Genomic DNA, 144179 nt, shown 5'->3' with positions numbered 1-144179 from the left:
TACTATTCTTTCAATACCTTGAAGTTTCTAGCCATAAAATTCCTCCAGCCTGATTGGAACAGTACCCTAACATCACAGCTTTATCCAGTTTTAACAAAAACTTATATTACCTTGTTCTACAGAAGAAAGATATGCAAGAAAGTAGAATATGGACAGTGCAAACCAAATGAAAATGCCATCAGGAATTCTGGATTTGCTGCCCTTTACAGGAGGTCCTCCTGGTGGGTCAGTGCAGCTGACTTATCAAACCTTTGATAAAAGTACCAAGAATGATCTAATTGCCTAAAAGCCTGAGAATCTGGAGTTCTACCTCATGCAAAAAAAGTTTTTCTTACTTAAATTAGTTTAGCCAGTTCCTTGAAGATGTTCACTTTGCAGCTAGCAAAAAAATTCATTTCAGCTTTCTACCTCTCCTATCAGCATTTCTTTCTGAAATACAATCAGTGTGTTTGACTAAGCTAATAGTTAAACTATACACTTCTGAGGGAGTCATTAACCATTGTACCACCTATCAAACAGAAGTGGTGGGGAAAATAAAAGAATCTTTCGCTAATATGTTTACAAAAATGTGTTCTCAGACAGTGTACAAGTTCCACTTCTACCTTTCTTGTTGCTTCATTTCTTTCCCAGCTGGTAGAACAGCCAAACTTTCTCACTCCTAAGGAAAGACCAAATAAAGTTTGACTGCTGTTTTAATCATCTTCTGAATACCTTAGATCTGTTCTACTGAAAGAAAAAAAAAATCTCACCTAGATTTTCTGCCTGTTTTATTCCAGAACTCCATCCAGCTCCACTTCTCATACCAAAAAACATCTCCACCATAAAAGAACTTACTAACCTGGAGTTTCTTTTTCAACAATATTTCTCTCAGGACCTTGACCAATCTCACCTGGAGCCTCCACCCACACCAGTCATTCCAAGAACTCTACTTAAGCTCATCCTGGGACATTTACTCCCTGCCCAAGTTATGCCAGAAAAGTGGTAGTCTCCAGCTCAGCTATAGCATGGTCATGAGTCCTGTTGATACTGATCCTGACCAATAGACTGATTTCTTAGCCCTACCTTGTCACAATATATCTGTCTGGAAATTGCTGTATCTCATCCTAATCCTGTCCTTCAGGCTAGCTTAATGGCTTAACCTTGGACCTGCCTCATCACCATGAAATTGGCTTTTGATCAGGACTCTTGGTTTGACTCGACCAGGTCTGTCCTGCTGCCTTGCTTGGGTACTTTGGGATGGACTCTCACCAGTAAGTCCTCTGTCCTGTGGGTCACGTGCAATTTCTGTCCCTTAGGGAGCAGCTGGCCCATGGTGCCTCCAACAGCTTCCTCCCTCCAGAAATGTTAGTTGCATCCCATAGCTACTCCAAAAGACTATCAATCTTCGCCTTATCTTCTTTATATAGAAACATACCATATGTTGAGGTATTGCTGTTTTTCTCTCTCTTCTTCCAGGCATTTGGAAACTCTTTTCCTGGCTTTGTTCTTAGCATGTGTTATAATATATCACAGTCCTGCTTCACATACTGGAAGGGAGTAAAAGGACAAGAGTTCTGGTTCTTTGTTTTTATATCAAATAATTTCTTTAGTAAGATCAACATTTGCAGACATGTTGGAACTGTGACTAATTTCAATGCAAACAGACTGAAATTTTAGAAGTGTCTTTTTCCTCCTTCCAAGGGACATCCAGGCTGCATCTCTTTAATAACTGAAATTGTCATTGTAACTGAAGAAATGTTTAATTGTTGCAGCCTCCAGTAGCTATCAATATGCATCCCCCAACAAACATCTGTACAAGATAGAATATTTATTAGTATAATTTCTTATACTGAAGTTCTATAAATCTAAATGTCTTCAAATACAAGGTTCTTCAGATACATTTTCAATTTCTCTGTCCTTACTATAGTGATAGCAAATTACCTTACTGCAATGCACTTGTCCATTGCTTCAGTTAGTAAGCTGATTTTTGTCATATTATTTCCTATCTAGTTTCTTCTAAGTTGCTTGCTTCCTGAGTGCTGCTTCTACTAGATACCAATTGCTCATGGTAATACATTGGCCTAAAATGAAAATGATTGTACATCTCCAGACCAAATGTATTTTTGTAGAGAAGTTTTCTAGTATATGTGTAACAATACACAACATAGCAGTTAAGTATTGCTTAGTATGCCCTGTCCTGTCACTTTGTCTACAGATTTTGGTGTTATTTCCATTTTTGTTGCTTACTGTTTATTTCTCTGTGTACATGTATCTAGGGAATGACTTGAGCTCAGTGGCACTAAATTGCTAGAGTTTAAATTTGATGTATTATGCTACATATATTTATTTACAGCTTGCAAATTATACCTTCCATTTGAAATCATCATTCCCAATGCCCAAATTTCCCCAGTATGCTTTATTTCCAAATTCAGAAGCTGTGCTAGCTTTACAGTTGTTTTATAAGAACAGCCCTGGAATACTTTCATTTCTGTAGCTCAGGAAAAACCTACTTCAGGGCGCAGCATGTCTTGCTATTGTCACTATTGCTGCTGTTGTCATTTCATCTTTTAATGTTTCAGTAGTGATGGTCCTCAGCACTTTATAGACAAAGAAAGCTTGGAGCTCCTTGTCTAAGAAGCATTTATGAGATATACCTCTGAATAATTCAAAAAAGTCAGTTATGATAAATATTGTGCATGGAAGCAGTTGCAGTATTGTAACTTTGATTTCCATTAAATTTTGAAGATACCTTCTCAGTTCAAACCAGGAATATCCAGAAAAGATGCAGAGGCAAACATACTCAAAGTCAAAAAATGTACCATAAAACAGTATTCAACACTTAGAAATTGATTTTATGAGGAATATTGTGATTTTTTTTTTACTATCTTCCCTTGAAATTTGATTTTACTTAAACCATGAAATATAATATTCCATTCCTCAATTTTCCATTTCCATTCATGCTGCATTATCAAATATATATTTCAATTAAGTAGACAGTGTTTTTATGGCATATTCTTGGGTAGTTAGAAAGTGGCTTTGTCGCAAGTTGAGAAAAATAATGGACAAGTTAGGGTAGAATTGAAAATCTTTAAGTATATTTATTTTATTTATAGAATGGAGGAGAAGCAGAATGCAATCCCGTGAGAAGAACCAGGTAAAGGAATACAGTTTCTCCTGTGATTGTGTAGGAGTGAATGAGGTAGCAATGTTATCTTCAATCCAATCAAGGTCCAGGACTCTTATGTAAGTTTTGCAAATCATTTAAGTACCATTTAAGAAGGGATGCTTTTTTCATGTCAATGATGACCAGAGGATGGAAGGTTTTGGTAACTAACATTTGTTTATTGTAGATTCTGTGTGGGTAACTTCTGCATCCTGATTCATTCACTGACCAGGTAGGAGGAATTGGGAATTTGGCTTTAGTTTTTAGTACTGATTTCCCTTCCTGTAGAATAGTAGCACATACACTACTTAGATGTAAAAACATTGTACTCTGTTCAGGGCAGAAGAAAGTATATTTTATTAAGCAGTATTGACTTATGAATGGTGACTGGAAATTAAACAAATGTGCACATGGTTAGACTATTTATTGTATATAAGTGAGGTCTGAAAGGTGGTTTTATGTTTGGAAACAGGCTTTTCTCCTCCCCTTTATCTATCATTAAAAACATAAGTGACATTGCATTTTGTATTCCTTGGTTGCAGGACTTCTGGAATCCCCATTAATGTTTTAAGCACTCTATGCTTTAGTGAAAAGTTTATTCAACAGTATGAAGGGTAGTCATTCACTGCTGACAATGGATGTTTAATGTAAACATTTCAAAGATTATTTCTGGTAATTAATACATGTAGCTTGACTATGCCCAGGAGCTCTGGCCTAGAACAAATATGATTAATTGATCTCTACAGCCTGCACTCAGTTTGGATGTCTTCCATTGCAAAGACCGCGCTTCCTGCTACCTTGTAAGATTTCTCAGATCCAGACTCTGTTCAACAGTCATGCTGAAGCAGGACCAGAATAAATCATTGCAGAGTCTCTAAGCCAACAGATATCATTAGGCTTGAAGTTACAAGCTTAGACAGATGTCCTGAGACTGCAGTACAGATCCATCTATAATCAGTGAAAATGAAGAGTCAAAAATACAGTTGTATCTCTACAGTGAATACCGATTGAGTCCAGAACTCAGGTAGAAATAGCCAAGGCACTTCTTTGGAGGAGCTTTAGCATGACTTTATGCAGTGGATCTAGACCTCAGTTTCCATATTTCCCAGTGATATATAAATATTAATCCAGGATGACTATTTAGAAATCTAGATCTCTCAGAAGGCAGCCATTCAGAAATTAAGAGGAAGGAGAGGGAAAAGATTTTATCCTTTCTTTTCATTGTGACTGTAGAATAGTCAGCTCAAAGACTTCAACAGCTTCAAACAGACTTTTCCTCCTTGAAAACTCCTGCAAGAAATAAAAGTTCAAGTAACTTCAAATTTCCAGTTCTACCAGTAATGGGAGCACTGGAAGACCTGCTATGTCTGTACTTTCATGGCATTTTTATTTGGCTGCAGAACAAAGAAGCTCAGAGCATAGATATGCATATGAGATGAAATGTAGATTTTTGTCCTTCAAATTACAATTTCAATGCCTTTGAATTTCACCCAATCAGCATTCCTGATTTTCAGACCCTTTCCTTGTAACCTTCCTATGACAGTTTCCTGACATCTCTTGCTGTCATCCATATTCAATCAAGTTACAGAGATAGTGCTTGTAATGTATATTTTAATTTGATTCTTTTGAAAGGTAACTCTTATGCTGCCTTTCAGAAGGGACTGGCACATTAGGCAAAGCACAGGAAGTGCTTAAACAAACAATAGCTGGAAGAACTAGTGAATTTGAATTTCTATCATTTTTATTTTGTTCTGTTTGATTTGTTGCCCTCATTTACAGAGTCAGGCAATATATCCATAAAATTTCATTCTCTATTCCTCAGCTAAGTTGTTGCTCCATTCACATGTTAAGAAAGCTTCAGAAGGCAGGCTTTCATATCTTCATAGCAGAATGGATAATTTAACTAGCACATTTCACTGAATGAATTTATGATGTTTTCTCCTTGTCTTATTGCTATGAGTGTAACTGTCCAATAATGATGTTTTGCACTCGCTGGATCAATTAGGAAGATTCTAAATTCAATTACGGTATTATAATATTCATATAGCAATGAAACCATCTAAATCGTAAAGAATTATTTCTGTTTCCTGATTGGATGAGAGATCAAACCCCTTCAGCACAAATATTTAACACTGCTTTCCACAGCATTCATGACAGTAAACTAAGTTTCTCCAATGTTTTTGGAAAGCAAAAATAAAAAATTCTGGAATTTGGTCAAATGGATTAATTTATAATTCCAAAGAATGTTCCTAAAACATTTTGTGTATTCCTTTTAATATGAAGAACTGATATTGATCCTGGAGAGAACTTGATCCTACAGTGGGGAAGGAGACCAAGTTAGAAAGAAGTCATTATCTTGCATCTTGTGGTCACGCCTTTCAGATTGCATTGCACAGAAACAATTTTCAATAAACTTGAAAAGAAGGAAATTGTTCCTACAAATGTCCCTGGTAAATCATTCTGAAGCTGTAGAACAAACAAGCAACAGTTGCATAGATTTTTGGAATAATAGTGTGGTTGTATAGGTATAGCATAACACCCATAGTCTAGTATTGAACACTGAATTTCTTTACAGGTGCATTTTTTTAGGTTTTTTTCCCCTTCTGTTGTAATAAACTTTTTTCAAATAATATGAAATAAATTTTGTTAGGTTGTCGCAACTTCTGTTTGAAATGTCCTAGATAGATTATGTTTTACTTCAACAGTGTTCACTCAGAATTTGGTTCTATGATCTCATGTGAAAGACAGAATATAGAGTACATTGCATGAATCATAGACAGGCTTTATTTTGTATGTTGATTGTATAGCTGATTAATTGAAGGATGGAACATATGACACAGGAAACATTAAATGCAATTTCTGATATAATCTTTTAGAACCGACACTTCACGTTTACAGAAAATATACTATAATTAAAATAGCAAGGAATTGGATGCAGAATGACGTGGCTTCGGTGTTTTTTTAGGCTGACTCATGAGTATGATATCTTACTGTTGTTACAAATCATACTGTTCTGGGGATTTGACCATTAGCTGAAGAATTCAAATCAATGGTTCATAATTTCCCCACAAGGACACTGGATGCATCCCCTTGCGTCTCATGCAGCTTGACAGGGCGCAATTCATCTCTTTCTTCAAATTGCGTTGCTGCCTCTATTTATAATATTAACAAGTCTCAAGCAGACCAGACAGGAATGTAGAAATTAAATGTAGCTCTGAAAGCACTCAGGTGTTTTTTATTTTACTTTGTTTTATCCCTTTAGCTGAGAGAGTAGGCATTCGAAAATATCGTGGTAGTGCAGTAAAAGAGAAACAATTTCTGAAGAGAAGTTGTAAGCAGAACGGATGATCAGCAGAGGCAACTGTCAGTTCTTGGAACAGGGAGCAGACAGAAGTACTGAGCAACTGCTGAGATGAATAGCACACAAAAAATGTTCACATGTAATTAAGAAGGAAGGAAAAATATAATTTAATAATTACAATAGAAGAAAAAAACTTCTTATTTACCCAAATTCATCCATGACAGTCTAACGTCCTAGAAGAATTGTTCCCTGGTTCATATGTTGTTACTTAGGAATGCAGTGGCCTCTCCCTGCTGTCCTGGAGAAAGACATGAAAGCTTGTGCTCTACTGTTCTGAACTGGGAAGGTGATGATGTTGGCAGCCCTGACTCATATACACATTAGTTTCACAATACGTATGTGCATCTATATATATTTAGTCATTTGTACAAGAATTCACATATACTAGTATAATGGATTTCTTGCTAGATATTATGCCAATCCATTCATCTCAGGAGAAAATTCATATTCTAGTACAATTTTTAACCTGATACAGAACTTGAAAATAGATCAGGTATAGAGGTCTGCTCAGAAATCTCAGCAATTGGTCACATTGCCTGCCTAAACAATGCTTTCTGCCATCCAAAATAAACTGGCTCATCTTGTTCTGAATATTTTCCCCTTAATCTTAATCTCCCTTTATCAAGTGTTAAGTACATATGCACATATATGTATGTGTGTATAGGTGTATACATCCCCTATGTACATATATGCATATCTGAGGGCTTCTGACATTTCCAAGGACTTTGGTTTGAAGAAATACTTAGATGACAGTTATGCTATTTTCATCACATCCCTTCTGAAATGTGTCAGGCTTGAATCTGATGACATCATCTATTTTGTCCTGTGTGCTTCAGGCCAAAATTCAAATGAAACCTGAGAAAACTTTATTATCAAATAGGCTAATAATGAGATAAGTAGTATGTAGCAAGACATCCAACATGAAAGTGGAAAATAAAAGATCTCCCTGTCAGCTCCTGTTCTGAATCTTCACAAGTATAATGCTATCTCTGTTTTAATCTAGCCTTTAGTCTTGAAGAAATAAAGTCAATACTTTTTTTTTTTTTTTTTTAATAACTGGTCTGGGGGAATTGAATTAATGGCACTTTTGTAATTTGCTTGCTATTGTGAGTTTGCTCTAAACATTATTAGTAAGCAGTTATGTGCAGTATTTTCTAAACTTATCATACTTATTTCAAGGAAGAACCAGGATATGTGTTACAGAACAATCAGGGTTCTTGATTTATTCATTAATGAGCAAAGAAATGCCTCGGATGTTATATCTCAGAGGCTTGAATTCCATACTTATCACTTCTGGATCATAGGATCACACCTGCTATTTTTGTAAAAACAAATGAAGAGAAGAAAAGAAAAGAAAACCCTTTAAAATAATAGAGTTACATTCCTTCTCTCTCCTGTAAAGAAAAACAAGAACAAAACAGAGAGAGGAAAAAAAGAGAAAATATTTCTAAGAAAAATTCTGCAGTGTAAATTGTGGTAGCTTAGTAAGCTGATGAGTGAAATTTGGCTATTTTTGCTGCAATTTAACCAAAATATGTATTCTGAGTTCTGACAAAAATGCTTTGAGCTATTCTTGCAGCCTGACACATCCCAGCCTCTCCTGTAGCTTTTTTGTCAGTGTAGCTCTTTATTTTGCCTTGCGGTTTGCTGGTGTTTTGGGGAGAATATGGATTTCTCTCTGATGTTATGAAGATACTGTTCTTTAGTCCTAAGTGGCCAAGATCTATAGAATATGATATGGTCTATCTTCCTGAAATGAATGGTAAGTGAATGGTGAAATACCCTCATTTCAAATCTCACATATAATTTAAAGTGTTGATTCCATCAGGGAGGGAAATGTAAATTGATGCATAAGCCTTTATGCACCTGACATATTTTCTCAAGGATCTCTGTTTAGACTAGTGAGAAAAACCAAGGCTTTATTGTTAATGCTGCTAAGTTAATACTTGAATTCCAAACTGAAACTGATTTCCCCCCCCCCCCCCCCAGATTCATGGATCACTAGAACTGCTGAATTCCAGTTTGGGAATATATTAGCATATATAGTGCCTGCCAAAGTTGTTTCTGGAGCTTCAGAGTAAACTAGTCTTTTTAAATAAGGTCTTCATATTTCATATCGAATGGTTTTATAAGAAGAAGAGGAGATACAGGGACAAGTGGGACAATCATTAAGAATTTTTTTTTAACCCTAAGCATTTTTATCATCAGTCTGCCTCACCAACTCTAAAATTAAGCACCAGTATTGGTTACTGGATATCGTACGGAGAAACCTAAGACAAAATACAAAGTACAGAAAATTTCCAGGAGGAATTTGCTTCCTCTCTATATTATTAAATATTCAATTTTCTAGGTGTGGTGTTAAAACTGAAGCAAAATATGTAGCCACTGAAAAGTCAGTCTGTTAATTTGAGTCAAATTTGGTGTTAGATATTAAAATGAGGAAAGGACCACGATACAGAGGTTTTCACCAAAACAAATATTGTTGCTCTCTTCAGAGATATTTCTTAATCTCTTCAAAGTTTAAAAAATAGGATTAAGGAAAAGGCTTAAAAAGGGTTTCTCTAAAAATTTGTAGATAATATAAAAAATTGTCAATATTTTTAAGGTTCCCCATGTTTAGTGGCTGAAATTTTGGTATTTTTGACATCAGTGAGATCAGAATTTCAGAAATGAGTTATGCCATTGCTGCAAAAATATCTCTAACACACAGACATATTTTGGAGTTCTCCACATACCAGTACTGAACTATTGCCATAAGTTCCAAGACTCGATTCAATAAATATTTGAGTTAACATATATAAACATTTATCTGAAATTTTACAGAAATCTTCTACTAGAACTCATTTTGGTTTTAGAACTATAGACTGCAATTTATACAAGAAAATGTTATAATGAGAGACTAGGTTTTGTAATTTTGCAGGTCCTATAGGTTTTAAAGTATTCTTGAGTTTATGCCTATTCAATACTATTGTTAGCACACACAGACAGAATAAGATGTAATAGCCATGCATTATTTAAAAGCCATGCCTTGACAAGTGATGACAGTCGAACATGACAATTTTGGAGATGCTTATTTGTTAATTTCTATTTCACAATAATCACTTTTCAGGACTTCTTGCAAAATTCCTGTTAAATAATAGTTTGAGGCATCTCAGAAACAATACTTTATTAAACTAGAAAATTCCTCCCCAAACCATCTGGGCTGGCAGGTGTTCATCATCAGATCTAGGTTGCTATGAGACAAGAGATTGCTTATGCTAATTAGTCATGTAGCAAGAAACTCTAATTTTGCTCATTTGAAAGAACTTACATTTGCAAGGGCTTATTATTAGTACCTGTAAAGCTCAAGGTGTAAAACTCAAGTTAAGAATGTGAGGAAAAGCTGCTTCAGATTAAGGCCTGTGGGGGGGCTACTCACATGCATAAAAGCTCTCAGGTTCGCATCTACCTCTTTGACGCATGGACAGCTGCTTTATATGAACGATTTGTTAGCAGTTACCTCTGTGAGATAGATTAAGTCTCAAGTCCACATCAGTCATTCAGTTTAACTAACAGAAACTAGGAGTGCCTCTCCAAGTTGGAGCCATTCTAGTGTAAAGTATACCAAAATTCAAAGATAGGTTGGGAGAGGTATATGAGCACTGATTATATCCCCACTTAAGCCAAGACCACTGAAAAGGGGCTGAGGTCATTCTAAAGCACAGTTGTCCAGGATTTCACAGTCATGGTGGTTTCATTCAAGAATGTAAGAGCAGAAGAGATAGCATAACTAACTTCTTGTCCCTGTGTCCAGGGCTGTGTTGGCATATATTTCTTCAGTGCAGTATGTGTAAGGATTTCCAAGAGACCAGAACTCAGGAAGTCCTCAGACCACTGGGATACAGTCAAACTTGGTTTGCTTATTGTTATTTTTGCCCCATAAATCTTGCAGAGCTTGCAGAAGGGCCTTCAGCAGGGGAAAGGCAGCTTGTCAAAGTCTTGCCCATAACTGGAGACTAATACTGTAAGTGGAAATCAAGGGCTTGAATTCTCTCCAACCAATAGAGTCTTCATCACTCTTATCTAATGGCAGTTTCTTTGGTGGTTTTTTTGTGGGTTTTTTTTGTTGTTGTTTTTTGGGTTTTTTTTCCCCCTAGTACTCAGAACCAGGATATTTTTCTCTTTAGGTTTCCTTTGACTATTCTGAAACCCAGCTAAAAGAGTCCTAATGAGCAGCCCTTAATCAACTGTCAAGGCACCAGAAATCACCTTAGACATGTTCTTGTCTACTGTTTCTCATTGGCTGGTTATAGCTGCTCCCTGCCAAGCCTGCGAGAGCACTGAATCATTCTTTGAAGATCCTGCTGTCTGAAGAGGACTCACTCTCACATATCTGAGACCATGCTGTCTCAGTGCAAGATCATGAAGTGAAGTTAGACCCAGAGACAGCATCTAGATCTCCTGAGGTCATGCATTCCAGGTACGTAATTAGTTCAAATAACAAAATATTTATTTTTGCAGTTAGAAGCTTTTTTCCTATTCCATGTCTCTCCTGTTGATTTTTGGTGTACTCAACACAACAAATGTGGACTGAATCCAAGAAGAGACTCCAGGCAGTTATAGCTTCCCCAGTGACTAATACTTGATCGTGTCTGTTCTAGGACAAGCATCCATCTGGCTTAATCAGTATATAGGGGCTCAGATTCTATTTTTCTTTCTCTTGATGGCACACAGCCACTTTGACAATGAAGCACAAAAAAATTATTTTTAAAAATTTACTGTATTTACTGTGCCAGACCAACTTATGATGAGTGCAAAAACGCATTAGACTTTTAATTCACAATGCTAATAAGCAACAGGCAGCCTTCCACAGAAACGGTGATTTGCAGTGTGTAGTTTATGTTGCTGTCCCTGATTCTACACACATACCTCTTTTTTAATCAGAAGAGTCCTTGTTTTCAATTGAAACACTTGCTGAATAGTCAGAATCCAAGAATGAAACTTTACTGCTAAAAAATCTGCTCTCAGATTAATACTGTAGGTTAGTTTTTACTTAAGACCCTCCTTGGAAACCTTAACCATCTCCAGCTCTGTCTACATTAGCAAGTCAAAGGAACAACAAAAGTGGATCTTTAAGAATGAATCACATGATGCTGAAGACTTGATGTCCATATGTATTTTGGAGGTTGAGGTGGGGTTCTTAGAAATGGTATACTTTATTTCACAAAGTTCTAATGCTTGGCTGAGGGTGTAATTTTGGATCTCAGTCCAATCCTACATTTTCATTTTCATTGGCTCAAAATATTAAATGGCTCAAAACTTCTGGTCTAGTAATTTAACTCTGAAGAGTGGAACTATTGGAATTCTTGCAGACCTCTCTATTTCAAGTTGAAAAGAAATGTTCCTCCACACCTCCTAATCCTTCAAGTTCTCATCAGAAATCTTTTTAAAAGAATTAAAGAAAAAAAAATCTCTGTGAAGCTGACCTGGAAGGGATTTATTTCTTTCCCCAAAGAGAAAACTGTTGTGGCTAGCGACGAAGCAATGTAAAGTGTTCCACTCAATTGTTGAATGGAATCATTTGGCTGGAATCATTAAATTCTTATTCACTCATGCAGTAAGCAAACTGGGAAACCTGCTGATTCAAGGAAAATTTAATTATTTTATAGACATCATTCTTCAGCCAATTAAGGAGAAGCAAAGTTTGGTATTGTCTTGATGTGGGGGACAGGAAAACAGGCATTTAATTTTCTGGTAGCACAAACTCTTATAAATTGAGAAGGGGAAAAAAAAGTAAATAAACAAAATTTATCCTAATATTTTTTAATGAAATAAGTACCCAGTGCTTCTCTTTTTAAGGTTTGTAGGGATACTGTGAGATTTACAAAAATTATTGATGAGTACCTTATTATTTTAAATCAGTTGTGTTTGTGAGATTGATAGTTATCCCACTGGCATTTATGCCATGTGTTTTTGTGTTTACTTTGTTTGTTTGCAGGAATAACTAAGGAAGATATTTGATCTGCAATTAGTATATGTCACAGAACAAACACTGATTTGATCACTGTATACTTGCCTCAAGTGGTCAGAAATGCATGTGTTGCAACAAGAGGAAGAAGTTAGTTTTCCAAGCCACTGAACAATCAATTAAAATGAGTAAGAAGGAGGAGAAACATGAGGAGTATCCTGTGCACACAAGGGCCCTTTGCTGGAGAGCGTTTGTTCTTCAGTGTCCATTGTGTAGCTGGATAATAAGACAAGTTGAAAGATTAGAGATCGCACAACGTGCACTCTGTATAACTGCATTGGTGCAGACAAAAGGTATCGGGCTATGGGCTTCCTGACTAGTCTGACTAGTCAAAGAGCTGATGGGAAGGAGAAAGAGCCAACACAGTTCTTTGTTCAGGGAGAAATGCAGAACCAGGAAGAAAGGAGGAAAGAAAGTCCTAGAAACAGATAAAAACTACTTCTTATGATTTGTATAACACCCCTCCAGCAATATAAAGACTGCTGAATCCTTTATTATACCATCCTACTGTGTTTTCATTAGCACCTCATCTTCTGAAGTCCAGGTCACTAAATTCCAAAATAGTAATTTAGAAACAAATGTTTCTAACTTTTTTACAAAATTTTTAGCTTAGAATGACATCCATTAAATTGTATTTTCAGAGAGCTGTGAATACCTATAATTGCAAAGAAATACTGTATTTTCTATTGTCTTTTTAGATGTCTTTAGGCAAATATCTTTTCTATCTGCTAAATCAAAGTTAGATGCAGCCATGGAGTTGAGATGCTATGTATGTCCAAAAATAACCTGTCCAGACAGCTGTCAGAAAAGGAGCTAAAAAGATAAGCTGATTCTGTAATAAAGAGTGTATAAACTGTGGCTTTTATTCAATCTATACTACTAGTAACATAGTCTAAAATAGTGTACGTGCACACACATACAAAACCACGCAAAGGTAGGAAGAAGGAGCTGGTGCTACAGTAGTCACAGCCACAAGAAGGATGAAGTAGATGCTGTGGTGGGTGTTGCAAAGCTTCAGGTGGGTATAGGAAGCTGATTTTGCATAACAAAGAGGCTGATGAAATAAGAAGAGGGAAAGATAAACAAAGTTCTGACCTAAAAACAAAACAAAACAAGAACCTGAGAAATAATGCAGAATCTGGACTCTTCTCTGGCAAGAGATAACATCAGCTCAGTCTCAACCACAGCTTTACTTACTTTCAATATAGAGGCTTAGGAAATTTAGCGTCCTGTAGTCTTTGGTATTGAAGTCACAGATGGCATGTCACCCTGTTTGCAGTTTAGGGTCAGTCACACAGTAAATTGGAATAGTTTTTCACTCTTCTTCCATTGCCCATGTCCATAAAACACCCATTGGTGAGCAGACTAAAAGTCAGACAGCTAGTCTGACTGCTGAGAGGTGATTGTTCCCTCATCCCGTGGTCCTGGCTGGCGTGGGTCACAGCCCCCACTCCTTGGAGGAGAGGAAACAGCGTGTGCCTGCATGGAACTCCCCACTGTGAGGCCCAAAATGTACACTGCACATGGCAAGGCTAAGGAAGCTGCCTCATCACCACCTCTGAAGTGGCAGTAGTGTGGAGTGATGTGTTTATTAAAGGGGGAGCTCCCCAACCCACCTCAAGGCACTAGGGACAGAAGGTGCCCTGGGGGTATAGTTGCAGAGCTGCCATGATACCGAGCTTGTGCTTTGCCTCCTGATTCCTGGGACAGACCTGAGCCCTCTGTGCTCTTCAGAGCATCCTGGTTTCTTCTGTGGCTGAACATAAACAGAGCACTGCCCCTACGTTGTAACTGAGCAGGGTAAGCAATAGCCATGCATTTCCAATAACACTTGAGAATTTCCATGCCAGAGGAAATTTCTTTTGCACCTACCTTGCTGTCCTATGACCCCCCCATGATTCTTCAATGATGCAGAAGGCCTGAGTCACAAATCTGTCCCACATCACACTGCTGCATATAAATAACATTGTTCTGGGTACTTTGTCTCAAAGAATACTGATAGAATTTTAAAATATTCTTCACAGAAAAAAGACAACCTTAACCATATACAAAGTCCTACAAAAGCACTTCCCTTAAATGAATTGTTGTTTGGAAAGTGTTTAATGATCATGGTTCACAACTTAGGATATTTAATTTTTTTTTCAATTTTAAATAAATTAGTGAAATTCTGTTACTAAGCTAATTAGGCAACTGCCTTTCATTACTGTGTTGCTTCGGCTTCTTGCCAGCTTGGATTTTTACAAGTAAAATGAGCATGATGATTCCAGCTTACTTTCTAGCAACCTGATACACTGAACCCTTATATCTGGCATACCTCAGCAATTAGTACAATGTCCAAATGTAATGCGTTTGCTGGTACAGCATCTGAGCTCCACCTCTGGTAACTCATGTAATTAACTAAATAAAATAAACCAAGCATGCTTTGTAGAAGCAGAAGCTTATTGACAGCAAGACGAATGAAAGCTTGAACCCTGCTTTGCTTCAGCTGTACATTCTCTCCCAACAACAATTGTTCTCTTTCCTTGAATAATAAGGTAAACAAGAATGAGTAACAGTTTGAGCAGAGGATTGCTGAGTACATGTAGAAGATGGGGTACACACTGACAAGAAGGACTTCATCATCAGTCTGTGCAATGCAAATGGGCAAATTTGGAAGTGTTCAAGTTCAGGTTGGATGCGACTTTGAGGAACCTAATCTAGTGAAAGATGTCCCTGCCCATGGCAGGATGGTTGGACTAGATGATCTTTAAAGGTCCCTTCCAACCTAAACAGTTCTATGATTCTATGATAAAGGACTTACTCATTAGGATGCCTGCATAAAATTGTTCACTTGACAACTTACTCGCTTGCTCCCACATGACATCCTTCTCTCTAAATTGGAGATACATGGATTTGATGGATGTACTACTCAGTGAGTAAGGAATTGGCTGGATGGTCGCACTCAAAGAGTTGCGGTCAATGGCTCAATGTTCAAGTGGAGAACGGTAACGAGTGGTGTTCCTCAGGGGTCAGTACTGGGACCGGCACTGTTTAACATCTTTGTCAGTGACATGGACAGTGGGATCAAGTGCACCCTCAGCAAGTTTGCTGATGACACCAAGCTGGAGGGAAGGGTTGCCATCCAGAGGGACCTTGACAGGCTGGAGAGGTGGGCCTGTGCGAACCACATGAAGTTCAACAAGGCCAAGTGCATGGACCTGCACATGAGTCAGGGCAATCCCAAGTGCAACAACAGGCTGGGCAGAGAATGGATTGAGAGCAGCCCTGAGGAGAAGGACTTGAGGGTGTTGATTGATGAAAAGCTCAACATGACCTGGTAATATGCGCTTGCAGCCCAGAAAGCCAACCGTATCCTGGGCTGCATCAAAAACAGCGTGACCAGCAGGTTGAGGGAGGTGATTCTCCCCATCTACTCCGCTCATCTGGAGTTCTGCGTCCAGTTCTGGGGCCCCCAACATAAGAAGGACATGGAGGTGTTGGAGAGAGTCCAGAGGAGGGCCACAAAGTTGATCAGAGGGCTGGAGCACCTCTCCTATGAAGACAAGCTGAGAGAGTTGGGGTTGTTCAGCCTGGAGAAGAGAAGGCTCCAAGGACACCTTAAAGCAGCCTTCCAGTACCTGAAGGGGCCTGCAGGAAAGATGGAGAGGGACTGTTTATCAGGGAGTGTAGTGACAGGACAAGGGGTAATGGGTTTAAGCTGAAGGGGGGTCGATTTAGATTAGATGTTAGAAAGAAATTCTTGACTGTGAGAGTGGTGAGGCACTGGAACAGGTTGGCCAGAGAGGCTGTGGATGCCCCATCCCTGGAAGTGTTCAAGGCCAGGTTGGATGGGGCTTTGGGCAACCTGGTCCAGTGGAGGGTGTCCCTGCCCATGGCAGGGGGGCTGGGACTAGATGATCTTTGAGGTCCCTTCAAACCCAAACCATTCTATGATTCTATGGTTCTAAGTTTGTCCCAAAATAGGCTGTTCCTTAGCTGGACAGCTGTGAAATAGAGATAATGGCTTCTCTGTGAGAAAAAATACATTTGGAGAGCAGGTGAGATAGGTAGAGGAGTGCTGACAGCTAAAACAAACTTTTCCATGACACAAAGAAATAACTAAATTCTGTAACAAGTTGGGCATGAGAGAAGATCCCCTAAAAACTCCCTTTTTTTACTTCAAATCAGATTTAATTTTTAATCTTTGAACTCATTGCAATAATAAATCACTTGAGAAAATAAACAAATAAAATATAACTTAACCTCTCTGCCCCTCAACCAAAAAAAAAAACCCCACATTGTTGTTGTTTTCTTCAGATTAAAGAAAGACTGAAAAAAGCAGGAGTATGCTACAAGTTGAGTAATAAGCAAATCCTCCGTAATAAGTACACTTTGCAAGACTTAAAGCAAGATAACAGGATAAGAAGCTCTCTACAAAGTGATAATGGATACATTGTTCATGATAATACCAGCAGTAACAGCAAGTTGCATTTTACAATAATGTATTTTCTTGTACAGATGATAGTGTTAAAACTCCTCTGTGCTCTTTTTTCATGCTATGAAAAATGAATAGTAAACATTAACAAGTGCTTCTGTCTGGTGTCTTGATTCTCCGTTTGAAAGATGCCACTTTTAGGTAAAGAAAACTTCAAAAGCCTGCCATTATCAAATGAAATAAAATCAGTAGGAGTTCAAGCATTTGTACTCAGAACCCTTATTGTATCCGTAGCAGCACTAGTGCACACACACACACAAAACCCCTAAAAAAGCAAAAAACACACCCCAAAAAAAAGAAACAAACAAACAAACAAACCCAACCAAAGAACCACAAAACCCAGACAGAATTTACTATATTATTTCATTCTATTCATTTCTTGCTTTGGATGCAATTTTGTGCTGAAGTGCAGCAGTCAAACCTCCTTACTGTGTAAAAAAATTTACCATGGCTGATTCCCTGTATAAAGGCAAAGAAAAAATATATATCAGATCTTGCTGTCATTACCCACTCTTTTAGAAAAGAGCAGCGAGTAGGCAAGTAGCTGTAGACTGTAGCTGAAGCCATGATCTCCATCTAGGCTCGGTGCCTGAATGAGGACAAGTCCAAGGCAAACTGCAGATGTGTGAGGAGTTCGTGCTAATGCCATAGCTGCGACTCAGCTGGCGTTCCTGCCTTAACATTAGAACTGAACAGCCTTGGCACTGGGACGAAGAAATGGGCCAAAAAGCTGCAGATGGTGTTCTTTTAGTAAGTGAGGTAATTAAATAACCGAAGAGTGGAAAGAAATGGAATATTCCAGAAACCTGTGCAGGTATATTAAGTTGCTCACAGCTGGAAGTTGACTGACTGCAGTGACCTAATGGAAAATTAAATGTAGTATTTCCAAGGTTTTTTAACACTTGTTTTGCTGTTACCCTCTGGCCCACATGGAACTGGTCCCCTGTCTGCAGTGCTCAAAGGAGTCAAAACAGAAAAATCAGAAGTATCAGCCAATAAGCAGCAAATGTCAAGAAGAGTTGGGGAGAGGAAAGTTTAAACTCTGCCCGTCAACAGGCGAGCCCACACAGAATGTGGGAAGCATTCGGCAAAGGCCCTTCCCATGGAGAGGAGCACGAGTCTCAATATCTTTGTGCACCGGTAGTTCCCTCAATTTCTTACTAGTTCACCAGAAGCAATCCTTATGAGTTGCTCAGATGGTGACAACTGTAGTTCTGAATTTTTTATTTTCATCCCTACATGATACAGGGAGCCTCTCTCTCTCTAAAAGAAAACTCTCAGAACCTGCCATGAGCAATTGTTACAGGACCTGGCTCTTAGCCCTGACCCTGATTTATTTCATGAGAGAAAATAGAGTCTTATTCCAATATCCTTTTCATAGATTTTTATCTTTTTTTTTTATGTTAACAAAAAACATACCTAGTAATTTAGGGCAGACTTAATTTTATCAGAAAAAAAGAATTTAATCATGAATTAATAGAGAAAGTCATAGAAATAAATTGGTTTTTATTTATAGCCCTTTTAGTACCTGGATATGGTACAGTAAACTCCCTCATCCACCAGGTTAATGTGGTATTATTTTTATTTAGTATGATTTATTTTGCGTTTATTAAATGTTGATGATGGGAACTTTTCTCATAATTCTGTCTCCAAATATTACTCAGGTTTGGATCTGTAGGCATTCAAAATTGAAGAAAAGAAGTCGGGTTTTTTCAGATGTTTAAATCTGAGATCAGCTCATAAGGTGATTTTTTTCCCCCTTTGGTGCTAAATGGAAAAGATTACCCTAAGTTTTTTCTAGGTCTTTAACCTAAGTTTTGCTGCGGAATGAAACACCAATGAAATTAATAGCTGTGAAATTTCAGGTGCTTTTGAGGAGGGAAGCAAAAAATGAACAGTGAAATGTTAATACATAATGATATTATTTCCATGGTGTTAAAACTGTGAGGGAGTCCACAAACAAAAAACCACCACCACCACCAAGTTGATAAATACAGCAGCGTTTGTGTTTTATTCTTGTAAACACAATTTTCAGGACAGCTCTCTTAGTAAGTGCACTAGCTCTGTCCCTGGGTGAGATTTAAAAACAGAAACCAACTTCAGTACAGATACTGCATGAACAGGACCCATCATTCTTACTTTTGGAAACCATTCTTTGGTGTAGTAGAGGTTCTCTAGATGCAAAGTCTCCAGAGACATTCATTAGCAATTGAATGTGATTAGTGGTGAGTTTAAGCCTTACTCTGCCTCAATTCATGGACAGATATCAGTATTACAACTTCCTATGGAAATGAACAAGGAAACTTTATGACCCCATCTTCTTTTATCTTTCTTTTTCCCTTCTACATTTTCAACTGGAAGTGCTTAGAAAAAGTGACCATAACTATGACACTCAGATATATCATTGGCTAATCTAAACAGAATATTATCTGCATTTTTATGTCCAGATTCAGTGAGCCTCTTACAAAGGTTAGTAGAATCATATTTGGCTTTTATTATTTCATAGTACAGAAACATTTTAAATATAGAAGGAAAAAAATGCATTTATTATGCAAACATGCACATCTTTTTTTAAAAAATATTATCGACACCCAAAGGTAAATCTGAATTTTGCCTTCATAACTAATTTTCAGGAGCAATTTAAATTCATAAATATGGCAGTCAAAGGTTATATCTCTACGGGCCCACAAAACATTTGATCTACAAGCAAGAGAACTCCATAGCAAAATGTACTCATTTCACTCCACTCTAAGGTACAGTGTATTAAATAAATAAACCCACAAAATCCTTGGGAAAGAAAAATGTGTAATCTTCATTCTTATTCTTTCATACTTACCTACTGGTGACACAATCACATATAGATGTGATTTGATCAAAATCAAATAGTTTTCTGTAATTGTGTAAAACAGATTATACGTAAGGAAATTTCCTAATGAAGTTCCCATTAAAACTTCAGAACAGACAGCAGATTTCCATCACAAGCATACAAGTATTTCCAACGTCCCCAGTATAGAGTCAGCCGCCTTCTCTCATTTTAAAAGTCATCAGAAGTGTCATGCCAAAGGCAGGAGAAGATTGAAAAAGTTTCTTGATAGCAAGCATGTAGAATACATTGCCTTGCATTAAAAAATCGCAAATGTTTCCCATTATATCAAATGCAATTTCCTTCTCCAGCTCCTAGGAGGTTTTGGAGATGATTCCATTCCTATAAATTTTACACACATGTCAAGCTACCATTTCTCAATAAAACAACTTTGCTTATTGGACTTCAGTGCCTCAGCTCTCAGGAACTTTATCTGTGGCGTAGACTGTATCTCTTAAAATTCCACAACAAGGCATTAAGCCACATTTAATCACATTTAATCAAGAAATTATTAGGTTTTAATGAAGTAAGGCTGCAGAAAACAAAGTTGTACCGTTTTACTATTTTAATTTATAAAGTCAGTGGATTTAGTACTTCTGGAAATAAAATTTAATTTCAAGAAGTTTGGCAATGCACATTGCCACATAGTGCAAGCACTGCTGAAGGTAAGCACAGGACTCTGCCATGGGAACTGGGGTGTGATTCATCGTTGGGACATGCAGTAAAAGGCCAACAGTCACAAATGTATTCTCAGGGTCTTTTGATGTAGGTGTGAGGAATGATTACGTTGGAAACACTAATCTCTCTCATTTTCATTTGTAAACCAAGACAGAACGTGAACAAAGGCTGTCAGAGATTAAATAAGATGTACTGACTGACAGTGGCATTAGTCCCTAGCATTGCACATGTATGGATTTGGAGAATATATTTCTACTTAGAAAAATGCAGAGTTTTAGAGTACAAATATGTAAATGAATGCAGTTAGAGCACAGTTGCATCATTCAACTGCGGACAAATTGACTCAAGAAAGTTTGACTTTCATAGCTCTGTGTGACAATAGGAAAGTATTTTTGACCTCTACGGGATTTTTCCTGTCACATATTTGTGACAATACTGTCACACACACAACTTTGTACTGAGAATTGTGAGCACCTAATGCTGTCCATCTTTAGCATGAAGTGTTCCCTCTTAGGTAACATGACAAAAGCTGTCACACACACACAAGAGAGTGCAGAGGAACACTACAGTTGGGGGAATCCCAGCACCACACTGCCCAGATCCTCCAACTGCCCCACAGGATCCATCAGCCCGTGAAAGGCTCATTCCCATCACCGTAAAGGAGCACAGAGATGTGATGGCAATGGCACACATCAACGCCCTAGTCAGAGACAGGAGCCCCTGTCCCAGCCCCAGGACTGTCCCAGCCCCATGTGCTGAGGGACACCCAGCAACAACAGTCAGCGAGGAGGCTCTCCGCAGACCGGAGGGACTGCTCAGGGTAGAGGGCTGTGGAGTGCAGGGAAGAGCATTTCAGGACTTCACAGTACTTGCTGTAGGATGTTTAGTGGACATAATGAAGGTGGGAAACAGGAGAGATCACAGTGGTTTGGGGAGGAACAAGTGTGGGAAAACAGAGGGAAAAGGGGAGAAAAGGAGCCAGTCCTGTGCAAACAGGCACTGGGATGGATGGCTGTCTGGCCATGCCTGCACCTAACCAGCACAGTCTGTCCCTGCTTCTCACTAAACTCCATTTCTAGTGATCTTCCTGGGTGTGGGGGTCTCTGGTCTGTGTGCATGTGTCTGGGGGGTTGAGGGCCAGGGGTGGGAGTCCCGTGTGCCCATGGTGCCAGCATGGTGTGCTGTCAGTGCGTGATGCTGGCCAGCAGAAAGCTGGACCAGCCGGCAAGCGGGACATTTGGCCTGGGGGCTGGAGGCCATTGGGCACATGATGCAGAAGCTGCTAGGGGAGTATATGTTAGAGACAGTGCAGGAGGCGAATGGGGAGAGCGAGGATCCAGGTCCAGCTACTGGACAGGCTGTCTGAGCCCATGACTGGGAGATGCACAGTGTGTGACTCACTAGACAAGAAACAGCTCACCAAGCACCACTGGCACCGTGCATGTGTGACTGTCACTTTCTTGGTATACACCCTTGACTCATCTATGGTAATATTACTCAACAAAATAGAAATTACCAAAATAGGGAATTTTATATTTCAGATTTGAATCTCTGTGACAAAATTATAAATGGTGATTAATGCTGTCTTGCTGTATGTCCTTTTATAAAGTGATTTCCAACCGTTTATGAAGGTTTATTAGATAATGGGGAAATCCTTGAAGTAGATTGAGCCTATCTAGGAAGGACTGGATTCAGATAAAGCAAAACAGAGTACACCTACCAATGCTTAAAGTGTTAAAAATATATAGGGAACTGGAGGGTAAAGTGCAGTGAAGGAGTGATGGATCAGTATGGTATGTGCTGCTGAGGGGACCGGACCTGTTCAGCCTGGAGAAGAGGAGGCTTTGAGGGCACCTAGCAGCACCCCTCTAGAGCCTATAAGGAGACGCTGAAGAAGACGGAACTGAGGTCTTCACAGTGGTGCATGGCAGGAGAATGAGGGACAATGAGCAGAAGTTGAAACAGGAGGGCTAGGGACTGGATATAGGAAAACATTTTTCACCATGAGGACAGACAGACAATAGAGCCAGTGGTCCAAGCAGGCACTGAGGTCTCTGGCCTTGGAAGTTTTCACAACCTGACTGGATAAAGCCCTGAGCAACCTGCTCTGATCCCAGAGATGACCAGAGATGGTCAGGGTGCCACAAAGCCAGTGGCTCCTGTGGGCTGGGATTAGTGGGAGCTGCCCATGGAGGTGGCAGGGCACGGCGCCACAGCCAGGTCCTGTCCCACTGCCCTAGCCAGAAGCAGGGCAGCTGGTGGGAGCTGGAGCAGACCGAGCCCTGGGCACTGGGCACCTCCTTGGGGATGGGGATGGGCCGAGAATGGGGCCAGCACAGGGGTTCATGGGTGGGACTGTCCCAGCTGGGCCTATGGCCAGATAGGGTAGGGCTGTGGGCAGCTGGAGACCAGCCCTGCTGCAGCATTGCAGGGGCAGGAACTGATGGCCCTGGGGGGCTGCAATGGTGTCCTGGGACATGGGCAGGGCAGGAGGAGCCCCAGGGGCTGGGTGAGGGCAGTCAGGGCTGTGGGTGCCCTCAGGGCTCAGACACTGACCCTGCTTTGAGCAGGACTTTCCATCTGAATTTTTATATGAGCCTATGACCTTGGGAATGGCAGCATAAAATCTCTTTTTCCTAAAATGAAATGCAGACAAATGAAAAAAGAAAAAGAACTATTTAAAGACTGAACTTTGTAACTTTTAATAATCAAAGAACAGGCTCAGCAAATGAAGTCACTTTAAGTAGGATATATTGACCATAACTTATTTGAAAGGCAGGAGCACAAACGGCAAAATACTATACTGCCACAGCACAGAATGCACAGGAGTAACAGAACAGACCTAGTGGTGAAGAAGCAGTGTTGCTGCTTAAAAAGAGCTTAGTCAAATATAATAAACACATTACATTTGAATTATATTTATATTAAAATGTAGTATGGAGCACATTTCCAAAGATAAGTAGGAAATGTAATATTAAGTATTAGCCAAGTGATTGTGCATCTGGCAAGCCTAAAGTAAAAGAATCGAACAATAATTGGGAAGATCTAGTTATTCCTATGGATAAATAACATAAAATTTAGTTCAGCAATAAAATTTTAGACTGTTGCTTGAAGCAATTAATCACAAAGCCTGAATCTATACAATGAAACTGGTTGAAAACTGGTTTATAACCATTTAGTGAGCACAATTTATAAAATTCAGTTAGCTACATAAAACTGAAAAGCAAACAAAAATATCCACTATATTATTGATTAATTTCTAAGAAACGAATTATGGGAAAATGAGGAAGAGTTTTAAATGAGCATCAAAATTAGTAAAGTGTTTGTATGCAACACTGAGAATGTTTAATGACACCAAAACATCCAAAAGTAATCTAAACCATCTCTAAAAAGACCACAAATAAAGGCAACATGTCTAAAAAAGAAGTGTAAATGAGGATCCTAAAACTAAAATAACTGCCTACAAAGACTGGAATTTCTGTCTAGAACTATAAAAGTACACAGATTATAAAAGGTTAAATGAAAAAATGTAATGCATGAATCTAAAAGGCTATTTATGAACAATTCAGTAATGACATCAAAAGCAAGTAACTTTTTGAAAAATATTAGAAGAGTCTCACAACAGAGACTGAAGAGTCAATAGATGATCAAAATACAGTACTGAGGAAAATGAAGACTGTTCAGGTAAAATAAGGATAAACCAGAAAGCTATATGATATATTTTGCACTAGTGTTTTTTATTAAGACATTAAGAAATTTTCCTTCATGGAAGATATTTTCATGTGGTGAGTGGAGGATCTGTTTCAAATTGTAATATGTATAATTTTAAAAGAAATCAGTAGCATTAATAGTAGCAATCACTACAACCAGATGTTTTGTGCCATAAAAAGCTAACAGAATTCATTGTCAAACTACTAACAGTCATTTTGTAGTTAGTGGTGTGTGTACTCAGTTCATTAAGTTGACTTCAGTATGAAAGAATGGCAGTCAATAAAAAGTGATGCTAATTATAAAAGCATTCAGGGGGCTTCTCAGAAATTATAGTTCAATAAATCCAACTCATATACTGGAAAAACTAGCTCAAAATATACTTTTCACAATGGTCAGAAAGAATATTGGGAAATATGGATACGTGGTCTGATTATGACAGCTGTTCCTGTGTTTCTGTATGTTGCTTCTGCCCCTCTACTCCATTCTTGTGAGACCCCACCTGGAGTACTGCATCCAGCTCTGGGGGCCCCAGTACAAGAAAGACATGGAGCAGTTGGAGAGAGCCCAGAGGGGGGCACGAAGATGATCAGAGGGCTGGAGCATCTCTTCTATGAAGACAGGCTGAGAGAGTTGGGGTTGTTCAGCCTGGAGAAGAGAAGGCTCTACGGACACCTTATTGCGGCCTTCCAGTACCTGAAGGGGGCTGGAGAGGGACTGTTTACAAGGTCAGGTAGTGATAGGACAAGGGGTAATGGTTTAAAGCTAAAAGAGGGTAGATTTAGATTAGATGTTAAGAAGACATTCTTGACTGTGAGAGTGGTGAGACACCGGAACAGGTTGCCCAGAGAAGCTGTGGATGCCCCATCCCTGGAAGCGTTCAAGGCCAGGTTGGATGGGGCTTTGGGCAACCTGGTCTAGTGGAGGGTGTCCCTGCCCATGGCAGGGGGTTTGGAACTAGATGGTCTTTATGGTCCCTTCCAACCCAAACCATTCTATGATTCTATGATTCTATGAAATTATCCATAATACCATTCAGTTTCACAGAGAAACATAAGAAAATCAGCAAGATAAAAGATATTAATGCATTTCAAATCACTAAAAAACACCCAACCTATTGTAACTGATCCCTTTTCATTGGCTGAAAGACAGAGAAACTTCAGTCGTTTAATGTACTTTGGATTTACACTGGCAGATATAGTAACTGGATTGGGAAAATGATTGAATCATTTTGCATATAAAATTATATTGTATTATTCACCTGATGTTATAATGAAAGAAAGTTAGAATAATAACCTTTTGTAAAAAGAAAATACAGTCACTTTGTTCATTTTTTATATCAACTATAGGCTTTAATATATGGTTTAATCAGTGTGATATCCTCATGTGTCACTGGAAGAGAGGAAATTAAGTCTCTGTTATTTCTTAATAGTTGAGATATTTTCTTGTTCTCTTTTTTTTGTATAATGTCTGTCCTAAAGTAATTGAATAAAGATCAGATACATTCACAAAAAATGTTTAGTAAGATTACATGCAAAAACCATCTATTGTTTGAGCAAAATATTTTAAGTGCTCCCATGATTTCAGTCAGGAACATGGGGATACTTTGAAAGCGCATTACTTCATTTTGCAGTGAAGAACATCATGGTAAGTGTGAAAATGGAAGCTTTTTCAGGAAGAAGTGGGAAATCAGTGATGACTACAGAGCAACTTGCTAGCAGCTCAATGACTGTTAACTGCATTACCAAGTTGTTGATTTACATGTTATACACTTACAATCAATTTTACAAGGAAGTCTGTGAGTCTAACTGGCCGGAGAAGAGGTATTTATTTTCTTTAAGAGTTTTTGCTTACCCAAAGCAATTTGTTTTTTCTGTGAGGTGCTTACCAACAGGGAACGTTTATGACCATTATCCACTCTTCTTAAGAATGGCTTTTTGACTCTATATACAAGAAGTGCACATAAGCCTTTTATATATTTTTTAGTCTTCCATTAAACAAGGCTTCTTTCAAAAGCCCTCTTGGTCAAGCCAGCCCTACAAATATTTAGCCATGGCTACATGATCTACTGGACAGGGAGGGACAAAGGTGGTGAGTTCTTCCATCTCTGTATGAATGTAGAAATATAGGGGGGAATTTTTATTTTCCTACTACATTCAATTTCTACAATAATTGCATATCAATTTACAATTAATTAATTGGTTTTATCAGCATAGCATGTACGGTAGTTATCAGTTCTTTCCTGAATTTATCTGCATGCTATATTGTTTTCCGCCCACTCCAATTGTATATTCTCCATCAATTTATAATGGCTGAATCTGTTGATGAAGGTTTGATATTTAAAATTTATGTAGTTAGTAAAAACAATTAGATGTCTTTTCCAAGGTTTATTCAAATTATGGATTAGTTTGATTACAAAAAATCAGATTAGATTTCCATCAGCAATTAAAAAATTTGAGAAGGTAACTGCTTAATAATTGATCCAGTTTAAGCATTATTTTGCTGCCGTTGCCTCTGTGGGTAGCTATTTTTTGCCAGTTAGAAAATCTTTTTTGTTCTTGTCTAATAATCTACAAAGCTTGTAGTAATCTACAAAGCATCTTGTAATATATTCTGATTAAAAGTGCTAAAGTCTAAGGTCCAATGAAAATACATCTACACACAAAAATAATTTATATACTTTGGCCAAATAATATTTTTGAATGTCCACACTGTTTCAGAAGCCTGTCAAATTAACAAAAAATGACATATTTAATTTTCAGCATTGATCTTGACTATCTACATTTTACAGTTTGTGATGTCAAATTAAGTTGATGAAAAATGCAGAATGAATACTATATAAATCTCTTTAAATAAAAAGAAAACTGGTATATGGGATTAACATTAATTTGCAATCTACAAACAGTAACAAAGGAATATTTACCACAAATTTCTGAGCTATTGAAAACCATAATTACTAAGATGAATTGCAATTCATGCATCCAATACCAGGTCGTTATATAAGGAAAAAAAAAAAAAAAAAGGAAAAAAGGATGATGCTGTGGTTATAGCAGGGTGTCTATTTGACATGTACATAATCTTTATAGAAAAGGAACAAATAGATTAGTTAGATGACTTACCAAAGTCCAAAATTATCACTGAAATGAAACTGTATACAGTAGCCACTTACATGTAAAGCTGTTTTTGCAGATGCTCTGTCATCTAAGAGTTCTGATTTTTGCACATCTGGCTGTGGTGCATGCACCTACAGCTTTGGACTTAACTTTTGCCTAAGCATTACTGAATTCTAAAAAAGATAGGAATGACCCAAAGATCACCTGAGTTGATCTATAGACAAGTTTTCTACATGTCTAATGACACTAACAGGAATGAGGCATTCGTGAATGGAAGTCACAGGTTCTCACTCCTACCTACCCTACACATCTTAATGATTAGAGCCTCAAATTAGTACGTATTTACTTCTCTACTTGAAATGCAAAGTTCTAAATTTATATTTTTTCTTTTCATTTCCTACAAATCTTTAGTAGGCTGGATACCCTGGAAAGCCAGTATTTCCCCTCCTCCTCTGGACATAGTATGAAAACCTGCAGTGTAATGGTTAGACTACTGACTGGCTTCAGTGTTACTAGGCACAAGCCCCTTAAGTACTTCTGCAATTTGCATTGCATTGCTATTGAATGAAACAAAACAAAACAAAACCCCCTCAAATACTGCCTGACCAAAATCCAAGACACCCTTTGGTAGGCAATGCATAATATAAAACTATAGAATCTTTTTTTTTTTTTTTCCTTCATCTTCTGTCTACAGGACAAGGATTCAGCATCACAAGAATTACATAGGAGAGAGATAAAACATTCCCAGTCCACAGATAGTCCTTCTGCTGGAAGTTAAGGACCTTTCCTAGGAAGCACAGCTTTGAACCCAGATTCCCCTGGAACTCTGAAGAAAGGTATCATCTCCTTAATGATCGTCTAGATAACAGTATGAAAAAAGGCAAGCTTCTTGTACCACTGCTATCGGAAAAACAATTAATTCAGCTAAATTCTGACTAATAATTCTCTGAATGAATTTCCGGCTCCAGTTTCTAAACAGTAGTTTTCATACTTGTAGTACAGTACTGAGTAGTGCTCAGTAGCCTGAGTCTGATGATAAACTCTGAAAAGGAGGAGTAGTTTAAAGACATAATATCTGCCCTATATAAATTAAAGGCACCTAAGCATTTAACTGGATCTAGTTTAAGAAGATATTTGCAGGGCTATCTTCTAATATGTAACTAGCTGTGCTTAAATGTAAAGGAACAAACAATGAAGAACAAATAATTGGTGCTACCTTAACTGATATGTTGCTCAAGCTCCCTTACTATTTCAAGAAAAAGATTTTTCTTTTCCATTTAATCCAGAACCAGGTAGAGATTATTTCATGTTATTTATATAATATAATAATTATAATAATTTAATAGTAACTACTAATTCCTGCATCATGCGTATTTTCCTTGAGGGTCTCCTATCCAGGTTGAATGCCTCCACCTTTCCTTCCTTCCACACATCATTTATAAGATCTGACAGGATCACAGTCCAGAGTAATATGGCTGCAGGGCCCATAAATAATTAGTTAACACCTACTAAGGGAAAGACATTTCTTTGGTAATAACACTGAATTTTACAAATGCAAGTCAGAAGAGTCTGCAGATGCTCCATAGCACTAAATGAGGTTCCATTCACATGACGAAACTTAGTAATATTCTCTCCAAGTGGAAAAAGAAGCAAACATAGTCTTTAGAAGTTGACCAAGTCACACCATCCCCAGTGTTAACAGCTCTTCTACTGTCAGAACAAACTGCACCTGTACTCTGGAATTCCTCTGAGAGTCTCACTGCTGCATGATCAGGACAATTTATACTTTTCTCTATTTTTTTTCTAAATTAAGAGCACAGAGAAATGATGAATTCATGTACATCACAAAACTAAGTATGTCTACATAACTTATTCTGGATTAATAACCTGCTTATGATGAGCTTCATTTATTTTTACATTATCAATAGCCTCTTCTTTCTGTATGTGATGGATTTAGGAGGATACGATCTTGACTTTCCTTCTGTGAAGTTTACTGAAATTTCATTTTCATCTACATGGAGCATCTAGTGAGAAGGTGGGAGACACGTGCTTTACGTAGAGAAAACTTATGCACAGCTATTTTTATTAATGGTGAATTCATTCCCAAGGAGTAACTGAAAAATTGTCATAAATGATTGTCAGAAACAGAAGACATATCTAAGAATATATCCCTTAGTTTCTATCACAGATTAAAAGATATTGTGCTGAAGTCAAGAATGTGCAAGTCAAATCACTGATCAGTCAGACTGGGAGCAGTGTTGGAGCAGACCGGGGGTGTGCAGTGTTAGGGGGTTGCCAAATCCAGTAGCCTGATAGAGAAGAGGCTGCCACAGCCCCATGCCTGCAGATCCAACTGGTAGCAAAGATCTACTGTCAACAGGCACATGCACACAAAGGCAGGTATACAACACACATACATAGACAAATGGCCAACCACATAGATCAGCACAGACACGCTCAGTACTCACGTGAACACACACAGCATTGATGGCCTCATCCTGTTCCCCTCTCTGGCTGATCAGGATTAATGTCCACTGCTGTGAAATACATTGATGTTATACAAAATGGAACCCTCCAGCAGCTGGGTTTACACACCCAATCTGCCCAATAACGTGCCCAGCTGCTGACACCTGGGGACAGGTGATCTCCCAGGGCCACAGTCTTGCAGTCTTGCTACAGGTGCTGGTACAGACACATGCACCCTCACGCACTGTGGATCCTCCAGTAATGGGCTCGGACCCTCACTGCCTGGTAGCTGGGCCTGCATCCTCATTCTCCTCATTACCTCCTGCACTGCCTCCAGCACATATGCGCGCGCGCACACACACACACGCTGGCAAATGGGTGTCTCAGTCAAACTCTAGACCCCATGGCTTCTCCAGGAGCTGGCCTGAACCTCATGGTTGATCCAGTAGCTGCAGCACAGACCCCTTGTCTTTCCAGTATCCAGCCTAGACCAGTGATCACTGATTTCCAGCTGCCGTACACACACCGACATACGCGCCCTCAGACAACACGCACAGACACAACAGTCTCTCAAGGCGCTGGTGCCACCGGCACATGGGCACCCAGGTAGTCCACCCCTGGCACTGGCACTCAACTCCTCCCCCCAAACAGGCATATACCCCAGAGAGCCCCGCATCCAGGAAAATTGCTAGACATAGAGTTTAGTAAGAAGCCGGGACAGACCGTACTGGTCAGGTTCAGGCATGGCCAGCCAGCCAGCCAGCCATCCCAGTGCCTGTTTGCACAGGACTGGCTCCTTTTCTCCCCTTTTCTCTCTATTTTCCCACACTTGTTGCTCCCCAAACCACTGTGATCCCTCCTGTTCCCCACCTTCACTATGTCCACTAAACAGAGAATCACAGAATCATAGAATGGTTTGTGTTGGAAGGGACCTCAAAGATCATCTAGTTCCAACCCCCCTGCCACAGGCAGGGACACCCTCCACTAGACCAGGTTGCCCAAAGCCTCATCCAGCCTGGCCTTGAGCACTTCCAGGGATGGGGCATCCTATAGTAGTCCTGAAATGCTCTTCCCTGCACCCCACAGCAAGCCCTGTACTGCTGGGCAGTGCCTCCACTCTGAGAGGTGATCCAGAGAGCCTCCCCGTTGACACTTGGTGCTGGGGCTGCCCAGGGGCTGCCCTGGGACAGCGCTGGGGAAGGGGCTCCTGTCTTGCCCTGAGGCGTTGATGTCCCCCTGCCATCACATCTCTGTGCTCCTTCTTGGTCATGAGGATGACCCTTTCAGCACCCCATGAGATCAGACTGTGGTTATCACAGGCAGGATCTGCAGAAGCACCTGAAGAACGGTGGCATGAAACCTCCATTTTTCTTCCACTCTTTCAAACTGATAAAATTCCAAGTACATGCGAAATTGTAAAAGTCTTATATAGGACTCTCTTTTTTAACAGATTTGAGATCTCCTTATCTTTCCACAAATTAAATCAGCTAACAAGTACAGAAGTATCTGTGTCTTGCCCTTTACACATGGTTTTCTTAAATTAGTTTAAAGAAGAAATACAGTTTGCAAATGTAATATTCTTGTCCTGCCTTGAAAGTGATTTTCTCAACCCCATCAAATGCAACTGGTGAGATTGCATTTCCCAAAGTAAATCAAGATGTTATATTTGAGAGTCTACATGGAATCCCCTGGGACATAAAAGAATGCTCCTAGAAATATTGATGTTCTTTTTTCCTCTATTTACATTTGCCCATTCCTTGAAGTATCAGATAAGAACAGATAGTCTCTATAGCTTTTTGAGCTAGGAGTTTTTTTCTGAGTACTTGCTTTTTTTTTTTTAGTTTATAGAATTTTTGATAATAAACTTTCCACTTCTGTCTTATATATATTTACCTGTATGTCATGATTTATCCTGCAAGTATATTCTGTTCTTACTAACAATTACAGGCAAAAGCTTTCAGATTCCATTACATCAAACATTTCAGAGGCTGATTAGAGTCAATAATAATAATTTTTAAAAAATGAAGAGTAGAAAACTCAAAAAAAAAGAAGTAAAAAGAAAAAAAATCTTCAAATAAAATTATAGTCTTAAAATTAAGCAAATAGGTGGGAGAAGATGAAGCATGAAGCAATAGCCATTTTTGTATAAGTATAGTTCACTAAAATTAAAGAAGTAACCTCATCACATCTGAGCTGGTTGATCCCTTAGTCATTAATTAGCTAATAAAAGGGATTTTCTACTAAAAGTATATGTGTGTAGGGGATGTTCTTTAGGATTTTGTTGAGAACCACATCCAAGATAGTGTTCCATTATTCGTACTAATCAAAAACAAAGGTCAGCTCCAAAGGCATCATCCATGAAGACTTACATCTTTTTATACAAGCAGTATAGTACATTCACATGCTAGTCTGTAATAATTCCAGGTTTACTTCTTTCTGATTATTACAAAAGGGCAGTAAATTGTATTTTGTAAGCACATATTCCCTTAAGAAATGTAAGGATTAATTTACAACTTATTTTTTGGATTTTAATTCAATAAATTATGAGGGTGACTCAAAGACCAGTGATGGGAAAGAGATTTTCAACTATTAATATAGGGATTTGAGTGCAGTACATGGACAGGAGTTATCTTTACTCTGGCTTCTCAAACTCTTCAGTCCTGGCCCACTCTGCAGTCATTTACAGATGTGACAAGTGAGAAAGAATTAGCAATAAGTGAAAATAAAAGCTTTTTAATTCCTTTGAGTATATTAAAATGGCTTACGTGAATTCCGTGATTTGGCTCTTATGATGTCTCATTCAAGGCGATGTTCTAATCTGGCTTAGGTATATTATTCTTCTCAAACAAAATAAATGGAGAAATTTAAGCACCTGTTATTCAATGTAAGTAGAACAAATCAACCAACGCTTCAATCCTCCTGCTCATCCTGTATCCATGCTCTACTGCTCAAGAATGGTGCTTCCATAAGGCATAGCCTATATCTCTGAGGGAGATAAATATGCCATTTTGCTTCATGATAGGATAATTTGCTTCCACCAAACTTCTGATACAGTTACCCTTTATCCATTTTATTTTCCTAGATCAAGGAAAAGAAGAACAAACAAACAAAATATAACCCCAGTATCTCCACAACCTATAAAACATCACTAACTGCTGAGAAAATAATTTCAGTGGGACAGAAGATCTGGAAAGAACTCTGTAGTAGGAGATGCATAAGAATAAACTGAGAAGAAAATTAGTTACTAGGAAAAAAACTTGCAAGTAGAACATTAAAAGATCTTAAGTCTGATTCTGATTGGAATAATCTATGTGAGGTTTTTTTGTATTATTTTAGATTTTTTTAATTACTAACATACCTGGTTCAGCACAATCCTATTCTTACTGATGATCAGGAGAAAACAATAATTACCATTATTTTCCTTCAATCTATGAGATATAATAAAGAACAGCACACATTTGTAGACTTGGGAAGATGAAGTCCAAAAATCAAGAAAAAAAAGATATAGGCAAGCATAAGAAAATGACTGGGAGAGAAGGAAGTATATTTAGAAATTGGAGAAGATTGAAATAGTCACACAGACTTCAGTCATTTCTTTAGTGACAGAAACTAGACATTGTGCCAAGCAGTTTTGGTGTTCTTTCTGTTCCTCACCAAGGCTGACCGAATCTCACACTTAGTAATTACATGTCTTTTATCACAAAATAGTATATCTTTGAAGTGAGAGTCCATGAGCCAATTAGGCAGATTAGTTTCAAAACACACAGGATGCAGCAGTTCTTGTTTGTTGACCCTTGGACAGCTGTAGTAATGGCTTTATCTCTAGATTATCAATGTATTAGCTCAATTACAGCTACTTTAGTTTTTAAAAATGTTAGGAACCTGATTAGCGTTCCCAGCCTAACTGGAATATGTGGGCTGACTGTCCAGCTGTATCTTCTGTTGCCGAGTTTAAAAAGCATAAAGAGGACAGACATAATCAGTGGAGTGTCAGCTCATAGTCCGGGTTTAAATGTTCCTAATTGTGATTGCTTTAATTGGTTTTATAAACAGAAATTTTCTTTGTAAACAGTGCATTTTTTATTTAAGATACAGCCAGCAACCCTCTCAGAAAATGTACGTATTTTTCACTTACTACACAGGAGTGATGAATGAATTCTAGCTTGATTTATTTTTTAGAAAGTTTTTAATTTCTATATTTTTACTTTCAATATTATCTTATGTATAAAAATATGTACTTTAATTAGTGTGAAAATACAGAAGCAAATGCAGTGGTCATTACTCTTCAGTAGTCATATTTATGTCTTGTCTTGAATTTTATAATTATTTGTAATAACATAAGGAATCCACAGCCATCCCTTTCCCTGTTAAAGTTATGGGGAATAGTAAACTTGCAAACAAATAGTAAGACTTCAGCTTAATATTTCAACAGGAATAAGTCAACATATTGTGTCATAACTTCCCCTCAGCCTGCTGAATATTAGTATTGAATCTAGTTAAGGCCAAGAAAAAACTACGATTTGAAACATGATGATCTTCAAAAGATACAGAAGCAATGTGAAGGTAATTACATCATTTCATCTGCCACTCACGGTATAGGGAAAAAGACCGCTAGACCAGACTTCTGCTATCACATTGGTGCTGATGATCACTGTGCTCTGAAATCCATTAGACCATTCTTGATCAGAGTAAAAACAGTTCAGGAAGACTGGTCTGTGCAAAACACCATCAGAATTGGGGTTTTGTGAAAAACAATTTTATGAACCTCAGCCTGATCTAGCCATATCCCAGGCATGAACCAGGTTTATGGTAATACTGGATTCTACGGCTTAAAAAAAAAAAAAAAAAAAAAAAGTTCTTACAGGATTTTTCACTTTGATAAGGCTTTTGTTGCTTTTTGTTGATGATGAATGAAAAGATTTCTTTATATTTTTTCAGTGAAACCAGAAGTGTGAAGAAAAATTAAATTTTACATAGAGTAACTAATCTCACCTTACTTAGAGATCTGAGAATAGTAAAAATTCCCCTCTAGATTTAATGAAAAGGAGAAAAGTGATTTGAAATGTCAAATGACTGAGGTATCAAATACTAGAAATATACTAGCAGAGAGTTATTTTCAAATAGTGTAAAACTAGTTCAATAGCACAATACATGCTTAAATAATCATTAGGTTTATTGTGAGTAGGGATACAAAATCAGATCAGTCATGTAGCTAATGCATTCTAGTGAGAATGTTGGATTTAGTTATTGAGCTCAGGGAGACTGAGAGCTCCATTTATTTTCTTGGAATGCTTTCTACTATGACTGAAAAATATTCCTTCATCAGACTTCATTGGTTCTAGCAAAACCTGTGGTGTCACCTTTGCTCTTTTTATTAGTTGAGTGCAATTATTATGTAGGAAAAAATTAATTTGAAAAAAGAAATACACCATGTTTGTGCTATGCAGAATTATAGTAATAGTGCTGATTTACAGACTATGATCTAGGTTCTCAAAGAGCATTATTTAATTAAGTATTGTGGATACAGTTTTACTTGGATCTATTTTTGCTTAACACATACTTTCACTTTTCTGTATATATTCAATCAGTTTCACAGTTTAGACATGTGGCACATCAAATTCTCTTATTTTCCTCCGAATTATTTGTGACAAATTCACAGCTCTTAGCATCAGGCTTGGAATGCTCTAGATGATGTATGACTTATATGGTGAGCTCCTCAAATGATCAAATATCAGGTGACATGTCTCTTTCTTTTATACACCAGTCAAAACTCATTTAATACTAAGAGGGTAATCTTATTTTTTTAAACTATTTCTTGCATTCTGTCAAAAATTTATTTTTCCCTCACAGTGTAGAATACAAATACCTAGCAGAAGTAAGGCAAGAAATTTCACGGAGAAGCATATGCCACTGGGGTGCAAGGAAGCTATTGCTAGATGAAAGTCAGGATGGAGATGTTTTCCATAATGCCATGGAAATAAAAGAATCAGAACTGGAGTGTTACTGACTTTGCACAGGTATTCATTGCAATGCAATGGGCAGCACAAAGGAAGATCAAGTTAACAGAAACATGCTGAAGAGATAGAGAGCCTTAGATGGCCATAAAATTGAAAATTCTCAGATGATTGCATACAGAGTTGTTTCAGCACATTACCTGGCCTTTGATGAGATTTAATTTCTTTTTTTTTTGTTTGGTTTGGTTGTTTTTTGTTTTGTTTTTGGGTTTGGTTTGGTTTTGTAGTGGGTACAATTTGTTGTACTTCAGTGTGCCTTTTCAAACTATTTTAAAAAATGTAGAGCCCCAACTGGATTTCTTATGGGAAGACTTGACTCACTCTTTAAAGGATTAAACCTAAATTTTTATTCTCCTTAGCTCAATTCTAAGCTGCAGTCTTGAAGTATGAGAAGACCAAGAACACTTTTCATTTCTTTTGTTAAAGTATGGATTTCATGAACAGAGTAGCAAGTATGCTTTTTGACTTTTTTGACTTTATGTGACTTCGATTACCAGAACATTTCAGGGCCATTCCTTTAATCTTCTGAGAAGATTCTCTTGATGACTCAGATTATAAGGATAGATCTCATCTACTGATCAGTGCAAGCAGACTAAGTTTCTGACTTTTATATATACCCTTTCTTTAAATAATCTTCCTAACAGAAGAACTTAAGGAGATGAAATATAAAATAGTTAATTATGAATACAGAGAAACTGCCTGAATTAAACGAGGTTTGTTCCCTATGACCAGGAAAGCTTTAAAAGTTGAAATATGAAATATTTTTTAATAATTAATATTTTAAAATTGAAATTAATCCAGTGGAAATTCAGCTGAAAATTACCTGGAAAGCTCCACAGGAAGTGTATACTCAGTACAACAGATTCCTATGGACTTTCACACATACATGCTAGAGAAAAAGAAAGTGAAGAGATATAAAAGCTGTGTTAAGAAATGGGACGTAAAATTATTTGAATGGGATGAGAAATTTTTTTTAGTTCTCAGTGAAAACTTCTCTGACCTTTTTTATAACTCTATTTTCATTAAATGTAAAAGAGATCAAGTAAATAGCTCTGAGAAGTATCTGTTTTCTGAAGCAAATTATCATAGAATGATAGAATCATAAAACCATACAATCATAGAATGGTTTGGGTTGGAAGGGACCTTAAAGACCATCTAGTTCCAACCCCCCTGCCATGGGCAGGGACACCCTCCACTAGACCAGGTTGCCCAAAGCCCCATCCAGCCTGGTCTTGAACACTTCCAGGGATGGGGCATCCACAGCCTCTCTGGGCAACCTGTTCCAGTGCCTCACCACTCTCACAGTCAAGAATTTCTTTCTAACATCTAATCTAAATCGACCCTCCTTCAGCTTAAACCCATTACCCCTTGTCCTGTCACTACACTCCCTGATAAACAGTCCCTCACCAGCTTTCCTGTAGGCCCCTTCAGGTACTGGAAGGCTGCAGTTAGGTCTCCCTGGAGCCTTCTTTTCTCCAGGCTGAACAATCCCAATTCTCTCAGCCTATCTGATCCCTCTGATCATCTTCATGGCCCTCCTCTGGACTTGTTCCAATGGGTCTTTTGCCTTTAGGGACATTTACAAGATATTGATCATTAAATAAAATGTGTATACAAATGTCATAAAACAACTTTTACAATGTATGCATATTTTTTCTATTTATAATATAAATATATATATACACACACATATATAAGTTCCTGCGGATTAATTTTAAATTGCAATTCACTGCCGTCACAGACAGTGAAACACATGGCTGGTATTTTCAAAGCTGCTCCTGACATCTCCAGCTGAGAATCAACAACTCATTTAAAACAGGTTGCAATCAAGCAACAACACTGTTGGACAAGACTGAAGTCTGCATGAAAACCCTAGGTCTTCATGCCTACTCAGAAATTCCTTCCTCCCTTCTCCTTGTTTTTGTACTGTTGAAATGAAGGCTTTGGAGAACAGCTTATTTCCTGATCCTGAGAATACATTGTCTACTTCCTGTAGAGTCTGAACAGGCAGCTCATTTATGACTGTCTCACAGCCACGTGTATGTGGGTTGGTAAAGCTGAAGCAGTCACAGCATGCAGCGCTAGAAGACCTCCCCATTGTCTCCTCTCACCTTGTAGCCTTACTAATGAAGAGTTTGAAAGGCTGCTCATCAGTCCATATACTGCCTGTGAGGACTCCTCACACGGACCCTCTTCAAAGTTGCTCACCTTTGTACAGGAACTTGTTGCTTTCAGGTGGATGGAAACAGCAAAGTATGATGTGGTTTAGAGAGCTATTTGTTTGGAGATGTGGATCAGCCAGTCTTAAAGATAGCAGCTACAACAGATATGATGTGGATGATATCTTAGCAGAGGTGTAAGTGATCTACTTCATCTTGAAGCAAGTGGCTGCTGTGGCGTAGATGTTTCACTGAATCACTACAAGATAATATGTCACAACCCGACATGCAGTAGCAGAATCATATTGCATTTAAGATTATTCCTACTCGACAGCAATCACATATATTTTCAGTTAGAGAGCATTTTGAGAGACCCAGCAGTGCATTTGGAAAATCCCTCTGAAAGCAAAAAGTGAAAGAAGAGGTAGCCAGATAAGGACCAGCCCCTAGACTCAACTTACTAGCTTTTAGGGGAGGCTAAAAGCCACATTACTGGGAAAACAGACCCTTTCCCCTTTGTTGCATCCTGTCTCCAGACTGGGAACCACGAGAGAGCATGCCTTACCTTGTGCAATGGAGGAAAAGACGTACTGGGAAAAGATCACGTTATACCAGCTTAGCAGCATATGACCTCTTCATCCACTGGTGATAAAACGGACCTGTCTGTGTTGAAACACAGCACCTAAGAATGCACCAGGGAATTGGAGGCCGTATGGACCTTCCCTTTGCTCCACATCCTCTGTAGGTCCACAGAGCTGTATAATGTTAACCAATTAATACAATGTAGGGGTAACCAGCTGGACTTAGAGATGCTTGTTTTCATAGTAGAAAAGGAGATATAGTGACTGTGAGCAAGATGACTTTTCATACAGTTAGATACTGTTCCTGAAACTCTGGTGCTTGATTTATATTTTTAGTTTCACAGAGCTTTGTATGTTTTTTTAGCATCTAATCCCTCAGCACTGCTACAAATGTCCATATCTATTATTTCCTATGGTAATAAACTGCATTAAAAATAAGGAGCTGAGTAGAGAAAGAGTTGCCTTTAATTTAATATGTGGCTTTGAGTTTTGCTGAACTATGAAGTTATTTCTAGGCCAGAGGTGTTAGAAAGTGAGTAGCTGTGTGGTACTCTTTCTTCAGGGATGCTAGCAACCGCATGCTGAGAACTTATTGCCTGCAATTCTGTAACAGGGGAAGTGGTTCTTCAGCTGCTACAAAAGTGACAAGGAAAACAGTATGTGTTCTGAGAACATAAAAATATTAGTAATCACTGATATTACACCTTGAATTCATAGGTTTCACCTTTCTTTGCAAAGGTCTCTAGACGTAATTTCTTGTATGCTTAGAAATGCAGGAAAATAGAGACAAGTCAAGTCCAGAAAGTTGCCTGAAATTTTCCTAAAATAATCCATAGGACAGATATGAAACCATTTCCAGTTATCTTGCATTTTAATGTCATTTTATTTATACTGTGACCCTATTTTAAAGGGAAAGCTTTCTAAATATACAAACTTTCCCATAAGTCTGTATCAAAAGAGAAAAGCTTTTCAGGAGTGGGAGAAAGATTCCTGAATGTGGTATTTCTGAGTCTTCTTATATTGGAAGGTTTTTTGTGTTCCTTCCACCCACTCAAAGATACTTCCAGCATGAGATTGCTGATAAATTTCATAATCATATGTTTGGTAAAAAAAAAAAAAAAATCCAGAATGTTTTTTTCCATACAGTGACTGAAAATTTCTTGACAGAGGAACCCTGAAGGCATCCTGAAGTAGAAAATTCATAAAGCTTTTTGACTGGTTCCATGTGAGGTTCTTAAGGTTTTTGGCCAAATCCATCACAAAGAGAAGTCCCTAAATTAAAAACTTTACATTTCTCCTGTGGATTTTTTTCTTGCACACTGACACCTACCACTACTGCAGAAAGGACCACACAAACTGTTCGGCCTGAAAATTTTGTGGTCATCCCTAGATATGGTTTGGGGCAGCGTGGGGAAGAATGTGGGCAGTGTTCAAAACAGATACTTCTGGATGTAACCCAGTGAGATGAGCCCCTGACCTGAGCACCTTGCAGCGCTGAAGCAAGGCGTTGCTTAGTTGTTGTGTATTGTGGATGCTTAGCTGTAAGCTGGAGAATGTGCAAAAAGTGTGAGGCAAGCAATTTCCACCCCGGGCTCTACAGCCAGCTGTCTGGTCGGCACTCGGAGGAAGGTGAGAGAAAGGTTATCGTGGCGGCCTCTCAGTGACTGTTGCTTCGGTAAACGGAAAACACGTTGCCGAGTCTGATGACACAGATGTGGGAATAAGTTATTAACTGATACACAGAACGGAGCTGTAAATGGTTCCAGGGTGTTTCATGCTTGTTGTTGATGCCCTGCACCAACTGCAGAACTTAAAGCAGTCCTCTGGCTGCAAACTCCTGTTAATCTCTAATTCTTGAGGGCAATTAGGTATGTCACACTTTTGAGCCCCTGGGACTATACTTCTGTTAACAGCCCACTTGCCACCCTCTGCCAGCTGCACTGAATCTCCGGGTTGCTGCTGCTGCTGCCGCTAAGGCAGAGTTTAAGAATGAGTTTTTAAATCTTTTCACTTGATTAATTTTAAGACAAAATCTTGCTTTAATAAACCTGAATGGAAGCCAGAATGAAGAATTTTAATGACACTGTTACTTGTGGGAAAAAAATATTGCTAGAAAGATTAACTCTCTTGGAAAATAATTGCTACTTTGGGGCATTATTTCCCATTTTCAGTTACTTTTTGTATCCAGACCAAACTTCTGCACCCCTGGGTTTGAGGACGGGAAGATAAATATCTAGTTCTGTGAGGCAGTCATTTTCAATCAGTTCAGACTGTATCTCTGATACAACAAAGCCAGTGTCCATGTAAACACAAAACAGCTAAGTGTGGATTTTATTATTACCCAACAATGAAACCTTTTATTTGCAGTGAACATTGGCTGAGTAAAAAGAAAGAGGAGAGTATCAATGTTAATCTACTTTATTTCAGTCTTTCAAAAGCTATGGATACTGTACCTTTTCAAACCAATGCATTTCCTATGATATCCCCCAAACACAATCCCATAGGATTTCCATGGTGTGCAGGTATTAGCAATTTCTTTTATTGGTGCTCCTTCATTTCGCATAAAATATTTGCTGTTGGAAGACACGTAGTCCAGGTGCTAGAGTGCTGCCATGCAAAATGGAACAAAAGATTGCCAGTCTCTGCTGCAGTAAAAAATATCAGCAGGACAGCAACTCGCTCCTGAATCCCCAGCAGCTTTAGAAGAGGGAATCATGGATTGATTCATGTCAGGAGGAAGAACGAACTGAATCTGTCTCTCTGTACATCTGATGAATAATGTGATCATTGCTGAATCCTGTTGTTTCATAAATGGTATCCAACTCTACCTTTGTTTCTATTCAGAAGGTCCAAAATGGAATAGAAAAGCTTTGTTTTGTAATTAAGGCAAAGAAACACTTTTTCTATGAGGGGAAGAAAAAACCTTCAGTTCAACCTCAACCATTTTTCCCCAATTATTCAGTTCAATGACTGAGCTGAATAATTACACTGCCTAACTGCTACTCATCTATCATTCAGGCCAAACTGGAATTGCAGTTATTAATCAGAGTATATTATGATGGTTGCCAAAATGAATCACTGTTCCTCCAAAATAAACTCTATGTCAGTGAAAACAGATACGTGTGTGACGTTTCAGAAAATTTTGCCATTTCTTTTGGTCCCCTACAGCTTTAGGGTTCTACAGGACCATTTCTGAAAATATTTGTTTTGTGGAAAATACAAGCACATACAAGCTATGTATCTGAACCAGATTATGCAAGACAAACTTTTTCCGCTGATATTCAGTTGAAATTTATTCTAACAGAAACTTTTGAGAGTTTTAAGATGCTTGAATAACACATTTTCCTAAATATTTCACATGGCTCTTGTGCTCAGAATTCAAATACCATATAAAGAGTTTCATTAAATGCTCGTGGTTTTTGTAGGTCTCCATGAGCTTTGATGAGGACAATAAAACCAAAATAGATTGTGCTGATGAACTTCTGCCTGTCTTAAAATAAGAAACAAGGAAAGTGGCATTAGCAAATTTCCCTTTACAAATTTCATAGATATTAAATGATTCAAATAGATCGTGCACATTTCCAGCTTATGAAAAAGAATGATATGAAGGGGAAGTAGGAAGGGGAACAGCCATAAGACTTGACTGGGACTATATATAGTTAGTATAGAAGGCACCAAAATTCTTCTGCTGTCACGATAAATCTGCAACACTTTTACACAGAAAATACATATTGCTTGATTAACTACAGTTACACAATTTCCAGGGAGAAAAATATAATTAAATTCAGAAAAAATAGACATACCAAAAGAAAGAAAAAATCATAGCTTTCGCAACAAAAGAAGCCCTTACATAGATATTACTGCTTAAAAGCACTCAAAATTGACAATTTCCAGACACTAGCATTTAATTCTATCTTTAATTGAAATATCTGCAAGATTTTAGGATGTTATCTACAAATGCTGAACAGTATCTCCTCTAGTTATGCATTTTGATTCAGGTTTTTTCTTTATGGAGACTTGGCCATTTGAAAATAACTTTTTTTTTTTTTTTACTTACTGTCGTTTACGTGTAATTTTTTTTATAAGAAGATCCATGTCTAGCGGCTAAAATATATTACTTTACTTGATGGATATTTTTTTAGCATGGTCAGTATGAGTGAAAAAGTTAAGAGAAAAAGAGCACATGAAAGAGAGGAAGTAAATTAATTACCTTCCAGGCCCATTTACTCTAAATTTTGACAAAATGCTGAAAAGAAAATAATTTAAGATGAATGTTAGGTTTTAGAACTTACTTTTCTTTCAGATATACTAATTTGAAATGTTGATTTGAGGTAATTTGCAAATAATAATTGGAATCTGCAATTCTAAAATTTCAAACTGAATTGAAGAAAATACAGTTCCAGATGTTTTAAGAACCATCTGTGCTAATGGACAAAAAGTGGGTTAAGTGTCCTTAAAATATCATTGTGCCGGAACGTTTCTGGGTTTTCTCCAGACAAATGAACTTTTTTTTATATCTTGTGAGAAAAACAGTGGAACTGTGGATTAGCACAAGAATTTCCTTGCACAGAAAAGACTACAAGACTGAGGTGTCATGATAGTCAGAGAAACAGCAGAATCATGTCTTTACCTTTCAGTTTTGAGGTGAAAACATCATGACATTATACAATAGGATCCTGTAGGAAGTTCTATGAGAAAAATGTTGTTCAAAGGGGTGGATATCTTCTAACCAAATATTTGTTACCTCATGGGATATACTTAGAGTTTGGTGTCACCAGGCACTGGAAATGAGAAGTCACTTAATGAAAATTGAACTGCTTATTCAACCAGTGAATATCAATCACCAATTATGTGTCTCTTGTTAATGCACTATATATACCATTTATTTTTCTTTGACTTATGATTCTGGTTTTATATTTAAACAATAAACTTGGTATCTCTGCTCTCTAGGGTATTGATTTATCTGAATTTAAGAAGATGACCTGAAGCATAATGTGCTATGGCAAATGTATGCATACCAGGGCGTATGAAGAGGAGGCATGAGGAAAAATAAATGTTCACATACATACTATTAGGGACATAATTATATGTATCATCTTATATGCATATTATGGATTAGGAACATTTTTCTGAATAGCAATGCTTTTAAGTCTTGATCTGAGAAATAAAACTGTGAAAGTGATTACTGCTGAGCTGCAGTGGTAAATGTAACCTATTAACTCAGTTTGGGATAACCAGTATAGTTAAAAGAGCTCATTACTAGAATAAAATACCATTTGTGGGAAAACATAGTAACAGCTGACCTTAGAGACAAACTACAGACTGAGGTCTCCATCTGTCTTGCCACTGAACTATCAAAATACAAACACTCAGGAATAGTTATGATTTTTCTGAATCTAGTGTCCATTAATCATCAATATGATGATGCAGTCAGATTCAGTGAGGCAACATATCTTGAGGCGTGTAAGTGATAGCAACAATGTCTTTGAGCAGGGTTAAATATCATACCTGGTTCATTGTGTCAAAGGGACAATTTTAGCACTATGTATTTTTAACTTTATTTCTATTGTTTTGCTTGGTCACTGCCTGAAAATGGATTATTTATGAATATTAAAAATACTAAAATATGCAAATATTACAAGGGGATAGAATCTAAACAAAATCTAAATGTAGCTGAATCAACACTTCCATATCAAGAAGATGACAGATAACATTATTTGAAAACACATTTTACAGTTATTACAAATCTAAAAATAAAGACCGTTTGCTTGCATAGACAAAATTATTGACAAAGTTATTTCTTTTTTATTCAATAGTTCATCTTGTACACCTTCATTTCCTATTAGCTTATTGTGGTTCTGTGTAAAAGGTGTGTAGATAGCACGCAAAGGATCTTAGTATCTGTAATATTATCCCTAATATCTCCTTAATATCTCTAATTTTAAATATCCAATCACATTGTATACATAAACACCAATTTAACTGGGGCAAGCAATCATAAGCTCGAATCAATTGACAAATACATAGCATCTGGGAACGCTTAGAAAGATGAGAAGAAATAGAGTTATCTACATCCACTGTTTCAGGCCATATGGATAAGTTCCTCTTCTGTATGAAAATGAGTATTAGTGATGAATGAATGATACTGCATATACATGGAATATAGAAAAACATCCCAGTCAGAGTAATGGGGAAAAATCCTGGGTGTCCAGATGGTATTTGAGTAATGTATGAGATTAAATCATAATTATGGTGGAATTTGGAATAGCAAGGGTCTGGTAGCATGTTCTGCTGCTGGTAGTATCTTTCCTACAGAGGCAATCTTCCAGTCCTGCTTCTCTATGCAAGATGCGATGTTGAGATCTTAGCTACATTTGAGTAGTGCATCAATTAATATATCTATGACTATTTGCACACTTTAAAAGTGTTAATAGCTTACTATTAAAGACTCTAAAAAATCAGCATTTACATCCTTTCAGAAACTTTATATGGAAATTTTATTTTCATTTTTCTTTTTTTTTTTTCCAATTGTTTATCATACACATTTTTCATTGTAATTTTCCATAAATATATATGGACAAACTTGACATATTAGACACTAGTACAAGCCTGGAATAGAAGTTAATGAGCAAGTATGCATTTAAATACAATGTAATGCAGTGCATAAGCATTTTACAGGGTTAATATACATTATGAACAATGAATTTTGTCAGGTCAAAAAAAGGATTTGGCATCTAGAAAGAGAATGTTATCATTCACCCAGATCTCTTTGGAACATAAATAGCACCTCTAGCTAATAAATGATTGTCAAAAAAAAAAAAAAAAATTCTAGCCAATATATTCAAGTAAAAACCGTACAGTATTGCAAAATACAAAAAGGAAGGAAAAGATTTGTTAGTCAACAACAATGGCTACTGCATGTTTAATTATTGCATAGCAATACCAAGTTCTGTTGGTAGACTGCAGATATGGTGAACTTTCCAAGTAGGCTTTAAGTGGAAAATGCACCTATGTCACACTTTCAGGAAGGGTATTTATGTAAGTGCGTGCTTTATGTACCACTCTGAAAAAAATCTCTCCATAACTTTAAGGTAGAACTTTTAAAGAGTCAGAGGCAAATGTAGGCTTTTCACTGGCTTGCCTACATGCAGACAAAATAAAAAACAAAACAAAACAAAAAATCTGGAAAAGGTATGAAAAATTGTCAGTATTTTTAGAGCCCAGTGTTCTGGAGAGTTTCCCATAATGATTTAACAGGAATATTTTTTGCAGGGCCTTGAGTATCCTCATTCTCCATACTTTTTACAATATCATGTCCCTCAATACCTCGTATGATCTTGTTATACGTACTACAATAGATGAAAACTCAGTCTATGTGTTGCAGTCTGTTCAGAGATCACCTAGTTATTACTTCCACAGCCAAACCAACCAACCAACCCCTCCACCAACAACGTAGGTTTTGCAGTCTGACAACAATGAAAATTCTCAGTGATCTTTGGCCAATTTGAACAGAGTCATGGTTGAAATACCAGCGTTATGTAATATTGCTGTTTTCTGAATGAATTTCTAATATAAATAAAACCAGCAGAAACTGAATAATAATAAAATATAGTCTTGTAGAAAACCTTTACATTTTTCTGTCATTTGCTGAAGTCTTTCATCTGCTTACAAATATGCTCCATTTATCAGGCACAGTATGCAACTTACTCTAAGACATATATATTTTATATATACATATATATATAATATATATAAATTAGAGTTTTATATATAGGGGAATACATATATACATACATACATACACACATCTGCATATATATTCCCTCATATATAAATCTATATATACATTCCCAAAAGACATAAAATATTTTCTCTTGAAATAACAAAAATGAAGATTATGAGCTGCTGAAGGAAGGCTTGAAAGGAAATAGGTAATTTCCTTTGGGGTTAAACGGATTTGTTCGGATATTTATTTAAATATATCCTTTATATTTTATAAACTACATTCAGAGTCTATGTTTGACTTTTTTTATTTACATAGGCTACTAAAATAATACATATTGTGCGTTAATTTAGGGACTGATTCATTAGGAATAATATGCAGGCATAGCTAAATTTGCCAGTTGCAAGAAATCCTGCATTTGCCATGTTATATCTGATGCTCCTGAGATCTGATATGGAGAAAATAAGGCTGAAGCCTCCACTGAAGAAACATCACCTCCAATGTCTGATAAAGCTCTTTGATTTGAAAAGGTTTTTTATGTTGGCTTCAGTGGACTTTGTACTAGGTCCTAGAAGGCAAGAATGGTTTGCAGACTAAAAAAGAAGAATATCTTTGAAGAAACAATCATCTCTGTTTTTTTAAAGAGCATATGAAGAACAATCATTATTCCTTGACTCCAGTCCAAGATTTTGTGACCATCTCCCTCAACTGCCCCAGAAAAGGAGGAGCAAGCTAAAATTCTGTATTATTTCTAAACCAAAGAAATGTCGTCCCCCCCCCAATGATGCAAAATGAAAAGTATTCTGTAATACTTTTTAAAACTGTTTGGATGTATTAGCTATGTAATGTTTCCATTTAATTACTTCCACTAACTCAGAAATGGAAAGAAAACAAACCAAACCAACCAACCACACAAACAAACAAACAAAAAAAAAAAAAAAAGAGGAGGGCCAGCATCTCATAGAAAGAGCAGTAGACTTTGGATATCTAAATGACACATTGAGTTTTTATACCAGTTCATTGATGTAAAAGCTACACCAGTATGGGTTAAATCTTTAAATTTAATAAAGCTATGCCAATTGATGCAAGAATTTGGTCATAAATATGCACTGCCTTAAAATAGAACTGTAAGTAGCTTCAAATATTTGGGAGACTTTCTAATAGTCTGTACAAGTTTTATCATTATGCTTTTTGTTAACTGTATTCTTCCAGGGTCATGCAAGTCTCCAAACTTCAATTGAGAGGTAGATGATGAGAAAAATTTGAAGTGCAAAACAGCAACATGCAAATTATGTTGAAATTACATAGCAATGCTTATGCAAATTGTGATCAAAAAGGTGATAATAATACATGCAAACACTTTATATATATATATATATATATGCACAAATATCAGAAAAGCACCCACCCCCAAAAAAAAATCTGGAGAGCCTTGTTAAAATTGATATGTCATCTCAGAAAATAATTATTTAAAAATTCCCTTTATATTCCTCTCTGTGAATAGAAAAATAGTCATCTATAGAGAAACTAACAAAAGTTGCCTCAATTCAGTTTTATTATAGGCAAAATTGTCAGGATCAGTTACAGCATGTTCATCTATAAAAGTGGTCATTGGCTTTGTTTAGTGAAATCCTGATGTCTGCCCCAAATCTGGCTGTCTGTGGTATCTGTAGCTTGTTATGTATCTGAATAATACCTCCCCACGGATACTCACCACCATCCAGACCTGAAAGTAGCAAGCGAAAATGTTGCTTAAGCATTTGAGGAAAGAGAATGACAAGAAAGCATTTAAGAAAAGTCACTACATGCCTGGCCCAAATTCTTTGTGTTACATCAAAATGGAGAACGGGGCGGGGGTGGGGGTGGGATCGTGAGGGTTGGAAACCTTCAAGAGGAACTAGAGTTCTCTGGGAGGAACAATTATGTACACACTGCCAAATGTTTTTTAAGCACATTGGATGCTGATATGCAAAAAGACTGTTAAAATTCATGTGAATTTTGAGTCATGATGTCAGTGAAATTGCTGCCATTCACTTCAGCAGTAAGTAAAGTTGAACTTCCTCTCATATGGACAGCATCAATAAAAAAAAAATCTATTTGAAGATAAAATAAGACTTTCTCTAACTGTCAAAACAGTTCACAAATCACACTCCTGAAATAAAAGGATTGTAGTCTGACTATTTATGCTACAGGATTTCATATAAAAAGATGCTTTTCTGAACTTAATGGCAATACAGAGCTGACAACATTTGCAACCACAGTTCGATGATGATAAGTGGGAGGGGGGAACTTTTGATATGTTCTTGAAAAAGTACTGAGAATTACTGGTGGGAAGCCTTTCTCTGCAGTTGCAAAGGGCAATACAGAAGAACCTTCCAGCTACTAGAGAATATCATGTCAAAAATCCCTAGAGATAAAAGTATGTGGATGTTCACTCTGAAACTACTTGAAACTTAACCTTAATGTTAAATAGGAAAAATATTATTAATGTTATCCCCTTTCCTACTAATTTTAAAATGTTGGCATTTTTTTTTCTTGATTAATCAAATAAAAGATGATAATTAAGCTCAGTGATACTGTGGCAGAGAAACGAAGAGGATGAAGTATACATGAGTATAAATGAGATTAAGAGCAATTAAGGATTTGCTTGCATTGACTGACAGAGGCTGCAGACTCCATAGTGCATAACAGATGCATCTGGTATGTCTTGGAGTTTGCGAGTACATTTCTTGATTGTAAGGCAGGGGCATCTCTTAGTCCCGACCCTGCAGTAGTCCACACTGGGGGCGAGGTAATTAAAAGAAACCAGGGGGATTTAGAGAGATGGTATATACCCAGGTCTTATCCTGAAAGCAGAAATGTAATGATGAAATGATTTGCATTACCAATTACAGCTCAGTGCAAGTAAGAGTGATATTCAGGGATTTGAAGGCAAGTTATACTAATTTGGCTACTTTGCTGCTCAGTATAGAATTGATTCAAGGCAATTTATTATTATTATTACTTTCAGAAATAAGAGCTACATGTACAAGGCAATTGCCCCTTTAGGACCTGTTATTTGGAAGACACAGCTTTTTAATTCCAGGCAGATTTGCATAGATATGGTTCCAAATTTCTTCATTCATCTCTGGATTTTAACTTCCTTAATATTCAGTAATATCAAGAGTATTCTAATTTTTTTTCTTTTTTTTATTTTGTTGCTAGTTTTATTAGGAAAAGTCATGAAAGAGGTGTAAGGAAATGTTTCACTTGAGTCAGTTCATACTTTATATTGTTCCAGTTGCCTGCTACATCATTTTACCCTATGGGACTAAAAATCGCACACTGGGGAGTAGTGTTAAAGCAGCTCTTTTATTCCTATTATTTTTTAACATAATTGACCAGAGAGGAAAGAGTAGTAGCTCTGTAGAGGATTGTGTTTATATAATTTTTTTATTTCCTCTGAGATAGTAACATAATTTTTGTTACTGGTGGTCAGGTGTGTCTATGGCTCGAGGAACCTTGTTTCTCCCTTATTTCCTGTGCCATGTTGCATTGTAGTCTCTGATCCTGCACAGAACAGGTAAGGTGGCTGCATGTTTCCTGACAGCCTTTTTTTTACCATCTTGCTTCTGGGGCCCTTATTTACTCGACAGCAACTTTTAACAGACTTAAGTCAAAACTGGACACTTGTTGTCTTCTACCCTATATTCTTAATCACGCTGTTATTTGCAAAGAGATAAAAAGCCCTTAGAATTTGCCTCAGTCGTTTCGGTTCAGCCTCTACATTCATCTCTTAAAATAATCTCTGCCTTTCTACCACTTGCTGTCAAGAGCAGAGTGATGTTCCTGATTATTACTCTTTAGCTAAAATTTCAGTTCATCTTTCACAATCTAGTATTTATAACTGATATTCCCCACTGTATGAAAGCTTAGTGCCTGTGAAACTTTCTGGCTCTGGGCACACAGGGCCTTCGCAGATCCTGGAATTCACTCTGTGGGTTTGTATAGCCAAAACCAGGAGCAACGTTTGTACCTCATGAGGTGCTGGCAGGACTATGCTTCAGAAGGAGGTGCAAAGTATTTATTTCTTCTCTGAAGCTGGGGGCTGGGAGAGGAACTGTAATTTTACTGGGACTAAATCATTCTCCTTTACACAGTTCACTGCTCAAATTTGAGCATGTAACCCATATTTTCTCCCAAAACTCTGAAATGCACATATTTTGTTGCTGATGTGCCTATAAAATTACAGGACTTGTAGAAGGTGTTTAGTTTTCCTGCATATAATTAGGTAAAAAGTAGGTATTAATTTCTGTACCATGCTGTGAATAGATTCATGATGCTTCTCCCCCAAAGTTGTGCTGAGATAATGAAAAAGTTCAGCATTACTGTGGAATTTCATAGTATATAAGATGATAACCCAGCAAAACAGAAGCAAGCACTATCAAAATTTTTAGAAGAATGAAAATAGTAATATTGAACACTACTCTTTCCTAAAAGCACTCACATATTTGCTAGATTTTACTATTAATTTTTTTCTTTTGTTTTTGGCACTTCCAAGTATGTTTAACACAGCTAGCTGTCTGTCCAATATATTTGCAACTTCTTGAGATTTAAAAGAGGGCTAAAATGAATTATATTCTTTTCCCTGAATTGAATGTATGTGTATTCTGCATAAACAGTGCATACATGTTTTATGAATCAGACCCTTAATTTTCACAATTTCTGAGGCATTTATATGCATCTCTCCCAAATGAATAGCACCTTTCCTCATCTACAAGTAGAACAGAAAAATTTTCACTTAATACCTTCAGAAGCTTGCAATTTTATCTTTCAAGTGCAAGGGTAATTTCTGTAAAATAAAATTGTAGACTTATGCTTTCTTTCACCTAAAGGAAGAGGAACAATTGTGTACATTTTAATTGATAAGAGTGTCTGTATGAAATTGTAGACACAAGACCAAAGACCCTGCACAAAAATGATACATCAATACCAAGCTTCCAGACTGGCACTGTCAGTGTGCCTTGCAGCATTTTTGCTCGAACTGGCATTACAAAAAAGTAGCTTTTCACTAAATACATGGGAAAGGGAGGTGAGAACTGGTATCAAGTTACCTGTCTGCAAAGACCTGAAGTTAGACCTTAAATCTCCTCTCAGTAGACCATCAAACAACCAATGACTTGCCAATAAACCCAAGCATCTACGTCGAAGTCATTGCCATGAAACTGATTCAGGCCACAAAAGCCAAGGGTGAGTATCCTTTTAACATCAGCAGGTTCTGAATCTAGTCCCTTTAGGAAGAAGGCTTCACAGCCCAATCCAGACCCTTCAGCCATACAGGAATACATAAGTGAACAAACTAATTGCCACTCTGGTTAGCAATGCAAATCTTGGGTTTATATCCTTTCATGTACAGGCAGATTTCAGCTTAGTTTGAATTGGTGAGGTCTGAACGTACTTTGTGTTCAAATGTGTATGTTGAAGTACAATGTAGTCAGCTATCACAGGAGGAAACAATTTCTGGAATATATTGTATTCAGCTGTTTATTGTATTTAGAGATGGTGCCCACCAATTGTTCATCTTCTAGCCTTAACTTTTACATCCATATTATAATCATTTATATAGACATAACGTATCTTTTTGATCTGGTGGGCATACAAAAGAGAAAAAAGTTTCATTGTGCTTTACTCAGGTACTCTGTCTCTTTTGAAACAAATCATTGAGCTTATATTCATTTCAATATTAGCAGTAAATACAGTTTGGACAGATTATTTCAACAGACTTTAACAATACTCTAAAGTTGAACACAAAGTATCTTCCCCAAAAAAAGTAAGAGATAATTTTGCATTAGATATACTTTTAAAACAAAACTGTTTGTCATTGGAATCATATATAGTCTGGTTTACCTGACTCTGGATTGTCCAGAGTCATAGTTTGATGGACTCAGTTGCATGGAGTCACTACCTCTGTAATCTCAATTTTGTATCACGGAAATAAATAAACTATAGATAGTAATTTAACTTACAGTCTTGCCACCGGGCAAAAATCTGTTCCCATCCAATATTGTGACTGATCATTATTACCACCAAACCTGGCCTGTGTCTTGAAGACATATTTCTAATGGAAGTCATAAATGTTGCCTTCTGAGCTATATTGCAGATTAAATATTGGTTTCTCTTTCTGAAGGATCTTCAAGAGCTTTATCAGCTCTGCTGGCAGCATCTTCATTCTCATTGTTTGTTAATGGTTCTGCTTCCTTCGAGTCAGCGTTCTTCTGAGCTTTCTGCTTCTCATCCTCTAACTTCTTTTCTTTTGCCAAAAGCCTGTAGTTGATGGCATTGCCAATGAACAACCAGATGCTGGCCACAATCACAATCACTCCGCAGACAAAATACATGTACTGGTATTCACCGGTAACATCCACTAACCAACCTGAAATACAAAGACAGGAAGAGAGGAAAAGAGTCTTTAGAATAGAATACCCAATACAATACAAATCTTTCCCTAGAAGAAATACCTATATATTGCCTGGTTTTGAAGTTGGAGCAGAAAAGCATATTCAACATGTTCAAATCATCTAACATATATAGCAGAACTCTAACGAAACCTGTATTAGTCAAGCTAGCAATTGTCAATGCAATCACTGACAATGATAAAATATTGAAGAACAAAGTAAGTAAAGCTTAATGAATAATGACAGACAGTTTTTCAGTTCTTCCATTTTCCTTCTTTCATTGTCTTATTTTATTCACCTCCTAATTTTGTTTCCTATTGTTTTGGAGTGACTGTCTGACACTCACGGAGGCTGCATACAGACAATAGGATGAAGAGGTATGTGCCTTTTTAGGCTGCTGTCAGTGTGCATCAACCGCTTGCTTTTCATTTTTACTTTCCTGTGACTGGTGACAGAGATAGAAGGGCTTGTCCCTTCAGCACTCAACTGCTGAGTTTTGAACTCTGAAGCCTGTACCTAAAAATTACATCCACACCTCTGAGATTAATTTGGTCATGACAAGGAAAATAAAATATAACTGTTCTTCCACTTTATAAGCTATTCTTTCTAAATTTTCCCAACAACTGCCAAATCAACATTTGTATGTATTCAACTATTTAGCTCTGAACTCTGCTATACTATCATTGAAATTCACAGGATAACCAACACATTTCAATTTAGTATGTATTTAGATGCTTTTACTGGGCGGAAGCCATAATGCCAGCCTATTCACCTGATATACATTTACAAGCCATCCAGCTATTTTAGTCTTTTCTTTATTTCACAAGCCTAGTATTAGGAAAAACTCAAACAGCACTGCAACGGTATAATTCGCCTATTAGTGTAAATAGTACAATTTACTGGTTTTTATCAATGAGCAGTCTCATAAAGCTGATAATTAAAAATGAAATTCTGCATTAACATTACTTCAGCTTAATATTTTAAAGGATATGAATTAGTCAAAACTGGAATTTAGATTTTCCATGTGCTCATCCTCTTTGTTGTCTCTATTTAAAAAGATAATTATTCACACAGTTATAGCACAAACACATGCTTTTCAAAACTTCTGCAAAGCTAATATACTGAAAAATAAATAGTTGCATATGCTATTTCTCCATAAATATTAGATTTAATATCTTTAGAGTTAATATTGATTTCAGACCCCGATTGAAAAGGCTGGACTCCAGCAGTCACAGGGCTGGTCCCCCCACTAGGTGGCATAGGAAGAGTCTGTGTGAGAAGAAAATATTCTGTTCTACCATTACCAAAATGAATTTGCATGTTAAAAGGTAAGGGAAATATGGAATACCTTGAGGACTATTAAACATTTACTTGTACAAGTATTATTGTACTGAAGTGAGTGGAATTGTTTTAGCATATTTAAAATTCCACTCAACAATGCTATTTTCATACAAAAAGTGAGAGTAATCCTTAAAATACTTTGATAATTATAAACTGTTTTAGGAAAAGATAATCTTGCTGAGCTTTGTGACTCTGCTTATGTGAGTATAGTGTATGTTCACAAGGCTAGTAATCTCAGCATCTTTATATTTTCCTATTGTTGGGCTTACACTGCACCACACACACATTTAACAGATACTTTTCAATAAGATTTGAGCATTTATTTCTTTAGTGTCTTATATCATCAGAAACCTTAAGATTAAACTTGCTAACAGCATTACTAAATACTGAATAAAAAGCTAGCAAACAGAAAATACTTTAGATAAGACTCTTCATCATTTTTGGTGCTGGAAGCCCAAAAGCTACAAATATAGTCCAAGCTATATACTTAGGCTCCCTTTAAGCTCCCCTTACACTCAAAAGAGAGAAGTTGGCAACGTTTAGTCAATGTAGGATGGTTTGCGTTCTGAATTGCCTTACACATACCTGTTGTCTATAGAAACAGGCTAAAGGACTGGCTGAGTTCGAGGCTGTGGTGTGAAATCATGCCAGGGCGCAACGCTCCACGGGACTGTGCTGGAATCCCACCAGGCACGCACCGTGCCTAGGCTGCTGAGCATGCCCCTTTCTGGCACCTCCCTACTGTTTTTTTCTCTCTAGACATGCCAATCCTCTCTGTTTAGGCAAACTAAAGTTGCTTATTTTAAATTTACACAGGTGCTTCTCTAGCTGCCATTAGGTTAGAGAAACTGTAAGTCACTGTTTGGTCTTCACAAAAACCGACCAGTGGATTCAACCAATTCAAGAGAGTAAGAACTGTGTTGGCAAAGAGAAAATTGGAGCTGAATACACGTAAATCAAGGCTGCAAAGTTAGCACTACATGCTGTCAGGAAAACATACATTGATCACATGGACTTATGGGCCGGTAGAGATATGCTGTTTATGTATTGCACATGCATGCAATGCATGCCTTTAGATTCTTGTGTGGATCCGCAGCTGTAAAGTGCAAAGAAAACTGATGCAGTGCACTGCTGCCGCAGTACATTCCTAGTCACACAGAAAACATTAAATAACATTAAGAATACTGTCTATTTTCATTCAATACTAAATTGCAAGATTATGCTGTAATGTCTGAAAAAACAGAATTAAAGAGATTCTTACCTCCTAGAGGAGGGCCTATGAGCACAGGGCAACATTCCACGATGGTGACAAGTCCAACCGCACTGGAAAATCTGGCAGCCCCAACGAGGTCCATCAATGTCTCAAAAAGAACGCTGCTAACCATTCCAAATGCAAACCCGAAGAATACAGCATATATCACCAAGCCAGTGTAATTTGTTGCCAGAGGGCACAAGATATGACAGACGCCATTGTACAAGACAGCAAAACTAAAAAAGTACTGAATCTTTGGCCGGATAAACTTGGAGTTTGCTACGAGTCCCATTGAAGGCCTAGCAAACATGTCTACAAAGGCTAAGATAGATAGCAAAAAAGCAGCAGAATATTCATCAATTCCCTTGTGCTTGGCATAAGGAGCCAAGAATACTATTGGAGCGAAGAAACCGATAAACATAATGACATTTCCTGACAAATAGATCAGAAACCCTCTGTGTTTGAAGAGGGACAGATCTAGATATTTATTCATAGTTTGCCAAAAAGACTTCTTGTTGTTTTTGTGCAAGGTAGAATCTCCTGTGCCTTTTTCAACATCTTTTTTCACAGGAGGGACTGTTTTCGGTCCAACAGGTCTCATAAGTGACCCAGCCACACAGCAGTTCAAAAGAAGTCCTCCCAGAATGAGAAAGCTTCCTTTCCAGCCAAATGCATTAAAGAGGAACTGATTGAGAGGTGCCAATGTGCTCAGAAATACTGGACTTCCAGCCATGGCCAATCCATTAGCAATGGGACGCTTCTTATAGAAATACTTGCCAATCATGGTCAAGGCAGGCTGTAAGTTGAATGCTAAACCCAGACCTAAACAACAAATAAAAGGCAGTATTATTGAAGGTCATGCACTAAAACCCATATCATATCTCTTTCAAGTTATTTTTAAAATGACCATTATTTAATCCAGTGATTCCCAATGAAGACAGAAACCAACTAGCATCAGAGAATTTTCAGTTTCATTGCTGTTCGTATGTGTTAATGCCAAGACTATGTCATGGTGGCATTCTGCCATTTCCCCCTGTAGCATTGCAATAAAAGCCAAAACGCCTTGTTGTGTTTCAGCAATGACAGAGACAGGGGAATCACAAAGGAATGATGGTATCAGCGCCTTGACTCACTATTTTATATTTACTAAGCTATAATGCAATTCTCTCTTGGCTCATTTCACAAAAGTTATTAAATGTCACCTCAGCTACAATGAATGCAGGGTGTATTTAAATGTATAAATTTCCTCGTTTCTTATTTCCAGCCCTATTTAAGATCAAACTTGTGTACAAAAGTGGAGCTTAAAATGGCTAATTATTTTGGAGCACATTCAGCTCCACTTCCCCAAGTACGGAAGTCACTACTAAAGGTAGAAGAGTTGTAGAGGACATATATGGGAGCAGACCACTCATCCACATCAGCTTAGTGTATAACTAGCTGAACTTCTAGGCCTTCTCTCTGTATTAAGACGTCTAGGCAATAAGGTCTAAGTAGCTATGCATCTGCTGGATGGCACAGGAGAGAAGTTTTCTCCTCTGGTAGACCTATTCCTGGTCCCTGACTATTCTTTCAGTGAGCCCCAAGTTTAGGATGTAAAAAACAAGAATTTTAAGAAATAATCACTGAACAAAGAAGGAATACTTTAGTCCCAACATAAAGAAAGATGAGCTTGAATATAGGAACAAATATTATCTTATTCATTTATTACCTGTCAATATTTCATCTCACTTGCCTTCCTGAGGAGGTAGTTTAAAAAAAGCCCACAACTTTTGATAAGGAGGTTATTTAATTTACTGGCTTTATGATCACTTTAGTTCATTGCCTTAGGCAATATCCAGGCCTTTGATGATATATGAATAATTTTATTTGGGGATTGACCCTGGAGGATTTTAAACAGAAAGCTATTGAACTGAAAGTTTTTATACATATACTGTGAGAGTATATGTATGTACAAACCTACGGAAAGCTGGTACTAGCTTTCAGATTTTTACTGGAATTCTGCTAGCCTCTGCCACCCTGTTTGAAGTGCAACATGATTGAAAGCTACAAGAATGAACGTGAAATTCTACACAAATGACTGTAATAAGTGCTGTCATGAGCCAATCGATTTTTATAGCATAATTACAGTGCAGTGTGGAACAGTACATACATACAGCATTTATTGAATAAAATCATCAGTTGTTCCTGAAATATCCTAAGAAATAATTTAACATCATACCAGCTAATTTAAAGGATTAGACAGTTCAGGTAGGTGAAATGAACTGATCTTGCTAGCTTCTTGGTTTGCATTTGTACAATGCCTTGCACAGTGGGTTCTTGATCAGTAAGGCTCATTGGTAGAACAGTATTAGAAATAATGTGATATAATATAATAATCCCTTTTAAACAGGACTCTTACCTCCAACGACACCAATACATAGATAAAGTTCCAGGACGCTATTGCAGAAAGAGGAAGCAATCATACCAAATGAACACAGGATACCTCCTGCTATCATCACAGGCCGGCTACCATACTTATTCACCAAAATGCTGCTTATGGGACCTGTTGGTAGAAAGAAAATACATTAACAGGTAACAGGTAACTCCATCATACCTGTCTTTGTATTTAGGATATGCTGGAATGCTTTATACTCTTCTATCTGGAAAACGTTTAGCTGTTTCTATACCAATTTGTCTTACAAAGGCACTCTGTGAGTTTGCAGACGCATGAGGCTGGATGTGGATATATTGCCTCCATGACAATATAAACATTGATTAGTCATGGAGATGGATCAAAAGATTAAAGACATCAGACAAGCAAGAGGGATTGTTACAGTTCATAAGCAATCAATACTGCGATCGGTCAATGGAAGTTTTGAAAGTGCAAGGACTGAAGAATTTCAAGCATGAGACAAATATCAAAACTCCACAGAGCGGGAGGAATCTCCAGGCAAGTAAACTAATAACTGATCTTAATACTGTGGCATGTCCTGGACTCCTACTTAAAACTACACATAGACTTAAAAATATTGTCAAATCAGAATGTAAATCTCTGGCCCCTGAGGCTCGTTTTCCCTTACCTCATCCAGAAAGGAGAGTTAATGGGCAGGAAGATGACTACAAGTTGTCTGGGAAAATCTAAGATATGGTTTAGCATAAAGACCTATAAATTTTAAAAATATCGCTACAAGTCTATTTTTGAGTTTCAACTGCAGTTCAGTTTATGGTGTAATTACGTCCATACTAAACAAACAGCTAGTGTGCAATTTAGCATGACATGCATTATATGTTTTTTAAACGACCGTGACTAGAATAGATGGTGTGCTACATATCAAGATTAAGAGGTTGTCAAAGCTCTTTAGGTAAACCTGCATACCATCTGACTGCACTGTATTTGGTCCAAACCATTACGAATAGTCTTGGTTTTGCAATAACTAAACTTATCCAATTAAAAAAATAAAACCACCCATAATAAAAAGCAATAAATTTCAAAGTTAAGATAAAGCAGGCACCTGGCATGAAGTGGAATGCCAAGCTCTGCTTCTGATTTCACTGCAAATTATTCACTGTAGTGGTAACAGTTTTAAGTTTCTCTCTTCATAAATATCTAAAAGAATAAATGCCAGAAACTCCATGATGTGAAAAAGCCAAATCCAACCAAATTTAAAAGTGTCTTTTCATAGGTACAGTGTTATTTAGACTCCATTGTTCGAATTACCTTAAATGAATTAAAGTATTACTATGGATGTACCAAAAATGTTATTTACAATTACTTGCATATCAACAAGAAAACTCTTAAGCATGTGCCAAATGATCAAATTTTAGCTTACTTCCTTACAGAAATAAGCTTCTACAATAGTGTTGCCCTGTGCCTGCCCATCTTTTCTAATAGCTTGTGAATCCGGAGGTCAGTTTGAAATAAACTTGACTGAAAAGCAAAGACTTCAGTGATGTTTGGTCTCGATGATCTTAAAGGTCTTTTACAACTTAAACGATTCTATGATTCTATGATCTTAGGGTTTGTACATTGATTAAATAGCTTAGGTCACAAGAAGTCTAGGGCAGCATTTGTTTAAAAAAGGGGGTCCCTGTCCAGGCAGCACAAACACTGGCCAATACACTCAGCTTTCCACCAGTAAAAGTAATCTGTCGTCTTGCCCAGGCAGCTGTACCGCTCAAGGTAGCTGGGGGCGTAGAGGATAAACAAGGTGGCTATTTTACTGGGAAGGTAAAGGACGCTCAGACTGAGGGCTCATCTTGCAGACACATAAACATAGGAGACCAGGCTCTGCTGCTCGCTGAACTGCAGCTTAAGCATAACCGTATATTGAAACCAACAGACTTGAAAATCCACAGCATGGAATGGCCCACCAAATATGCACTAGCCCAGAGATTTATCAAAAGACTTTAAATCACATATGAAGCACTAAAACATTTCACTGACAGCTCATAGTATGAGACAGCTAACACTTCTTTATTTCCATTTTGGGGGAACCGCTGAGCAGAACAGTGACAAGGTGGGGTTTCTCCTTTGAGGCCATATGGAGAAAGCAGTGAAACATGAAGGACGGACAAATGCTCAAAGCACTTCCAAAATATATTACGCTTACTTCCCCTGTCTTAATAAACTTGTGCTCTCATAACTATGCTGAAGCATAACTTCAATCACGATTTTTTTTATTTAGAGAGCTGTGTTTCGACAATCAGTAGTTTGGCTCATGTTTGAATTGGAAAGAAAGCACTTTTGAAAAATGTGAACAATACAAATATTTTCTCTGGGTCAAAAAAGCCCCTTTTAACTTGAACTCTTTGCTTAAAGCAAAAAGTTTCATTCCAATATCAAGTAATATTTATATTTCTGAAAATAAATTAAATTTAAGACAATTTTATGAAAAAAAAAAGTTGTAATTGTTATCATTGCTAAACACAGTAACAGCATTTCACTTCAAAGACACCAAAATAGTGATTTTTTAAAATTATTTTCAAGTTCTTTTTCCTGTGATGCGATGGAAGTATTTACAAAATAGATCTGAGCACATCAAAATTTGTTTAGTGTTTGTTAGCATTCTCACCTCCCCCAAAATTACTGCTGTAATGAATGTTGCCTTGCTGTAGCCTTACTGAAGATGTTCCTTTGTTGCTCCTTAGAAAAAAATCTAGGAAAGAGGCATCATACTATTTACAGATTTATTCACTACAGGCAGCACCTTGAATTGTACCCTTATATAAATACTTCAGTACTGATCTAGATAGACCTGTTAGCAATCCGTTTCTTTTCCCATTAAACAAAGACAGTGTGAAAAGCCAGGAAGATAAGTGTGAGACCAAATGAAAAAGGTGAGGTAAATTCACACATAGCAGACTATCAAGTGTTGGAAAGAGAGGAATGGTATTAAAAAAGTGTTGTGCAATATTGCTATATTGTTGGCTTTTTAAATAAAACTATGGGATCAAAAAGACAGCATTGCACAGGACTGACAAAGTTTTCCAACCATAATCAAGGACAAAGATAAGCTCTGCTGTAGTATTCACTTTAAAAGAGTACTGACTATAATATTAATATTCTTTAATACTATCCCATCAATCCTTCCTTCCTTCTCCTATAAGGCAGGAAAACGAACCAGATTCTTGCTTGTTTAGGGGTTTGGGGAAGAGGTTTGTTTTTACTGTTTGGTTGGTTGGTTTGGGGGGCAGTGTCCAGAAATGGCAAGCTTCATAATACAGTTCTTTCAGGGAGATCATTTTACAAACCGTTCCTTATTAAGAACAAGAAAACTGCATCTCCGTGGATCTTAACTGTGGCGGTTAGGCCAGGACTGTAAGTTATAGCTTTTCAGATCCAAGCATGCAATGTTAGCCTCACCTACAAGACCTGTTAGCTAGAGGTCAAATACAGATTTAGGTACGTAGCGGATGAAGACAAGAGAGGGCAGACAAAGTTATCTGTCTGATGGGTCTGAGGTCTGTACTTTCAAACGACCGAAATCTGGAATGTATTATGAATTTAAAATTCATTTAAACGTAATATTTTCTTTGAGATGTTTTCCTTAAGTTAATGCCACCACAGCTCCACTTAATTTTGTGTTTTCTTTTAGTATATTCCAGTATTTTGATTTAAAATTAGTGCATGAGGGAAATATTAATTGTTCTACAAGCCACAAAGTTAGTTTAAGCCAATTCCCTAAGTTACCTAAGAACCCTTCCAATCTGATGAGTAGGTTAAATATTTTCTTGTGACATCTGTGTATATACTTAGTTTTGGAGACTCATAAAATGATGCATATTCATACCTTAACGTATATGAATCTACATAAATTCCAGCTGTTTGCCTGTCATCATACATTTTATAGCCATGCACAAATTTCATTTCACATCTAACAGCTTCTACAATTATTTAAGCAATGCTCACATGCCAGCATGTATCTGTATTCCTTGCATACTTTTTTTCTTTTTAGCAGAAGGAAGATTAAGCCGTTTAAGTACTGTAGCACTGCCAAAATCATGCTATACATTAATGCATGTTAATGCACTAAAGGATTGCTGGATCTCTGAGTCTACTTTCCCAAAGCCTGAAGTAACTACGTAACAGATGTTAAGTCAGGAAGCCCACAAGAATATTTACTCTGATCTGTCCCTTAGCACCTACAAACCATCAGCCACAAAAGACTATACACTCCCTAAACCAAATTTAAGACCATTATCATAATATGCTAACAATCTCCTGGCTGTATTTTTGTTTTATATCTTTCTGTCTGAGGCAAATGTCCAGACTGTGAGAAGGAATAAGACAGCAACCGTAACGGGGGCCACTGAAGAACAGTTTCAGGAAGGGCTGTGCAGCAGGACACAAATGCTTTAGAAGAAGAAAAGAAAAAATAGAAGCTTTTCACACTCTTTGTCATATGTCAAGGGAAAGATGGCAAAAGTCATTTCAGCTATGTGAGCAGAGAATTGCTTATGCATTTGGGAGCTGTTTATGATGTTTTATACAAAGCCTATAATAATATGACACCTACGTTCTGTTTTGATGGCTCAGCAAAACATTCACTTGCACATCAGTGTTGTGCAAAATGTGAGGACAAAGCTACTTTCACTGGCCTTCAGTGAATATCAGGACCTCTAGGAAGAAATAGATTGCTTACAAATGAGATCAATTATTTCTTCTAATAACAAAGGTTGCAATAATCCATACTTGCCTCTCACTTCCAAGTTTAACTTTTCAATCACCATTTAAATCTTCCTTCTTCTGCTAAGCCATGCTCTTTTAAATGAAAAGCAATAAAAAAGACTACATAACTGAATAATAAGTAGATTTAAAAAGCAGATGTTTGAAGAAATAATCACTTTTTTCCCCTGAAAAGATGCTTATTGTTCTAATATGGTTCAAATATAACTCGAACAATAAAGCCTTCTTTTTAAAGAAATGTACTGCTTGGAATATTGTGGAAATGAATACAGGGCTCAAACTATGCACTATAAATTTAATATTCTTTCTCATATAGTTACATTCTGAGAGATACAAACATACTCATATACACACATCTATCCATTTATACGCTTTTTTCAGTCCTAAGAAAATATACACTTCAAAAAATGATCTGACTCTGGAGACAATGCAGCAACTTTATATCTAGTATCTCTAAAAGCTTAAAGGATGCAAACTAGATAACAGTATTTCCATTTCATAATACCTTGAGGTAATAGTACAGGCAGATCAGTTTTAAGGCCATGAAATAGAATAAAGGAAGATTCATTTGGCATAAAATCTATATCTTGCTCAGCTCTCAGGTAGAATAACATTTATAAATCCAAATGTATTAGGTACACTCCATTAATTTACAAAAGGATGAGAATCTAGGACACTAGAATTCTTGCTGCCTTTTCTGTTTTCCATCTTTTTTTTTTCTTACCAAAATGAAAAAAAAAAAATTACTTTAGATAGTTCTCCCATAAATAGACACCACTTTCTGTGAGGGATGAAAAAATGTTCTGCACCTTAAATGTATAATAACTAGTCAAAATGGTTACACTAGTAGGGATTGGTTTGTAGCAGTATCAAGCTGCCATAATCATCATTTATGTCTATAATGAGGTCATCTTTGGTCTATTCCAGATATATATTAATTGCAGGAATGAAAGTTTCTTGAAAAAGTATATAATCTAAATTTTAGTATTAATTTATTTGCCCTGGTTTGATTTCTCACTGCTGTAATACAGTGATGTAATTAAAGATAATTCACACCTGTAATTTGTTTCACATACGGCCAGTGCATTTATGCTTCTTATATTGCTACCTGCATTATTTTTAGTGTGGAACTGGAGACGAACTGTCTTGAATTTTTTTAGCATATATTGACAATGACATACCGTGTTGATAGTGTCATTGATCCAAAGCAACCTGAAATGACTCAGTCTGAACAATATGACATTTATTTAAATAAAGTGAATTGCTGAAAGAAGTTGAAAATAAATGCAATAATAATATTTCCATTTGCACTAATGCAATATTGTAGATTGCAGCCTGTCAAGTCAAGTGATTTAAAAACAAGTACGTTTTCAGCCATCTGCTCTGCAGAGTCAATGCAGCTATCCTTCTAGTCTGGCTTTATTTTTAATTTCTGTTTCCTACAAGGCTGGAAAAGGCCAAGGAGCTCCGAGACTTAACATTGAGATCAGCTACTTGCTAATATCAGTCAGACCTCTCCTCTCCTCTCCTCTCCTCTCCTCTCCTCTCCTCTCCTCTCCTCTCCTCTCCTCTCCTCTCCTCTCCTCTCCTCTCCTCTCCTCTCCTCTCCTCTCCTCTCCTCTCCTCTCCTCTCCTCTCCTCCCTTCCCTTCCCTTCCCTTCCCTTCCCTTCCCTTCCCTTCCCTTCCCTTCCCTTCCCTTCCCTAAAAATAAGAGCCACACTTGCAGAAGCTGATTTGTTTGGCAAAGAATCCCCCCTATTTTGGTAAGTTAGAGCCTTATCTTTCATTGCAGAACTACTTCTTCAACCACAAAGGCTTTAAGCAAGTACTTACTACTGCTATTGGAATGTCATCTCTGGCATCCAGAGGAAAAGCAAGACAAAACTGATTCTGAACAAATTTAAAGCACGTTCATGAAGCTGGAAAATGCTTGAAAAAAAAAGCTGCTTTTCTGAAGCAGGACTAAGTCAAAATATTGAGCATTCTGTGACATTCATATCTCTAGTTCAAAAACCTTTGGCTAAATACTTTTAGCACTGTCGGATAGGCATTTAGAGAAGGTAGACAGAAAAAAATCAAAAAAGGTATTGATGGATTTGAAAATATTATAATGTCATGTAACTGGTTTTGTGTTAGATTCTTCATCGTATTTCTGGGAATGGTAATCTGTGTTTCTGACACAATTTATGTATTTGTGTAACACCAATGAAGATAACAGTTCAAGAATTGTTGTAAAGATTTTTTTGTAGTTTCTCTGTGCATTTGGCAGTATTTTTTTTTCCATTTCATATAACATTTACAACCAGCTGCACTGATTCCATAAACCCAGATAATATAGTAACCTTGACAGAAAGCAAAGAGAAAAAAAATGCTCTTGCAATAAATATCACCAAAAAAGAAATGGCTAACATTGAGTTAGGGTCGCTAAACTGTGAGTTGAGATAGCTCAGCAGCCGAAAGCACAGCGTGCTGGGGAGCGAGCAGTGAGTCGTTCAACCATCCATCACGCTTGGCTCACCACGTCCCCTCCTCTAACTACATTTCCTCAGTGTCATTACCCTGAATGCACACATTCTCACTTGAGTCCTGAAGGAACCCTTGAATTCTACTAAGTTTGTAGCTTTTGATTACTGATGAGGATTAATTTGACCTTCAGATATTCCTTAGGACATTTGTAAGAAATACAAGAATCACGTGTGTGGTAACCCATGTGAGCCTGGCTGATGGTAGAGTGACTCAACACACTGGCTGCTTCTTCATGGTTCCTCCTCCCAAAAGGTTTTCTCTGCCAATTTTGAACTGATGGGCTCAAGTCAGGAACACATAGGTCTGGCTGCTAACATGAGCTGTCTTTTTCCTGAAATGTTCAGAAGAAGCAAAACACGTGATCAGTGGTGCTGGTGCTCGCTCTAAATGTATTGCTTTTATGTAGAAATTGCAGATCCTTGATCTGTTTTGGTATTTTGGGGGTTTTTTTGTTTTTGTTTTTTGTTTTTTTTTTCCAGTGATACATCAGAGACATGAACCAGGGGCATTACGTATTTTGATTAAAGCTGTTGTTTGGCTTACAGGTTTTTTTCTTGTTTGTGATGGTGTGAATGTGTATTGGGACCATGTAATTTAGAAAACATCTTCACGTTAGCAAATTGCTCTATATCTATGAATTTAAAAAAGTTGGAAAATTGCCCAGTTTTTAATCAAGGAGTGGCCATGCTGATTATTATTTACATGGATACATATCGATGCTTTATATTAATTATCTTTTGCATGCTCTGCTACAGAACTTTTTTCATGAAAGGCTAAACCACTTGATCACAAACCAGAAGACTTTAAGATGATTCATGACATTTCTTTTGAAATTAGCAGTATGAAACTTAATAATATTTAACAGGAAATGAATGTAATTCTGTGAGCTGCTGAACACTCAGCAGTTTTCAGAAACATTTATGGTCACTGACTACAAAAAAAAGTTCTGCCCCAAAATTACCCAAATTTCATGTTGACACATTTATTGTGAAATGAACCCAGATGCAGAAAAATATTTTGGCATTTTTTAAACTTTCCTTATATTTGTATTCCTGTTACCTTTAGTATCACTGAGTAAAGCGAAGCCAACGCATAGATATTTGCAAAAACTAGTCTTTCAACTTGGGAAAAGGGAAGAAACAAGAAAGAAGAAAGGAGGGAACAAGCTAATGACGAGATAGAACAAAAGCACCTATAAGAGAGATGCATATAAATAGAGACATTGTAACACCAGGCACGTATTTTTCAGAGTGGCCTGCATGCCTCTGGAATGGGTATAGCTGGAAATAGCATCAGCACGATATGTGCATCGCAAATGGTCTTCTCAGAAAAATGTTCTTCTCAGAAAACCGACGTCACCAGCTTGTAACTTAAGCAGTGAATGTCATGTAGTGTATCAACATGAACATTAGAAAATTCAGTGACAAATATGAGGTACTTGGAAGAATTAATGAAGGTTTCCTGCAGAAGAAAAGACAATGAATTTTTAAAGCTTAGTACTTAACCACAATTAACTCCTCAGGACTTCATAGGCTTGCATTAATCTAAATTTAAAACGGCTTTTCAGACCCAAAAATTGCGTTGGGGATTTCACTTAATATTGCGGTTGACACGCACAATGAACCTATGCCATTAGATATTACTTCTCCTTCAAATGAAAAATCAAACAAGGACTCATTTTTCCTCTCTGCAAATACAGTAAAGATAATAATAATAATATATAAGTAATATATAAGTCTCTATAGCAGTAGTTAATATGAAGGTATTAATAATAAACTTCACTAAATTTATATCCTTTTCAGGGTTTCACCAGGAATTTCAGGAGGCATAACTCTAAGTATAGAAAGGCTTCAATGAAAATATTTAGTGGTTTTCTTCGGGAGGTCTTATCCTTGAAGTATTATCCATTCATCTCAGTGGCTGCTCCTTCTTTCTCTGTGGATGGTTCCAAGTGAAAGCCTTAGTTCAATTTGGTAATATCTGTGTTTGAGCACTTGTACTGAAAGAAGCATCACATTTCTGAAAAGATTAAAATAAATCCTATCTAATATGTCTGCTTTCAGGGAACAAAGGAAAATTAATACTAATCCAAAACTAGAGGTTCATTTATAGCTTATCCAGTTTCTCTACTAGTTTTTCTATCTCAAAAATAATCTTACCAAAAAACTGCTATGCCCAGACATAGAAACTACATAATCACACACACACACATACACACAAAACCCCGTCAAACCCCCACCACTTTTCCTCCTCTGGTTGTTGGACTCCTAATGATGTTGGTTTTTCCTGGGATAATAAAAAGTACTCATCCCATTTATAAGCACTTTTCACCTGGAAACTTGCGAACTCCTTCAAGTTCAAAGAACTTGAAAATTTGTAACTGAAGAAGACTTAGTGTTTAGTACTTTGTGCCTTGCCAAAGCAGATGACAATTTTCAGCTATAAAACTTGTCTTTACAGCTTGCTAACTGTGTAAACCAGATTGCCAAACAAGTTCAGTGCATTCTGCTGTTGCAAAGGGAGGACAATTTTCTGCAGTGCTACAGATCATAAAACTGAAAAGAAAGACAGAGGTTACAGTATGCCATTGTCACATCTACAATTATAACAACTTGAAAATAAGAGATATGTTGTTAATCTCAGAGATAATTGTTGGGGCGGAAAAATAGCCCAACTAAAACAAACAGTACTTGCAAATATTTATTTTAATTCTTCATAGACATTTTCCTAAAACATGTTATTTGCTAGTTACAAATATTTGCCTTTTTTCTTTCTTCCTCTTTGAGGAATAACTGTCTTTTCTACAAATCTGTGTATGCACATGTGAACATAATATTCGTAAATGTTCATTACTCACTATTTCCACTTCATTATTCCCTATTATCATTCATGATTTTTATACACCTTCTTAAAAATCCCTGGCTACTTTTTTCTGGAAGCAGAACAATACTTTGCCATTCAGAAGCCTAGCAGACATCACAGAGAGCAAAAAATCACAGCAAACACTTTCAGAAGACCTTGCACAGGCTATTTAGTAGTTCTTATGGATGTAGGGTATATTCTCTGCAACTGAAATCATTACATTTTTCAGTTAATGCACTCACTGTGAAAAATTCAGCCAACTTCAGTTAAGATTAACATTGTCACTTGGATTTCTCTTTCTTCTACAAATTGCCCATCATATTAATGTTCATACAATATCCCATTTTTACCCTGCACATCATCCTACAGTTTATCTGTTTTCTTCCAGAATAATATTATAACTAACTCAACTTGGAAATGATTCCTTATATATTGTTACAGGCAATATGTAATTTCAGAGAAAGCACAAGATACATGCTGCTTCTTAGCTGCTATTTTATCATATTCCTTTCTGGTCTCAATTTTGCACTGTATAATTAAACTTCAAATTGAAAATACTCAATCTACTACCTATGATGTTTCCCTGGACTGTGAATTATGGATCATGAGTGGATTATTAAATCTCATCTATATATTCAGAATATATGTAACAAGAAGTACAAATCTGGATGTATTCAACTTGCAAGTGTCCTGAGAAGTCATCATATTTAGGTCATTGTCAATAACATAAGATTATTTCCAAATGCATTTGCTATTTTACATATATGCATCATTAAGCTTAAAATGTATTTTATAGGAAAATATTTTTAAAACATTATTTTATCATTATTTTCATTATAATTGCAGTTTTATTAATATCCAATAAAAAATGCATATGGTGACTTTCTGTAACCATATAGACAATGTAACAATTACAAGCTTAAGAGTGGGAATTTCCCAAATTCCTTTACAGCCCGTAAATTAGATCATGTCTGAAGAACTGTGTAAGGTAAATATATGTGTATAATATTTAGTTCATAATATACTGGGGAATGGGAAGAGAGAGGGAAGGGGAAAGAAGGAAGAGGGAAGAGGGAAGAGGGAAGAGGGAAGAGGGAAGAGGGAAGAGGGAAGAGGGAAGAGGGAAGAGGGAGGGGAAGGGAAAAGGAAAGGGAAAGAGGAGGGCAAAGGAAATTTATTTGTATTTCAAAGATATACAAAATGGGAACTGAGCATTCTTATTAGGTTTTGGCACTTAAAGTATTTAGAATGTAAGTGCAGACAATGGTAGTATATTAATGGGATCATATCAGGTACAGAATTTGCATTTTTCCCAGTATTTTGCAAAAGGGGAGACTGAGAAACTGGGGTGAGGGGAGGCACAACTACATGCAGTTGTCAATTGAAAATTAGAATCTTTGTGGGGGTTCGTTTGTGGGGTTTTTTTCCTGTTTTCAGACAAGTGAAAAAATAACATGTATGCATATTAAGAAAATCTGTTTAATTATAGAATGATATGTAAAGGTAACACTGAATATTTTGTCTTCCAGGTCAAAAAGACTAAAAGCAATATCAACTGTTAAATAGCTAGAAACATGAAGAAAAAAAATCAAACTAAAATAATGAAAAGCCAAAAGTTATCAAAAGATTATCCTCTTGATCAACAATAGTAGCAAGAGTTATGTGATGTTTTCCATCTTTCAATGCACTTCTTTATTTCAGCTGTGCCAGAATCAGTAGCCTTTATTACACCCTAGAGGAAGCAGAACCTTTGGAGACAACTTAGTGAAGAGGTCCAGAATTCTGAAAGTATCCCACTTTCCAATTTACTTAAACTTTAGACAACCCACATTTAACTGCTTTTTAAAAATATTAATCTTCTGAAAAATATTTATTGATTAATCAATAATTTAAGAATGTGTTCTAATGTCTTCTCTCCTTGTTCTTTTTTCCTTGCTTCTCCCTAGCCTTTTACAGCAAATTACACATGCCTGAGAATAACACTCTTTCCAATAGAATTGAAAGAGAAATCAGGTACATTTTTTAATCTATACATTACCTAAGCAGATGTCAGTTTATCTTTGCATATTTCCATACCCACCTCACATACTTTTTGCCATTGGAGTTGAAATTGTCATCAAGCTGACACTTTTAGATTGCCGTCTACAATGGGTCTTTCAATTTTTTACAGGTTTCCTACGCATAGTCACATGCCATTTCTTTTGTGGACTGGATCAACAAATACACTTTCTGTGGGCTGTAATCAACCAAAACATGATCACTTCCTTTAATGAGGGGGAAAGTATGCCTTCCCCTATGAAAACAATATTTCATAAATTATGACCAAGTAAGGAGTGAAAGAATCACGAAAAATTAGCAGAGGAAGCCTGGGACTTAAGCAGTGGAAAAGGAATGTATAATGAGGGAGTTGGGCAAAGGCCTTTATGGCATTTGGGTTTTGCCTGGACTAGAGAGGAAACAACATGTATAACGTTCTCTTTACAGTCCTTTCCCTTGTAGCGGCAGAGCATACATCTCCATAGACAAGGTCTTCTGAAAATAGGGGATGGAGGGGTGAGGGAAGTATAGGTCGGGTCTGCCTACACAAACAGGGAATATTTGAGCTCTGCTGCAAGAAGCAACATGAAGTGGCTTGGTGACCTAGTACCATCTTATTGCACTTGAAGATAATATTTGTGTAGCTTTTGAACCAGGTGTATTTTCTTACCTAGTCTGAAGAAATAAAACAACCCACCACTGGCAGAAACCTTATTCTCCACCATGTAATGTCAAGCAGCTTACTTCTAATGATTGCGATGCATCATAAATTCAAAATAAATTAGTGCCCATTAAAATATAGGCTTCTCATGATTTGTATTACAGATGCTGCCTAAACATCATGTATTCCTGGAGCCACTTTTCATCTAAAGAGTTATGTTGATATTCCTCAGCCAGAACATATTCAAATAATGCAATGAAATATACCCGCTTCTGCAAGGATTTAACATATGTGCCTGTGAGGAGAGTATTACTTAGGTTTACTAATGAAAGAATTATTTTCTTCTCACAGGAGGAACTATGTTTCTTTAGTGAGTTTTAATACTTACTAAATCTTACTGAAAAGCAATTGGTTAGAAAGTTGACTCATCTAGGCAATACGTATATCTGAACACCTTGTCAGGTAATTTTTTTATAACATCAGGAGAAATGATCCAGAAGAAATTCTATGATACAAATTTATTCTTGTCTTAATCTCATATGCCACTTCAGCTCTGTTTCTCTGAGCATAGGGTCAAGTGCTTTGCACTCAGGCTACTGTTTACATTTGAGTAAGTAAATATGAAAAGCTTCTAAATCACAATGGCAATGGTTTATGTAACCTTGCACACTCTTTGCACAGGTATAAACTACAGCACTGTGTGAAAGACAAGAGAATCACTCCCACATGTACTATCTTTGTGACATGGTATTTGATTTTTGAGGAACGATACATAAAATTAGAACTAGCATTGCATGAAACACTCTTATGCTTTAACATCCATTCTATCCCCAAGCTGAAATAAAAATTTCAAGTCTCAGAATTTTCAGTTGAATTCAAAATCTTCAAATAAGTCACTCTGAAATATCTCAAACGTCTTCTGTCATACAAATAAACAAATTAGAAATATAACTATGTGGCATTCCATGATCTAATTCTTCCTCTTAGCTTTCCAAAATAATTGCAAACATTTTGTTTCAGGTCATTTGGTACTACTTTGCATTCCATTACCAAACTGTCTTAAAAAAATTGCAGCTTTACAGTTCGTTAATTTAGTATAAGCCCAATTGCTGGACTGTGTTGCTCATTATTGTATATGCAGTCACATAACACACTTCGGACCTCGCTCTGAGATGAATTGCCCCATCACGTTCTGGGAGGTGTAGTCCTTCTGCAGGTCTAGCCCATAGGAGAGAGGAGTTTGCGGGGGGGTTTGTCAAACTTTCTTTTTTTTTTTTAGATTTTCTGTAACTTTCTATGACGATAAAAATATGTTAATGAAAATGATTAATCAGGCCATCAGACCTTTACAACCATGTCCAATGTTGACTACATTCTCTTCTCATGTGAGAATCATACAATTTCAGGTCACTACTTGAAAGTGTTTTGTTACATAGTTTGTTGCTTCAATGAATAATCAGAACAATTCTTACAGTCATGGTGCCTGATTCTCCACTCCTGAATGCACTTTGCAGCACTGGAACTCTAGGGAGTCCAATAAATTAAAATTGAAGTTAGGAGACTCATACTTAAGGTCAAATTGTACTGTGTCCTTAGATTTTCATTTTTTATTTATGAAGCAGAGACAAGCTTACTGACAAATAAGTCAAAAGTTTAATCAAATGATTACTTTAATAAAGTGAATATTGCCCGTTTCACTCAAATACTGTAAATCTTCAAAGCTAATCTTCTAAATTTTATTTATATTTTATTTTGGGAAAAGACATGAATAATTTATGGATAATATCTTTTTAAGGTTGATATGAATAAAAATGAAATTTTAATGAGTGCCTCTGGGAGCATTTAAGTCATTGAAGGTACACTGTCAAGAGATCTTTATGTTACAAACACCTATGGATAAACATATTTGCATAAATATATAAACATGTTTATACGTTGACTTTAAGCAGGTGAAAATTTTATTTTAACTTTGAACTTTATGAGAACACTAAGGTATTTAAAATTAAGCACATATTGCAGGATTAGCACCATGGTGCCCATACTTTAAATGGAGTCCCAGGCAGTTATTTTACATGTCTCTGATAAGAGCATAACGTCGTCAGTGAAAACTGTTGTTCATCACTAGGTATATCAACGGATCTGTTGTAAGTTTTCCTATTGACATGTTTTATTTTTTCCAGTGTCATTAGCCAAACTGTGAAACTCTAGAACGTTTGGCTATAAAGTGATCTGCAGATTGACCAAATGTAGCACATGACCTAACGTTCTTTATTAATAGCGTAGCTATTTTACTTTAATTCTTTTATTTTACTGCATTTTGCTGGGCTGATGTCCAGGTAAACTAACTAACTAACTAAGTCTTATTTCACTATAAGTAATGTCATGCTGCTTCTCACCAGCTTTAAACTTTATGTTCCTCAATTAAATGTCTCATGGTAACAGTTGCAGAGTCTTGGTTTCTTATGGATCGAACAGCTCCTGTAAAGACAGTCTTTAAGTAGAATATCCAGAAGTAAAACCTCCTGCACTTTGTTTATTTACTTGATGCTCTGGAAATTACAACTATTCTGATTAGGCAAATAACAACAGATTCAGCTACTTCATTACACACGCTCAAAGCTTAGCAACGTCACAATAAGGAAGGATTAATTCTGCCATTTGGGTATATGCGAATAATTCCAACAATTTAGAACAGAACTGGTCTTGAAGCTTTTTTGAGTGAAATTTGACTTCCCAGGACACAAGATTACACACACACCCCCCCCTTCTCGGGAAGGCCAAACAGGACACCCGCCACCTTCTCTTGTGCCAGTCCTACCCTGAAAGCCATTGAAGAGTCCTTGGGAAGTCCTGACATTAACTTATATCCTACAATGTAGCAAATAACAAGAAGATAAAACCTAGGACACATTTGCAAATCTGGAAGGAGCATGTGCAGGACAGAGAAACTCATTCTTGTAAAAGAAGAAAAAATTTCAGTCAAGTAAGTTCTGTTCCTGGAAAAGCAAAGGAGTTCTCCATAGGAGAGCTGTATGAATAATGTTTGTACCATGACAAAATTGGTACTGCCAGCTGATACCGATAGAGAAGTGTTTGGGGATCTTGTTACAAAGAGGCTGAAGTGCATTCAACTTTCCAATCATTCACAGAACAGAAGAAAATATAACAGAACCATAGATTTCTATCAGCTTATAATCAGCTACAAAGGAATGTAAACTCGGTCAATTATTAGACAAACCAGCTATTCTCCCAGTTGTGGTTTCTTCTTAGCTGGTGATGGAAGAAAGGGAATTATGGGTACGAGGAAAGTCATTGCAAGATTAGATTTACAAGCTAATAGGTAATCTTAAAATTACCAGGTATTTTTAATAGTATCAAAACTAGTACAATTGAGTCAGCGTCACTGAAACATGGGAAAATTATAACCTGTGCAACATAGAAGAGGAAGATTAAAGAAGAAAATTAAACCTTAACCAGAACAAGCTCAAAATCACTAACCATGGGTGCATATCTCTAACAGGAACGTTCTTAGATTTCAAGGTCTCTAGGGAGCAAAATATAATGCGTTAGTACCGGGCAACAGTCATGTAGGGTGGCATCACCTCAGATTTGTGCAAAATGGACATCTGAACTCTTCTAGATTCCTTTAGCACTCAAAAGACAAAGAAGTCTTTCTAAAATGATTCATTTGATATGTTTCAGACATTTAACTTAGGAAGGGATGAATCAGAAACTCCCATTTTTATTGACTGATAACAGAAGATATCTAGACAACTGGATCAGATGTAGAAGCCTATGCTGAGGAAGACTAAACACATGAATCCTGTCCATACAATCTCTAGTTACTAGTGTTAAAAAGCTGTAAGAGTAGTACTGCTTCCTTCAATTCTTTCTAAAAGTCAAAGCACTTAATGATAAGTGTTTCAAAGCAGTACACATAGAAAACCAAACAGGGCACATGTTCCCATGGTCAGTGGGAAAGTGTTGCAAGAAGTGTTTGAACTAGATGAGGAAATCAACATCTAATTTCACAATACAGTCTCCTAGTTTAATCATATTCTTTCATTTGGTTGTCTAGTCATAGCACATATTCACCCCCCCAAAAAGTCAGAAAAAAACTGCAGTGAAAATGCTTAACTGTTCCTTGACAATTAAAAAAAAAAAATGCCAAAATCTGTGGAAAAGAAAGGTAAGCTTTTCTTTTGTTGGTACGCACCAACAAAACATATATTACCTACTAAAGCTACAGTTGTTTGTGCTCTTTGACATACACAATCTTAATAGAATATCACTGTTAGATGAAAAGGTTCTGACTGATAAAAAACTCTTCATACGGTATATAAGTTTATCTACGTGTGTCATGTGATCTCTGCAAAAATCTTCAAAACCAGGTAATCAATGGAAAAAATATTTAAAGTAATCATAAAAGACAATTTTAAACCACCTCGTTCTTTGATTTCTGTAGTTCCCCTGGCATTAGCATAAACCTGTCACTGATTTCCTGGTCCACTTACCTCTGTTAGTGACTATAGATCTACATATCTTTATGAATCATAGTAAAAGTCTCAGCTGTTACCATTTGATACTGGCTTAGAATATCTTCTAAACCTGTCAGTACGGCTCTGTTTCCCTTGAATATACCCTTCAAAATAAACAAGGGAATAGTTCTTAGACATTCCAAAACAATGGACCGCTAAAATTCTATAATAAGTTCTTTGTAAAGTGCTGGGTTTATTATTTCATTTGAAGTGCTGGTGTGACTACAATGGTATACACAGACTTTTCCTTCCCTGCAGTACTTCTCTGGTATCTGCTTAAATATCTCATGATTCCCAGTTGTGCTAGACCATTGTTTCATTACCTTTGAATTATGCGACACACATCACAAATACAACCATTGTATGATCCAGTGATATGAAAAACTATATGGGAACCAATCCAACGTTATTAGTACACACAAAATAAGCATTCCTTCGTCAAAGTTTTACAAGCTCAATGAACATATCAAAGGTCCAAGTCCCTTGATATCTTTCTTAAACAAACGCAAAGTTTTAGCCCCTTAGAAAATGTATTTTATGATGCATGTTATTTATTATTGTTTGACTTTGACCCATTACTTGAAACTAACTGGGAGAGAAAAAAGAATCTTCTTTGTAGATAAAGAAGCCGTCAATATTGATTACTTTACTTATAGAAATCCCTGGCTATAAAATCAAATGAAGATCAAGACAAAGATGAAGCCTTAAATAGGAAAAGAGTGCTTAACTAACATTCATTATCTAATCCACGTTGCCTACTTGTATGTAAATGAGAGCTGCTGTAGTAAAGGGCTTGAGTAAATTAAATTTAAGTTACCACAAATATTTCTATAATATGCATCAAATCACTACCAATAACCTATGGTTTGAGTACTGAAAGAGCTTGGTAGAAGCACAGTGGGAATTCTTTGTTGTGTAATGTCTTTCTTACAATTATTCAAAATTAACATAAGTGTATAATAAAAGACAAAAAAATCTTATTTCTCTCAGTGGCAGCATGTCCTTAAGTTTGAGAGTGGCTTCCTGAGTATGGCTCAGTAGATCCCAGTAAAAACTATGGTTCATGAAAACTTGACAAAATTGGATCCTCAAAAGGCACTGAATATTTAACAATTAAATCTTATCTGCTCAGCCAAACATAACGAGTTGCAGAGTAAAGAACCAGCTTGCTCCTGTAAATAGGACGACAAACCTGTTTGAAAAAAATGCATAAACCCATCTACAACAGATGTTTTTTTCTTCTTTCTTGTCATGACCACGTTAAAGAGTATTTTCTAAACATTAGGGAAGTCCTCTGTTTAAAACAGCCGTTGCTACCACAGAACACTGCCCTACAACGTAGTCTTAATGAAACTCAACGCCTTCCAAGAAACGTAAGAAGTGGCTGTATTACCCTTCAGAGGCTTTATCAGGCTTCCTTAGCATTCAGGTCTTCTTTTTCAAAAACTGAACTACCGTAAATTTATAATATTTTTGTTACTCTTGATACCTCTTTTTTGTACTTATCTCCATTTGCTAGTAAGATTCAAAATCCTCTGTTCTTGTGTCACCTCATTATGACTTCTTTTCCTTTATCTGCGAGTCTCAAATTAACTTGACATAGATGTTTTACATATATTTTAGGCTAAATGTGAAGTATTCCCTCATGCCCATGAGGCATTTGGAAAGTTGATAAGTTCTGCTTTCAAGGACACTCTAAATGAGGTTATTAAAATTCAACACTTTGCATATTCTGATGCAGAAAAACGCTTGTCCCTGACAACAAAGGACATAGGTCAATTTAAGAAAGCTTCTCAATCTCCTTCTCCATTGCCACTGAATTCCTTGGGCCAATATTTGTAAAACCAAAATAAGAAAATGTTACCAGGGAGGAAGAAAAGTGTAGGAGCCCAGGTCCTGTCCAAAAGTAAAAATCCATAACCATCTGTTGTTTGTGTTACATGGATTTCACAACTGTCATCTCCACTGTGCACGCCATTTCATCTTCACAGCAATATCACCAAAACACCCACTGAGATAAAATCACAAATATTTTGAACATACCATATGATATGTTATTTTCCAAATTAATATTTGACATAATCAAAATGAGAACTTGTCTATAGGTTACTTTCGTGTTGTCACCTGAAAAATCCTTTAAGGGTTTGCTACTGTTTGGAAATACTTAACCTCAAACTGGAATAACTTAAGAAATACAGAATAAAAGAGAGGAAGCTATTAAATGCTACATTTTTAAATTATAAGCATGTTTTGAAAAATGGTAATGGCCACTACTTACACTTATATATAATCTTTCTTCAAAAAGGGTCCAAAGGTTCTTTTAAAATTATTTATTTAGAAATATAATCTAGAATTTAAATGGACCTTTCTTTTTTGAACTTCAGACCAGCAGGACCATATTTCACAGCTTGGTATAGCTTGAAGGATTTATCAGCTTTCAAGCTACTCTCTATAACCCAATGTCACACCCAAAAAGTTAATTTGAAACAAACAAACAAACAAACAAAACCCCAAACACACAAAAAAACCAAAACCACCAAACCCAAAGAAATGAAAAACCCAAACTGAAATTGTCCTTGGAAAAATGACAGAAAAAGAGTTAAAGACAAGTGAGTAAACCAACTGCTTTTTCCCTAAGGAAATCTAAAACTCAAGGTCAGCTGTGTCTGAAATCACCAGACCTGTCACATGGCTTTCATAGCTGCCACTAAGGCTCCTGTCAAACCTCCACTGAAAGCAAGGAAAACATTTTTATTGGAAACAGATCGAGCTCTGATAAGAAGCTCTCTAATCACCTTTGGTTGTTAATGCTGCACAATGTGAGAAGTGGAGTTTTGAAAAAGAGAAGAATGAACTGAGAGAACTTGAGGTCAAATGTATTCGATCTTTTTTCTTGAATTCCTAAATGCTTGTGCGCATTAGAGCATAAATATGGTCTATAAGTATATGAATACATATATATTTTATGTGTATAAGAATACATACATACACACACATTTTATATACATATGTGTTCATACACATACAGAAATACAGGTTGCCCTGTCAGGACAACTCAACTAATTCCATTTTATCCCAGCTTCTGTCCTGCAGTAACAAAAGTTTGGTGGTCTCAGACACAGTCCCTTGGGTGTAGGAGTCCATCACAAAACCATCAGCCTTAATTGACAGTCTCTGCTCAAGAGAGGCAGAAGGAGTTGCCATGGAGACCGAACTATTGCTCTTCTCCAGAGGATGCGTTTTTCAAGCATCGGCTGAACAGCAGAGGCTGTGCAATACCTGTAACCTTGATCACATCACAGGATCTTGCTTTTTGGGATGGCTTTTTAGTAAACTCTAACAAACATTCAGGAGATGGGGAGGGGGGGTGGGGAGGGGAAGAGAGAGCTTAAGAAAACAAATGAACGGAAAAAACCCCAAACAACCCCCCCCAAAAAAAGCACGAAAGTGCATATTATGGCAGACTGAGAGGAAAAAGAGTTTCATATTGATTTGATTTATCAGATTTGTCACCTCTGCTTAGTGCTTTCCTAACGGGGTGAATGCTGTGCTTGACCTATTTGCTGGAATTAACCAGGACTGCAGGAGACCATATGGATTGCCAGATGGTCTGCTATAATTTAATGCCATGTATTCTAAGTATGAAGTAAGTGATAAACATAATTAACATTCTTTTAGCTCCTTACTGGATGCCTTTTATTAGTTTCTTTCTCTTTTTTTCTTGGGCATTGAAAGGTAAGTTAATACCTCGTTACAGAAACACAGATGCCAGCTAATTACTGCAAGAGGCTGCAGCCTCCAAAGCAAAGAGTGTCTGCACAGACTCTAACTTATTCACTGACCCCACTGTGATGATTAATAGGTTGAATACTGAGCTCTAATGAGGATGACAGATCTTAGATGTTTTCAGGTTACCTTAATTAGTAGTATGATGAATAGAGTGTTCATCTCAGACATACATATCACACTTTACAGTAAACAATACACCTTGTACTCATGGTCTGAACGTGTATTTCACATTACAGTACATCAAATGCTAAGGAATCAAACCACCTTCAGACAGTAAAAACAATGGAGTGATTTCCTTCAGAAATGTTCTTCCTGATTGCTATTTCATATTCTGCCAGTGATTGTCTAAATGGCCTATGTTTTAGGAAGTGGTTCTAGAGAAGCTATGGCTTCAAAGAGTGTTTATATCAGGCAGGGTTGTCATTCTCAGCATTTTAAAACCACGTGTCTGTAACAACCTGTCCAAACAACTTTGCTTACTGTTCCTGTGCTGATAATCTTCATAGTGACCAGGGTAGGCATTAGCAGAATGAATAGTAAACCATTTTGTAATTTTTAATCTCAATGTACCGGTGAAGTTAGTGCGGTGGTACTCAGAACAGTAAAAGAAGCACTAGAGAAAGGGCAGAAGTAAAGAATGCTTTGTATTTTACAGGAAAAGTTGTGCACGTTGAACCTCACAGACAAAAATGGCCATAGCTAAATGTTCTGTGATTTGCATCTGTGCTGTTCGTAAAATTTGGGTGAACTGTGAGATGACAGAAACAGCATAAATTAAACGTTATTCAAAGACTAAAACAAAAGAACAGCACCTGTGCTACAAAGCAAATCTGCCCTTAGAAGATTTAGTTCCAATTAGAAAATGTGGTGAAAAAGTCCAGGTCAAAAGTCGTAGCATAGGGAAAGCAGAGACTAACTCCAGCTTTTCAACACCTGTGCTCTTCTCCCTTGTTCCAGATGGGTCCAGCACTTGTTCGGGGGCCTCCACAGTTACACGTGTACGCTCCACAGCGCAAGTGCAGATGCATCCTTAAGAAGCAACTACATTAGAGGGGACCTGAATGTAACAGGACATACCTACTCTTTCACTCCACTCTTGATCGTGTTAGTTCAAGTTACTTCTTCACCTGGCGAATTTTGGTGAATCGCTTGGTTATTGTTGCTGCTCTTATAAAATCCTTTATGATTCTCTACTAGTATATGAATAAAAATGGGATCAAAATATCTGTACAGCAAGCTTTTGTTGATATTGACAGCACTCGTCAAGGTGTCTTTATAAGGTCTCTGGCTCTGCCAGCATTTGAAAAAAGGATTCATTTTTCCATCCCATTAACTGAAAAATATTTACCTGAGGTGTTTAAGCTAATGCTGTGCTGGCTGCAGGTTCATTTTTATAGTCAGAGGGGAAAACCAGGTACTTAGCGAGAGTAACTCAGGTAGCCTGCATTCCTCTCTGTAGGCCCCTACGTCTCTTCCCTGACTGCCAAAAGACCTAGGGTCATTCAGGTGTCAAAAGTTAGGTAGGTTGAAATCAGAGATAAAAAATTACCACGCTAAAAACAAGACTTCATGCTTCCTTCTATAGGTTGTTTACTGGACCTGATAATCCGTACTTTACTATTGCACAGATGGCACTTCTGAAAAAATATTGGAGTGATGCTCTTCAGTGATTACAGATATTGAATTTCAATGTGCTACAGGCACAATGTTTTCAGTTTCTATGTATATACATTTATATATATGTATATACATATATAAATATGTCTATTTATATAGACATATATTTTTATATATCTATGTGTGTATATATATATGTACATATACATACACACACACATATATATAAATGTATGGATTTAATTGCTCCATCACTGTAAGGAGTCTGAGATGTTCCAAGTGGTTACCTCATAACATCCAACAAAAGGGCAATGCCATATCTGTTGCCTGAAATAGCCTCTTATTCAGACCTCTGGACTGCCTGAAAAAGTGTTTAGCCTAAACAGCAGCTCGCTCCCACCGGTACTTTAAAAAAAAAAAAATATTCTGAAAGAATGAAGAAATCAAGCAGAATGTAACAGTTAGTCTTTGAGGTTGATAGACACAAAACCTGCCAAAGCAGGTTTGACACTTAGTGCTTAAACATGGCTTTATACTTTAAAATCCTTTTTCATCTGTCTTGTTCTTTACTTGCTTGCTCAGAAGAAAAAAGATATTGGAGAACTTATGTTCACTGTTCATTTCAGTCCCAAGAATAAGATTGTCTGTATCTTAGCTGTCACACAGATGGCATGTGGGAAACATGGCCCTTGGCCTAAACAGAAAGTAGGATTTTGCTTTAAGACACACAGGGACAAGACACAAAAGCCCTGTCTGCAGAGGAATACCTGGGCCTGACTAATGAACCTTCATTGCCATAATAATTTTCTGTGTTTAAGTTCCATCATCTGATCACAGAATCATAGATTCATAGAATCATAAAATCATAGAATCGTTTGGGTTGGAAGGGACCTTAAAGATCATCTACTGAGAGATCTCACCAAGGCAGTGGAAACTGAGCAACTATAGCCCTGGTCCGAGCAGAAGTTCCCTGGGCATTGCCTTGTTGGAAAATGTGACTCTCAGAAACTGTGAATTTAGGGCAAAATTGCGAAATAGGCTCTAAAGGGAAAACAAAAAGGAAGAGAATATAAAATGTTTTAAAAGTGAAAGTAAACAGTGCTTTAATGATGATGTGGCTGCCAGTACTCTCTGATAAAGTATTTGGCAAATTATTTAGGTAATAATGATAAAATCAAGTAGTAATTAAGACCATAGGAAAAAACCAAAAAAACCCCCCCCAAAACCAACAAAAAACCCCAAAACCAAAACCCCTATGATATTTGCAAATTTCACAAATATCTTACCTCCTGCATACATGACAGCCAACATTATCGATGATATCCAAGCTATCTCACTATATGATGTGTGGAAGATTTCTTGTATTTCTTTGAAGAATACCGTGATGGCTTTGGGGAATGCATAGGAAAATCCAATGGAGATAAAAGCTCCAAAGACCACAACCCATCCCCAGCCTCCATCTGGAGGTGGGTACTGTGGCGCTGCTGTTGCTGGTGGCATTTTTGGTCTCTGTCTCTTCTCCAACTAGGCTGAAAAAGAAGAGAAGAAACAAGGTTTCGGTTTTCCTTTTTTTCTTTATCAAACTGCAGTATTCAATCATCATCTACAGGGATTATAGAATTACAGAATCATAGAATCTTAAGGTTGGAAAAGACCTCTAAAATCATCAAGTCCAACCGTCAAAGAATCCTCACAGCAGAGAGCAATTTCCAGCTTTCATGGGACCATGGAACATGAGTTCCTGTTTTTAGAAGCAAAATCTCTTCTGCAAAAAAAACTTGTGGCAATAACATTTGCAATATCCTATTCAGTATGTGGCAACTGTTACAAATCACCGATCTCAGTCACTAAAGTTGTATTTGCAATTAGTCACTTATTGGAAAATGACGTGTTTGTGTGGGTTAATTTATGTAACTCTACTATTTACAGTGTGGACTTAGCATAGGAATGAAACAGAAAACAAACCCTGGAAATTTGACTTATAGGAAACAATGGAAAAAAGTTACAGTAAACTATCACTAGATGCAATTGTATTAGCAACATTTACTAGTACCTCTGCTAAATCATCAGCAATGACAGCAAGGAATAAATTCATTACACAGTTTTTTATCATATGCTGTCATTATCCAATTTTTTGACCACTGTTGACCTCTCTTTCTTATCTCATGAGAACATCTAAAAGTGGGCTCTAAGCAGAGATTTAAAATTCCCTGTGTATCCATAAAATAAATACAAAATATTACAATTCCATATTGTACTCTTACTTTTAAAATTTTCATCTTCACATTTGTTGATGTTGATATTACTTGTAGGAACAAGGTGGAGCTTCACAGTACTATTTTTGCTCAGTTTCCATATGTCAGAAGACATCAGGAAGTCTTTCACAAATAATCTCAGAAACTTCCCGAAGCTATCCTCCAAATAAGAATTTACCATAATAGATGCCACCAGAGTGATATCTTATAGACGTTCTGAGAGGTGCAACCAACACATTCAGGCAGCTCAACAAATCATGGGTAATCCACATAAAGCTCCTAAGGCCTGAAATAAATTTCATACTGTTATTATCATCCTGATATCTAAAAACTTAAACTTTCTACATTCTGCATAACCTTTTTGGAAAACATGTAGTAGCAACAATCTATTTTGTAATTCTCAGATTTTTCCATTATCAAATCCCTCTATTATTAAACACAGAACTGGAGTCCACTGTGTTTTCTTCTGTATAATCCAGCCTACACAGACAGCATGAACTGAAAATTCCTCCTCCCTCACTGTTTCTTTCTTGGGCATTTAGGCAATTTATCACTCTTGATCGGTCTCCTGCCATACCAGTAGCGAAAGCTGTGGATGATAACAGTGTGTAGGTTGCTGTTATGCTTATGATTACCAGCAAGTCTCTATGTGATTTCTTCCGTGCCACTTATGGCATATTCCAATTTCTCACGGCAAACTGCATTAGCAGTGGGAGTGATATGATTACCTTAACAAAAACTAAAAAATGAACTGTGTCAGCTTATATTAATCTCTCGGGATAGTGCCTGGAGTACTTTCAGGGTAAACGCCATGTAGCACTGCATGCCATATATGCCACTGAACTAGCAAAGTGCTGTTTTTAAGATTATCACAAGGCTAGCCCTGTGATAGAAACCCACTGTACTTCTGACTCTCTACTTTACTGAAGCTGATTGTAGACACCCTGATATTGGCAAACCTCTGCGGGGAAGCTAAATCAATCACTAAAACATCTGGCTTCTATGCAAGGTTGCAAAATCCCAGATAGTTTGGCTTCTGCATCATATCGTACAGACTTGCTGCCGGCAGCAATAGATATCTCTTGCTCTGTACACAGAGCATATAAATCTTTTTATACGCATGTCCAGAAAGAACCTCTGGCATGTACTTTGTTTCTGCTTACCCTAGTCTTGGCTTAATATTAGTCCACTGACATATAACAGTGAGGAAAATTTGGGCCACTAGAAGTCGGACAAGTAGAGACAATTCTGGTTTCTGACACTTAACTTTGGCAAAGGAGTTAAATACCAGTTTGTTTTTGCTGAATCAGGACCCACTAGAAGGAAGAGAATCTCGGAAAGCCCATTGTAACTTATAAGACACATAGTGATGATCAATTGCCTTCAAAAGCACAAAACTTCAAACTGGCATGAAAAGCAGAACTGTTTTGTGAATTGAGTAACAGTAAACAACAGAGTTTGTTATTTGTCCCAAAAAGCTGTTGTTCTGCTCATCTGAGAAAACTTTTGGTTATTTCCTAAAAAAAAGGTTGACTATTGTTTTCTTACACTTCAAAGGTTTGAGCATATTTGTTTTCATATTTCATATTCATATGACAACACTTCTATCTCTATTATAATTTTTAGTAATGCCACACACACTTCAAGGCATTGCTCTCCATAAAAATGGGAAGGGATTATCAATTTATTGAGGAAGCACTCCTCTTCCTAAAAATAATACACAACCACTTTGAAAAATGATTACCACCGCATTAGCCAGAAGAATGCTGAAGTTTCCTGAATGTCACTGAGGCATCGGTGCTTTGGCGAGATCCCATTATATCCACCCCTTTAGGGCAGCAGAACTGGCTCTGACAGTTCAGTGCTCTCCCTCCCTTGAAAAGCTTCACAGTTTTAAACTAAAGAGGCATTAAGGAGATAAGCAAAGGGGTCTTGGCTGCTCCTATGCCTCAGCCTAGAGGAAACTGCTGCAAAGCCCACCACATGGTCAGCTTGTAGCGCTGCTGCAGTAAAACATGTGCTAACGTACCCCAGCCGTTACACCGTCACAAAGAAGAGCCCGGATCATTGTATCTCACACCTCCTGTTTATCCCACGGAGCAGAGTTAATAATAGCTTCCCTGATGTTCCTTTATGATTGTGATAGCCAATTGTAGCTCCAGTTAATAAAAGGTGAAAAGGAAAAAACTAATAAATATATGTTTGCACCAAGAGGAAAAAAGTATTCATTTTGTCAGAAACATTAAATCCAACATCTTAAACATCCCACACCTGCTCAGGAGCTAAAGCAACTTTCTCCTGTAAAATCTGCACTTATTATCCCCCAAACTGAACTCTTCCTAAAGCGGTCTAGCACATTAATGTAACTAGCTCTAATCTAAGCCTAACTAGTAAGATCTGGGTAGTATCAGTAGTACAGGGACAAGTGCAAAATCCATTAGCAACCAAAACAAAGCAGCATTTCAGATAAGTGGGTATAAAAGTTGACAAGGGAAGAGGCAGAACAGGGAGGAATGAAACAGTGACAATCAAAATGCCTTTTCAGACCTCTCAGAGTTTATTATGGGCTGTGTGGAATAAAAGGAAATATGGTAAAAAGCATAAAAACAGGCATGTGTGATGATGTTCATGTGAAGGACATGGTACCAGACAATAAAAAAATAAAAAAAAAGCAGCACTTGAGAAAATAAAGGTCATCATCAGTGTTTTTAGTCAGTCATATGAATTCTATCATGTGCATAAAGCCAATGAGCGAGCTCTGCTCATACGTATGCTTTTATAGGCAAGCAGTGGGTGAGGAACGCTGCCTGCTCTCCGCCCAGGGAAGCAGCAGGGTAACAGCGACCGAAGCGCATCCTGAGCGAAGCCATCAATCTCCCTTCTCTCTGTCAGATACAGAGGGGTTGCTCAGCCTTTCCATACCCTGAGTCAGACTGTGCACAAGGATTTTCTCCTAAGCTCCTTCTAGTTCCCCAGTATAAATCCCACTTACGTAAGCAGTGAACAAGAACACAACTTACTGTCGTACGAGCTGCATGTGTCTACTAACAAATAATAGGAGAGAAACAGGGCAAGAGAACACTTTTAAAACATCTGATATGCAAAGCTTTGTATTATCTAGGTCTCAGCACATTTTAACTTAATTAGGCAAATGAGAACTAGTGAATGAAAGAGAGAGAACGGGCAGGAAGGAGGAAGGGAGGGACAAAGGAAGGGAAAGGAAGAAAAAAAGGGGAAAAGAGAGAAAGCAGCAAGCAAGCAACAAGGTCAAACTAAGAGCAAATGGTACAGACAAATAATCTATCTTGATATCATGCACTGTAGACTTCAGTCAGTCATGATCAACCTGTTCAGACTGCTCTTGTACCGATGCTTCGTTAATATTCTGCAGTTGCCAGCTGCCAGAACCAGCTATCAATACAACAGCTTGTCAAAGACTCTTCTGAGAAGGGGTTATGTTGTTCTCTTGTTTACAGAGACGCTGATTTTGCTAGGAGTTTTCATTTCGTTTTTCTGCAACGTTAGAGTAACTGTTTGCTTTTCTGCTTGCATTTTGTCTGCCTTGTCCTCAATGTGCCCCATCACCACTTGACTCAGCAGCCATTTGTCCCAGAGTTAAAGAGCTGCTATGTGAAAAATCTGTCTCCAGTTGCTGTAGGATAGTGGGAATATTTGGCACGTGTGTGCTGCATTCCAGTTCCACACAGTAAGCCAAGGACTGCAAAAAGCTTTGCAAACTTGAGCAAATTCAGTCTTACAACATCCCTGTGGGGTGATCGAGAAGTATCATCTACTTTCAGACACAGGAAACAAATATAATACCAGGCTAAATAACCTAAGTCTTGTCCCAAATCCGTGGCAGAGCTGGGATGTGGACTAATGTCCAAGTGAGCTGTGAGTTATGACTGAGATTTTTAAGTACATGTGTGTTTTAGAAGCTCATTAAGTAGTAAATGCAGATTAACTGTACTGCTTAATACTTGAGTTAGGAGCACAGGTGGGGTACACTGTTTGCTTTATAGGTTTGAATAGTCTGCTGCTCTAACTTATCCCTAATGAATGTTAATTACATTGCTGTATTTGAAATAAATTACTTTGTGGTGGCAAACAATGAGCTATACAAGAATTACACTCTTATAAAAGATTCTTGCTTAAAAGCTGCAAAATTTTCCATTTTCTTATTTTTTATTAACAGCTCTTGTAACAAGTTCCAAGCAGGATGGCAAGATAGCGGGAATCATCTCATCAAATGGTATTGCCTCACCAACTTCTACAAGCTATTGCCATTATCTTGTGAGCAATATTCAGTATTTGAAGAAAAAATTGTCTTCTTAGCTTTGTGAGATGGTTTCGCTCTGACTTGGGATTTTGTCGTGAAGAAAGGGAGGATGCGGAAAGGCTCTGACAGAAGGGATCAAGAGAGCTTGTTCTCTGCTTTTAGCTCTAACTACTCAGTTCTGGAGGCAAAGTAACTCCTAATGAGCTCTGGTACCCAGCCTTAAAGAACTGACTAATCATCCTGAAAGAGGAAAATAGTCTACCTTTTGTCTGAATGTCTGTATTCAGAGACTGAGGGGTATGGAATAAATGAAAACCAGGTAGATGAAAAATACACTCAGAATCTGACTTTACTGCCTTTTTTCCACTAGGCTCAAACCTGCAGGACAAATACACCCTGTGTGAGACCAAAACTGCTAAGATGTGCTCAGGCTATCTAGCATTTTAGAAAGCTGCTGGGTTTTGTAAAATTTCTCCAACAGGCTTGAATCAAAGGGCCATGTCTGTGAATGTTTTCCTTATTTTTATGTGGCAATAAAATATTTTTTTTATATATATAGTATGTTAAATTATATTCATGAGGCTTATTTTTGCTAAAAGTCTAAGCAAATCTTTAACAAAACCCAAAAAATTCACCAGCCTTACTTAATCTTAAAGCCTATTTCACTTCAGTCTTTAATAGCACAATATCCAACAATATTGAAATATATTACTATAGGTATTTTAAGCATAAAGCTATATCTTATTGAGAAAAAAACCTGGTTTTATTTCTTTCTTGAAAAGGAGATGAAGGAAGTAGTTCTAAATGTTCACATCTATGAAACAAACATGGAGTTATTCAACCCATCCATAATTTACAGTTAAAAATCAATATCGTAGTATACTTGTCATCCCACTGAAGCAGTAACAAGACAAGTATGTGCTTGAAGACAGTGTGGGAAAGTAATAGCCCCACTCATATCCAAAGCAGGCATATTAATATCATTCTTCCAAATGCCTAGGAGGTTGGCAGAGGCAGGCTCCATGGAGGGAAGCAGAAGGGAGGGAAAGGCACATGTTGTAAGATAAAAATAAATGAACAATCCCAATACTTTCTTTCTTCTTAGGGTTTGGCATTGTAATGGGCTGATTCTTACTAACAGCATCAGCTGAGCAGATTATTGGATGTAAAAGCACAAACTGTTTGCTGACTTCAACAAGGATGATTACAGATGTGAGTTCCTGATGGCTGTGGAAATAATGAAAGGTCTAATTCACTTTTACCGAGATGACTGGAATTAAAGGCACATGTCATGTAGTTCCTTCTCCCTGTTTGAGGACTCAAAATAGGATTACTGAGACAGAAGTGAGCCCTGTAAGATATTGCCCTATAAAAAGCAAAAATGTATAAATTACACTGTGAGAGCATAATTAAAATCCCATTTGCACTAAGGCTGTATTTCATCACGGTTTAAACAGAGGCTGAGGTCAAAAGCTATTACTAAGTCAGTCACTAAAGTCAGGTTGTTACAAAACTGGAACTCTCACCTGAAAAAATTATATTGAAACTATATTGGAATTGTTACATCGTTGAAATCAGATTTTGAGCACTGCTGAGTCAGTAGTGAGACGACTAATGTACTTTGTCAGAACTAATATTAATGAAGCATTATAATTCATTGGAATTTTGGGGGTGGGGGTGTGTTGACTTTTTTTAACCTCATATGTTGGGCCGCCACTTTCTCCTGGGAAACCATAATCTGTTTTCACAATCACAGTCATGGGTTGGACTTCCATTCATCATGTTTTCTGTTATTACCTTTTTTCATTGACTTTAAGGGAAACCTAAATGACTGGCTTACTCTGGATGACTAAATGCCTAGATGACTAAAGTTAAGTGAAATGAATTCCAACCAAAGTGATTGCAATTCTGTTTTAATTACTTCAGGAAAGCAGTCAATAGAATATCTAGCCTAAAGAGGTTGGCACTCCACCCAAATTGAAGTGCACTGAAATGAAATGTTGATGGCTAAATTGAAAATGCCAGTGATCCAGTCTGAAGAATTAATCAGTTTTAACAATAAGTTGATTGAGGTTGATGAAAAATTCTGCGTACCTGGAAAAAACTAAACCATCAAACTAATCAACCTTTCAAAAAAATCCAACCCAAAACTTCGTTGTGCCTTTAAAGAACTAGTTTTAATAAGCTCAGCTAAACCTGTCCTTTACAACTCAAAGTGTTGGCTCCTTGCACTGCAAGAATATTGATCCACTTATTAATTAATTTCTAACCACTCATACCATCCTTTAAATTCTAGTACTACTCCCTCATATTGAACTATGGCAGTTACCAGCTTTACAACCTGTTGTATAAGCTTATCATTTTAACTCTGTATAGACCAATTTTGAACTGGTTTTGGTAATATAAGGCTTTTCAGTACATCGGCACACTCATCTTCTTTAAAATTCACATTGAGTGAATCTCACAAAAAAGAAGAATAGCCAGAATAATGGAAGTCATGTAAATCTGGAGCTGTATGTTTGATACATATTTTTAAGAGTTCTGATGTTTGGAAGATGGGGATTTATATTTTCACTTATTTGTAATATTTATATTCCATATAAACGGAAGAACTAAGGTTTCGAGTCAGTGTTAATGGAGTTGTCTGCACAGCTGCTGCACATTGCTTGAAAAATAAATAGCATAATCTTTCCAAAGCAGCAGATTTTCCATTATCAATAATAACAGATATTCATTTTAATATCATTCTCTCAATACTAAGCTGCAGAAAAAAAATCAATGATGCGAAAAGCTAGTCTATTCTTAGGCTGTGCTATTAGTTAAAGTTTTCAAAATCAAAATTCATATCTTTTTACATAAACATATAATTTGGAAGTGGCAAAATTTAATTCATTTATTGCTGAAGATAATATTCACGTCCATCTATCAGCTTAATATTTGACATTATGAAGATGCAATAGATTCCAATTCGAATTCTGCTGACATTAATTTTTCTAAACTTTATCAAAGTTATTGTGTGCTCTTGAGAATAGAATCCAACCCCTGGCTGTCTTCTCTACCTCAATATTATGGCCCAATGTACTTTCTGTGTATGTCCTACCACTTGCCTAAATCCTCGCCTGGAAGCATCATCTCACACATACTGGGAAAATATTTTTCTTCTATTCTCGTGCAGCACGTGACTCCCATGGGTGGAAATAGTTACTAATGCTTAAGTCTCAGTGACAACTACTTAGATTATGTAATAGGAAGTAAACTGATCTGGATTCTGTTCCTAGGAGCGTATGACTGGAAACACATAACAGGCCAAGGCTGGAAAATAACTCCAGACTGCAAAAGCTTAGACAGGGTTCACATTTCATTTATTCCTGCCAGTTTGGAAACTGTTACTGGTTTAAGAAATATTTTCTATATTATTAATAAAATGGAAAAAGTTAGGAACACTTCTGATGACATAGAGACATTTAGAAGTGCAACCTGGGAAATCTAATGAGTTATGAATTTGCTGCAAAGCTACAGTTAACTTATGTGTTATATAGAAAATTACAAAAATAAGGCAAAAAGGAAATGGGCAGAACCACCAAAACTTACAATGAGGAAAATAGCTTTTAAAAGACATTACTCGGGAACCACTGCATCTTGTAAAAGCCAGAATAGTTTCTGCAATTGTAGGTATCCAGTCCGAAAAACTCCCCAGGATTTAGGTCATAAGAAAGAAGCTATTTGGTAAATGTAGATTTTAAAAGCTGTGTGAGAGTAGAAAAAGTAAGCCATCTATTTGTATGAAATAAAATTAAAAACATACAGATAATCCAAACTGAAAAATCCAATTGATAGAGCTGTGCCCGTAAAGGCTTGATGTGTGAGCTCTTTCTGCCAGTGGAAGTTAAAATGTGAGCCACTCATTCCAAGCACAATAGAGCCAAAAGATAAATTAATCCAGAGGTCTAGAATGACTAAAAGCATATTTGGTCAGAAGAAAGAAAGGAAGGAAAGAAAGAAAGAAGGAAAGGAGGAAAGAAAGAAAGAAAGTTCACCTGCCTTAACAGAATTTAGCAGAAATGAAAACTTTTTTTACATTTATAAAAAATGTTTTCAGAACTGAATCAGTATGGCTTCATAAAATGAAGTGGAAGAATTCTAAAAATGTCAGCATTTTTCTCACAGACATAGCCTACCTGAGAGTTTTCTCAAGCTGGTGACATTAATTTTCATTTTATTAATTTCATGACCATTGATACCCACGGCTCTGAAAAAGCAAATCATGACAGCAAAGTATGATCCTTATTCCAGCTGTCTCCAGTTGCAGGCAGAGAGATAATCATGCAGATATGCTAACACGGTGCTCGTGTTTGGGGCCACGTGGGAGCCATCTTTGAAGATGCACTTGCCATTCCTTAAGTACAGAAATCAGATTTTAGTAGCACCTTGAGGACTGTGCATGGGAAAGTAACACCTCTAACCACCTAGCATTAAAGTAGACAGCTATGTCCAGTGCAGTCAACTTTCAGCCTTTCTTATGCTGATATTTATGCTGGTAAAAGATTGTAAAAAAGAAGGTCTATTCTTATTTGATAGCCCATAACTTTTAGCAGACAGCTAAACAAATGGGGAGTTATATATTTACATGAGACAGGGTAGTACTACACAGATACTCATGCTATCTCTTGAAGGCTAAACATGGCTAGTAGGAGCACAATAGCTATGTTAATGCAGTATTCCATCAAGGCAACTTAACTCTGCTCAGGTATCATGGCATTGTGCTACATAAAATAAGTACATGTATGATGATTATTTGTCCAATCTGGTACATGATGATAAAAAATTCATTTGAAGTATGTACCAAAACTAATATAATCTAGGCAATGGCAATGTTTTAGCATAAACAAATACAGGGAAGGAAGAAGTTATGATTGTATTTGATTTCCATGGGAAGGAAGAGGATGTTTAATTACAAACTTACTATGTACTTTGTCCAAATGTTAATGAGGTGACCAGCTGATATATATACAAAACAGCTTTAAAGATCAAGACAGTTTAATCAAATTCTGATGTGTACTGCTCCACCCATTGTGAGAAATTCGACATGGGGAGATCAAAAAATCTCTCTCGTCTGTTATGGAGGACATTTTTTCCTAACACAGTACACAACACCCAAAGAGTACATCATACTGCTGAGAGGTACCTTAGAGAGTAGTTCTACAGTGCTGCAGCAAAAACAATCTTTGACAAGAAGCTTTAGAATTCATCAAGAGTCTAATATACATGAATTGTTTACTCGTGTATCATTTGCAACTTTTTTATTCTGCCATTTACTAAATCCTCACAGAAAGTCCCGAAGATATGTATGAAGCCTGTGGTTCTGCTCTGGCACAGTGGCACTGAAAAGTTGTTTAATGCTTGTCAATACACTCAAAGAGATGAAGAGATGACCAACTGTTGAAGGATGCAAGAGAAGTGCTACATAATTATGAAACCCCTCCTCTCCCATACTAACATCAGGAATTTCTGAAGAATCTAGAAATCCATTTTTTTTTCCATATTTTTTTCATGTTTTCCATTTTTGAATCTCCTGTTTTCCATTTAATCCCATCACTATACATTTATCTTATATAACATTTCTTTCCCCAGCTTGCAGCGGGAACAAGCTTTTTGACCAGAACTTACCAACTATCTTAGCCTGTTACCAAAGTGCTCCTTTCAAACATTAAGACAAGAGAAACTCCTTTTCTTAGTGCAAATGGAAGATCCAAATAGGTCACTGTCTGGGTTGCAGACCCAAAAAGCAGACCTGAAAACTGAAGTCCTGAAGCGCAACAGACTGCTAATTATATGATACGAGCTTGCTATTGCAATGGTTCTGGTTTAGCTGGCAAATTACTCATTTTTGACAGAGAATATGGGATAGCATCGCTTCATTACTCAAAAGCAACCTGATAAATCAACAAGATGCACTTTTGTTGATATATGCTGGATTCTAATTGTAAAACTCCTCCCATGCACCAAAGTGCATTGCTCTACATAACACTTTTTTGCCAAAATCACATCAAAGTAAACAGACTCACAAGCATTAGCTTTTACATTTCTGTATCAACACAAGAAAAGCTTTACACTTGAGATTGTTCTCCTGTGAACTGAGATAACATAATACTTACTGTTCTCATTACTGAGAATCTAGATCAAAATAATTCAAATCCTTAAAAGTTCACTATAGTAGCTGCTATAGAAACAGCAGTACAGTTTACATAAATATATAGCAAATGAGACAAGAAATATAAAGTTCTCTGTGGTATTTGCATGCTTCCAATTAGCAAAAGGGCACAATAAAAATATTCACAGAAGAGACTAAGCAAATCGTATTTACCTGGAAGCTGAATAAATCAAGAGCAAGCCATACTGAATGTAGGGCAATGAGCGCATCAATCTAAGCAATGACTCTATTGTCCCTTTCGGGACAGAAGTTTCATCAGTTCAGAGGCAAAAAATTGCGTTGTGTTTTTCCTCATGAAAAGCAGATACATACGCACATGTGGTTGTTATCACGTGATTTCTACCAAAGGCCAACTTACACATAAACCCAAGAGTTTAGCCAAACTTTCTACAAATAAAATTATTCATAATGTGTAAAAACATGTACAGCACACTCCACATATCTATTAATTTTGTCTTGATAACAAGACATGGAAGTGGCAGTGGAGTTTTGTAAAGCTCAAGGTTTTTCCTTGAGAAAAAACTACAATGCTGGGATTCACAGTCTGACAGCATTATAATCCACTGAAGATTACTCTTTCACTCTTCAAGATAATAATACTTTTCTTTGTGTACAAAACACCCAACTCTGGAGTTTATATGTTTTTTAAGACCTTTAAAGACATCTCTTTTACTCATTTCTCCTGAAGTCTTAAACTATTCTCCTACCTATGCATAGATATGCATAGACTATGCATAGACCTCCTATAAATAGACTTTTACTTTCACATACAGCCCAACTGACTTCAGAGGGGCTTAGATGGATTTGAACTACAAATCCATATTTCTAATTGTCATTTATCTAGATCATTTCTCAGTCAATAGCTGCAGATGAAAAACCACCATCTTCTGGGATGACTGGATTTAAGTAAGCATTTATTTTGTTTTCTTTACAGATTCTTCTCCAAACACACTTTTCAATATTCCACTTATCTCTCAAAATATTACTGGATGTACTGTCAGGTGTTCCTGAGGGGAGATTGTACTTGTTTTAATCTGTTTGATTCAAGCACAAAATCTGTCTTCTGTTTAACCTAAGTAGTATTCCTTTTCCATGGTATTTTGCATTTTGTATGCTAAACATGGAATCTGGGGTTTGGGTTGGGGTGGGGTTTTTTCCCTGTAAGTTATGTAGGGTGAGATTCAACTCTTCAGTCAACAAAATTTTTATAATGAGACAAAGGATGGGTAAAATGAACTCTGCCCTAAGCAACTCCAAATAAATCTGTTTGGCTTTCATGTGTAGAAAGAGCATAGATTGCTTCTTTCTCTTCTCTGTAGTATAATTTGCTGATTCAAAAACTATGTCTGGAAAATGCCACATACATTTATTGCACTGTTTACGTGATAAAAGAAGCATATGATGGAAAAAACACACCTAAGTTGCCTTTTTGTGCCTGTTCATCTCAGAAAATGGTACAATTTATGCAGGCGATAGTACCTATGAAATGAAATTTGAAAGCACAGAATTTTTCATTTGCCCTTTGTAGGGAAATGTGTGATTGGCCCCTGCAGAATAAAGCTGACTGTTAAAAAGATGCAGCTCTGATAAACCTAGAATTTTTAGGAAGTGAAAAAGGACAGTGACAGAATGTACCTGTTTAGGTTTCGTGAGCAAATATCAGAGTGCAAAAGGAGTGTTGTTTTTGTCTCCAAAATGTGAGAAAAGCTATGACTCATCTTCTTTGCAAAACAAAATAGGACTTTGAGGAGGAGCACATGAGATGTCTAGCTCTGGCTATTTTTCAATTGGCTCTAGCTTCTATCTGTTATGCATCAGATCTAAACCTGCCTTCTAGGGTTAGCTGCATTCTGTGAAGTCATGCATACATTCGCAGTACATATGCGTTACAAAATAACTGTTATTATATACCTGTGATAGCTGTGCATATTTTAAAATTAACACAAATTACTGCTTAATTTTCCATCAATCAAAGGAAAATCTTAATATTTTCTAGCACCATCCCTAAATAAGGCTATTGTGGGATTTTTTCATATGCTAGTTCATAGATTTTTTACAATTATTTAATTGAAAACAACACAGTAATGCAAAAATTATGTACAAATTTTGTATGTAAATGAATAAAGTATTTTCTAATGTGCACCCCTTCAGACTTATTTCTGAAAGAGACAGAGTGGGAATTCTGTACTTTATAATCTGCCAATTCAGAAAAACACCAGAAAAGCAATAGAATAGAATGCAAAAGCCTGATTTTGAATGATAGCAAACTTTTATGTACTTTTGATACTTCTCACACCCCACATTTGAACATGCAGGTGGTGGTTTCTAACAAGTGGATTTTTATGTATCTATCTATCTCCTGCAAATTTAAGCATGAGTGCTCACTGAAGTAAAAAAAAAATAAATAAAAGCTCCCTCAAACTTAATTTGGATTTAAAAATTAATTCTTAGCTGGAAAGCTGGCACAAAAAATCAGTCCCACAAAAAAGATTAAAAGATTAAACCTCTTTTAAATAGAACAGGTGCTGTAATTCCTGAATTGTTCTTAGGTATAAAATAAACAGATTGAAGCTTTGCACTCAGAATACTTGTTTGGTTATAGTGAATTTGTACTATTAGAGGAGCCAAACATAGAGATACAATATAGTTCTTAATAAAAGAATTTGACCAAGATTGTGACCAGAAGCATTGTAGGAAAAGAAAACATAAATAAATAAATAAACAAACAAACCAGCACTCCTGTCATATAAAGTTGCATGCCCTCTGCGATCCAGAAAAAAACACCCCATAGACCAAAGCACTCAACTCCTTCGAGGCATGTAGGATAAAATTACATGTGAAACAGATAGTAAAGCAATACTTTGGTAGACTCAAGGATAAGACTGAGTGATTACTCATTATTTAATACATAGCACATGTATTTCAGACTATTGGCTAGATCACCTAATACAAATGCTTTTATAAATGTTCCTGTTTATCCTGATTTCTTAAAAGATCAAGAAAAGACCCTCTTGAAGAATATATTATATCTACCTGCATATTTCATTGCTATGGGTTGCTCCTAAGTGACGTAAAAGGCTACTCTGACCATTACCTGAGCCTTGAATCACCCACGTTCACCCTCTTCAAAGCTTTCATATCACTCGCTGAAATTCACTGAGTTTTGGCTTCTGCATGAGGAACACCTCCAAGGTTCATTAGACAAATACTTTAATACAACTACTCTAGAATTATTTAGAGTTGGGGTTTTTTTTAATATAATAAAAGCATAATAATTTACAAGTTAACACGGTTTGAAAGAAAAACTTTACAAACAGTATCTTTCTCTAAAAACCTAAGTGAAATAGGACAATATCCTTTGTGAATAATGGTTATATAATGCCAAAAAATAATTCAAAATTGTGAAAATTACTTAGTGATGATGTTGACATGAGCTAGACAATAAGGTTGTACTTGTGCCTCCTCCATAATTACATAAGGAAAAAATAACTAAGTTACATATTTCACATACACTATATATCTACAATATGCATAGCTACACCTTACTTTAAGAAAATTATTTTGCCTGTTAGCAGAGAAAAGTGCTGGTTTATTTGCTCTAATATATCATACACACCTGCTCTAATGTGAAATAATGTAATATAACTCTACTGTTGTTAATATGGTTACTCTCTCCATTGTTAATATGGTTTCTGTACCGTAGAGTAGTAATACTCTACGCATTGTTAATTGCCAATGAAGTACTTTATTTCAAGTGTTTATTGAAGCAAAGCAAAGATGGCTCTAGGGTATATTTGCACAATGGGACTGACATAAAATGGTTACTATACAATTTGAGATGGAGTCTTTATCCTTATCAATTACAAAGAAAGATATATTTTACCAACAAAACACTATCCCAAATAGTCTTATTATGTGCATTCCAGGATATTACACTTCACAGAAGAATGTGACATACAGATAAATTTAAATATAATAACTAGTTGTAGATATTTGTTTCTTCTGGATATCAATGCCGAGTAGCTGAATGTGAAAAATATGCAGCCCTTCTGAAGTATGATGTGTATTTTACAAATAGGTTGAAGTACCCTGGACAGGAAACTTGAAGCAGAGAGATGTATTAAGTCTTTCAAGGTGTACATTAGCTCTTTCACCCTGGAGCATATTTCCACTCCAGTATGGGCTGATCGGTATGTGTCGAGTTGATTGACACATTTAATTCCTCCTTTTTTTTGCGATTTCTTGGGTTTAGTAGATTTCACTGTATTTATTCTTTTATCTTAATGATGAATATTTCATGATCTATATTTATCATATGAATGTACCAACAATATTAAGTATACACCTGGTTATTTTTAACTCCATGCCTGACATGGAAGCATAGTCTTCCAGTCAAGGCAATGACTTGGGTTTCAGGTGACTTGGACTCATTCTTTCATTCTGCAGCAGACTTTTCTTGTAATTTTAGGTAAGCCTTTCATGTCTCAGTTCAACAAAGAGCTTAAGAATGTGCATACATCCATTTTTATTTCAAACAAAACATTTGGCTCAAAAGCTTTGCAAAGTGGTTGTTAGTTACCAGTATCTAACATGTCTGTAATGGAAAGACAGTCACTTCAGGAAAACCTAAAGTCTACATATCCACCTCCAAAGCAGGAATTTCTCCTACTCAGGCTAAATTTTGTTAGCACTTGCATTTTCAGCAGCAAAGGAATACAAGATTATTGCCTCCAAAATAGAACAATTTTATCAAGATATACTGATAAGGTCATCCTGAATAGTCGCACTACTGAAATCTCTCCTGAAATGGAAAAGACGTTGGCTAAACTTTTGTTGGATAGAAAACAAACTTGAACGTTAGGTAATGTTCTGATCATTGAGCAAGTGCCTGAAAAGGAAGTGCCAGTATCACCTAACACAATCAACAGCGTGACCAGGTAACCTCTAAAAATGTAGAACAGTCCAGACCTATCAAAGGACCTCATGTTGTTTGCTTAATAGACCCCAATGGGAGGAAGACATCCAGCACAATCAAGGCTGGGGCATTTCTGGCCATGCTAAGAAACAGAAAGTTAGCACTCTGACTCAACTAGGAATAGAAATTTAAGAGCCTTCACTATCATGTGGCAGCTCTTTGAGGTTTTGATTACTGAAGTTTATATATAAGCTTATATTTATTATCACATATATATGAAGCTTATATATTAAGCTTACACATGAAGCGTATACTCTTTTCTGTATCAAACTTTATGGTAGTGAATTGAGGAATGATGAGAACTGGTCAAATACGTGTCTCTGATGCAAATAGCAATCAAGACCATTTTCTCCAGCCATGAAAAGCTCTCCATTTAAGTGCCTATATGTGATCAGTTTTGTTTTCTTTATTTTGTCCATTAAGGGAATTCAGTGATGAGTGAGACTGTTGTAGAATATATCATCTATTGGCTTCTTCCTTCCTCTTTCAGTCTTCAGTGTGAGAGAATATGTATGCTTCTCAATGGCAAGGTCTTTAACACTGTATTATTTTTGCCCTTTAAAACTTCCTTTTGCACAAGCCAATGTCAAAACCTATTTAATCTATCTGCATTTTTAAAGTGTTTATCGCTGTGGCACTGCCCCCAGAGTGGTGCACAAAGATTAGAAAAACGACAGGCAGGGTACCTTCAGGTAGGCAGTGGAATCCATGTGTTTTAAGTGCTGTGACACCATGAAGTTTCTCTGGAACAATCGAGGGGGAGAGAAAAAAAATAGGATCTGCAAAAAACTTTCCAAAACGAGAGTGGTAGTGGGGAATCCCAAGCTTCAAAACAATTTATTTATTTATTTATTTAATTTACTTATATTAATGGAAAAGCATTAAAGGCTAATTTATACAAATAACCTGAACTCAATGGGGAAAAGGTTACTTCAGAAACATTCTTTCTCACTCTCTCTTTCAAAAAGAAAAACACATACACACACGAAAAGATTTTTAAATCTAATTTTCTTATTTGGTCTAGCACACTCATTCAAGATTTATAGATGCATATATTTTGCAGGGAAAACAATAACAAGTCTTTTTTTAGCTGAAAAAGAGTCAAAAAGCATTAAAGTCAACATTTCAGATGAGGAGAATTTTTAGTGATATGAGAAACCATAAAAGATTAAAGCCAATGTTTCAGACTTTGCAAAAAAATTCTCCTTTGTCTTCAGTATAAAGTTGGCAATTTCAATGCCAATCACATTTTTAATTGAGAGTGAATGAAGCCTAGTAGCAGTGTTAATTTGTTGATTATATGATAGCAACAGTCTCTCTACAGTTCATCCCACATTATTTCTCTCTCCTAGGCAAAGAAATGTATCTTTTTGCTTATTCTGAATTCAAGGGATTACATCTTGAGCGGGCCAAGTGGAAATCCGATGTCCAAGTTCTTCTGCTGGAAAAATATGACAACTTGATTTTGAAAATTTCAAATCATGATGTAGCAATAACCTCTTCCTTTTACTTGTGGCACATGAAAGAAGTAATCCATAAAAGACTCAGTATTCATCCCGAAATGTAAAGATTTACTGGAAAAATTAAAATCAATGCTGGCTTTGGTGTTATACGTTACTTAGCTGAAATGATATATGCAAAGTCCACACATTCAGCACTACCCAAGCTATTGTGTTTGTATTTTGTAGCATGAGCAAGTGCTTGTTAAAAGACACAAAAAGAGGAACAGATTAGCATATTTTCTGTGCCAAAGTAGAATTTACTCATAAAAAAAGAAAAAGTTGCCATAAACAAAACAGGAAAGCATTCTGGGGGTTTAGCATGGCATGCACAATATTTTTTGAAGCCTTGACTGTATTTGTCATCCATTCTGCCTTCTGTATCATCACATTTATCTCATTTAAACTGTCTTTTATTTTTCCAGTACTTTAATATCTGTGCTCACACTCAAGGATATCGCAGGAGGACTCCTCTGAGATTTCAGACGAAATATTTGGCATCACAGCAGAACAAGGTCACCTTTTACCCTCGTGACTAGAGGTTTTGGTTCACCTTCATTGACCCTGCCTGGACTGAATTCTGAGTTAAGTCATGCAAGGAGGTGGGAAGGATTACAAAAGAAAATGTGGGCGGGCTCAGTACTGTGTATAACCATATGCACCTCTTAGAAAAGCAGCACTCAGCTCTCCCCTCTCAGCAGGATTTGCTTCTCCCTGTGGTCTTTCAGTTGACTCTTCCTCTCTGTTCTTTTCTAGTCAAGTCAGAGAAAATTTCTGTGCTTTCACATAAATAATTAAGGTATCGTTCTTTTGTACAGTATAGCACAGTCACAGGTACTTTAAAAAACTATTCATGGCTTGCTATCACCCTTTTTCCGATAGCCTTTCTTGCCTCAGCTGTCCAGCACAGAATGCCACAGCATTTCTGGAGAACTGCCACGCCAAACAGCTTTTAACCATGAAATCATTCAACAGATTTAGGAAACAATGTACATCTGGGCAAAACTGCTGGGTTTTATTTGATAGAATTTATCAAAACAGTTCAGATTCATTATTTCCTGCAAGAAATACAGATGCAATGGGCTTGATCCCCTTTTCCAAAATACTGCTGGCCAACAGAGTAGTGTGAGCACAGCAAAGATCAGCTACGATGAAGAAAACTCAGCAGCAAAATTGTTTTTTATCTTAGAACAATCAGATCCTGAATCGAATTAGAGAGGAAGGACAGAGGAGTTTGTAACTAGGCTCAGAGAATAGGAATATCTACCATAAACATTGTTGCTTCCCTCAATTTCAGAGGTCTTACACATAGGAGAAGGGAAAAAAAGAAGGGAAAAAACCCCAACTGGTCTTTATTATTGGAATAAAATTATGCAAAACTTTTCACAGATCTCTTTAATAGCAGATTCCAACAATTAAACCTAAATGAAATTGGGCCTTTGTGTTTGTTTCTCCTCCCAACATGTCTCTGAGACAAAACTCATATGAAATGTTAATGTTGATGCCAAAGCAGTTCAAGAAAAAGAGATTGATTGAAATAGGTAAACAAACAAAATCAATATGATTCTAAAACCCTAGGAATTAATTCTGCAGACTCATGCTTTGTTTGAAGCATGTCTGTCTAACCTGTGCATGCAAATAAAAAAAAGCTGCTCTGGAAAAAAGAATTGCTTTCAACAGTCAAGCTTCAAATGAGGACTCAGAGAGGACAATTTTTAAAATTGATTGGCTATTTCAAGAATCTCCATTTCTAAGTAATCAAAATACTCATTTGCAGAAACTGTAGAAAACTTACACTGTGCAAAGTAACACGGTGCAATAGTTAGGGTGCAAGGTGATAGGAGCCTGGTTCTGTGTATGCAAGGCACTGACCAAGTTTCTCATACAGAAACTAACAAAATTCAATGTATTTTGAAAGCAAACAAATCTGCATGTCTATAGCTCCCACCATCTTCTGATACCAAACGTTATAGGAGCCGTAGGCTTAAAAAAGACTTTTGACTGTTTATGGGTTGAATATCCAGCCTTTGGATTAATGCTGCCTAGGCCAGGCATATTTCTGCCTGAGATCCTCTGGACAGAAATATGAGCATCTGTTTTATATGACAAAGCAGCAGTGAGTCTCAGGTACTGAGCGGCAGGAGACCACAGTGTATCCATAACAGATATATCTGAGATTTCTGGATAATCGCCAAAAGTCCTAAAATTCTGACTTGAAAAGATTTCCAGATAAGAAACAAGGATCTGCACATCAGGGTAGAAACATCCGCTAGATGTACTCAACCAAGCCGTAACCAAATTGCAATGAAATACATAGATGAACCCTCCCTCTGTCTATTCTAAAAGTTTGGATAATACTTATACATTTCATATTATCATCTGTGTTTTCATTCACTTTTGACAATCTCATTTCCTATCATTCATCCTTCCTTCATCACTTTGTCATGTAAAAAATAAATAGCATTTTGAAATCATTATTTTTGCACTTGTATCAGTTTGAATTCTTTATGGTTTCTTTTTATGAAGAGGCAAAAGAATCTTATTTAGAAATTATCTATTATTTCAGAGTTCAACAAGCAGCAATGGAGTGTATTTTCCATGGACATTCCATGCACATTCCAGTGACAAATATTTTCCTAAAAATGTTAAAAGAAAGTTTCAGCTGTATTAGCAATTAATGGAACTGACCGAGAACAATCAGCTGACAATCTAGGAAAAGAAACAGACAACACTTTCACAGCTTTAAAAGTTTATCCTGACAAACCTCACAGCTCTGAGAACCAAACAGTATTTAAGCCAAAGGAAAAGTTCTCAGTGAGTTAAACTAATAGGATGGGGACTCAAAATTATTCCACTTTACTTTCCAAATTCAAAACTAACATATTCTTTCTAAGGCAATATATGAAACTTCACCTTGATAATGCAAATGAAGAATAGGATCAGAGTATTTCATATCCACGACATTGATTTATATGTAGCAAAACCAAGTATGTCACATTGTATACAATATTTTATGAAACATGAGCAACAAGGCAACTAAAGCACAATGACAAATATTGGAAATGATGTCAAAAGGAATAAAACCAAACATAACCCAGCTTTATTTTAGTTTTGTTCCACACACTGCACCTCAGAAACAACCCTACATTTTACAAAACCCGTTGCAGGACTCAAACTACAAATCCCTTTGCTTCTACCTGCCAGAGGTAATTAATGATCCATGAGAAATGACAAGGAGGTATATTTTACACCCACAGAGTAATGTGCTGAACCACCCCCAGCTGGCTGAATCCAGATAAATGAACCAAGTCATGCCATACTATGTCGAGGCTTAAGTACAATTTTCCTACTTGCATGGTATGCCTGTGACAAACACAGCCCGAGGTTTCCAACAACAGACATGCTGTTATTATGGCAACTGCACGGGGTAATAAAAGAAACCTTGTGAAAATCACACGTGACAAAAGTTGAAAGGAAAGTCACAGTAAATAATTGCTTCCCTGAAGCTGGGCCTACTGCGATTCTTTCAAGTATTTCCATGACTGTTTGTTAGTCTGTACATTACACTAATACTGCAATAAAATAATTTTTATTAGTATTATAGGTATGCACATTATATTAGATGCTGAAATGAGAATTCTGGAAAGCAGGCTTTAGGCAAGAAGAATGTATTGATATTTGATTACAATCTGATGATAGCATCAATCCATTATCTTTAATGCACTTCATCCTCATTTACAGGGCATAGGAAAGAAATAAAGTTGGTTCTCTATTCATAAAGATGTTAGGATGTTCAAAACCAGGAAAGGGTGGATGTGTCTTTGAGATTTCCATGAAACAAAATTGCATTTTATCCAAAAACCTGTTTAAATAGGTAAGGCATTTCTGGTTAATAACATATACGTGTGTGAATTTGATGGAAGAAAGAAAAATCAAGATGAAAATAAATAAAAAAAAAAAAGAACAAGAGTTTAAAAGATGAATTTCAGCATAAAAACTTTAGAGGAAATGTGCTGATGTAACAACAAGTAACTTTGGGGCAATATTAAAGTAATGCAAAGTAATTTTTATAACTTGTAATGCTGTCAGATTTTTCCTTGACATCTCCTGGAAATATTGTCTATGAAGATACGAGGACCTTCCAGAAATCTAGCACTTCTAATGTTAGATAAACCTTTTCAGTTCTGAGTAGGCAGAATCACGCTTGTACTGTTCATACTGTGCAACAAAAGAAAAGATCAAGAAGTGGCTAAATGTTGGTAGCCAGGCACTTCTGACTCACACTACAGGTTCAGAAAAATCCTCTTTCCAGTTTGTTACAAAGTCAACATATTTCAGAAACTGTAATACTCACCATGAATAAATAAACAAGCAATGCTCTGAAAGCAAGTTCAGACACTGTCCTCATAAGAAATAGTGGAACTAAGCCTTCGTGGGAAAGTACGCCTCTCTCTTACGTGCCATTTTCAGACACCGCATTGAGATACCTCAGAGGCCAAGATCTAGCTCACCAGTTTAAAATTACCCGCAGACTCATCAGCCACTGCTTTTTTGTCTGATGCCCCTTACATGTGGCCATCGGGATACAAACATCAGGATAATTTGTACTTTATGCGGACATTTCATGTTTCATGCAAAAAGCCAATACATCCGTCTCTTCATGACAATGGCTTCTGTCACCAGGAACCCACACGCCAGGCTGTGTGGCGGCTTCAGGAGTATCTGGGTTCCATAAGGACAACATGAATGTGTGTATTTAGACGAAGGAAGAGAAAGTCTACAAAGAAACAAAATGTGCAAGAAAGAGCGAGGGAGAGAAAGAAAGATGATTAAAGTGATACCTAAGAAAAAAGAAAATTAATTGTTCTTCATTGAGTATTGGCAGACAAGGAAAAACAGTTTCAACTTCTGCACCATTATGGTTAGCAGGGAAGGAGAGATGAGGAATTTATATATGACTAAAGAACTACATTTTCCTAGTGACATAAGGAAATTAATGCATACCTACTATTCTATGAACTTAAGGTTAAATTGCCCTTCAGACACCTCTCTGCTAGAAATTAAATGCTCCTCAACAATAGATATCAGCTGTTACCCCAGTCTTTAGAAGCAATTTTGTGACTCGGTTGATAGGACAGTTCAAATAAATAATGAAGCAGCATTTCTCTCATTGACATATTTCATTGTGATATGCGTAATACTGCTATTTGTGAAGGATTTGCTTCTGTAATTTCTCTTCAAACCTTCTATTTCAAATGTACAATACCCATCAAATCATCAGCCTTACAGTATGATTTGATTACACACAGGGCTAGCACTATTTTCCTCAGTTTACATCTACTGCTTGAATTACAGTAACTTTTATTTTGGAACTAATTACATTTTCCCATATTAACACATCTCAAACTGTCTCTGCTTTGCCAGTCTGTTTAACCAGCATTGCACAAGAATACTGGGCCCTTGAGCCTAAAAATTATGTATATTTGCTTGCCATTTTCTTCTCTTACTGCTATCGCATGAGTAATTCAGCTGCACTATGCAGCCAGCTGTTAGTACATACTGTTGATCTACATCATTCTTGCCAAGTCAGAAATGAATTATCACGGGATCATTTGGAACAAATAAAGTACTTACTGAGGGACAGAAAACAATGTGTCTTATGTGAAGGATGTAATGCATCCCACAAACTTTTTTATAGACTGTAACGAACACTTTAATATTTTCATACATTACAGAAAGTCTTCCTCATAAGTCAGAGACTAATTACTAAGGAAAAACTGTTAATGTTTGTTCCAATAGTGTATTTCATACTGATTGATATAAATAAGTTTGCTAATAATATGTGAAGAGAGTTCATTACTAAAGCAGAAAATCCTAATCTATGGAGTTACTTTCCTGTTTACCTCTTTCCTGACTTCCAAGTTAAAAATTACTCATCTGGAATTTAAAATTGAGTAATTTTATGTATCACAGTAATACTAAAACTCAATTCATACTCTCTGAAAAGCCTTATAAAAAAAATGGAGAAAGAATTCAAGCCAGTTAAGATACAGAAATAGACACCTAAAAGCACTTAAATGGTTGTTTCATTATGCCAGTATTTTAGTACAGTGATGGTCTACTTATGACTAGTGATTTAAAGTTTCTGTAATGCCACATTTGGTTAAAATACTTTTTAAAGATTCCTGATTTGTCATTAGGTGGGATTCCTTCTCCGTTTTCCATTTTTCTTTATTTCACTATTCAATATGTTTAACTGCCTGTTTTGTGGGGATTAAGGTGCATAAAATGAAAAATTGCTTCCTCCTCACACTATGCTTAGTCTTCTGATTTGCAGAGGGTGTAATTTTGCCCTCATTCAAACAGATCTTTTCAAATGTTAACTTCTACTCTTAAGACGAGTGGTTGTTATAAAACTGTCTGGGGAGCAGGGGGATGGCTTTCCCTCTCACAGCTTAAAGATTTCTGCATTTGAGTAGCTGAGCTCAGATAAGCATGCCCCAAAAGAGCTGGTTCTCCTTGTAGCCCCATCTCAATTGTCCTAATTCAGCAAGCACCAAAGGGAAGGTAGTTTTGGCTGCCTCTCATGGAGCCTTCTCCATGTTCCATGGTCATGTACATCATATTCTCTTTATCCCAGAGACCTCCTCAGTTCTTTCATCTTTCTACTGCATGTTTCAAGGTTTCACCTCACTTGATGCCTGACATCATTCCCTTTGTGCAAAGGGACAAAACCTAAGGGGATTGAAAAGACTTTCTTTCCCACAGATCAACTGTTATAGTTTTGCATTTCTACCTCCTCCTCTCGACCTAACGCGCTGCCAGTGCAGATTGCTTGAGTTGCACACCACCATCAGGCTGTCAGCTGAAGTTAGAATGACCTCAGGCTGAAGTTATATCAACCTGCCATTTACAACGCAGAGTAACTTTTCCTTCTGCTGGAGATCTCATTCAGATGTCTTCAGGCAAGGGCCAGCCAGCAGCATAGGCATGTGTGCCAGTTACCTCCTAACTGTTCTTCTGGGAGCACTGGCGCTGTGTGCAGCCTGCCAGGGGCTTCCCTTCCATCAGCAACCCGGGGACCCAGGCTGTGCCAGCAGGTCTCCATGTCTGCATTCCCAAGGAAGTGCAGGCTGCAAAACAAATGCAAAGACCAAGCCAAACACGTTCACACTGTGTCATCTAGTGACTATCCCTTTTTTGCAATATACATTTCTATCATACTCTTCTTTCACAAATACCTGAGGTTTACTGTCAACCAGGGCAAGTGCCTTAGCTTTAATGAATATGATAGCAATAGGGGAGAATGGAAAAACAAATTAACACTTCATACAGCCACCACAGATAGCTGCCCAGAATTAAGTGGAATACATGAGAAGGCTCTTCCTAGTCAATCTAAAGATGATGTAATGATATTAATCACATATTCTTGCTGTTCTATGTCTGTGACACTGTACAATCTGAATTATATAGAGAAAGATAGTTATACTGGTTTTGGCTGGGATAGAGTTAATTTTCTTCATAGTAGCTGGTATGGGGCTGTGTTTGGATTTGTGCTGGAAACAGCATTGATGACACAGGGGTGTTTTAGTCACTGCTGAGCAGTGCTGACACAGAGCCAAGGCCTTTTCTGCTTCTCATCCCACCCCACCAGCGAGGAGGCTGGGGGTGCACAAGGAGTTGGGAGGGGACACAGCCGGGACAGCTGACCCCGACCATACCATATGATGTCATGCTCAGCATGGGGGAAGAAGAAGGAAGGGGGAGACGTTCGGCATGATGGCGTTTGTCTTCCCAAGTCACCGTTATGCGTGATGGAGCCCTGCTTTCCTGGGGATGGCTGAACACCTGCCTGCCCATGGGAAGTGGTGAATGAATTCCTTGTTTTGCTTTGCTTGTATGTCCAGCTTTTGCTTTAGCTATTAAACTGGCTTTATCTCAACCCACGAGTTTTCTCACTTTTACCCCTCCGATTCTCTCCCCCATCCCACTGTAGGGGGAGTGATTGAGCAGCTGCGTGGGGCTTAGTTGCTGGGGCCTGGGGTTAAACCACGACAATAATAGGTACCAACTACTTGCTATTTCTCACAATACAAGGATGAGGAGCTACTCAAAAAAATGATCAGATAGTTTTAAAACAAATAAATATTTTTTTCATACAAACAGTTAACAATTTCATAGGAGGGAATTCATTGTCACAGGACATACTGAACATCAAACCACCAAGTGTTTATTACAAGGTAATACTAGACATTCCTTGTTTCTTACAGTCTGTGCATATCCAGCTAAACACCTTTGGTAACAGGATGCTGAGCTGACTGGGACTTCAATTTGACATCATATGTCAAATTTCCTGTTCTTGCAAGGAACACAGACTACAAAAAGTCATGTCAGACCAGTGAAACAAGCCTCAAACTATTTCAAATATTTACACTTATGTAGAGTGAAGGATTCTTGATTGTATAACCAATATAAATTATCAGAGTTTTAGTAAAGATTTCTCTTAATAATATTGGTATACATTTTAAAGATAATAATGAACTACTTACTCATTACTATTTCTTCTCCTTTCAAAGATTTGTAAGGAAGAATTAATGACACAGAAATTAATGATAATTTCTTTTTGAAGATAATTTAGAAGAATTTCCTGCAATATTTGAAATCTTCCTTTAGTGTGAATCTATTTTAAGTTTCTTCTTTTCTTTAATGATGCATATTTTCAAGACAAATCCACAAAGACTGAATTGTATCCCATTCTACTTTCCTAAATAAACTTTGAACCTTGGCTGAAACATAGGAGGAAGAAAACAAAAACCCACCACCCTTCCCTTAGAAATCCTAATCCTCAAACAGACCTTACAGCCATGTCACCACCCCTTTCTCAGAACAAACATTAAGGAGGTGTTTTCTTGGGTTTTATCTTTCTCCCACAGGTCTAGATTTCAAAAGACACCGTGTGGACTGCAACATTTTGCAGTGACTGTCAGAGTATTTCCTGAACATATTGCAAAATTAACTATTTTGAAAAAGGAAGAGTAATTATTATTCCCAAATGTGGGAGTTAGTTAATCTTTAGAGATGATGATAAGTGCCCTCTTGACACAAGACAATGGTAATTTTAATGCAATGTAAAGTAGTTTGTTCACTACTAAGCATTGTAAACCAGTAGTTACCAAGAAAACACTCATTTTTTCAAACAATATTCCCTATAACAAACCTCAGTAAAAAAATCTTATTATCTCTCCTAACAAGGATTGCATGCTTCTCTCTAGGAAAAGACTCTTCAGTGATTCAGTGGCACAAACACATGCTAAGTATTTTTTTCTGTTGGGAGCTAGAAAGCCCAACACACCCAGGAACTGAATTCTAGACAAGCAAATGACTGCAAAGAAGTGCACATTCCCCTTTTGATTCATGTTTGTAGCTCAGCTGCATGGCTTGAGAGCATAACTACTGCTGTCAGGCTGATCTCATGAAAAGGAGGGGGATGACCAGGACAGCTGGCCAGCAACAGATGGGGATATGCTGTTCCATCTCACGGGCTGGTAGAGCTCCCGTTGCAGCACGTGCTGTCCAGGAGAAATCCTAGCTCTAATGCAGCATCAGTCTGCCACGGGAAGCCTGGCTTTAAGTCCGGTCCTAGAATTCAAAGAACTTCTTAAATTGTCTATCTACTCCTTAAACAGCACAGTCATTTATAGTTTAGATCAGTTGTTTGTGCTGGAAATTAATTAGTGCTTTAAATGATTTTTTGTTTAAGATAAGGTGAAAGCATGCCGTAACCTTCTCCAGTTTTGTGAACAGAACTCGATATACCTGTTGACAGCTTAAGATTTCTTGTCCTTGAAGGAGAAAATTCTTTGATTTTCTAATCACATGGTAAATACAAAAAGGTCATCATCAGTCCCAGTCACCACAAGGACGATTGCTTTCAGTCATTCTGCTTTACAGTAACATTGGCTTTGACCATCAATTGACTTCTAAAATAGTTAAGCTGCATTAAAATTAGACTGTTGTTATTGAAATTTGCAATGAACTGAATTTATCTTTTATTCATTCTTTTAATGTTCTATAGACACCTAGAGTTTAATTTTGTTCTTTTGATATTTCAAATTAAATATTACTTGAAAACCAAAAAGTAAAACTCATTTGAAAACTTATAGAAACAGAAATGAAGATACCAGTTCATTTTGACCTTCCGAGTGGAAAGAAATGAATAAATTAAACATTTATGCCATTTCTCATTATCAAGGTGACTGGACACAATTGTAGGGAGCTCATTCTACTATGCAAACACACCCTGACCCAACTAGGGATTGTGTGTCAATATAAAGAATTACCATATTGTCTTATCTTCTTAAAATAGATACACTGTCTATTATGGATACAGTTATCTATACCATGTCATACACACAATATCAGAGGACAGTATTCATTCGTAGTGCTAGATTCACACCAGGGTTCAAATTACAAGGCACTAATGTAAACCAATGGCAAAGCTGAACCAATACCTGAACATACAAAATGTGACAAGCAAGTTAAAGGGGATTACGAAATAGGATTTGGCTGAGAAATACTGCTTCTTTGCATTATTGTCTATGTACAAAAAGTGTTATAACTTCACAGCATGTGACAAGATGCCTTGAGCTCATACTTGGCAGATTATTGGAAATTTTAGGCAAAAGGCGCCTGTACAATCCCATACAAAGCCATAAGTGTTCAGTAGGACATTTTTTTCTTTATGCGTTTTTCTCTTTTAAAATGGCTTTCAAGTAAAAAAGATATATATTAACAGTGATGTGTAAACACAACTCTGTAGTAAATCCTTTTTGAACACAAAAATTACAAATTAGAAAAAAGGATATGGTCTAATGTTCATTAAATGCTATTTTTGTATTATGTATTTCCTTTTTTTTTTTAAACTGAAGGATCAGTTTCCAGAAATACATATACAGTCTGACCCTTTTGAAATGCCTATTGAGTTCAAAGAAAATCTGTCTAAGAACAAGAATGCGCGTTTTACAGCTTTTTCCTCATTATCAACAAATATTTCAGTATTTGAACTAAAGGAACAATTGTTGTGAATGCTGGCACATAGCATTTTAGTACCTGTGCATACTCTTACTAGACCCTACAGCATTAAGATTCACTCTGATGAGCCTCTTAAAGGGAGTCTTGATGAAAAAACCCCACAACTTTGCATAATGTGCTTTATAAAAAACCAACAGGATACTCAGAGTCCTCATAGAAATAAAATTAATATTCAGACTAAATGTTTACAGATGTGAGCCTTTAAACAAATGCAATAAGCTAGAATTGAGTTTACCTTACTGTTTTAGCTAATTCACCCTCACCACAAACAAGAACATAAATCAGATACAGTTCTACCCAGAAAAAAGGGTTGAACTTGCTGAATAAAATGTTGCCATTTATATGTCTTCTCTTTCTCTGCAAAGTCACAGGCTACCCTTTTCCTTTTTCATGGTCTTTCTTTACTTAACACTTGAGGTCTACAGTTTAAGGCACATCATCAGTTTATCAACTATCAAAATTGTTCTTTAACTTCTTATTAGTGAGAATTATTATTCTAACTTATTATTGTTTCTCTAGTTTCTTTGTATATCAGACATGATTTTTACTGGTTTACATACATTTGCTATATAGTATCTATATAAACTACAGTCCCTATATCAGAGTTCAAAATCTAATATAAAAGGACAAATATAAGTATATGTTTATAATTTTCATAATTTGCATAATTGGCATATGTCTGGTATATAGCTTTTGTATCAGCATACATAAAATACACTGACATCTTTGTGATTAAAGAAATGCATGAATTATGATTTACTGCTGCTAAATGCATGATATTAATTTGCTGCAGTATAATGAAAGAATGGAAATCTGATGATGGAGATAGTTGAGTGTTTTGTCAGTTTTCAGGATCTTCAGGACCAAGCATCACATATGGCAATTTTATTTGAGGTTGATGACCAGTTCCATTTGTCATTTACAAGAACTTGATTCCATCAGTTTTGTATTGTTTTGAATCACCAGATGGCACTTTTCCCTGCTCTAAAGACTTACCATCTGAGCGTGTAGGAGTTAGATCTGAGAAACACTGCCAGCTGAACTGAGATGCTGTATAGATGTTGAGTATGTTACCAGTAAAGAAACACTTGTCTTGTTTCAATCTCTCCTTTAGCTGAGAATATTCTTTCTCAAATTAGTTGCTGTAGACAAGCTATGTCTACAGAAGTGGAAAAAAAAAGAATTTAAAACCCCACTTTTGTCAACACATATGCACTGCCCAGGGACATTTTTTAAATGCATTCTTTCACATTCCCCACAAGACTATATTTAAAGCTGCACATCTAAATTGAATAAAATAATATTGACAAAATGAAATAAAACTGTGCTGAAAAGTTTGTCCACTTCTAAGTACTATTATAATTTTTCTGCTTCTATTCTGGCTATGTTCTTCAAGTAATTTCTCTCCCTTGTTACCATATGCAATCCACAAAAAGAAAAAAAAAAATCAGAAAAGTATGCAGTCATGGCAAAAGCTCTCAGTGAAGAAAAATCATGATTCATTATAATCACATACTAATGGAATATCTCAGTGGAAACACCATAAAGCAATGTTTAAACATCATGCAATGATTGTTTTATAATGTCTGTAACTCCATTGCGCACGCATCTTTCACTCTCCTGCTTTCTTCTGTTTATGTGGGTCAAGCAAAGCGCTTCCCTCAACTGTGACTTTGGGGAGAAGAGACAGGCTGATTTGTACTTTTTTCCCCTCAATTTCTTTTCACCTTCTAACTGTTTAAGGGGATAGGGAGTTCTACTGGTAAATCAGTTTTGTGTGACAATCTGAAAACCAGCTTTTTAGGAGGTAAGTTAAAGCAAAAGAAATTTTCCTCATACTGGAATGGATTGATAGCAACCCTAAGGAGAAGGACTTGAGGGGTGATGGTGGATGAGAAGTTCAACTTCAGATGGCAGTGTGTGCTTGCAGCCCAGAAAGCCAACTGTATCCTGGCCTGCATCAAAACCAGCATGACCAGCAGGTTGAGGGAGGTGGTTCTCCCCATCTACTCTGCTCTTGTGAGACCCCACCTGGAGTTCTGCATCCAGTTCTGGTGCCCCCCAACACAAGAAGGACATGGAGCTGTTGGAGAGAGTCCAGAGGAGGGCCACGAAGATGATCAGAGGGCTGGAGCACCTCTCCTGTGAGGACAGGCTGAGAGAGTTGGGGTTATTCAGCCTGGAGAAGGCTCCAAGGACACCTTATAGCAGCCTGCCAGTACCTGAAGGGGCCTACAAGAAATCTGGAGAGGGACTGTTTACAAGGGCGTGGAGTGACAGGACAAGGGGTAATGGCCTTAAACTGAAGGAGATGATAGATTTAGATTAGATATTAGGAAGAAATTCTTCACTGTGAGGGTGGCGAGGCACTGGAACAGGTTGCCCAGAGAAGATGTGGATGCCCCATCCCTGGAAGTGTTCAAGGCCAGGTTGGATGGGGCTTTGGGCAACCTGGTCTAGTGGAGGGTGTTCCTGCCCATGGCAGGGGGTGTTGGAACTAGATGGTCTTTGAGGTCCCTTCCAACCCAAACCATTCTATGATATTGAAACTTCACTAGGGTTGCATGCAGCCTCATAAAATATCACTTGTTCAAACATGACTCCTGTATACAAAGATTTGGGGACCTCTCACCATTATCCTGTAGGAATACTTCTCTATTATCACCTTCTATTTTTACTAACAGGCAGGTGACTGTTTTTACTATTGGAGAGTTACAATATATCAGTTCTACACAAGGATGGGACTATGTGAATATACACTGGGGTCCCAATAACTAGTGAAAAACAAAACATTACTTATTTTTTTATCTCCCCAATATTTTCTTTTTTAATAAGTAATTTATTAATACCATTTCATGTAGATTTATTGAGAATCATGTAATGAGCAAATACAAATGAAAATAAATTTAAAGAAAGGTATAAAAATATTCATCGGAAATAAGCATGAAAACTATCACCATTGACCAGTTTTGTCATTTTTTGTTTTGCAGTTTGACCCACTTATGTCCACAGCCTTACAATGTGGTAAGCCATCACAGTGCTTCTGACGTCAGACGAGTTGTGAAGATGACAGCCAAAATTCTGGCCTCTAAGCCATCAGCCTGCTCTAGTGAAATCAAAGACAGCTTTGTATCCAGTTCTGAGCTCAGTAAGCAAAGAATTAGACCTTGAGGCTTTAAACTTTGATAACAGACTTGACAAAAATCATCAGGTTATTTCTGTGAAATAAATTCCGTAAACTTTTCTCCAAAATTATGTATAATCAGCCATTGCAAAACTGCTGGTGCATTAACTATTGGCAAAACTGTTCAGGTTGGTTGGAGGTTTTAGGGGAGCTTGTTATATATGAAAAACAGAATTGGAAATTACTGTTGCACTTGCTTCAGTCGAAGGAATCTAATAATTTTAAAGTGCCTACAGCTAAAACTAGGCATAGGACACTGAGTTCTGAGGTTGCAAAAGTCTGAAACAGAGTTAGTTGGGCCAGTGAAATACACATCCACACTGCTGGCTTTAAAGCAACCCCTCATTCTTTATTATAAAAATATCTGGCACTGCAGAAGAACCAACTGTGTAAGTGCTTAGCGAGGCTGAATAACCTTCATTCCATCACTTGGTTTCATGCAGGGGTATTATGTTATTGCTGCCCTCCCAAATCCTTATGAAAATAAGATGTTTATCAAGAAGACTTGTCTTGTAAGTAAAAATGATATTGCATTTATAAATTATATGTTACTTCAGAACACATGGGATTAATTCTCCCTGTCAGCCCAGGCTCTAGTCTTCATTCCCACACATGCCGCCGCAGCAATCATCTACCTTGCCTGTTGGCTCAGCTATGTCCAACTTGTCTTCAAATCTTCCTCTGCCCTCATTCATCTTTTTCCCATACTATCTGCAAGCTTCAGCTTCTTCAAAGCTATGTTTCTGCCAAACACTTTGCTTGCACTCTTTATCACTGTTCTATCATTCCTCTAATTCAATCCAAGTAATACAGCCACAGAACCACTTCCAGCACACCCTTCACTCTGATTTACATTCCACGTCCATCAGTTCTGAAATCTGACCCGAACTACAGCGATGCTTCCCTTTCTTTAAAGTTTCTCTTTAGAAGGCTCATATTTGAACTCTATCTTCTCAGAAATGTTGGCAAAATATAGGAACAAAAAAATGTCAATCAAATCTATAAAGCCTGACAAGACTGGGGAGTGTCACCATTCAGTCATTAATCCTTGTTAGAACTTTTTAGGAGTACACAGAGTGTAAGAATATTTCTTCTTTAAAGTGCTTCACATTCTTTCGTCAATATATGCTAGATAATCATTAAAAAGCCAATAGCAAATATTGCACAATGTGCACTGGTGCATTGACTTGTCTTGCATTTAATTAGTCAATTAGTTTTGCATGGATTACCTCGGTAATCTGAAACTACCTATTGCCACTAAGTAAAGCTAAAAGGAAATAGAAAACCAGCACATTACCTGGCAGAGAGCTGCTGTCCAAGACAATAATCTGAACTTGATAGATACGGAGCCTTTGTTCAGTTTGAACATTTAAAGACTCTTTGGAGACCTGATTGGCTGATTATCACACATGATGTTTGGATGGTTTATTTTGTGTGACCAATTGCCAAACCAACAAGCATCTCAAATTACTGAGCCGCAAGAGGTTATGGTGAAGCGCAACATTCAGAACACGGTCCCATAGAAAGGCATCCTAAGTCTATGAACATGACATTGTCTGTTTAGGGTTTCTTTCACAATTTCTTTGTCTGACATGTAGGATTTTTCCTTATCATCCTCTACATACACTCAAAAGTGCTACAGCCTTTAAAATGAGTGCTAATATCCGGGGACACCTGAACATAGTTCGTGCCTAATGCTACAGGAGTTCAGCAGGTACTGCAGTACTGGGTGTGAACCTGCCTTTTAAAACATATAGTTAAGATCAGCATTAATATGATTTTGTTTGACAAATTAAAAATGTAATAAAAATGCTCTAAAGATCATCAGCAGAAGCTTAAAAGCAAAATTGCAGGCACTCAATGTAGCTAACATGAAGTCTATTTTTTTCTCATTTGTACAAAATTGTCCAGCAATTAACAGTAAATATGCAATTAACTTAGACTTTTTTAGACTGCTCCACTTATAGGCATAGTAAAATACTGCATTACACTTTATAGAGTAATTAGAAACTACTTTGTATTAATAAGCAATGCTAGCCACTATATTATTTTAAAAGCTGTATTTTGCTGGCGATAATATACAATTTGTTTCAGAGCTCAAAAAATTATTTTCCATTATTTCGTAAATTTTACAAAAACTCACCATTTTTGTATAGGAATAAAATCAAAATACCCGCAGTACTGATGATAAAATAAATACATACATGAAAGGCAAGTTGTACCTTAGACCAGATCATAACTTCAGTCAAGAATTCGGAGCAAAATGCTTTTTGCAAGTTCACATCAAAAGCCCTTCCTTTTTAATTGCAAAAATGACGTTAACTATTTTGTTGGAGAAACAAACAAAAAGGTGTACGTGTCACTAGAATTGCTATTTTTCACCAGTCTCACACACCATACTTGCCTTGACCCAATAAATGCTGGAAGGGATGAAACTGCCTGGCCAAATGAAGCAGAAAAACATTCTGACGACTCAGGTTAAAAAAACTGAAACTTTTTCTTGTCCCAGATATTCACTGTAAAATGGGTATTAAAGCCTCAAAGCTCTTAGAAGTGCTCTGTTTGGGAATTTTAGGCAGTCTCTGGGACAAATCTTATGAGAAAACTGCTGTTACTTTCACTGCCCACCACTTTGAATATTCACAGGGAAAGAAGCCATTCTCTCAATGAATTTCTTAATTCATCTGAAAACTACGATGCTAACGATGATCTGCATTTCTGAGAACTGTGGGAACCTCACATGAAAAGCGAGATGAGTTCTAGCACTACTGGAAGCACACCCAATATGAGAGTTGCTTAAATGAAAAGACCAGCCCAATCATAAGAAAATATTATCATTTAATTGATCTCTGTACTCTCTAAAACTTTAATTTGAATCTGAAACGGTTCATTTGGGAAGGATGAAATATATCGGAGATAATACGTGGCAGTGATAGGCAAGCCCCTAATACCAAACTACGGGGAGGACGATTTGCAAGGGGTGTTCATCTTCAGCACCGAAGACAATGGCAGGAAGGGAATGTGTTTGCTGACACAAGCACATAAGAGGACAAAAAGGAAGTAAACATGGGTCGCTGGACTCTGACAGAGACCCTGCAGTGACAACAGTACTGCGTTTCCTATTATTGGAGAGAAATAGGAAGCAAGGCATTGTTCGTGCTGGATGCCCTCTGTTAGATTTTGACAACTTGTGTTTAGTCCCAGGTACAGGGACTTGTGTCAGCAAAGCCGCTCTCCCCCGCCGTGCCCTTCGGTGGCAGGCCCTTCCTTCCACAGGATCCCCATCCCACCCCGGGCAGGGGAAGAGAAAAATCACCTCTGGCCTCCAGATTTCTGCATCTGTGAAAAGCAGCCACAGAAAGAGGGATTAACAGCAGGTACCACTGCAATGTCCTGAGAAGGTGAGCCCGCAGCTGTCCTCTAGGGATGCTGACTGCATGGTCCACACAAGCGAGCACAGCGCAGCACCAACTTGGCATCACAGTGATGGACCATAGCTGCCTTTTGTCCATCCACTTCAGAGAGCAAACAGAAGGGCTTAAATCTGTGCCTACATTGAGGTTGATCTTCTAAATTCAGGGAACTGAGCATGAGGTAGAAGGTCAGAGCTAATGCCAAAGTGTGCTTCTGAGTGACAGAGCTAATTGGCACGGGGCATGCCACTGGCAGTCAGCTGTCCTGCGGTTCACTTCCAGCTTGAACTTGACAAAAATAAAAGGTAATACTGTCTTGGACCATTGTCTATAAAAACATATAGATATCAAGAGGGCTATTACTCAGCTCACCATATGAGACTAATCTGGCAGTGTATTTTGTGAATAATAATGGCAGTGGGTTTTTAAATATAATACAAATCCAGCTACACGAGAGCTCCTCTGAGATAGGTGCCTAGATGTAGATGCTTTACTGCACCTTGCTGCCCACTCACGCATAGGCATATACTTATCAAATTTAACCGTTCCTTCCTGGAAGAGAGCCAGACATCATAAAGAGGTTGAGGTTTTCTTCCCGGATCATGAGCTTAAACTGTTAAAATTGAAGTAAGTTCACCATAACCATTCAGTCTGGATGCCAATCAGAACTTCAGCTCACTAACATCTGTTTCAGAACAACGTCTGTTTATTAATAGACATTTTAAAAAATAATCTCTTTTGCACACAGCCAAGTGATATCAGTAATATTACAGCACATTTTTCCTTCAGTCACGATCCAAGGATGTAGGTTTTCTTGAAGGAATGGTTTACGTTAGCAGTGGCAATAGTACTTAAAGCTATATAGCAGTTTGTTCTAATAATGGAGGTTTGGTCACAAACTGTTTTCTGTTGGTGTGATTATTTTTTTTTTTTGTGCTCTAATCCCCTGCAAGACCTCAGATATTGGGTGACAATCTCTATTTCTCCTGTTTCTCCTACTAGTATATACTTCTAGCTTTTCACATTTTAGGGAAGATTTAAGATTGTAATAAAGCTCTGCAAGATATTCTTTGGCTTACACACGATTTGTGACTTTTTCTGATTTAAGGGGGGGGATTCATCACAGCAATATTTAGACATGAACAGTGCTGACATCTACATGTGATCTGGAGACCGAGGCTCCACTTATAGTCAATGGGCACAAATGAACTTCTGGGACATATCTCACTGACCTGTTTGAGACATCTAAGCTATAATGAAATGATACATGGCCTACAAGCGCCTATATCTCTCCATTACATAAAGTGAGTCTAGATATGTTGCTCAATTATAGACATCTGTGCTACTGAACTCTGCATCTGGATAAGCCCAGACCTATATGTTCATAATACAGTTTCTTCGTATTGCAGGGGACTGAAGATAATGATCCTAATAATGGGGTAGGTAGTAGGAGGAAGGTTTTCTTGTTTGTTTATTTAACTCTTATGAAATAAGAAAGTGAAAAATATATGTCCTCAATTCTAAAAATGTTCTTTCCGTCTTCTTTGAAAGAGCTTAACACAGCTTAACAGTATAGTGTTGAAATCTCAAATTTTGCAATCTTTTCTGTATTGCTGAGAAAAATATATTCAGTTTGGCTGAGTAATGGATCTCTGAAAAGCATGTGCTGCAATACCCATATTTTGTTGCTGTGTTTGTAAAATGTGCAACTTGGGAATGTTGCATTATGAACATTTTTGTGGTTATCATGTCTGCATAGAAGAAAATTTATGGTAGGTGCAGATAAACTATCTCGTGCTTTATGTACATACCAACTGATACTACCTTTTTTGAAAGCAAATCTTCAAGTCAAGTCTTATATAGCAAAAACGAATATCTGTCTTGTTAGACAAAAAACAGTGACAAATTTCTTATCTGCAATTTTAATTCACAATTTACTCAACTTAATCAGTGCATAAACGATCTAGTTAAAACTTAAAACAATGTTCAATGTCTTACGGAACAGCGTAGAGGGCAACTTACCTTATGTAAAGACTGGACAGTTGCCCAGAGCTGCAGAACTGGAGAGGCAGCATTTTTAGAGCCAATTTGTGACTGCACTGATTAAATTGCTAATAAGACATTAATTTTTATTATGCATAAATACTTTGTCTCATATTTTTCTGGAAATTTGTGAGACTGTATTTCATAATAGCCGAATATGTGGCATTCTAAAATCCTGTAAAAATGCCTAGTATTAAATACAATTTCTTGCAAATGTTGGAGTAGAGGCAGTGGAATATATTTTACTCAAGGCAACAAAATAGCTAGGGGTTTCTCTGATGATACAGATACCAAATATGCATCAGGGACTGCTCACAACTGACCAGAAAAACAGTAACTCTTTGCTAGAGAATCTAACAAGACTTTTTAAATAAGCTCAAGAATTCCATAGTAGATCCATTTGCAGGAAAAAAAAAGGCAATATTAATTTAAAACTATTCTCTATGAATTATTTAAAAAGTGTTAGCATTCAGGCCTGTATACATTCTGATAACTGCAGATGCACAAAAGCTTGAGTAATAAGATATGCCACAGGGTGTGACAGTACACAAGTTTGAGTGTGTTAGGTATGAAGAAAATGCAAATCTGAAAGGCATGTTGCACGTCACATTGCCCAACATTGTATGAACACGTAGCCTTTTGGGCTGGTTCCTGCCTGATTGTCCTGTAAGCGCTCTTTTGCAGTGGTTAGTATCAAGGGATAGTAAGGAGGGAATGGAGAAGACCATAAGGAACAGCAGGACCAGACAAAGTTGCTGTACCTGGGCAATGAGAAACACAGCGATTTCATCATTTGCCTCCAATTTCTCATTTGCCACCTGTACTTTAGCACTCATTGCAATGGCACTGCGATGACAATACATGCTCCCCCACCAGCCCCCGGGGCTGCCAGCCCTCCCCAGTGGCGACCACCGCTTCAGGCTGCTCCATGGGGAACACTCGCTGCCCTCCTCCACTCTTCCTCCCTAATCCTCCAACCTCAAAGGCTGCCGGTCTCTCCCTCCTTGCTCCAACAGCTCTAGTAACGCAAAAACATACCAGCATACAAAGTCCAAGGTAAGGAAAAACTAGTCTGTAACTGACTTAAGGCTTATTCACCACAAGACTGATATTTCATGTTTCCCCTGGTGCCTTGATTTCCCTTCAGTCGTCCTCACTATCTTGTATAAATGTATCTATATGATTATATAGATAATTGTACACAAAAGAAAAGAATGCGATATCTTCAAAATAATTAAGGCTACTCTATCAGGACAGAGTTAAGCCGTGATTATTTGATTATCACCTAATGCCTCAAATAAATGAGTATAAACTTGGCCACTAACATTCTTACTTTTTTAAAATACTGCAGTAGCTCATGAAAACAAAATATGTTCAAGTCACTAATATATGTTTGCAATTTTTCTCAGATCACTTTAAATTCTTATACCGAATCCCTTCCTTTGTCTTTCATAAATTATTTGTGGGAAAGTGTATTTTTTAGAGTAGAAAAATATCTTTTTCTAGTCAGATCAGATAATGTATGTGAGCCTAATTTGGTGAAACTGAGTGTATACGTGAGATTTACTGAGTGTTAGAGAATAAAGTGTTCTTCAGAAGGGAGATGATGCTGTGAGGACATCGCAAAACATAACTGAAAAGGAAAATAAGCTTGAATGGAGTGGTACTACTGCCTTTACTAGCATCTTAATTTTTAATGGTATACGTCTTGTGAAAGCCTGTAACTCTTAGCTTTAACTTAGCAAATCTTTGTAGTTCCATAATTATTATGTTAAGCAAAAAATATGTTTCCAGACTGTAAGAAAATGCAAGACGGTCTCCAAATTGAAAGTTTATGATTTACTTACATATATATAAATTGCTAAATATGTGTTATATTTGTTGGAGGTACACTCAGCTTTTCAGTCAAATTTGGACCATGATTAAGGGAGGCATTTAAAACTAGTAAGCAATAAATAGAGGTGTACGTTATAGTGAGAACATGACAGTTGTACTTGGGTATATATTACTTCAACATATAAGCATAGTGATAAAAATATTCAGCAATTGATGAAGTAATTTTGTTAAAAGATAAGAAGGAGATATAACCCATCGTGATTAAAGGGTGTAGTACAATGTCTTTTCACTTTGCCTAGAGGGGCAGCTGTGCTGGCAGAAGCTTTCACCCCGGAGGGATCAACTCTTGGCTGTAGTTTCTACCAAGGTAAAGCAGGTTTATTTTTATGGGCAGAAATTCACACAAATCCTGCCAACTGAGGCTCCTCAAGAGACAGATAAATTTTATGCAACTCCCAACTGGCCTGAATACTGCAACAGCAGCACCTTTCCCTTACAGCTTGCTTCTCTTTTTTGCTCTCTGGACTAATCAGCTTCTTTCAAGCCACCTTTCAATGTCTATTTGAGATAAATACAATGCTTTTTAGCTACCACAGGTAAAAGATTCAGATCAATGTACAGGTTCACTGTAGCTCTACAGCAGCTATTTTGTGCATGTGTGTGTTTTTAAAGATGGTAACCCTAGCAGTAACATAAACAGCCTCTCAAAAATCAGCCCGTGCTCCACAAGAGAACTGCTCAATCTGCTCTAGTCCTTATGCTGCTGCACTTCAGGATTGAAATTAAAGCCAGTGCTCCAACAGTACCGTGCACTCCCTCCGCTTTGAGGCACAGAGGGGTTTTTTTTAGGTAGCTCACACTACTGCGGCTTTCCTCAAAAGCAGGACAGAAAATGAGTCAGTGCATTGCTGGAGTGCCCAAGAATTAAAGCCCAGCAGCCTGACAGCTAATATCATGTACCTTTCCTTCTTTCTCTACCTTCAAGACATTGCATCTTCTCATTGCTGTCACCAGCCTTCCTACTTCTGCTTAAAGAATCACTGCAACACCTTCCAAGACAAGAAATTACCAATTCTCTGGAGGGGAAAAAAAAAAAAAAAGGAAGAAATCAAAAAACATCTCATATAAACTCTTCTCTTTAGGAGAAGTGATAGTCTCTTGTGGTTCCCGTTTACAGCAGAAAGTAGGCAGCCCATTTCTATCCTCAGCAGGGCCCAGATAAACAATTCTACCAAATGAAGAAATAAACAGATTCCCTCTGGCAAGGTCAAGGGAGCAGATGAAAATGACCCTAGGAGCACAAGTTCAACCAAATACAAAAGGTCCTGTGCTCAGTGGGGTTTGGTTAAATAATTCAGGTCCAATCTTTTAGGAATACAAGTACAAACCATCCCTTCTCAATGGGGTAACAGAAACAAACACACAAAGTTAATGAACCCAGCAGGGATTGACCAAACAGTTCAGACTCCCCTTTGGAGCAGTGAGAATAGTTATGAAGCAAACAACCTTAGCCACTTGGCACTGGAAAACAGAACCTGCTCTGCTTTGGTTGGATGAGTAAAAACTTCCTTGATTACAGGAGTCCTTAATTCTTTAGGAGGCTAAATTTACTATTAAACGCTGACTAAAGAGTCATCCGTTCAGTTCTGACAGTTCATGCGCTAAGTTGAAGCAACGGCAGTGAAATGTCTTCTCCAAGCATTCGATCCCTTAGTTTTCTTATTGGGTCCAGAATCCACATCTCCACACGCACCTGTACTGCCAACGTGCAAGGTTGCTCCTTCAGACCCATGCTTTGTTTCACACTGTTCTCCTTGCATGAAACACTCTTCCTTTTTAATCCGTCAGTATCCACTATTGCTTCTATGCATCTAGTCACAGAAGCATTCAAAAGGAATCAAAAGGATCTTATGGAAAATACGTCCACATGTATGTACGGTACTCATGGCAGATCAATATAGGCTGAAAATACCATACTGCAACTGTTGCACTTCCTGAAACATCAAATCAATATACCTGCACTTCCTCCAGTGCTTTCTTCTTTTCCCCACTTCATCTCCTAGCATGCAGCGTTTCATATTTCTTCCTATTTTTTGTCTCACCTTGTGTGCTTCTATATATACATACAATTATTTCTGTTAGAAAAGTATCTCCTCACTTCTGTATATACAGTTGTCATAATAAGAAGCAAGTAGATGCTTCCTTGAGACTACACTAGAATGCAAGATTCTCTGTATCTGCTGTTCAAAGTACTTACAAGGCTGTTCAGCATACAGTTATAACTTCTGATTGCATCCTCTATGAGTGCTAGTTAGAAGAGAGGATTGATTTAAAAGTAGGATTTAAGCTTCAGTTATTAAGAGAGAACTACTTACCCAGGATCCAGTAACACTGAAAGTAAAGATCCTAATTTAAGTGGCTAATTTAGGTTTTACAAAACTGTTGTGCTGCATACAAAAAATGTTGCATTTATACACCTGGGATATAACTGGTAAATGAGGGAAGAGGAAAAAAAAAAAAAGAGAGAGAGAGAGAGAAAGAAAAAAAATTGTAACTACCTTATTAAGTTCAAAAACATATTCTGGATCCTGAATAAAGTATCATTCAGTAGTCTGTAAGAATCCTATTCTAATAGACTAGCAATTTAAGTATAACAATTTAAAAGTAAGCTTTGACATGGCAACTATATCAGCTTTGCTAATTTTTGAGGAAAAAGGTACCAGGAAAAAAAAAAGAAATCATGGTCTTATAGCTAAAACACATTTGCAGTGAGAACAATACAATTTAAGCCATCATTTTAGATATGCAATATTTCAGCAATGCTAAAGTATATCCAAAAATGCAAGCTGATTATCTAGTTAAGCAAGAACATATTGTTTCATTAACACCTTTCTATGCTATCACATTCAGAAGAACCTATTTTAATCATGGAAAGGACAGGCTTTCGTATCCTATTATATTATAAATACAATATATTTTCCAGGTTGCATAAAACAATCAGCTTTATGATTAAGCATAGAGGTGGAAGTCACTTTTTTTTTTTAATCACAGAAGTAATTCTCAGCTGGAAACCATCAACTGGATGAAGACTCCTGTATGCATTTGGGTGCTACTGGACACAGCCATGCACACATGACATTGGCATTTCACATGTCGGAGCTCTTTTTTCATGGCACGCTGAGAGGGAGTCGCTTGTGCACATGCAGATCAACTTAACAAACACGTTAACAGGCTGGCATGGGGCTTCCTGGTGCTGTACAAGCCAGGAACAGTAAGTCAGGAACAATCCCCTTTTTCCCCACCCACTCCTAAAGCACCTGAACAAATCCATACTGCAGAGTCCACGTTGGCTCCCACTGAGGTCACAGGCCATCATTACTCCAGTAAATCTACAGGATATTTCTAGCCTTTATTTAATTTTACAGTGGTAAGTGTAATGGTTTTGAATGTGTCTTACATTATTTGCAAAGTACTTCTGTAATTCAGGACATTCTCAGCCACCAGGCTAAGCAATCACTATAAAACTCCACACTTGTCTTCTGTCTTCAAGGCTGCAATATTCACATTTGAGAATTGTATTGCTCAACTGTTAATTTTTTTCTCATATCATATTTCATATTCATTTGTTATTAACATCTTCTCTGACAGATACACTGGTATACACAACAGCACTGCCAAGAGTTCACACCCACTTAGTGATCAGACAACACAACTATTTATGAACAACAAAAACCTTGCTATGACCTACAATTAGCACAGAAAAATAATAAAAGTAAATGTCAACATTCTCTCTACTCCTTTCCCAAAAATAAAAAATAAAATAAAATAAATCTGAAGACAACTAAAACCCACTCTGACTGAAAATATGACGCATTATTCCACTTCTGCTAGCTTGAAGATATTTGCCTCTGTGGAATTCCTCAAAATAATAATATTTCCTCAGGTTAATGTCTCCCTTCCTTCTGCTGTTTTCACCTTCTACATTTGTCATTCTTCTAAGGCTACATTTTTTCTTTACCCTAATCATAACACCTGAAAGGCAAAATTAAAAAACAGAAGGGTAAAGAATGTAAATATTTGTAACTCTGAAGATAAAAATAGCATGACAAAACACAAATACTGGTTACAATGGAGGAGCATCATCTATGCCATATAAAAGCTGTCCTACAAGTGAGCATGTCTCTGACAGTTTCCAGTTTTAGTGTGGAAAATCCAGTATGCCAGTAGGATGAGCAGAGCAGAATAGTAACTTGATATTTTACTTTGAGTATTTTTATTCTAATAAATGAGGAGAGGGAAAATGCTCTCACAGAAAAGAAAGATGGGAAGAGAAGGATGGAGAAGATGGACACATGAAAGTATTTACTTGGAAATATCATTGAGAAATCATTCTGGTAATCATTACGAGAAATAATTTCCATTTAAACTAATCAGGCAAGTCAAAGCAAGTGATTCAAAAGACTGAGTCTTAAGAAGCAGTCTAAAGAGTCTCTTCAGCCATTATTGTGTGTAAACTACAAGTAACCCCTTTTAACCCAGTGGAACTGCACAAGAGGAAGAGAGATCAAATTTGGACCTGGAGTCACAGAAACCAAGGAAATGCCAATCAAACAACACTGACATATTCTTTGACTGAGAGAAAACACTACAGTGCTTTTAGTTCTCCATTTTAAATGCCCTCCCTGGATTTCTCTACCTTATGTGAGTTTGTCCCTTGTATTCATTAGATTTGCTTATAAACCTCTTTCACTACTCTAATATAGCTAAAACTGAAACATGCCATGCATGGCACTCATAATGTTCTAGCGTCGTTATGTATGAATGAGGAAATAAGCTAAATTGAAATAAAGCACCATCATATCCAGCATAACTACATCAAAACATCTCTTTTTGGATAACTACATCATAAAAACATGAGAACAAAAACTACCTTATGCCTCTAGCCAACATAATTATATCCGCACAAGAACAAGAAAACAGGTTCTCCTTTTTTCCTATTCTTCACAAATACAATGCATACTTCATGCTTTGTAAGTACAGGCTATTATGGCGTATTCTTTTCTACCTATTTTCCTTAAATATACAACCTAGAGGTCTCAAAACACGCAAGCTTTTTTCACTCCTTGCTAATATCTGGTGTTGTGGCTTCTAATCACGGGCTATTGAGTCCCCTGATTCACCTTTTGTGGTGCTGGTGAGAAGAAGGGAAAGAGGCTGCCTAATGGAAGACTGGGAGTTAGGACCCCTGTGTGACACAATGAGCAGAGATCTTATAAATTCCTCAGGGCAGAAAGGAAGCCTTTGGTTTAACACCATATACAAATTATTATAAAGATGTACATCTTGAAAAAGGGTTTGGTAATGGGATAATAGGCCCATTGCCTTCTTCAGCTTCCAGCACTGATGTCCCTCCACGGTCTATTATCTTCTCTCCACCTGGTCCCAGATGCAACCCCCTTGTTCAGGCAGCTTGAGTCTCTGTCCTAGGCATGTTTTTTCTGTCTCTGAAACCAGTCTTCAGTTCCAGTTTGTAGTTTATAGATCAGCAATTTCCGTTTCTAACATCATCAGGAGGCATTGCTGAGAACACAGGGTTCAGCACCTAGTTTCAGACCCGAAGCCATCCCTGGCAGAGCATGCAAAAGCAGTTAACTTGTAGAAAAGATTTGTTCAGTGGAGAGTGTACTCAGCAAAGCCAGAATTGTCAAGGAATTTAACACGTAAAATTCCAATTGTTAAGAAATCAGACACCTACGTTCCCGTGGGGAGCTTATTTGCATTATTAAGTTGTTCTTTTTTCTTTCTTTTTTGAACCTGCCCTGAGGGTTATATTAAGAATGCAAACTATAGGGGCTCAATTTAGTAATCGCAACTCCTATGGCATTTTAATTCAATAGCATGGCAAACTGTTGAGACGTCCTACATTTTAAGGTTTCCAATTTCCATCTCTCAATAAGGTCAGCAGAGAAAAGCAGCTATGTCTTTCAGAAGCCAAGTTGTTATAGTTGGTAGTTTGAACATAGCCCTGTGTCGCTTCAAAAATTCTAACCTTCACGACCAAATATTTATATCATTATCCCAGAGATCTGAAAAAAAATGCCACAAAGTACTTTATTTCTAATGTTAAAAACCCCACTCTGATACAATCGATTTCAAAAACATATAGTGAAAGTGAACACATTTCTCTATCTGCAATACTAATTAAATACATTACAGTAGGTACTGATTTTGTTTAAAAAAAATCAAATATGCATTTTGCACATATGCTTTTGCCATTTTTGTCTGCACAGAAATGGCAAGCCCTTTTCGTTTATTTCTTCGCATTTTTAGTACTGTAAAATACACAATTGTTCTCAGCATTTCTTGAATTCAGAAAACAAGCACTGAGAAGTACAAGTCTGAAGTTGATACTATGAGTTCGAAATTAATGGAAAAGACAAAATGAGATTACATCTTTTTTTGTCTCCTTTTTGCTTGTACCATGGACTGCAAGAGTGTCTAAGTGATGAGTGGCAAGCATGAATGCTAAAATCTTAATTAATCTATTTCTATGAAAAAAAATTAAAAATTATATCTTTTGGGATGATGTAGTGCTGTTTTGTGACTGATTTTGCTAATTTCTATTGCACAGGACACATGCAAAAGACAACATACATCGTTGCACTGTCATTACCACCACTGTAGTGACAGCAAATGGCTTAAGTTCTTTAATGCCAAACCCATTTTGAACACCATTACAACTCTTTGTCATGTGTGCTATCCCTAAGTGCCAGACTTGGGAGTTTGCTGTCCCTGAGGCCGTATGATGAGATGGGCATGACACAACGGACATGCCCGAAGCTGCAGCAGGGGTCTGCTAGCAGGTGTGGGAAGAGGAGCTATTCTAAACAACCAGAACTTTTAAAAATAGATAAAGATAAGAAAAGCTATGAAATACAGGAGGTGTTCTGAGCTGTCTTCTGTGCAACATGCTTTCTGGATGTTCCCACAGCACCTTGATCATAACCTACAGCTGAGTCATCCATTGGAAAACCTTAAAGAGAGATAAAAGTGAAATAACTACCAAGTTTGCTGTCAAAACAACTGGAAAATGTTCTTTGGGGGATACAAATGTTCAGACTAGAAGAAAGCAAACGCTGTTTAAACAGTCCTGCACATATGGGCAACTCCAGTCTGCGGAGTTTTATGCTTTGACAATTAAAATCAAATGCTGTCATTATCTTTCATAGTAACTATAGGAAAAGAATGTCAAATCCACCCATTCTGAAATATTCCACCTTCTACAATGTTCAGGCTTTCTGCAGTTTGTCAATAGGTGACTTAAAAGTACAAGTTTCCTACAGTCTAAAGTTATTAGTCAATTCTATATGATTTACTTTATTATTGAGAGCACAGCTTTCTTGTTGGGTGGAACTGAAATACATTCAATACTTCATATTCAATAATCATGACACCAAGTTAAAAGAAAATGCATCTACAGCTAAATTAAAAAAAAAAAATATCAGGCTTAAGTTTGTTCTCTAGTGCTCCCTGATTTTGTGAATTAACACTAATTCCATTTCTTAAGATCTTAAGTCTTGCAACCACAAAGGAAAAGAGTATATCATGCTAAGGCTCCATTCTTTTCCATTAATTTTCCTCCTTCATTTTTGGGAACTTTTTTAATTGCCCTAGTTATGTTAATATCCTTTTGGAAATGCTTATTCAATTTTTATCAGCAAATGCTCTTAATGCACACCTCTGATTACACCGTACTGCAAGAGTCATGAGACAGGAAAGCACCATGTCCTGAAAATAAAAAATTATTAGCATGTAACTCGGGGCTTAACCTTGAAGATAACAAATAAAGGAACTACTTAAAGACACTGCATAAACTAAAATTAAAAATATAATCCACAAAAGAAGGAGCTGCTGCTGATGAATCACCCCCAGACACAAATATTATGAATTAAAAATCTTGAGATTGCAAGGAAAAAAACCAAACAGACTCTGCCTATTTTGTCAGCCATCATGACCTGGTTAGCTAGACATTTGCTCTTCAATAAAAGCCTAACATTATTTTGATTGCTTGACTATAAGACCAAGAGCTATAAGAAATATCGGAAATATGTAATAGATTGTAAAGCCAGAGTTCCCCAGTCAGTTTGTCCAACATCCTCTATTCCTAAAGTCATGGAATATTATCTCCTTACTCCTATATCCGAATTACTTTTGTTTGGATTCTGCAAACTTTTCTTCAAATGTTCCAGGATTCACAATAACATTATGAAAGTTGGCAGAACAGCTCACAAATGCACGCAAGTCAAGGAATGCAGGTTTGGACTGAGATCCATATGCGGGACGCAGCCTGTTTCTCACTTTCATTTGACACATAAAACAGTTGGTCAATGAGGTCGTATTTTCCCTTCTAACCTCCTCCTTGGTGCTGTGCAAACATTAGGCCATATATATTACATTAACAGATGTAGAAACTTGTAACGTTCTCTATCAATGATTAACAACTATGACCTAACCCTTTTTTAAGAAAAATCAAAAGCGAATTACATTTTCATAATCATGTCAGCCTTGAAACATAAAATTCATCTAACAACAGATTATTAGTGCAGCCAAGAACATTCTTCTTTTCTTGATCCTTGCATAAGAAAATGGACAACTTTAACTCTGGCAAATGGTGTAAGGAATATAATTAATTGAGAATTATATTCAGACACCATTTTTGTTAAAGGAAACATCTACTCCAGAAAAATTCAAACCTTCACAAACATCCTGTGATGTTGCAATAGGAAAAAAAAAACCAAAACAGGTGAGCAGTAGTCTCTTTTCTGGAACTGGAGGGGGCCCAAAAATAACCAGAGTTACTGGAAACACAACCACCTGCTCATCGTAAAAAAAGGACAAGATAATTTACTTAAGAAACAAAGGATACCGAAGAGGGTATTTTTTTCTAAAATGTAGAAAAACAATGGGTACCAGAAGTATATTTACAGATATGTATAAATATATATTTTTTCTTTATATAGATGGAAGAGTAACGAAGGAAAATGTTTTAAAAAGCATTAGCTTGTGATTCAAGACGTGCTCTTTCCTCTTCCTTAACTTGCCTGTCCGTAAATAATAGCACCTCCTTTAAGGCTGCCCACAGGATCTCCTGCCTCCATAAAACTCGGATTCTAGAAAGAGGATTTCACCATAGCAAGAGCTGAGTGAGCTTAAATCCAACATATACCCCAGAGAAGTGACAGATGGAATTAGGTTAAAGACCTGGAAGGATACTTTTTTATATACTAATAATGATGCATTCATTTACACCAAAAATTGCTCTCCCACCTCTCTTCACTACAGCTGCAGAGCCACAATGTTTAACTACGCTCTGTGGCTTTGATATTTCCCTTTGTAATATTGCAAAGTCTCCCCCAAAAGTTTATATCTACTGGTCCTTCATCACTTCACATCTAAAATACCTGTTCAGATAGTGTATCAGTACATAATCCAAAGAGTTTTCCTATCCATAAAACGTGTAAATTTAGTTTTCTGCCATCCATGAAGACCTTCCATGAAGACCACAGTTGATATTTAGGCTATTCTACAACTTCATCACATAAATAAAAAAAAAAAAAAAAAAGCTGACTTCTTCAACCAAAATCACTTATTGCTGCCATAAAAGAAAATCCATAACCTCCAGCCACTGCTTGCCTATTCCAAATGAATAGCTGTTTTGCTCTCAAGACACTTACATTGTAACCATGCTGCAAACTAAGCTAGGTGGGCTGTTACAGATACATGGCGTTACAGTTCTATAATAAATTGCACAAATAATAGAAATATCTGGAGTATAATTTCTTCTCTGAATTTATTCCACCATGCGGAAGGAGTACATATTTGGCACTCATTCTCAAGTATGATATTCAAAGTTAGCAGACAAGAATGGAAGGAGAGAGGAGAGAGCTGTCTTTAAAAAATAAGAAGGGAATCACTTATACATTATTTCCAGATTTAATACTTGTACATAAAAGCATTTACCACTTTTATTGAACTATTTGTCAGTTTTCTGCTTCCTTTAAATATCAGTCTATCTCCCTCTGTCTTGAAGACTAACTTTCATATCATGATTCATCTAGACAGAGCTGAGGCAATATTTTGTTGGCTCGATTGGTGTGCTAAGTTTATGGCCCCATTCCTGCAATGGAAGCTGCAAGCACCTATTTCATTACTATTTGATAAGTAACTTGAGAGCCACAGATGGATGTCACTATGGAAACACGAGTGATGATTATAGAGACCAATGAAACAAGAATGGATGCCTCCACAAGGCATCAGCTTCCTTCAGCTTCTTTCTTTTTCGCAAAACAGCTTTCAGTAATTATTGCAGTAAGACTCCTTTGCTGAAAGCTCAGGCTGGCATCTGAAAAAAAACAGCTATCTCTAAATATTATTCTTTTTTTTCAGTTTGTTTTTGTGTCCACATGACTGGAAAAACAGTGGAGAACCTGTGTCAGTTCTGCGTCCCTGAAGGACTGGGAGGTAACGAGCTCTCCCAGAAGTACCAGGGAACACTCTGGTCTCTGAAATGTGAACGGGGCAACTTCTCAGGCTCTTCTGAGATTGCTTCAGTGTCTTGTAGGACCACAAACCCAGGGCACAGGGGTCTCCATCTGCCCACGGAACCCCTGTTCTTTTGGGATGATTGCCCCCACCAGGGAGACTCTTAGACCATTCCCTTCAAGGACCAAGAGTCCACTGTGTGCTAGCAGAGGTCAAGAGAATGATGGAGGAGGAGTATTTTCCCGGCTCTGACACCAGTTACACCAGGAGCTCAGTACACAACTACTAACTAAAGCCAGGAATGTTTGCAGATAATAATGCCAGCATTGTCGGGCTCTGAGCAGCCCAGAGCAGGGCAACTCGTGCTGCAGCTGGCATGGTGCAGCAGAGGGTCCATCCAGACCCACCTTCCCCAAGGTCAACCCGACCACAGAGCTATGACATCAGAGCTTCTTGCAGGCCCGTTTCTGATGACGGCAAGCGCGGCAGCACGGGTTTTGCTTCGCTGCTGTTGCCGCCGCGGCTCCCCGCCCACATTTACCAGCGGCGCTGCCCCCCGGGGCGGGGGCGCCTCGGACCGCGGCTCCGCTCGGGGCGGGCGGTGCCGCAGCGCCCGGCGATGCGGCGGGAGGCGGCCTCAGCGCCCCGGCTCGCCGCCCCGGGGGGATGCGCGCAGCGGCGCGGGGGCGGGATCGCGCCGCGGCCCCCCCCCCCCCCCCGAAGCTGCGGCCTCGGCCCGGCCCCGCTGCCCGCCTCCCTGCCCCGCTGTCCGAGCCGGGCGCCTGCACGGCAGTGGGGCATGGCTCGCTGCAGGGCCGGCGGGGCGTGCGGCGTCTCCCTGCAGTGGCTGCTTTGGTACCGGGGGGCAGCGCCCGCGGGGACGCGGCGGCTGCGCCCCACACGGCGTCCGTCCGTCCATCCATCCATCCATCTATCCATCCATCTATCCATCCATCCCTGCGTGGGCGGCGGTTCGTGTGTGCGTGTGACTGACAGTGCGGCGCGCACAGCGCGGGGGCAGCCGCCCTCACGCTGCCAGCCGGGGGCCACGCCGGCGCGCCCCGGCTGCGGCAGCCCCTTCTCCGTCCCCCGGAGCCCTCCCCGGCGGGGGCGACCTCAGCGGCCTCGCTGCTCCTCCTCCTCCCTCCTAGCGGGTAGGTTACGTTACCTGGTCTCTAGCTCGGGCTGGATCTAATCCCGCGGCCGCCGCCGGCTCCTTTCCCTGCCGCGGGGGTGAGTGGGGTAATTAATTTATTTATTTCCCATGAGGTGTCCTCGGCAGCAGAGCAGCGGCGGGAGAGCCCGGGCCGGGCGGCAGAGAGGGAGGCCCGGGTGCTGCTGCGGGGCCGACGGGGCGCCGCTGTCCCGGGGGTGCTGCCGGGGAGCGGCCGAGGCGCTTCAGCACCGGCGCGGGGGGGCGGGGGCTGCGGAGGAGACGCCTCCCGGGCTGCCCAACCCGGCTCCGCGGGGCCGGCGGGGGCGCGGCGCCCGGCCCGGGGAGATGGAGCCAGCGCGGGAGGTGGGACGCGCCGCGCCGGGCTACGGCGGGGGGCGCGGGCGGTCCGGCGGGCGGGAGGCACCGGGCCACCGCGCCCGCCGGGGCGAGGCGTGAGCCCTCCCCGCCTGCGGCTCTCCCCGCCTACCTGCCCGCCCGGGGCCGCCGCCGCGGGTCCGAGCGCGGAGCCCCCCTCGCTCGGAGGCGCGGCCGGGGCAGCGTGCGCTCCCCGGGGAGGAGAAGGGCGCGGAGAGCCCCACCGGCCGCCTGTCGCGGTCTTCCCCTCGCTTCTGGCAGCACAAGACGTGTCCACCCGTCCACCCCCGGCCCCACCCCGCTCTCCTCCTCTTCAGCACTGAGGGTGCCAAGTATTTCACATTATAAGGCTGTTTGCACTCGCTGTTACACGGAAAGGTTACAAAAAGGCGCATCAGTTTGCTCGTGTTAGGGGAAAAAAGAATAATAATAAAAAAAACCTCATTTTTTTCTGCAAAATGTGGGAACTTCGTTTTCTGAAGGAGGAACTGAAATTTGGCCAGTCAGCAATGAGTTCTCGATTAAGATCTTGGTTACCTCTCCCTTTGCCCCCTTTTTCTCTCCCTTAAAAAAAAAAGAAAAAAAAAAGAAAAAAAAAGAAAAATACAAGAACTATTTTGTGTGTGTCATGAACATATTTATGAAAGTGGCCACTGAATTCTCTAAAAATTCTGTCCTTAAGGCTAAAATCCTGTAGGGACAGAGATAGAACATAATAATATAATTACATAATTAAAACCTTTATCATAGTACCTATTCGCATGGGTAAAGGTTGCACATTATGTGCACCATTTAAAGGAGTGTGAGGAGGCTGGAGTAATTACAGTTGTTGACATTACATTGCAAAATATGTACAGAAGTAAATGTAGTTATCGTGATTTTAAAAAAAACCCTAACACTTTATTGCATATACTTTGTTTAGTGAGAGCTTTATGAATAGGGTCTTTACAGATGTGTTAGGAACTGAGACTGCCTGTGTATTGACAGGAGAGAGAACTTGAGTTGTAGTTGGAGATATTCCAGTTTGCTGAGCTGCTAGTGAAGGAGGGAAGGACTTGATAGGGTTGTCTGTTTATTTTCCATTAATAACATTTGAATCCCTTAGCTAGCATGAGCCACAATGAACAAAAAACTTTGAAAAATAATCTGGAAAGGAGCATGGCACCCCCAAAAAAAAGCTGCAGCATGAGTGCCAGTACCTATTACACATCAAAGAATCCATCCACAGACGACCGCCATCTTGAAGGACAGATTCATAGAAATCAGGTTTCTTTGGCTCCATTGCTTATGAATCTGTTTGCTTTTATGTGAGAAGTGTTAGGTATTATTCTGTGTTTTAAACTATAATCACTAAACCAGAAGACACAGACCCAGAAATGTAACATTTTATCATTCCTTCTTTCTATAGGATATTGTTGTTATAATTTGTCGATCATCTGCTTCCACTGCGAGTTCTTCAGACTCAGGAAAGAATACCTTGTCACGTGTTTGTAAAGCAGCCAGGCTGCTACAATCTCTGGGCAGATCCTGGCACTGTAGTCATAAAGAACAGTAAGTAGTTCACTGGTAGACACAGCAAACACTTTTATTCCTGAAACAGACTGAACAGTTTGAAGTCATTTTTGTGACATCACGTAAACTAAGTAACACTTGAATTACGAACCTGAATCCAGGGACACTTTTAGGAGCAAACATCCATGGTAACTGCCAGGGCAGCTCATGGAGGACACAGTTGTGTTAATTTAAATAGCAGTGTCAGTCATCTCTTGTGCAAGCGTGTGAAAGGAGCCTGTGCCCAGCATCCTCGCAGTGTCTGTCCTGGCAGCAGGTTGCACTACAGGCTTTGGAAGACCAACAAGCGTGCGAGAGGGGCCCGCTGAGCCAAGCGCAGGGAGGAGCAAACGCTAAGCAGTGACTCTTGGGCGTACAAGCAAAGAAGGCTTGGGTATAGATGCCCGTGGTCAAACTCACTGTCACTTCCAGGCAGGCCCACAATTACAGGATTAAAAATGTGTAAGTTAGGATGAAATCTGATGTAAGATCTTTCATAGAGAAGCTGCTAGTGCTGAAATCAAACTTGTGTGCTTGTCATTACAGCAGTGTTAAACTCTCTTCCGTATTCAAACACTTTGTATGCCCTGCAGAAAATCATAGGCCATGTAGGACTTCAGACAGTTCCAGTAAAATGCAGAGCATGGCTCCATTGTTTTTTACAGTGAAACATTACTGTTTGCGTACTGTTTCAAAGAATGTTAGGAAAGTGATTTTCAAAGGGAGCTGAAAAATAAATGCACAAAGATAGAAATGGTAACAGTTTTTCATTGCATAGTTCCAGTTCCTCCACTGATGTGCCTTCACTAGAATAAATATATAGTTGTATAGATATAAATATAGATTTTTAATTTATAAATGCATGCAATATATTACAGACAAAAATTTTACACAATGATATATGTGATAAGGTATATCACGCACACAGTATTTGCTGTACTACATAGTATGTACTGCACACTATAACAATGCACTGGAGTACAAATGGATGTATTCTGTGTTTATGTATAATAAATTTGTATTTATATTACTCCTGCATACATTAACATATCTATATAGAAACAGTAGATTATATTAACATATGTTAACCATTACATAGACATATACATTTTCTGTAAATACATATGTGCCTTATGCAGTTTCTTTCTATTCCTCTTTTCAGAACACCCTCTCTAGGAAAGGTCTATGCATCTTAATTGACTTAGTGTTGCTGTGCACTTCGTCGCATTTCCTGTTTTCTAGTCCAAGGCAGAGTCTGAACATAAGCTAGCTGCAGTTATAACAGCGTGCGATTCTGGCCTACAGTCTGCGCAAGTTCAGATAAGCTTAGTGTCTGTATCCTGCTTAAAATTAAAAACAAAAATTACCATGAGCCCTCAGTCTAAAAGTTGATATGTGATTTTATTTTTTTTATGCTGACCTCGATTGCAGTGACATCAGCTTTTTAAAGTGAATGCTCTCCTCTGTGAATGCTGCAAAATAAAGGTTCTGAAGTGATTCAGTTCCCTGTTGCAGATTTTAAAAAACTTGTTGTCGTTCTACATCCTTCCAGTCTCGGAGCACCTTCAGTGTAGGAAGCCCATTATTCAAACTAAAAATGTTCATAGATACCCTCTAAGGGTAAGAATTAAAAATATATTAGTGATAACAATTAATAATTTCCATGTGAATTTCAAGAAGCTAGCAAAGGTTCAGAGCTGCGTGTGCACATGTGTACGTGTCTGTATATGGGAAGGTAACATTCTGCATTGTCCAGTGATCTAATTGTAAAGAAGAAATTAAACAAACTTACCTATCTAACGTGTTTGAAAAGAAGTCACACATCTGGTTATCCATTTTGTGTCCATTGGATAGTGAGATAGACTTCTGGCAGGTTGCATGTTATACACTCTCCTGTTTTGGATGATAACTCCTTGAGGTCTTTTTAGTGATATTAATGGAAAAAGGTTTTAAGTATTATTTTTCACCAGAGGAAAAGAAAATGCTGCAAATGTTGAATACCTGTTGGTATTTTCTGTGAGTCTACCCACTAATTGTTTGGGTACGTCTCCTACTGGAACAGTACATTTCCCCCACGTGCCACTTGTCACGCAGTTTCACTTGAACCCAAAATTTTAAAGTCCTCTTCTATGCTTAGATTACTCTGCTGCATCACACAGAGGTTATATCTTATAGTCACAGAGTCTGGATCTAAAGGGTGCAGGTTTATGATTATGTGTTGTTCTGGCCTACATAAGATTACATTCTGTTTTTTTTTTTCTCAACTGATTTCTGTTCCATAAATACGCAACTCAAACTTCTCTCATGCCCATATGCAGGCTGATGTGGTGTGCATGCTCCTCATCTGCAGCAGATACACAAGGTATTATTATTAAAATTATATTGGTAAATCACTTAGGACACCTTCTGTAGGCTTTATATCAACAATTAATCGTTGTCAGCCCTGTGTCTCACTCCACCCTCATTCATATACACAGGTAGCTGTCACTAGCAGAAAACTTCAATCTAGTTCCGTTAGTGAAAGAGATGTGTATACTTCAATTTTTGTGATAAAATTCATATAAATATGATTAGACTGTAAAATTCTAATGATAAAATGTAGCTAAAGCATGTCTTTCTATTGAGGTCAGTTTTCTCCATAAGCATCAACCGTGTCTATTCCAGGCCCAATAAAATTCTTTTCTTTTACAGCTTCTGGGGACACAGAACACAACCCATTGTAACTCCAGCAATAGACTCAACTGCTATAGATCTCTATCAGGCATCACAGAGAGTTTGAGGCAGCTGGCAGTTATCAGCTGAAGTAGGTAGCCAGTAGAAGTGTAGAAGATAAATAGATAATAGAAAAGCAATCTGGAAACCTGGGAGAGATAATAAACCTCTCTTCTAGAGGGGAGGTAACAGCTCAGGTAGGTCACTGATGAGCTCAACTCCCAGATCAGTACTGCGTCTGATACCACTGAAAATACAGTAGCAGTTCATGCCTGTCAGCTCTGAAAGTAGTATTCAAGATGTTGTTGGAAATGCAGCCTGACATATTCAGTTACAGAAATCACTATTGCAGTAGAGTGAAGAAGGATCATACTGCGGGAAGACAGGTGACCAAAATCCCAGGAACACCATGACCCTCTATTAAATTACAGTTGCCAGAATAGAAAACTAGTTACACCCCCTTCTTATCCTGCATGCTGCTGTGTCTACGCTGCCAGCGCAACCGTTACGTAGTATGCCTGCCATACGGAGCGTGGTCCTCTGTGGAGCGTGTGATTTCTTTTTTGTGTACTTTCTGCTCATCTTAAAATAACTGAACCATTCTGTTTGCCCTACTTTGAGCACAGAGAAGAGAGGGAAAGGCCCGTGTCTATGAGGAAAAGAATGTGGTGTTCCTAGTACCTGTATATTAACACAGTATACAAAATATCTTTCTCTTCAAGTCATAATTCTCAAATTCCTGTCTATGGAAAGTGTGAAATCTTCCATGAACGTGCAAGGAGACTTGGTACCATTTGATAACTCTTCTTGCTGGGTTCTGAGATCTGGTAGGACTATATTGGTGGTAGAGAGATAGCATCAGGTGATATTTTTCTGAGAATGGGCACAGAAAAGAAGTCTGTCAGTGGCATCTTTCCACCAAAGAAGTGCTCAAGTTACTCCACTGGCATTTGTCTTTATTTGTTAAACCACTCAGGTGGACCACAGGAAGTAACTGATGCCAGTGTAATGTGAATTCTTCTGGAGCTGAACAAAAAACAAAACAAAACAAAACAAAAAAAAGACTTCTGCTGCTCAATTTGCTTTGAAAGATGCCTGAAAAAACCTGTCTGTACCACAAGAGTTATAAATCATTCTGCGTTTACACTGAAAGAGCATAAACCAAGACACGTGTCAAATGTTTTTAGAGTATTAGTTACCACTATTAAAGAAAGTACTAACCAGGAAAGCATCATATTATGTTCACAAACTGATTAACAAAATTTAGAGGTGTCCATGTTGCTGGTTGCATAAATAATGTGTGTCCTTTGAACAGTCTCTGTAATTCTTAAAAATTAACTGATGTACATGTTTTTTATTTGTTATGTGTTGTTTTAATATTTGTTTTACTATGCCACTGGACATGAATTACTTATGCGACTCTAAATCCTGCCTCTAAGTAGTGACTGATGAAGGTGTTTTTCCTTTCATATCTCAATCTATGAGTGCTAAAACAAGAAAAGGTCAAAGTTTCAAAGCTTACATACATCAAAAATTTAAAACGACCATTTGCTATTTTGAGGCCTGATTCATCTTTCCATTGTGCCAGTATAATCCTAGTGTTAGACTCTGGGTCAGTCTAGATCCATTTTTTACATCAGTTCTCAGTTCAGATGTTATACAACTGTAAATTACTATCATTGTGTTATAAGATATGCCTAACTTCATTAGATTACAAAACTTTGTAGGTCGCAGGAGAATTTTCTTTCTGACTTACGTATTTTTATTTCCTTTTAAAAGAAGATGAAAGAGAAATAGCAAAAAAATTGCTTATCAGATAAAATTCCAGAATGCGTCTAAATATTTATTATGTAGGAGTCCAGTATATCAGTAATTATCAGCTAACAAGATGTCGACAACATGTTGTCCTAAACAGTGCAAATAATCTTAGGGTAATATATGCAGCCAGAAGTAAGAAAGCATCGCTCCCAGGGAAGCATCCTTATAATTAGGATAGAAACAGATCTTTTTTCCTTTTTTCTTTCTCTCATGAATCTCTTGAATATTTTGGGTTTTTTCTATCCAGATTCCATAGGAAAATTGGAGAATAAATAGTTCAGCTCAGTCTCAGGCTACGTAATTCTGAGATTCAGGTACTGCTATAGGAGGTCTAAATAAAGTGGGAGGTCTTAGCATATCTTTTTGGTCAAGTTCCCTAACCGTGCATAAAAGGAGGCATCCTTCATTATCTGGTTGTGCTCAAAAATTAATTCAGTGCTATTAATTCAGTGCTTTGAATCTCAGGGGATGAAGGTGTCTGTTTATGTAGGTACATGAGTTGGATAACTGTTCAGACAAATATTGTGGTTGAGTGTTCCCAAAGATATTTGCTGTACCATCAGTGGAAAGGAAAAGGTTTCCTCCTTAAGGTTAATGAATTTCCTCATGCAGGTATTTAACTTGCTGATTGTATGAGAGCTGGGATGCCTAAGGAACTACATCTGAATCCTCCTGCAGCTATAATTGCCTGAATAAGGCCCTTAAGAGCAGGTTGGTTTGCAGAAATGTTAAGCGTCAATGAGCATACTCTGACAGGAGCACATTCTGCACTCAGGGTAACGTGAAAACCTAACTCCTGAGTTGCTTTACAGAATATCATGAACATCTTGAATACTGTGAGTACACTGAATGTGCAATTAATCTTTTAATTCAGTACTTTCCTTTGGTATTCATTGTCTTGAAAGCACTGGACTATATGATCAAAATCATACATCAAGAGCTTTTATTTCTTGCCTTTGTGTCTTATTAAAATCATGGTTTACTTTGCAACTATCCTGTGGGATAACCAAATTTTACTGCACTTTGGGGTAAAACCTAAGAAATAGAAGTGTGTTTGGATTACTAGTGCTTTGCATGCTTCAAAACCGTAAAAATCCTCAGTATATAATGTATTTACTTTCTTTATGATTTAGGCCAAAAATGTAGTTTTGCAAGATAAAAATATTATAAAATATTTCAGATGTAGTGATATGTTTTAGTTTTGGGGGCTACATACCCAACAGGTCCTTCTCCTAACACTAATGGACACCGGAAGACTTTTGAAGAAGAAACCGCATGGTACTTATGTGTGTGGTTCTACAGGGAAGTACAAGGAAGCAGAAGTCAATTCTCTTATTGGGGAAGGCCTCAGACTGCTAATCCAAACCCTGTTTTCCTCAACAGATACATGGCAAGGCAGCTATGCATTTGCAGGTGTGTTCTTACTTCTTTTTGCTGATTCTCTTTGTAACAATTAGGAGCTTCTGCTGGTGCCCTGGGATCACACTATTCGGTTTTAGTTATTCTACAAAATCAGTAATAAAAATTACTTTCTTCATGTTTCCATTTTATTGTCAGTCATTGTCTCATTGCCAGTAATGTCTTTGGATACACAAGTATGATATCTTGTATTAAAATATCCACTTCTTATCAAATGGCTTGAATTCTGCAGCAGTTTATTGTGGTCTAGGGTGAGACTTGAGTGGAGATTGAGATGCTTTAGGCATCTATATGGAAGTGCTGAAGTGTAAGCTATATGTGTAAACTCCTGTTTTAGACAACAGTCAGTGCAATCCATGGAGCCTACTCCTCGTCAGCTGACGAACTGCTTTGCCTATGTTTCAGAGTGGGGTGGGTTGTTCTCTTGGCTCCATCTGAACACAGAGAAGAAAAATAGCATCTTGTAAAATGTACTGTCAGTTTCTGTGTCTTGCAGTTCTCTAAAGGATGCACCTCCCAGAAACTGGAAAAAATATTCTACTGTAATAAGTTTCTGAAAAAATAGTAAAAAGAACTTTCTTGTTTCTCCCAAAGATAAATTAGGATTCTGTGAAACTATCAAATCTTCTCTTGTCATTTGCTGTGACTTGTGCACATCACACACCTCTATACTTTAAACTGGTAACACATATTTGGTCAAATAAAAGCAATCTTGGGTAATCTACGTGTGCCTTTATCCTGAAAATGTGTATCAATGTAATCATGTCAGTTCTTGAATCTCTCAGGCTTATTCAGTGCATTTAAGATATGAACAGGATTATTTGAGTTGGTAGCCTGTAATAATGGGAGACTGCAGTTGTTGATACAGAAGGTTACTCTGAATTCAGTGTCTGAGTGGCTTACTTACCTATTCCATGGGAATAAAACACTTTCCTGGGTTTTTTTGTGGGGGTTTTTTGGAGTTGTTTTGGGGGTTGTTTTGGTTGTTTTGTTGGTCGGTTGGGTTTTTTTATCCTTTGTAGTGATTGTATATACTGGGGGAAGTAATTTGTCCCTTAGCCTAAAGACTTTTACTTTTCATAGCACCAACAACCTGTTTTGCTTTAGAGCGTTGGCTTAATCTGAAGATCAGCAGCTAATATACCAGAGAGCAGCTTTGAATCCAACCATCAAATAGCACCGGAAAGCAATAGCCAAGGACACAATCCAAGTTATGGTTGGACTAAGGTTACACAGGGTGGCTACTGACCCAGGACAGCTACAGAGACAGAGCCTAGACAGCTGCAGAGCAGTGGCAGCCAGCCAGTGTTCCTGAACAGATGTAGATGAGGCCAAAAGGACTTAAATCTCAGATATTAGCTGCTCTAATATAGAATGAACGAGCTATATAAGAACTTTACATACTGTCACAAGAATTACAACAGCTAATTGGAAACAAAGTCCTTGAAGCTTCTTGAAATAGAAGCTATTCTTCAAATAGAAATAATCAAAGTATTTTAAAAATATTAGCTTTTGAGACATATTTAGTTCTAAAAATTGTATACACTGGGTACATCATAAACAATCTTTGCCCTCAAATGCGTCATATACTGAGTCATTAAAGAAAGGCCATGACTTCACAGGCACATTTCAGTTTATGCTAAGATAATCCTAGTTATCCTTCTTTGGCTGAGAATTAGGATCTGTGAGCCCAGGTATATTTTTTTAGTATCCCAGCTAGCCCACTCTTCATGATGGTATACTGTGTCTTGTGTACTTTAATTGTTCTTTGAACAAACAAAAACTGTTTGTGAAAGCCCTGTTTCTCTCTGAAAGTCCATTTTTCAGATATAATCTACAAACTGTGCTCATCTCCACTGGCTGAAAAGGTTACTTTTCCTATCCTATTTATAAAGCATATTAATGCTTTACAAAACAGTTGCAGGCCTTGACACAAAGGCCTGGCAATTGAAAACCAGACAATTAAACAGCTCAAAAAGGAGGAGAGGAAACGCAGTAAAAAAGATCTCTGCGGAGAACCTGTAGCTGTCTGTGACCCTCCCCATTATTCTGTGTAGGATGTACTCATGTAGTTTGGGTTAGCCATGGATACAGATGATGTCAGAACCAGTCCTCTAAATCTTTTCAATTTTCCATTATGAATATATGCTATGGAATTGTGGTATCCGATATGAAACAACCCCTTCCTTACATTTTTTTTATATCAATAGAATTTTTCTTCATTAAATTTTAAGTCATGCGTGCTATATAATGTGTATATTTTTTCCTATTAAATCCAAAAATCTTTCCTGATAAGGGCATCCTTTCTGAAAGTACTTCTTAAAATAGACTAGTTTGATGCTGTGGATAGCACTTTGACACTGAAGAAAACCAGGGAGATGCAAACAAATTCTAGCAAGTCTGGAAGTGGTGCCTGTATACTTCAGAAATGGTTTGACTCATTAGTAGATTAATAGGCTGCACAGAGAGCTGAATCTCTGAAAGAAGTCAGTGAATTAAGGGCAGACTATTACTCTGTAGCTCCCATTAGCCTGCACATTAACCAGATAGACCTACAGATATTTCTGTCCCATTCGAATCACTGGAACAATGGATATAGGTTTTATATAAAATCAGCATGGCCATAAAATGGAATGTAGGAACATTTTGCAATTACTGCAGTTAGAATAGCCAAAGCTTTTGAATGGGGATTTGTCAGAACTTTTATTCTCAAGGGCCTACCTATTCATAAAACCATTTAACAACTTTCATGTAAAAATATATTTTGATATATCTGATATAAAATATACCTCGTCTTGGCTGAGGGCAAAAGAATGGGTAAGATGACCTGTCATCTATCATTACAACTCATTGTTGCCAGCTTTTATCTTTCAAACAGGGATCAGTTGTGATGACAGAGCCAGCGAGACAGAGCAGTCCCTTCCAGTGTTCTGTGTGTGCAGGAAGGTCATATAAAAGGTCAGAAAGGTCCCAAACACTGCACATTAAAGAGTTCAGTTGTGGGGGGGGAGAGCCTCTGCTAGGCACATTCTGAATTTCAGTTACTTTATGTCAGATTCATACGACCAAATGGAACTTTTGCAATGTAGCAGCTACATTGGAACTAAGCATCTAGACTAACCTTAATCTCAGTAGTTAGAAGTAGGCATCTGAAGGACGCAGTTAATTTCATGAAAAAGGTCTAAAATGGGTCAGAGGAATTGTGTTCTGGAACTGCCCATTTGTCTCTATTGACTACCATAACAACTCAGGATGTTAGTACAGGTAAAAACATCTGCAGTTTAAAAATCCAAAGTTAAGTGAAATGA

At 37.5% G+C, this 144179-nt stretch overlaps 1 protein-coding gene across 2 annotated transcripts; it reads right to left on the bottom strand.

Annotated features, from left to right (window-relative positions):
* Positions 1-50489: 50489 nt before the first annotated feature.
* Positions 50490-133260, bottom strand: SLC16A7 (solute carrier family 16 member 7). Of its 2 annotated transcripts, none has more exons than XM_054842103.1 (5): positions 133009-133260; positions 81799-82041; positions 57715-57858; positions 55326-56138; positions 50490-52701 (listed from the first exon to the last, which is right to left on the bottom strand). In XM_054842103.1, the coding sequence occupies exons 2-5, from the start codon at positions 82010-82012 to the stop codon at positions 52430-52432; spliced, it is 1443 nt and encodes a 480-aa protein (XP_054698078.1). In that variant the 5' UTR covers positions 82013-82041; positions 133009-133260; the 3' UTR covers positions 50490-52429. The 2 variants fall into 2 exon arrangements, with proteins under 2 accessions (XP_054698078.1, XP_054698087.1); XM_054842112.1 differs by lacking the exon at positions 133009-133260 and adding an exon at positions 115304-115326.
* Positions 133261-144179: the final 10919 nt, after the last annotated feature.

The sequence above is a fragment of the Grus americana genome, chromosome 1 (genome assembly GCF_028858705.1).
Source record: "Grus americana isolate bGruAme1 chromosome 1, bGruAme1.mat, whole genome shotgun sequence".
NCBI lineage: Eukaryota > Metazoa > Chordata > Aves > Gruiformes > Gruidae > Grus > Grus americana.
This window is presented reverse-complemented; position numbering and strand designations above follow the sequence as displayed.

Excerpts from the sequence above, each read along its gene's own strand:
- SLC16A7 (XM_054842103.1), bottom strand. The coding sequence starts at position 82,012 with ATGCCACCAGCAACAGCAGCGCCACAGTACCCACCTCCAGATGGAGGC. Across the intron at positions 56,139-57,714 it reads ATGTATTGGTGTCGTTGGAG|GTCTGGGTTTAGCATTCAAC; the intron begins GTAAGAGTCCTG and ends TTTGTTGTTTAG. Across the intron at positions 52,702-55,325 it reads CATAGGCCCTCCTCTAGGAG|GTTGGTTAGTGGATGTTACC; the intron begins GTAAGAATCTCT and ends TTTGTATTTCAG.